Source organism: Mesoplodon bidens (assembly GCF_964165515.1).
Source record: "Mesoplodon bidens genome assembly, chromosome: 17".
NCBI lineage: Eukaryota > Metazoa > Chordata > Mammalia > Artiodactyla > Ziphiidae > Mesoplodon > Mesoplodon bidens.
This window is the reverse complement of record NC_138174.1, coordinates 18,077,252-18,198,146: the sequence shown is the minus strand read 5'-3', so window position 1 is coordinate 18,198,146 and position 120,895 is coordinate 18,077,252. Positions and strand designations below refer to the sequence as shown.

The window sequence follows — 120,895 nt, the reverse complement described above, 5'->3', positions numbered from 1 at the left end:
GTGTGGAGAAAAGGGAACACTCTTGCACTGCTGGTGGGAATGTGAATTGGTACAGCCACTATGGAGAACGGTATGGAGGTTCCTTAAAAAACTACAAATAGAACTACCATATGACCCAGCAATCCCACTACTGGGCATATACCCTGAGAAAACCATAATTCAAAAAGAGACATGTACCAAAATGTTCATTGCAGCTCTATTCACAATAGCCCGGAGCTGGAAACAACCTAAGTGTCCATCATCGGATGAATGGATAAAGAAGATGTGGCACATATATACAATGGAATATTACTCAGCCATAAAAAGAAACGAAACTGAGCTATTTGTAATGAGGTGGATAGACCTAGAGTCTGTCATACAGAGTGAAGTTAGTCAGAAAGAGAAAGACAAATACCGTATGCTAACACATATATACGGAATTTAAAAAAAAAATGTCATGAAGAACCTAGGGGCAAAACGGGAATGAAGACGCAGACCTACTTGAGAATGGACTTGAGGATATGGGGAGGGGGAAGGGTGGGCTGTGACAAGGCGAAAGAGAGGCATGGACGTGTATACACTACCAAACGTAAGGTAGATAGATAGTGGGAAGCAGCCGCAGAGCACAGGGAGATCAGCTCGGTGCTTTGTGACCGCCTGGAGGGGTGGGATGGGGAGGGTGGGAGGGAGGGAGATGCATGAGGGAAGGGATGTGGGAACAGATGTATATGTATGACTGATTCACTTTGTTATAAAGCAGAAACTAATTAAAAAAATAAATAAATAAACTTAAAAAAAAATCTGATAAATGGAAGAGGAGACATCAAAGAAATACAAAGGACCATAAGAGTATATTATTAACAATTACATACCAACAAATTAGATAAATTATAATAAATAAATTCCCAAAGCATGAACCTACCAAGACTGAATCATGAAGAGAAAGTCTGAACAGACCAATAATAAATGAGGACATTGAAACAACAAACATAAACCTCCCGACAAAGAAAAGCCCAAGACCAGATGGTTTCACTGGTGAATTCTACCAAACATTAAAAAACTGGACTTCCCCGGTGGCGTAGTGGTTAAGAGTCCGCCTGCCAATGCAGGGAACACGGGTTCGAGCCCCTCCACATGCCGTGGAGCAACTAAGCCCATGCACCACAACTACTGAGCCTGAACTCCAGAGCCGGAGAGCCACAACTACTGAAGCCCGCGCACCTAGAGCCCGTGCTCCACAATAAGAGAAGCCATCGAAGTGAGAAGCCCACGCACCACAACAAAGAGTAGCCCCCGCTCGCTGCAACTGGAGAAAGCATGCGTGCAGCAACGAAGACCCAATGCAACTAACAATAAATAAAATAAAAATTTAAATCTATATAAAAAAATAATTAACACCAATCATTCTCAAACTCTTCCAAAAAAATTGAGGAGGGAAGACTCCCAAGCTCATTTTATGAGTTCAGCATTACTCTGACACCAAAGCCAGATAAGGAACACTACAAGAAAATAAATCTAGGGGCTTCCCTGGTGGCGCAGTGGTTGAGAGTCCGCCTGCCGATACAGGGGACACAGGTTCGTGCCCCGATCCGGGAAGATCCCACATGCTGCGGAGCGGCTAGGCCCGTGAGCCATGGCCGCTGAGCCTGCGCGTCCGGAGCCTGTGCTCCGCAATGGGAGAGGCCACAACAGTGAGAGGCCCGCGTACCGCTAAATAAACAAACAAACAAACAAATAAATAAATCTATAGGCTGATATGCCTGATGAACATAAATGCAAAAATTCTCAGCAAAAGTCTAAATAAATCAATAAGGGTGATACACATTGCTAAAAGAATGGAGAATATATGATCCTTTCAATAGATGCAGAAAAAGCAATTGACAAAATTCAAAACATTTTAATGACAAAAGCTCTCAAAAAATTGGGAACAGAAGAAGCATGCCTCAAAATAAGACCATATAATACACAACCACAACTAACCTTGTACTGTACCTTGTAAGCCTGAGTGGTGAAAAATTCAAAGCTTTTCCTTTTTAATCAGGAACAAGATAAGGGTATCCACACTCACTACTCTTATAAAAGACAGTACTGAAGTCCTAAGCAGAGCAATATGACACAAAAATAAGAAATAAAAAGGCATTCAAAATGGAGAGGGAAAAGTAAAGCTTCCTCTGTTTTCAGAAAACATGATCTTATATACGACCTCTCCTCCCCCCCAGTATGGTAGAAAATAAATTCAATAAAGTTGCAGGACATAGAACCAACATACAAAAGCCAGTTGCATTATATGCAATAGTAACAAAATATTTGAAATAAATAAAATAATTCCATTTACAAGTAATTGTTGTCCTCGACCACCCTAAGGGTCCCCGGGCGTCTGTGACAGCGCGGGTCCGACCTCTTTAGTCGGCTGAGGCACCCATCCCCCGTCCCCTCCCCCCTGGTACTTTATCTAATAGCGGAAGGAGCGCAGAGACACTTGGCTAAATCAGGAGACCTGCGAGCCTGTGGATGAGTTTTAAGCCTGAGAGCGCGAGAGGCAATTAAACATTATTGGAACCCACTGTAAGCGGGGGGAGGGGAGGTTAGGAGGCGGAGTCCCGCCCCAGGACCCCGCACAGACACGCCCCCGCCCCTTCCCCGCCGTCAGGAGGAGGGGCTCTGCACCTCCCCCTCCCCGATTCCCCTCAGGACGCGCAGGTTTCCACCCCGACCCCGGGGCCCAAGCAAGCCGGGCGGAGGTCAGGGGCGAGATGAGAGACCCAAATTCCTCTGGACTAAGGTGCTACGGAGCAGCTCTTCCTAAAGAGCAGTCGCAGCTCCGAGCGAACCCCTGCGGCTCGAAAGTTGGCCTCGCGACCCCCCGCTCCGCCCCCGCAGGCGGTGCAGGGTCCGGGCCAGCTTACCTGGTCCGAGGCCCCAGGGGCGGCCGGGCCCTCAGCGGGCGTGGTCCGTCGTAGCGCAGCGGCCGAGCGGCCGTGGGCTGGGTCCGCGTCGCGCCGCCCTCCCCTCCGGCTCCCGGGCAACTCAGCTAGGGCGGATGGATGCAAGAGAGGCCGTGCAGGGAGTTCGGGCTCCGCAGGGACCCAGGCTCCATTCCGGGCGGCGGGGCACTGGGCCCTCAGTCACTTGCAGGGCCTTTTATCCGTTCCGTTCCTCGCCCCACCCCGGGCGCTAAACGTCAGGTGCCCCGGATTTAGGGCAGGTGGCGGGCTTCTAGTCACGTGACCCGGCTCCACTCACTCTGCCTCTCAAGCCTGAAACTTCAGAAGTCGGAAACTTCTCCTTGATCCCAGAACCTAACATAACTTTTGACATAAAGGGATCAATGTACAACAGATGGATAAGCGAGAACCTTCTGCTGAGGGGAGGGGTGTGGGGACAGGAGGGGGAGGCTGAGATGGAAAGGGAAGAAGGAAGTTGGGGGAAAACTCTCGGAGAGGAAGGGCACAGGTATGAGCACAGCCCACCCACCAAAATGCCACCGCTTTTACAGGCTCCACGTTTTACAGGACCACCAGCCCCGCTTCCCAGATGCCAACACCCACGCAGGCCTACAGCTTGCAAACTGCAAGCCCAAGAGTCAAGCCGGGTATTTCTGGGTCCAGAGTCCTGCCTCTGGAGAAGCAAAGGGCAGTCACACCGCAGACAGCCTGTGAGGCTGTCCAGCCACTGGGCCACCTGACCAGGCTGGAAGTGCCCTGAAGGGGCAGACCTCTGTGTGAGGCAAGGCAATTTGGACCGGAGAGTCAGAAGCGCCCGGTTACCAACCCCTCCTCTCTGGGCACGTCCTTGGGGTTCCTCCATCCCCATCTCCCAGCCTGGATGTCTGTCCGGGAGCCGCAGGTGGGATCCACCGGTGCTCCGGCGCCCTCTAGCGGCCGTTCGCTCTAAGGCCAACTCTTAGCCCTTCCTCCTGCCTCCCTCCCCAGCCCTGGGGGCTGCACTGGCCTTGGGCACCTGCCAGCCTGATTTTGTTCCTCCTCTCCCTTTAAGCACAATGAAGTGTCCTACAGAGGTTTAGAATCTCTTGGAGAAAGAAGCTCTTTTAGTCAATACACCTTGACCCTGAGAAGGTGGTTTCTAGAATGAACCTGAAATACTGTATTTTTCTCCATGTGTTTCCAAGAAGAGAGAGCTTTAGTTTTCTAAGGCAAAAGAAATACAAAGTTATAAATACGATGTTGTGAGCCAGAGATGGAAAATCAACATTTTAGAAAGTTTATTCTTTTTGAATGGACATTTCATTGAAGACAGAATAAAGGATTCCCCTGCAGATTCCTTGAACTGTAAACACATAAAATCTCTCTGGACTTGATTGATTCAGTTATGACATTTAAAAGAGAAAGCTAAAACTGTGCATGAGCAATTCTTCTTGACAAAACCGTTCGATCAATCAGCCCCCTTAAATCCCGTGACCCCTGTAGATCAAACAGGCCCCTTAAATCCTGAGACCCCCCTTTGATTTATCAGCCCCCTTAAATCGAGTGACCCTTGTTGATTCATTAAGTTCCCTTATATCCCTTATATCATGACCCTTTTTGATTAAAATAGCCCCCTTAAATCCTGTGACCCCTGTATGATCAAGCAGCCTCCTAAAATCCCATGACCACCGTTAGATCTATCAGCGGCCTTAAATTCCATGACCTTCTTTGATTCAATAAGCACCCTTAAATCCTGTGACCCCTGTTAGCTCAGTCAGCAAGATAACGGTTCTGGTTTCACAGGGAAATACCAGGAAGTGTTATCAACAGCACAGTCCTATTTAGGCAAGTTCATGCAAAAACAACAACAACAACAACAACAACAAACAAAAAAAATGACTTTTGTGTTCTGTATACATATCCTACTATTTAAGACTTGCAGACCATTTATCTCTTCTTCCTCAACTTTAGAATTTCCATTCAGCTCAAAACACATTTGAATCTTTTATTCTGGTTGCTTTGCACCTAATGAGGCTTAAATTATGGCTTTAGTATCTTTAGCAAAGTCCTTCTGACTGATAAACGATTTATGATTTTCTTTTGTCCTCAGTTGCTTTACCTGCCTTTCAGGAACCACCCTCATTTTCAAGAACTTGAGAGTGAGACTTTGTGATTTGAGGAATTCCAGAAGAGGATGCATCCTTATAAGGTTAAAAAGAAAAAATAGTGTCATTTAGTAGTGTACAGAAGTGTGAGGGATAAAGGATGAAGTTCCAGCTTCTTAAAAGGGTGGAGGAAGGGGTCTGCTGGTGGCAATAAAGACATGGGTTAGAATGTTTCATGAGGGTCACTCATCACCACCTGGTCCCCCTGTCTCTTCTGGGACCACAAGCCAGTAAAGAAGCTGGTCCCTTTCAAATCGTACACCCGTGTCCCTGAAAGGAACCAGGTGAAAGTGTGTGGCTGGATCAGAGTAAAATGTACATCTAAAAGGATCTGCGTTAATGAGGCTGATGGGCTGGGACTACTGCCTTCGTATACAAAGGACAGTCCTTTTTATTTTATGTTATCTCTTGTCTATTTGATGACAGCCATCCTGACAGGTGTGAGGTATCTCATTGTGGTTTTGATTTGCATTTCCCTGATGATGAGTGATGTTGAGCATCTTTTCATGTACCTGTTGGCCATCTGTATGTCTTCTTGGGGAAAATGTCTATTCCGTTCCTTTGCCTGTTTTTCAATTGGATTGCTTGAGTTTTTGCTGTTGAGTTGTAGGAGTTCCTTATACGTTTTGGGTGTTAACCCCTTATCAGATATGTGATCTACAAGTACTTTCTCCTCTTCTGTTTGTTGCCCTGACTTCTGCTTTCTGGGTGACGGGGGTCCAGGCACTCGGGATCCTCTGCTTCTCACACATGTGGTTACAGTAGTGGCCGGGGCTGTGTTCGGATAAAACTGCACGTGGCCGGGGATCACTAACCCCTCTTCTAGGAGGCAGCATGCGGAGTGCAGCAGTGGGCGGGCACGATTCCCCTGAAGTCATCAGTCAGACTGTCATGCGCTGTGAAGTTCACATCTCCCAGCCCCAAAGTGATGGGGCAATCTCTAAAGCGAGGACCTTGCAGGTGAAACACTGAGCAGGTGCTCTTGTTCCTTGTTGGAACGATCTGGAAACCAAGTGTGTGGAACAGGGAACTCCCCCAAGTCACAGAAGCTCAGTTCAGACTTCCTGGGACGCCGAGACCTGCTCCGAGTCACCCTCACTGAGGAGTGAAAGCCCTCAGGCAGGGACCGGAGGAGCTGCTGGATTGCCCTTGCCCTGCTGGCCAAGGAGCAGCTCTGCGATGTGTGGCACATGCCTTTTGCTTTGGGTATGTAAGAGGAGTCGTTCTTTGGGGAGACTGGCTTTTTCCTCTGGTCGAGGGCCTCCTGTGTGCCAAGCACAGCAATCCTCTGTCACGGTTGGAAAGCTAGGCACAGAGAGGTCAGGGAATGTTTCCAGGTCACACAGTTGGTAGGGGCAGCGCTGGGGTCTGATGCAGACCAGATGCCCCGCCCTCACTCTCTCCACTTTCCCAGGAGCCGTCGTGATCCCACATGTCAGCGTCCCTCAGAGAGGCCCAGGCATCGGCGCTGGGAGCCTTCCCTGCCTAACAAGCCAGGACGCCGTAAGAGAGAGGACAGGATGCCCAGAGACTTGTCTCAGCGAGGGACCCAGCACACACTGGGCTGTTTCTCCTTGGAAACACATGGAGAAAAATACAGTATTTCAGGTTTATTGTAGAAACAACCTTCTCAGGGTTAAAGTGTATTGACTAAAAGACCTTCTCCAAGAGATCCTAAACCTCTGTAGGGCATTTCATTGCACTTAGAGGGAGAGGAGGAAGGCTGGCAGGTGCCCAAGGCCAGGGCGGCCCCGGGGCGCTGGGGAGAGAGGCAGGAGGAAGGGCTGAGAGTTGGCTTTACAGCCGATGGCCGCTAGAGGGCGCCAGAGCACCGGAGGAGCCCACCTGCGGCTCCCTGGCCCGACCTCCAAGGCTGGGAGATGGGGTTGGAGATGGGGTTGGCGGAACCCCAAAAAGGTGCCCAGAGAGGCGAAGCTGGTTACCGGGCACTTCTGACTCTCTGGCCCAGATTGCCTCGTCTTCCTGTTTAGGAAGAGCTGCGAAGCATCCTAGTCTGGGGAATTTTGGTCCTTCATCTCGTCCCTGCCCTCCCACCCTCTCGCTAGGCCCAGCGGGTGGGGTGGGGAGGGGCCCCGCCCTGCGCGTCCCGGGGGAATCGTGGAGGGGGAGACCCAGAGTCCCGCTGGAGTCGCAGCGCCCCTCCTCCCGACGGCGGGGAAGCGAGGGGGGTTGGGAGGGCTGTGCGGGGGACGGGGGGTCCCCGGGCTGGACCTGCTGCGCTGCGACTCAGCCTTCCAACCTCCTAACCCCCCTCCCCCACCCCGCCTCCCTTTCAGTACGTTCCAGTAATATTTAACACAGATCCGTGCGCGCCACCTCCAGAGTTTATGATTCGGTGGGTCTAGTATTAGAGCCAAACAATTTGTCTCTCTGACAGTTCCTCAGGTGATACTAATGCTGCTGGTTTGGGAACCACACGCTGAGAACCGGCGCTTTAGCTATTCACTTTACTTAGACAAACTGTAAATTTTCTCTCCTGGGGGGTACAGTGGAGGACAGCACTGGTGGTGAGGAAGCGATCTGACATCTACTGAGCACCTGTGACATCTGCCGTGTGCCAGGTGGAAGACCAGAGAGTTGAAATAACTTGGCTTGGGTTACACAGCTAGTGGGTGACAGAGAAGACAAAACAAAAACCACTTCATTCCAAGATGTACAGTCCTTCCGCTAAACCAGAGGTTCTCTGATTTTTGGTCTCAGGGCCTCTTTACACTCTTAAAAATTATTAAAGACCCAAAAGATCTGTTTGAGTTAAATCTATCAACATTTACTGTACTGGATTAGAAATTAAAACAAAATGGTTCACACTTTGAGAACCACTGCACTAAACCAGGCTGCAAAGAGTAACATCTTTCTTAGGTTCTGAACTCTGACTTGTTTTTTTGTTTTTGGCTGCGTTGGGTCTTCGTTGCTGCGCGCGGGCTTTCTCTAGTTGTGGTGAGTGGGGGCTACTCTTTGTTGCAGTGCGTGGGCTTCTCATTGCTCTAAGATGTGCACAGATCCTCTCAGCTGACACAACTGGGCATGCTCTCCCCTGGTCCCCAGGACTGCACTCAACCCTGACCAGCTACTGTGCAGAGGGGGAGTTCCTGCCACTGTTCAGGGCAGCTCATTGCTGACAGAGGTTGGAGGCGGTGTGGGAAGGGAACACCACCCCTTTTCTTGGTCCCTGTTTGGTCTCTGCCAACATGCCATGGCTCCTGTCCTGGGCAGAAACCCCTAGGCTCTCATGGCCTCAGTAAGGGTACTGAAGTGGGTTTGGTACTGAGTAGGATAAAGCTGTTCTTATCCTTTGAACAACCAGGCCAATAAGGACTCTTTTTATTTCCTTTTTTTTTTAATTTTGGGGAGGTTTAAGAAATGGCTGGGTGTCTATGGTCCAAAAAAAAAATAGGTGTTCCGCTGCACCAGCAAAGTTCACAGTGATAGGAAAATTCCTTGTGGGTGGGAAGGGCACTGAAGGAAGAAGAAGGGAGGAACAGGATGGAAGGAAGAAGTGAGGGGAGGAGGGGCAAGTCCCCAGTTACAAGGTTTTAAATAGTTGCTCTGCTTGTCCTATGTGTTTCCCAGCATCACTAATGGGGGAGAGTGTTCAAGGAAGGGACAGGAAAGAGCAGGCAAAGAGGGGGAGACTCCTCTAACAGCCCAAGACTTTATATTCTGTGGCCAGAGGCCCATTTGCCTCTGTAAACGAAAGGTGCAGGGAAGGTGGCAGGGAGGGGTGAGGGTTGCTGGGTCTAGTGATGAGGATCAGAGACGACAAGGAGAATGGCAGCAGAGTCCCGTTTGGATCCTCACATACCATTTCCTATATACGAGTCCCAATAACATGCACAGCACGCAGGAGGCGGCTGCGTACCAAGGGGACGCTTTTAAAAGTAAAACTTAATTAGTCCCTGGGACTCACTGAAACTAATTTTTATTTATTTGTTTGTTTGTTTGTTTGTTTATTTATTTATTTTTGCCGTACACGGCCTCTCACTGTTGTGGCGTCTCCCGTTGCGGAGCACAGGCTCCGGACGCGCAGGCTCAGCGGCCATGGCTCACGGGCCCAGCCGCTCCGCGGCATGTGGGATCCTCCCGGACCGGGGCACGAACCCGTGTCCCCTGCATTGGCAGGTGTACTCTCAACCACTGCGCCTCCAGGGAAACCCTGAAACTAATTTTTAGAAGCAAATCACCTACTCTGATTCTAATCTTGCCAGACACCTTTATATCTGGTTTTGTCTTTTTTTTTTTTTAAAGGTATTCCAAACTAGCCTGCCTAAATTAAAACTTGCTTATTCACTCCACATTGCTTCCCATCAAGGGCCAGGGAGCTACATTTTAAGGCTTTCACCTCAAAGAAAGAGTACTGGCCTGGGCAGAAGCGGAAGCCTGGGGCTTGGACCTGCTCAGTTTCTGATGATAAACCAAAGTGATTTCTAGACAGAAGCGGGGGGAGGACTGGGAAAGGGGAGGCTGAGGCAGTTCCATGGTAGTTTGTCCTGAAACCCTAGCAGAGAAGCCAGTATGAGACACCTGCTGAGAGAAGCGCCCAGAAACTGCTGGCTGCATCTGTAGGAGTTAACAGTAAAGAGGTAGGAGTGTGTTTCTGAATCAGAGTGGAAGTGTCTCAAGAGGGCCCCCACTGGTGGTCCCTGAGCTGCCTCCCTTCCACGAGTGGGAAGAGCGAAGCCCATGAAGAACTGAGATGAAGCAGGCGTGGGGGTCAGCTGGGCAAGAGCCGTGCTGTCTGTGGCAGGGAGCCCCACAAGTCAGAAGAGAAGAACTAATCATTTGTTGCAAGAAAACTTGCTGAGTACTGGGGACAAAAGTGAGAGGGGCCACTAAAGGAGGGTGGAAGTTCTTTGATGGAGAGCAGAGAAGCCTAGGCACAGTGGCCCTGAGTCCACACTCGCCCTGATCTTTTAAAAGTGATGTGTCCCGGCTATTGTAACTAGTGCTGCAATGAACATTGGGGTGCATGTATTGTGGAACTAAGCCCAGTCAGTGTTAAGTCCTAAGTATCTCACAGGTTCTAAAGCTCCTGCCTCTGAGCCCTGGGTTTGAATCCTGCCCCGCCATGGGCTCAGTGGACAATCAGGCCGGTGACCCTCTCTGCGCCTCGGTTTCCACACTTGTAAAGTCAGGATACTAAGAGCACGTGCCTCACAGGTGGTTCTAAGGTTTGAGTTTAGTATTTGTGAAGCACCTAGAACAGGGCCTTCTCAGAGCAGGCACCAGCTCGGCCACAGATGTTCTTAGAGGGTCCTCACTGTCTTGCATCCCCCGACTCAGCACTCCCCATGCCAGGCCACTCTCCTCCTGACCGACCGTGCTCTGACAGGCAGGATGCATGTCACTTCCTGCTGAAAGGCCAGCTGCCTCCATGATGGCCCGAGACCCTTTGGGTGGCATTGAAGGCTCTCCTCCCGGCTTCCTCCACGTGTCCACACGCCCAACACTCAGGGCACACACCTGTCAGTCTCTGGCCACACGTGCTTCATGCCCATGGCCCCTTCCGCCCAGATTCCACACTGGAGTGGAATTCCCTCTCCCGCTGGCTGTGAGCCCCGCAGGGTAGCTGAGGGAGTTCAACATGGGAGCGTCCCCCGGGCCGGCACATCACAGACTTTACCTCATTGATTCCCTGTGAGGCAGCTCCTCTTTTTGCCTCATTTTACAGGTAGGAGACTGAAGGTCAGTGATTCTCAAGATCAAACACTTGTAGTGGAGCTGGGATTAAGTCCAGGTGTGGCTGTCCCCAATGTCTGCATGGGTCCATCGACACTGCACAAACCTCTCGTGTCACTTAAGAGGAAAGAACAGGCTTCCCTGGTGGCGCAGTGGTTGAGAGTCCGCCTGCTGATGCAGGGGACACGGGTTCGTGCCCCGGTCTGGGAAGATCCCACATGCCGCGGAGCGGCTGGGCCCGTGAGCCATGGCCACTGAGCCTGCGCGTCCGCTCCGCGGCGGGAGAGGCCACAACGGTGAGAGGCCCGCGTACCGCAAAAAAAAAAAAAAAAAAAAAAAGAGCAAAAAACAGCCAGGGGTCTTCAAGTGGGGGGAGAACATTAAGAGGATGTGGAAACACCTCCTCCAGCGCAACACATAAGTGGTGGGTTTGGGATGTGTCCGTTTAGCTGGAACACGTTCCCAGTCTCCTCTCCTGCATGGCGATGAATTAGGGCTGGGGTCAAGAGACAGTTGGCAGCGTTGCAAGTGGAAATGAGGTGGCAGCCATGCTTTCCCCGGGAAGGTCGGGGCCATCACAGCTCAGGACGTTGCCACAGGCTTGCTGGCTCACCCTGCCGCTGGGGCCACAGCCTCCCTGCCCCTCCTCCGTCAGCTGCTCCAAATCTGGGCTCAGCTGGGGGAGCTGTACAGTGAGTTGTGCGGTCTTACAGTCAGCCACGGCGTCGGAGGTGGAGGCTGGGAGGCCGGGAAGGCAGTGTGGGTTCCAGATCATATCCATGGATTCCAGCTGTCCTCATGGGTGCCCACTTCAATCTATCTTCCTTTCCCTGCTGACTCAGGCCCAGTGCCAGACATAGGGGACAGGCTGAGGAAGGCCACTTACCCAGCCCCACAGCACATAGGTCTGACCCCTACAGTAACCCCCTACAGTAACTCTGTGGATCAACCCCTGATGGGCACAGAGAGTGAGTTCAATGAATGTTGGTTGAATAAATAACGATTTTGGTTGCTTTATCTAGGCTTTAAATTTCAGAACTAAAATGAGGGGAACTCATTTTTTCAACCTTCGCTAATGGATAAATTATTAATGTATATTACAACAACGTGTTCTTCCAAAAGGCCCCTGCGATCACAGCTTTCACATAACATAGATGGCTCACAGGGCAGTGATTAAATTACAATCGATATTGAATTAATTGCTGGTAAAGGGACTGGGACATTTTGTATGGTTCTGTGACTTTCAGGGTATTGGTAATTGTACACCTTCCTCCTGGGAGGGAGTGATGAGGGACCTGGTGATCTCAATAGGGTCGTCTGTACATGCATCAGAACGTCTGCCTTGTGGTAGTCCTGTGGTGCTGGGCCGCTGAGGAATCTGAAATGGAGGCACGGCTGGCTGGGCAACAACCAATCTCTCAGGAATCTAAGCTGATATTATGTCCAACTGCAGAAGTAAGTCAGGAAAACAGAAGCAGATGCAGAAGAGTGGTTTGGAATTAACACCTGTGTAGAGTCAAGAGATTGCTCCAAATAATACAGAAATTCAAGATCGAATCCCTTACCCCATGCATAGGTCTAGTTTGATCTTCCAACACCAGACAACCACATGGAGCAAAGTTACCCCCTGAAATGAAACTAGCTTTTGAAATCTTTCCATTGAGTTATCCTTTAGGTGGAATCCAATCTTTCCTCCTTTCCTTGGGGGCCATGATGAATGAAGTGTCTGCCCCTGGGGTGGAGTCAAAGAGCAGGCCTGGCGGGAGGCGGCCCAGACCTGCAGCCTAGTTTCCGAAGACATGGACTCTGGGGTCAGACTGGCCCTCATTCCTGGCTCTGCTGCCAGCTGTATGGCCTGGATAAGTTACTCACCCTTTCTGTGATCCAGTGCTCTCCTCCGTAAAGTGAAGAGTGCTACAACAGGGTCTCTGAAGAGGCTTAGTGCTGGCCAGGCTGATCATTTTGTCATACTTTGCTTTAATTACGGTAGTCACATAACAGCACTTTCTGTATGTCAAAGACAAAATCACATCCTTGTTCACAGCCATCTTCTGTCTTTTCAATCTTCTTAGAAAGACGAAGTCTAGATTTTCCAGGTCTCTTTTTGTTGCCAGCCTTTATCTAACTATGGGCCCTCATTAAAATAGCCAAAACCTTCCTGAAAAAACACGCAGGAAAAGATGTACATGCCATACATACAACATTCTTTTGGATAAAACAGGAAAAAAAAGTAAAAGATATAAATCTTAATTTCCTCTAGTATAGTAGACTAGAAAGATCTGTAAACCTATTTTGAAACAACTTTTTCATATTTAAAAAAAATCCTAGTGATGTTTGAATTTCATTTTCCTTTACTTTATTACAATCACTTTCAAGTCCTGCGTAGTTTCCAGACGGCACTATGGCTCAGAGCAGCTGCGTCTCACACAGACCAACCAGTGTGGCTGGCGACAGAGGCTTTGGAAAGCTTGCTGCCCCTCCTCAGCATATACTGCTCCCCAGAACCCTCTAGGACGAGAACCCACAGAGGCTGGCAGTCAGAACACTTGCTCAAGGGCTGAGTGCCCCTCGGCCTTTTCTCCCAGGGTAATAATCCTAACATTTGGGCAGATGCCTGGCTTTAGCCAGAGCCTCGTCCAAGAACATTATGATTTCAATCCATCCTGGCTTCATTCTAGGACCTTCACCCCCGGGAGCCTCCCAGGCAGCAGTGGGGGAGGGCACGACATAATTCCCCACTCCCAGGACCTCCCCTCGTTCACAGCCTTGAGGATGAAAAAATGAATAAAAGCAGGAGTTTGGCCTCCGGCCACTGTGGCTTTGTACCCCAAGTCTAGTCCACATTGTCTGGGATAAACTGCTCAGAGCCTCAGTTTCTTCAAATATAAAATGGGAATGACTCTGGCTGTGGTGAAGCATCAATACGTGAAGTGTTTCTATACTGCCTGACAGGCGGCCCTTGGTCAATGGCAGTGAGCCTCACTGGGAGGATGGGACAGCCAAGGACAGGGGAAGTGGGCGTGGGGCATCTGGGCAGCCTGGGGTGCCCTCCGCCTGGGGCTTTCCCTGTTTGGAGCAGTGACAAGAACACAGAGGGGGGACATGCAGAGGAATGAAACCGACCAAGGAATATGTGGCACCTTTTCATATAGTCAGTCTTTATTTAAATGTGTGCTTTTGAAATAGCTTATTAAATATGACCTTTTCAAAACTCAATTCTCACAATATTTACAGTGACTTTTATGCAAACATATTTTAACTGTGAGCTTCTTGATCCCTCTTTCACGTTAATAATCTACAAATTTGTATCACAGCAAAATCCCAGCTACTTCATTTATTGCCTTTTAGACTAGTTTTGTTTGTGAGGTTACTAAACTAGGATAAGGGATTGCTAGGAACGAGCTAATTCAAGCTCGGAGGAAATAAAGTATGTTTTATTTATCAAAAAAGAATTGTAACGAGGCCTTGCTTTCCAACTGAAAAAATGTGTCCCATGATGTGTGGAACAGTATTTAAGCAATGAAATACATTTCCAATGGTCATTATTGCGTCTTCTTTTTTTAAAGAAATATTTACATTCATCTCTCTTAAACAAATAAACAAAATCAGAAAAGTCAAATTTGAAGAGACTATGGACTGTCAGGGAATGTTATAAAAATAATCTGACCTCAGTGACTGAAGAATGAAGGTCATCAGACGGCCCGGCACTGGCCAGAGCTGCTGCAAGAAGGTCCTGCAGGCCCTGCAGCATCTGCCTCAGGATATGACGCTGAGCACGGAAAGACACAGCCAAGAAGGATGAAACCGCACCAGGTGATTCTTCAGATGCTACATCTACAAGGGCACTGATCCTGGAGAGGGATCTTTCCCTCTCTGGGTGGAGAAATATCTGGTTGAAGAACACAGTACCCAATGTTGTAAAAAGTGAAGATTCCTATGGAAGGCAATAACTCATGATTTGGAAACAGAATTATGAAAAAAATACAGATTAACAATTGTACCTTTAATGTCTTGTAAATATAGCTTAAAATTCCGTTTTATACACTTGATGTCTGAAAACAAACCATGGCCTTTTTAAAAAAACACAAATTAATTCTTTAACCATCCTAGTATGCAAGAGAGTATTTGAGACCAACATTTTTATAAGTTTTCTACCTTTTCACTGAGGAACTTGATGTGAAATTAGAACGACAACTTATTAGAAAACAAAGTGAAAAAAATTTTTAGTCCTTTGAGGATTTTTTTCATGCATTTAATCATTTGCGCTTCCAACGGCAACATTCCCTTATTTATAAAGGCCTGTACAACCCTCTGGACCCATGGTTTTGCACACGCTAGGCATCTCAATGCAATGATTCCTACTCTAAAACACACTTTCACCACAAAACTTTTTTCCCATAATGAGAAGTATGAATGAAATATTCCAAACATTCACTAACCCAACAGAAGTCTGTGGGAAACAGCAGTGACTGTCACTAGATCTGTGGTTCTTACCCATCTGTTCCAAGTTCTCAAGTGAGCAGGTCCTACCCCGTGGGTCCTCTACGCCTGTGACCCTTGTTAGTCCATCCTGTTTGGACTTAGTTGGTCCCATGCTAACCTGGTCAGAGTGGAGGAGTGTGTGTGTGTGCGTGTACCATGAGTTGGTCATGCTGAGGAGATCCATTGGGGTGGAACGTGGGGCAGTAAGCAGAAAGGTGGGCATCAATTCCCTAGGAAGTTAGTGATGGATGATTACAGTTAAAAGATATGGGCAGGGAACAGAATACGTAATGACTGAAAACATGGATCTTATTTTCTTGGTGCCTTGAGAAATTTGTTTGTCCAAGTACAGATGGGCAAAACAGTTCCGTGCGTCTTGCCCCCATGCCCAGTTCTCTGAGAACTTAATCCTCTTCGAGGACTCAGTGACGCCCATTCTTTGGGCTCCTACTACTTGGTGGCTTGTGGTGACTGAGGGCTCAGGTCTGCAAGCCCACAACAGCCTTGTTGCCCTTCATCAAGAAAGGGTTAAAATTGCTTTTATCAATGTCTAAAGCAATGGCTCTGATTTCACATAAATAATCACAGACTCGAATAAGATGAATATATTATTCTAAATTAATTATTTTCTTTCAGACATTTATATTCCATCTATCCTGAACAATGAATTGAGAAAAAAATAACCACCTCCAAAGCCTTCCCAAGAAAGACTACTTTTTGAAATGACACTTTTTGTACAAACTGAGCAAATGAGACAGTGACGGTGGCAGGAAACTGGGTGAGACTTCAAGGCGCCGTTTTCTTCAAGTCTCGAATCTGTTTAATCAAGTAGTTCTTCTCATCAGTGAACTGCTCATCGTCCGTCCTTTCTTTTTGGAAGCTGCTCAGAAACTCGATGAGTTTGGGTTGGTTTTTTAGTAGAATCTCCACAATAGGCTGTGTTTTGTGAGGACTGGCCACAAACACCTGAAACATGAGAAACAAATACCTAGGACAAGGAATGCACATCAGGGAAAACACGGATCCCACCTGTGTCTCATTTGTTACATGTGTTAGTAAAATACAGAAAGCCCCAGATTATACTTCCTTATTGAGGAAAGTGAGTAATTCCCCATTCATATCCATTTTCTACAGAGAATATACAAATATATTCAATATATTTAAATTATATATTTAATCATATATTTAAAATTACCATTATAACTAAATATGTGATTATAAAATTAAATAAATATATATAATTCTATATAATGAAATAGATAATATATAAATATATAACCATATATATAAAATATAAAATATTCAATATATATAACATTGAATATACTTAATATATTCATCTGGCTCAAAATTCAAAAAGGACAAATGTGAAAAGTCCCCCTCTCACCTCCTCTCCCTGGAGGTCACCAATGTTATTATTTTCTTATGTACGTGGAGCTTTAAAATTTATAACTGCCTAGGTCCCACCTCCCAGAGACTCCAGTTCAGGAGATCTAGAGGGGAGGTCTGTCTCTCTGCATTTTTATAAAGTTCCACAAAGATTCTTATGTGCACTCCTAGTTGAAACCATGATCCTGGGCTAATAACTCAGCTGTACTATAAAAGAAAGTGACAACTATAATAACAGGACACAATAAGTCAAAACTATAATGCTGGGACTTCCCTGGTGGTCCAGTGGTTAAGACTCTGTGCTTTCACTGCAGGGGGCGGGGTTCCATCCCTGGTTGGGGAACTAAGATCCCACAGGCCGCGAGGTGCAGCCAAAAAAAAAAAAACCCAAAAAAACCAAGCATATTTAAAAAAAGAAAAACTATAATGCTGACTGATACAGTATTTTGCAAAGTACACACTTCCTAGTTAGATGCTATATATATAATGACGTGACCAGAATACCCATAAAACTATTGACTGCTATATAGCTCTCTGGTTTCATGTTCTGGGCTCTCCACTCCTCAGAAGGGCTGAGTGCTTCACCACCAGCCCCTCTGCTCACCGCCTCCTCTTCCTGAACCTCCAACAGTGCACAACTCTACTCCGAACACACTGTGGCCAGTGATTGGTTATGGAGACAGTGGGAGCTACAAGGTTGAACCCTCAAGGTTCCTCCAATCCAGCAAGCATGAGGAAGGAAAAACTACACCAGGATGTAAAGGACCTATGAGAGGGAAATGAAAAGCTGTGGAGGTTCAAAGGAGGTGGAGATAACATTAGATTTCTGAGTTTGGAACAGGAAGGGCTCATGGTGTAGGTGAAATGAGAGTCCATGAATCAGATTTTCTCTTTTTTTTTTATATCAGTTTGGTAGTTTGTGCATTTCTAGGGATTTGTCCATTTCATCTAGGTTATCTAATTTATTGATGTACAATTATTTGTAGTATTCTCTTATAACCTTTTTTATTTCTATAAGGAGGTTGAATCAGTAACCAAAAACCTCTCAACAAAAGCCCAGGATGATTTCACTGGTAAATTCTACAAACTTTTAAAGAAAAATTAACACCAATCCATTTCAAATTCATCCAAAAAATAAAAGACAAGGGAATACTTCCTAACTCATTTTATGAGGTCAGCATTACCCTGATACCAAAGCCAGACAAAGCTATCACAAGAAAACTACAGACCACTGTCCTTTATGAATAAAGATGCAAAAATCCTCAACAAAATACAAGCAAATGAAGTCCAGAATAATATTAAAAGGATTACATGCCATGACTAAATGGGATTTATTCCAGAAATACAAGCATGGCTCAACATAATAAAATCAATCGATGTAATACACCACATGTACTAGACTGAACTGCATCCTCTAAAAAGATGAATGTTCAAGTCCTAACCCTTGGTACCTGTGAACATGACTTTATTTGGAAATAGGATGTAATCAAACTAAGATCAGTTCATACTGAGTTAGCTTGGGCCTGAATCCAATTACCAGTATCTTTAGAGGAAGAGGGAATTTTGGACACAGAAACACACAGAGATACGCAGAGGAAAATGCCATGTGAAGATGGACACAGAGATTGGAGTTATGCATCTATAAGGCAAGGAATGCCAAGGATTGCTGGCAACCACCAGAAGCTAGGAGAGAGGCATAGATTTTCCCTGAAAGCTCCAAGAGGAACCAACCCTGTTGACACCTTGATCTTGGACTTCTAGTTGCTAGAACTCTGAGACAGTGATTTTCTGTAGTTTTAGGAAAACTTAGTCTTTGGTACTTTGTTATAGCAGCTCTAGGAAACTAAGATGACACATTAGTACATTGAAAGAAAACCATATGATCATTTCAACTGATGCAGAAAAAGTATTTGACAAAATCCAACACCTTTTCATAATAATAAACACTCAACATGGGACAACTAGATATCCACATGCAAAAAAATAAAGTTGGACCCTTACCTTGCACCACAAACAAAAATTAACTCAAACTTGATCAAAAAACTAAATATAAGAGCTAATAAAACTTTTAGAGGAAAATATAGGGGTACATCCTCATGACCTTGTATTTGGCAATGGTTTCTTAGCTACAACATCAAAAGCATGAGCAACAACAAAAAAAAATGGATAAACTGAACTTCATCAAAATTTAAAAATTGTGTGTATCACAGAACACTATCAAGAGTGTGAAAAGACAATATACAGAATGTAAGAAAATATTTGCAAATCATATATATGATCAGCATCTAGTATCCAGAACATATAAAGAACTCATACAACACAACAACAAAAAGACAAACAACCTTTTTTAAAAAGGGGCAAAGGGGGACTTCCTTGGTGGTCCAGTGGGTAAGTCTCCGCGCTCCCAATGCAGGGGGCCTGGGTTCGATCCCTGGTCGGGGAACTAGATCCCACATGCATACTGCAACTAAGAGTTTGCATGCCACAACTAAGATCACAGGCCACAACTAAAGATCCTGCATGCTGCAACGAAGATTCCGTGTGCTGCAACAAAGACCTGGCATAGTCAAAACAAATAAACAAATAAATATTAAAAAATAAAATAAAAAGGGGCAAAGGACTTGACATTTCTCCAAAGAAGATATACAAATGGCTAATAAGCATGTGAAAAAATCCTCAACATCATTAGATCATTAGGGAAACACAAATCAAAACCACAATGAGACTAGGCCAGCTACAATTAAAAAAAAAAAACTAACTATAACAAGTGAGGAATGGAGAAATTGGAACCCTGTACACTGCTGGTGGGAGTGTAAAATGGAGCAGCCTCTATGGAAAAGTTTGGTAGCACCTCAGTAAGTTACACACTGAATTACCATAAGACTGAGCAATTCTGTTCCTAGGTATATACCAAAAGAATTGAAAACATTTGTTCAAACAAAAACTTGCACATGAATATTCATAGCAGCACTATTCACAATAGCCAAAAGTCCATCAGCTGATGAATGGATAAGCAAATTGTGATATATCCTTAAAATGGAATATTATTCAGCCATAAAAATGAATGAAGTACTACTGATCATGCTACAACATGGATGAACTTTAAAAACATTATGCTAATAGAAGAAACCGGACACAAAAGGCCACACATTACATCATTTCATTTATATCAAATATCAAGAACTGGTGAATCCATAAAGACTGAAAGCAGATTAGTGATTGCCAGGGGCTGTGAGTAGGAGAAAATGAGGAGTAGTTGCTGAATGGGTATAGGGTTTCCTTTTGGGGTGATGAAAATGTCCTGGAACTAGAGAGTAGTAATAGTTGTATAACACTGTAAATACTAAATGCCACAGAACTGTATACTTTAAAATGGTCAAAATGGTGAATTTTATGTTATATGAACTTTACTACCATAAATTAAAATTGTTACTTATTAAAAAAAAGTACCCCAGGCTCGTTTACATTGTTACACAAAATGCCTGATGTTTATAGAACACCTAGTATGTTAGGAAATCACATATGGGAGCCAAACGTGTGGCTCCTCTGGCTACCATTAGTTTACAAGTGAGTGGCTGGGAAGTTTTAGCTAGGAACTGTCTGGCATTTGTGGTAACTACAGCAATAACTCATAACAGTCTTTATTCCCAAAAGAATTTTTTAGAAGATTAAATATATAGAACAAACTAAGCTTCTCTGTTTGAATCCAAAATAAATGTAAAACGTAGTGGAATTTGCAGACAAGGCATCACTGGATCAACTCTACTGAATCTGTACACTGTACAACAGACCTAAAAAAATGTTCAATTTGTTTTCAAGCTTAAAATTTTTCCTTATTTTTATTTTTTATGGCTTCTGAACTCTGCTGCCTCTAAAGGTAGTTGCTGATTAGAGGTGACTAATGCTCTAATGCACAATTCTTTTGGGGCATCCGGGACACTGAAATCAAGGCTTGAGATGAACCATTCATGAGGACAACCATTCTTGTTCTGTATACTTTTTCAGGTGTATTGTCAAGCTGGCCTTTGGATTTTGGAATAAGCTAGGGTGGAGCGTCTTGTTTTCATGGAAATGGCTATTGTGGCCAACTGCTAGGATCTGAGCGACAGAGCAGTACACTCAGGCCCATTTTCGGCAATGGCCATTGAGTTCCAGCAGCTCTGAGAGGTGAACCAAAAGGCACTGGCCATCCCCACCCTCTAGGTTCGAAAGACAGTGGCAACATGGTCCTTTGCTATTAAGGATGTTAACAGGGAAAGGAAAGAAAGATCAGCTCATAGCTGATCCCTAAATTCACATTGGCCATATTTCTGGAAGAGGCAGGATCACAGAGACAAAGGTCTCCTGAACTTAGTATCTGAGAATTAGACTTTTTATTTTAATTTAACTTTTTAAATTTAACATTTTGCAAGTGAGGAAACAGATCCACATGGATTTGCCCAAAGTCACTGCTGGCAACCGAGCCACAACAAAGACCCAGGTCTCTTGACTTCCATGACTTCCATCTAGTCCTTTCCCATCATACCATCCTGTTCGTCAATAGCAGAGAAAACATGAAATGGCAACTCATTCAAGTCCTTGAACTTTTCAAGTAAGCTAATGAAAATTGGCCACTAATAATCTGGCAAAGACATTTTTAGTCATGTGTTCCACATTTTCTGTACTTTATGAAAGGTACCTGGGGAAAAAGACTATTAATAAAGACCTGTGAAAAAACTCTAGGACTCAGCTGTTACTTTTTCTAAATAACAAAATATTTTTGGCAAGTAAACAATTCAGTTTGCCCTTCAGTGCAACGAACATAATCAGGGTCCAGAGTAAGTCCAGTTTATACACATACAAGTAAACAAGTGGTCAACTATTTTTAAATGCACCTATTCTGTCCAATAATGAGATGATCCAAATTCTGATCTCAGAGGATGGAAGTAGGTTATTTCTATTTTGCCACCCACTGAATACTTCCATAATACTGCATTTTGGAACCAAGTTATATGAAGCATGTTCTCATCTAGGATGATATATTAAAATTCTGTGGGAGCTGGAAAGACAGGACACACAGACTTCTATAATTTCCTCAGTCAAAAGAAAAGGGTCTTAAGAGGGCCTATCATTTTATACTCTGCAGGCATTTTCCTGTCCTACAAGAGCCTATTTTTGTCTCATCCAATTTGTGTTTATTCTTTATGAAATAATTCTAACACAGAGAAGAGCACAGCAATAACATATCAGATTTCAAGTTCCCACCATCAGCTCTATCATTTTTGCCAAACTTGCCTTCAGAATTTTAATAAAATAAAACATTACAGATATAATTAAAGGCTATTAGACATTTCTTCATGATATCATTCTCTTTCCTACCCCTCCCCTGAGGTGACTGCTATCCTGAATTTGGTATTTATCATTCCCATGCAGGTTTTTAGACTATAACTGCATATGTCTGAATCCATACATAGCGTTGTTTTGCATGTTTTTAAACTTTAAATAACATCCTTTTAACATTTGCTTATCCCACTCAGTGTTTCTGATACTTAACCCATTACTATATGATATTGTATGAATACATCACAATTTATTTTCCCAGTCTCCTGTAGATACCCATTTTTGTTTTCCATTTTACAACATGCGAAACAATGTTGCAATAAACATTTTGGTACAGGATTCCTTATGCATGTGAGCAAGATTGTCCCTAGGAAGTTGCCAGAAAATGAGATTTCAGGACTGAAGAGTATGGACACTTTCAGTACTTTATTTTGCTAAATTGCTCTCCCAAGTGCTTGTAACAGTTTACAGTGTATGACCTACTGCCCTCCAACCTTACCAAAATTTGATGTTGTCAGACTTAAACATTTTTGTCAATATGAGAAATGTAAAGTGATATCTTGCTGATATTTTAATGGCCATTTCCACAATTACTACTAAGATGAGCACCTTCACCTATTTGTTGGCCAATCAGGTTTCCTCATCTGTAAATTACCAACTTGTATGCTCTGCCTATTTTTCTATTGAATTGTTTGTCTTTTTCTAAATGATTTGTCAGTTACATGTGTCACATCTGTCCTGTTTTTCACTTTGCTTATGATGTCTTTTCAAAAAGAAGTGTTAAATTTTAATGTAGTCAAACTTATTTTCTATTATGTTTTGTGATTTTAAATTCTTTTTAAAAATTCTTCCTTCCCCAACATCATAAAAAGTCTCCTATTTTCTCTTTTTAAAGTTAAAAAATTTTGCTTGTCAAGTGTAGATCTTTACCAGAATTTATTTCTGAATATAGTGGAGAGTAGGGTTTTCTATATGAATAATCTATTACCCTAGAACCATTTATTAACAGTAACCCTTTCTTCACTGATTTACCATCCCTCCACTATGAAATATCAAATTTCATATTTGCACAGGCTTATTTCTAGGCTTTTTACTCTGTTTTGTTGTTCTATTTATCTATCTCTATGCCAATACCATATTGTCTCCATTTGCTATAAATCCATAATAAGTCTATATATATGGTAGGGTGGATTTCCCTACCTTGTTTTCCTTGAAAATTGCCATAGATAATCCCAGGCCATCGTTCTACCTTACAAATTTTAGAGTCAGCTTGTCAAGTTCCAGGAAAAGTTCTGCTGGGATTTTGATTGTAATTAAATGGAATTTATAAATTAATTTGGGATTTGAACTGCTCTAGTGGCCTTTTGGACAATAAAGATGTGGTGGCTGAAAGATGGACTAAAATTGTTTTTTACCTCTCAAAGCAACAATCACATACCTTATAAACTGCCATGTCTCCCATTTATAGACTTATGAATTCAATCACTGAATATACATTATAAAGGCCAAAAAAAAAAAAGGCCTGGAACTCTCTGAATCCTTAATTGTACTCTAGATACCTATCCTAAGAAAATAATCCTAAATATGGAAAAAATTAGCTGAATACATAAAATGCTCATTGTAGTTACAAATTGAAAATAACCTAAATATAAATGACACAGAAATATTTAAGTAAGCTAGAGTAAGTATACTCAATGAAAAACTATGATGCCAATAAAACTACTGGCTCTTTTTAAACACTGTATATAACAACAGTGAATTAATGTTCACTTACGGTATAGCATGAGTGATAAATTAGTGTGTCAATTGTGTGTACAATGTAAATACAGCTGCAGAAAAACCTTCAAATATGTGCACAGGAAAATAAAATTTACTAAAATCTTTACAATAGTTAAGTCAGGGGTATGGGATTATAGATTAGATTTCTTCCACCTACCCTACTTTTAAACAAATCTATTGTTTAAAGTTTCTAGGAGATGATTTTATTACTCTTACATCAAAGAAAAGATATTAGAAAGAAAAAGCAGGTGTTACATGGACTACTTTTCTTTCAAAACGAATTAAAACATTTCTAAGCAAGTAACAAAGTGAGTAGTACTCAGTGTTTCTTTAGGTTTCACTTAAAGTTCAAAGAAACACTTCAGGCAGAAGCAAAGCATTCAAATTCTGACACAGGTTTTCGGCTTCAACTCAATCACTGATTATTTTAGTAACTTTTGGGAAACAGTATCCCCCTATTTTCTCAGTGAAAAAAATGAAAATATGTTGAGATACGGATTAGTTAGCAAATCTTTTAGAAACAAATGGGCATTCATTAAAATAACTCTAAAATTTCATCTAAGTCATGCAAAACAGAAAGACTGCCTATTTAATTTTCTCTCATGTATAAAGGAGGGTACAAAGTAGGGAGTTTGCCATTTGCAACTGGAAAACAAATGCCCACATTATTTCTGCAGCTCGCACTTTACCTTAAAGACATGAAAGGCTTCAAACTGGATGTTAGGACTTTTATCCCGGAGGAGGTTCATCATCAGTTTGAGGTTCTCTGGCTTGCTGATGTACTTTGTCATGATGGTGAAGTTGTGCCGGTCCAAGATCAGTTCACCCAGCAGCTACAAAAAACACAGAATCAAAGTAGAATCTGTCCGAGAGTCATCTTATTCAAAATATATCCCACTTCTTCACACCGGAAAACAAAAGATAAATGTGAGTTATGAATGTTGATATGAAAAAAATTCAGAGTCCTTAAGTACATCTTAAAGCATAGGCATGGAAGCTGTAGTTATTATTAAGTTATTTTTGAACTTTTCATACAGTTTTGCTAAAGTCAGTGCTTACTGCATTTCTGAATCTTTTTTTTTTAAGCCAGTCATTGCTACTGCTTAAAAAAGCTTTCTCTGCTGCCCTCATCAAGAGCTAGCCAGAAATGAATTTATTATTTTCATCCCTTACTTTAATGTGCTTCCCAGTAATGTATTGCTCCTTAGGCACTGAGGTAGGATAAGAATAAAAAAATTGACTTTACAATTATACATTCCTTATCTGAATAAATATACTCTAGTAGCTTACTGGGAAAACAGGTTATATTAAGTGACTCTTACCTTCTCCCTAAATTTTATTACGAAACCTGATATAGAGCCAGAAAAAAACTCTGACCCTGAATTCATATGAAATTTAATATGTGCAGCAAGTTTTTATAAAAAAGTAAAGCAAAACGTTTTCTGGTGACAAATTATTAATTCCTAAAATGCAGCATTACTCCATGTTATGAACTGGATGTTTACGTCCCTCTAAATCTATATGTTGAAATCCTAATCCCCAATGCAATGGTATTAGGAGGTGGGGCCTTTGGAAGGTGAATAGGACATGAGGGTGGAGCCATTATGAATGGGTTTGGTGCTCTTATAAAAGAGATCCCAGAAAGCTCCCTTGCTGCTGGCACCTTGATCTCCGACTTGCCAGCATCCAGAACTGTGAGAAATAAATGTTTGTTGTTTAATCCACCCAGTCTATGGTATTTTTGTTATAGCAGCCCAGACAGACTAATACATTTCAAAACAAAATAAAAATACCAAGAGTGAGAATAGTTGAAGACCCCCTAGCAGCATATGGCTGAACTTTGATTCTCACTGTAGTGGTAGCAATTCCTAAAGCTTCAGCAACCACGTGGCTGAAATGTACCCTTAACATAATTTTATATATGATATACTTAATGATGACCAGCGTTGGATATTAGATGGTCACCAGTTAGTCTCAAACATATGCAATAGCAACTGTGTAAATTTTTAGTCTCATCTTTCTTAATCTCTCCTCAGCATCTAAAGCTAACTGGATACTCTCCTGGAAACTTTCTTTGTTCCTGGTTTCAAGGCCACTGCTTTCTTCTCTTTTCTTACCGCTTGAAGCGAGTTCCTATGCTGCCTGTTACTGATTCCCCTTCCCTTTAGGCACTATACATGCAGGGATTTTCCAAGCTGTATTTTATCTCTTTATCTCCCAACAATCTCATCTACGCCTGTGGCTTCAACTATGACATCCAGGAAGATGTCTCCCAAATCTATTATACATCTCTGTTTTAATTTCCTTCCTAAACTCTATACCCACATTTTTAACTCCCCGCCCCCCACCCCAGCCCTGGTTGAACACTTAGCTGGCCTATCACACTCAACATTTCTACAACCAATTCCCCTTCCTCTCCTTGTTAATGACATCATGATCTGCTAGTCCCCTGGGGAAGAGAGTTGAAATCTTTCTCAGCTCTTTTCCTTCCTTTACTCCTCATACCAAATCTACATCTAAGATCTGCCAGTTTTCTGTTTTTAAATGTCTTGAACATCCTTCGTTCCATTTTTACTCACTCAGACCCTCCTACCTTCCATCTGGACTACTGCAACAGCACACACAATGGTCTCTTTTGCAGTCTTCACCCAATCCGACCCATTCTGCACATTATGTCAAATGAATCTTCCTGATGATCAGCCTTATTCATGTTACTAATGCCACTTATAACATGAATGAATAAGCAAACAATTATCTAGATTCTTTTGAACTGGGGATAAAAATTGAAGTCCTTAGTCTGGCATTCAAAACCCACTGTGATGGAATATCACTCAGCCATAAAAAGAAACAAAACTGAGCTATTTTTTTTTTTTTTTTTTTTTCTTTTTGCGGTATGCGGGCCTCTCACTGTTGTGGCCTCTCCCGTTGCGGAGCACAGGCTCCGGACGCGCAGGCCCAGCGGCCATGGCTCACGGGCCCAGCCGCTCCGCGGCATATGGGATCCTCCCAGACCGGGGCACGAACCCGTATCCCCTGCATCAGCAGGCGGACTCTCAACCACTGCGCCACCAGGGAGGCCCAAAACTGAGCTATTTGTAATGAGGTGGATAGACCTAGAGTCTGTCATACAGAGTGAAGTAAGTCAGAAAGAGAAACACAAATACCGTATGTTAACACATATATATGGAATTTAAGAAAAAAAAAAAGTCATGAAGAACCTAGGGGTAAAACAGGAGTAAAGACACAGACCTACTAGAGAATGGACTTGAGGATATGGGGAGGGGGGAGGGTAAGCTGTGACAAAGCGAAAGAGAGGCATGGACATATATACACTACCAAACGTAAGGTAGATAGCTAGTGGGAAGCAGCTGCATAGCACAGGGAGATCAGCTCGGTTCTTTGTGACCGCCTGGAGGGGTGGGATAGGGAGGGTGGGAGGGAGGGAGACGCAAGAGGGAAGGGATATGGGAACGGATGTATATGTATAACTGATTCACTTTGCTATAAAGAAGAAACTAACACACCATTGTGAAGCAATTATACTCCAATAAAGTTGTAAAAAAAAATCTAAATAACAAAAATGCAACACTTTTAGAATAAAATGTTCATATACGTCATTGCACGTAGGTTCTATTTCAGTTTTCTTTTTTTCTTGTTGAGATTCCAAATAATAAAACTTTTTGCAAAAAAAAAAAAAAAAACAAAACCCACTGTGACTGGAGTCATTTCTATTGCATCCTTTCCTCTGCCCCTCACTTATTCTTTCTCTTTCTTCTGCTTCTGTGGCTTCACTACCCTTGCTCCAAATTTTTCCCAGCTTTACTGAGGTATAATTGACAAAACTGTGTACATTTAAATTGTACATCATGATGATTTGATATGTGTATACATTGTGAAATATTTACCACATGCAATTTAATTAACACATCTATAGCCTCACATAGTTACCCTTTTCCTTTTTGTGGTGAGAATGCTTAAGATCTACTCTCAGCAACTTTCAAGTATACAATACAGTATTATTAACTATAGTCACCATGCTGTATGTTAGATCTTCAGAATTTATTCATCTTATAACTGAAAGCTTGTACCCTTTGACCAGCATCTCCCACCCCACTGCCCCCCACCCATAACCACCATTCTACCTTCTGTTTCTATAGTTCAACTCTTCTCAGCTGAATTTCCTCTCTTCCCTCTGTGCTCTTTGTTTTTTCCTAGTTGTACTCACTTTGCCTTGCAGTGCAGAGTTACTCATGAGCTTACTTAGAATATAAGCTCCATAAGGGCATGTGTCAATTCCTACTAGTGTTTGTATCCCTTATAACCTAACTGTGTGAGGTGTGTGGATATTGTTGGGGAAATAAAGTCCAAGCAACACAGAATCCTCTCTACAGAGTGTAGAAAAGAAAGAAAGCAGTTTTATTATCGAATACGCGTATTCAGAGCACAACACTGTAGGTAATCTACAAAAAAGGCATTACAAAGACGTAAAATTCTACCTTATTTATACAACCAAGCAGCTACAATCCAGTACATATATATACTCTCAAGATGAAAGATAACTGGTCCCCTATAAGAGGACCAGACGGCGCCATTTGCTGTGCACCCTTTCATAGTTCACCCTGAACTCACCTGGCCATTGAAGTAGCCATTTGCTTTACCTCATTGCTTTTATCCAACTAATGTAGAGAATAATAAAACTTCTCTTATCTCTCTGACAAGCAAATGGTTACAGCTTGGAGAGAAGCATCAAGGTTAAATTTTCCTGTGATAGAGAGGAAGGAGAGCTATCTTCCTAGATGTTTACACTCCAGGGGTATGGCTCCCGGATTCTCAAAAAAAAAAATCATAAAACATTCTGGGTTGTAAAGCTGACAAGAAGCTTCTAAAGATATATATGTGTGTATATATACACACATATATATCTTTATATATATACACACATATGTGTATATATATAGCATCTATGTAAATATAGATTCTATGTAGATGTATATTTATTTAAAATATAACATATTTTATATGTTATAATAAAATATAATTATAATATAACTCTGGTGGTCCAGTGGTTAAGACTCCATGCTGTCACTGCAGAGGGCATGGGTTTGATCCCTGGTTGGGGAACTAAGATCCCGCATGCTGTGTGGTATGGCCCAAAATACATATATAGCATACACACACACACACACATATCAAAAGGTCTTCTAGCAACAGAGCAATTTCATTTAAAAAATTTAAAATTTGTATACATACACACATTCAATAAATATTTGTTGAAGTGACATTTATGAGTTAAGTTCAGATTAAGTCACTTCAATTCTTATTACATGGGGATGCCTATATATAAATTCTATCCAATCTATCCTCTGCTTATATAATTTCACTACTTTTTGGAAACAATCAATTATGTTAAATCATTTGGCCAAAAACACTGAATCTTTTAGCCATTAAATATTAATCTATTAATTAATACTGACAGTGAAAAATGCTGCATTTCATAGTAATACAAAGGATTATACAGCAATATTATACTAAGTAAAAGGAAAAAATTCATATTTTTTACTTCTTTAACTTTCATATTATAGGCTTCATAGTATACAGTGAAACCACGCACAATAATGAGTTTTTAAAAAACTTTGTGTTTTAATGATATTGACCAGAGCTCTCCCCACATCCAGAATTCCACCAAGCGTCTTTTGAATTATAATCTTTCTAGTGATTAAATACCAGGCCTCTGAAGAAGATAAGAAATAAATTCCTAAGCTATGTCACATAGTGAAAGGAATTTCTCTGTTAATTATTTTTTATTGATACCAGGAACCTAAGCACCCCAAGATAGTTCAGAAAAATTTAGAATTTGATTAACAAAAGGCAGTAGGTAGCAACTACTTTGGAATCAGAAAATAGCCTAGTAAATACACTGTTACAATAATCTAACCTCTCTTGTTTTCTAAAATTATGAAACATCTATGTGCAAAATATTACAGAATCCAGAGATATAAACATAGTAAAGTCTAAATAGAACATACTGCTACCACAGATCTAATTGCCCAAAGGAAAACCCAACAGCACACAGTGGAGCTCTGCAGAGCAATGTTCTGATGAAGAAAAGAGCAAACAATACTTAAGGAGCTCTTTCCTTGAATAGACTGATACAAGACCATCTTAGCAATATCTCTGCCTATAATCCAACGTTCAAAAAAGGCCTACTCTTCAGTAACAATTTTAGCAATTTTTACATTCTTGATATACTTTATCTACCTTTTACTAGTGCTTTTCACTGTCTAACCAGTGCTTGGTTTTACCACATTGTAAATCAAGTATGTGTGAGACAGTCAACTGTAAAGGATTTTAAGTGGGAATAGCAGCTCATGTAGTATGTGTGGGTGCATTAATAAAGAACAAGAAAGAGGCCTTATGAGTGGGCTGGGGCATCTGTAAATAAGTAGAAAACAAACAATCAGCTTGAAAAGGGAGAGTTTAAAGGAGACTTTCTACACCACATGCTGTACAAAGTCAGATGCTCTTTGCCATGTCACTGGAATAGCGCTGAGGTCTTCAGCAGGAGAACTATGTGAAAAGAGGAAGAGAGGCTAGATGGTGGAGAGCCAGGTGGCAGCGGACAGAGGTGAGAAATGAGTCTTTCTTGCTCCCCTTTGCTACCCGCTAAACTTGTATTACATGTTGTACTAATCGTACATCTACTGGGTTAATAGGCTTCGATTTTTAAATGCAAATGCATCCTGGTAGGAAAAAGTCTAACTCATACCCTAGTCCCAATTATTTATTTAGAATAGATCGGTGCCTTCAGTCCAGAGACTGAACTCTGGGGACAGTGATGAGGAATATTTATTAATGAAATTTATTTCAATTTTCTTTAGCAAATATATCCAGGTCTTACCATGTGGTAGGTTCTGCTCTAACCATTTTACAAATATTAACAAGAGAACAGGACAAGGTGGGGTTGAAGGCATCCTGAGAAGAGAATGAGGGCAATGGGCACATGGGTAGGAGGGGATGACAGGACAGCAGGCAAGAAAAGCAGGAAGAAGGCCAAGAAGGGAAATGTCTGGGTAAAAAACTGTAAGCTTTATAACTTTGCCTAAGGCCCTAGAGTCACTCAATCACAGAAACGTTTCTGTCACAAGTTCTTATCACTGTGGAAAATGGTACAAGGATATATTCTAAAGTCCATGACCCTCAACTTTCTTGATCCCAGTTTGGTTCAGTCACCTTAGTTCATATCAACCACCCTACTTTGGCCCAGTATCTGACAGATTCCACTGAAAATAGGAAGGACTTGGAAAATTTATGAGCAATTAGCCATATATTGGCCCTTCAGAGCATCATCACCTCTGTTTACTGTTCCAATTTCCACTCCCCGCCAGGATGACTACCTCTGTAACACAGACAAGCTTTCCTGGTTTGACTGTCCTTGTGTCTATTCTTTAAGTACACGGCTGTCCCAACAGGATGTATCCTTATCTTCAACTGCTTTTAAGAAGCTTTCTGGACATGGGAGAGCACAGCATTGATGTCCCTGCCTTTGCCTGGAGCTCCATCTCATTAATTCAGGCTCCAGCACAGACAGCAGCACACCCATGATATTTTTCTTCTATGTGGATTACTCTGTATGGGTTTCTGCACAAGGAGAAACTCAAACAAGAGTGCTGAATGACTGGCTGAAAATAGTACACTGATCTCTCCATCAACAGGTAAAGCTGGAGCAGCAAGGGCACAAGTACAGGAGAGAGGGGTCAAGGCTGACACATAATCATGGGGAAAGTGAATTCACAAATATGTGGTCCAAAACAGATTTAATTTATTGCTTTAGCTTAAAACTGTATCCAATATTTAGAAACAAATGCATTGTTCTATAATGTCATCATTCCAACATTTAAAAAATAATACTATATTTTTATAATTAATACATAAAATAATATGAATATATAATAATATAAAATAATATTTAGTAAGCTCAAGCATCATACAAATTGCTTGACCAAAAACAGCCAATTATTATCTGCCAAAAGCGTTCTTTTGAATATCTGAGTAGGATCTGAAGGGCAGAGATGCAGCTCTAGCCAATGTCCTACTCCCTCAGGAGCTGTCCCACCTCCTCTTGACCAAATGGCTATTTCCAGGCACCTTTTCACTGAGGGAGGGAAGGCCACTCACAGATGGATGTGGCCCGATTCTGCCGGGTCCCTGTCTGATGAGGGAGAGAGGCATTTCAATAGGCATTTCATAGGAGATAGAATCTCAAATCAGAAATGCCGTTTGGTTACATACAAATAAAAACATACCCCTCATCCTGTATTTATTCTGTACTTATTACTTATATTGTTACCTCCAAAAAGTATTTGAAGCAGGGCACTTACCTCGTTTTGCTACAAAGTGCAGTCATAACGTTGAATGCACTTCTCAAGTTACAAAAAAAGAGAATAATTTTTCTGTATTTACTTGTCCACTGTTAAACCTGTCATTTACTAACAAGAATATCAACTTCTGGAGACTCTAACTTAAAGAAATTTGATATTACCTTTAAAGATTGTCTCTTAGTCACATAATTCTCAGACTGGAGCAATTTCTCATAGTCTTCAAAAATCTAATGAAAAGAAAAGAAATATTAGTGTGTAAACCCAGCAGTGACTTCTCTGCATTAAGTTTGCTTGCTCTCTCACTTCAGAAGTAAATCCCCAACCCTTTAGCCTAGCCCAGCCCAGCTGCTGTGCTTTGTATCCCTGGGCCGATCACCACTGTCCATAGGGCGGTTTCCCCATTTCACCATCCTCATTTACACGTAGGGATACTGGGGGACAAGGAGTCAAGTGATGCCAGAGAGATACTTCTCTTTGTTTTATTTTGGTTCTGTAAATTAGAAATTGAGTAGAAAATGAAGTGAGTCCTCCCAATAAATCACTTTGAATAAAACATCTGTTAACTCATCTAATGAGCTACAGGATAACTCATTTTATGCCATTTTAAAGAAATCTGTTTATGTAGTCTTGCTGGTAGCTATTAGTCTATGAATAATTTGAGAAAAGATTAAATACACTTAGCAACTCATAAAGAATCAAACTGTCAAATTCATAGCATGAACGGGTAGAGGAATAGGGCTACTTGTGCCACATAATGGCCATGTTAATCCCAAGTGGCCTCTCTGGGGCATTTCCACTCTCCCCAGAAGCTAGGGGACGCTGGTGACTGGGGTCCGTTTCCTAATGTGATTGGTCGTCAATCACTGCCCAGGCCCTTCAGTTGAACACAGAGTGCCAGCGGCTGGCGAAGCTCAGTGTCAACCTCCCATCACACATAGACACACTCAGAGACCACTCAGGTGGGAGGAGCAAGCCTGGCAGAGAACTGAAGGCAAGAGAGCTCAGGGGCTGAGGAGGGTAGAAAAGGGTCCTGGTCCTCAGAGGAGCAAGTGCCAGGTGTGTGTGCGTGTGCATGATGATGGCAAGCTGTGCACACTGAGGATAATTCCTGATAGAGAATTAAGAAAGTGAAAAGTAAAAACAAAATCATGTAGCTCACATTAAAGTCACAGTAATTATACTCTTTTACATAAAGGACTTGTTTATTCTAATTGTCATGGAACACAGGAGGATTTTTCACTAAATCTGTCACACGAATGTTGTGGTAAATTTTAATGGTAACTATAAAATGCAAATACACACAGGTAAGGCATTGTTGACTCCCCAAGCTACCAGTTTCATTATTTTAGGTCGTATATCATGTTCTCCAGCTTCAGGTTTACTGCTAAAGAAATATGAAACTCAAGGAGCATGAAATGTTTAGGGAGTATGAGTTCTCAAAGCTAATGTTCAGGTCAGTGTAGCAGGCTCAGCATCTGTGAAACTACTAAATTACCCATGAAGTGACTATAGATACAGAGACAAATTTAGGTAAATAAGGGTCAAAGAGAATGAGTTTATGGTCTCTCAGATTATTGCTTATTATCCTTGAATGCAAACTGCACAACACATTTATCTCACTCATCCTATAGAAAAGATTAGTAGTTAATACTACAGGTTTTGTCATAAACTATCTTTGCCCTCTTTATTTTCATTTGTTATAAATGTAACATCTGATGAGTCTTTAACATTCCATCCAGCATCTATAGTTACTGAACAACTAAACTATAATAACAATTCATTTCCTAACTTCAAAAATATGTGATTTTCTTTTAGTCTTGAAGCTTTTGGATATCTCTGGCAATAATCTTTTTTTCCCTTCATGTTTTACACTTTGATCAAAGTTCTCCAGTTGATCCCATGGGTATTCTCTTGATAATTTTAGGATGTGAAAATCACTTTTGATTTCATGATTATATTGATAATTCTTAATCTCAAACCAAAGGAAGATCAGCAAACAATTTATGAATAAAAAATCCATAATTTCTGTGACTTGGATGTATGAAGACATAGGATACTGATAGGGTATTTCATGTCTTCCTAGAGTCATCTGTTTCCTTTTACATTTTTGTGGGGCTAACTAGAAAATTTTAATTTACACAGTAGGTTGCATTGTATTTCAATTGGACAGTACTGGTCTAAAGCAGCTAAACTAATACTGGAACAAACCTTATAAAGTTTTGCTTCTAGGTTTGTGCTATGTTTCACTTTAATTATGCTATTCCTATTGCTGATACACTTAGCAAAAGCATAGAAGCTCTTGGATGGGTCTGTTCATTCAATATTCATTTAATACCACCAAATGTATGAAACTGAGTTAGGTATTAGGGATGTAAGTAATAATGATAAAAATTAATACATGGTACTATCCTAAAAACTTTAAATCTTGTCAAATTCCTACAGCAATCCTATGAAGCAGGTATTATTAATATCTTCATTTTTTGGTAAGTGCAGTAACTTGTCCAGGATCATACAATTAGTAAGACGTAGAGCAGGATCCTGAAGCAAAGCAAGTGGACACTAAAGTCTATACTGTATTCTGAACCACTGTGTTTGACAGATAACGTTCCTGCTTCACAGGGAGCTTAAGAACCAGTCAGGAAGATATAAAGACACACCATAATAATACAATGTGGAAAACGTGTGAGAGAGAAGGAGAGAGGGAGAAAGGGAGGGAGGGAGGGGAAGGGGAGAGAAAGAGAGAGAGAGAAAGAGAGAGAGAGAGAGAGAGAGAGAGTGTGTGTGTGTGTGTGTGTGTGTTTGTGTGTGTTTGGGGGTGGGGGGGATTACAGAAAGCTTCCTGGAAGAGTCACATTATGAAACTAAGAAGGACCCTGAGGGGCCTTCCCAGGAACATACCCTCCTGAGTCCCCCACTTCTTGTTTGTAGAAAAGCTTTAGCCTCCTAGGTCTTCCCCGAGTTTCAAAGAGCAAATTTAATCAAAGAAGTGAGAAAATGCAGAAACAAAGGAAAACAGCCAAGCAAGACAAAATAATAATAGTTTAGCCATAAAACAAAGTCAAGGATCTTTAGTTCCTCCTCAAGGTCTATAGATAATATCCTGAGCCATATCCTTGAGTTGTTTTGCAGATACTGAAACCCTCACCAGGTTGAAGAAGTTAACTGCATACTGACCACAGACATGTAGACCTCATACTGGTTAGAACCAAAAGGCTGATGATGTTAACCCCTGAAATACCACCCTGTCACCTTACCACCAACCAGTCAGAAGACTGTCCATGAGCCGATGAGGCACCCCGCAACCCTCACCCCTTCCCTGAAAACCATTTGGGATTGGGGTCTTTTGAGCATTAGCCACCGCACATTCCTTGCTCAGCCTTGCAATAAATGTTGAATTTTCCTTCATCACAACCCGGTGTCAGTAGACTGGCTTTGCTGCATGTCGGGTGAGTTTGGTTCAGTAACAATTACAGCTAATTATCAAAAGGTTGAGATGGATTCACCCTTAGAGAAGGGAGTTGGAAGACAGATATGTATTTTGGTATTTCTACTAGTAAGTAAAACTAGTTATTAAACCAAGTAAAATGATTTATATTAGTAAGGTGGGGTGCTCTTCCATTTGGAGTTCCCTACTGCCTCTTAAGGGCAACATGGATGCTCTTAAGTCAAGATCAAAGTGAGCAGGTACTAGTTGTTTCCTGGAGCTCCAGAGCACAACAGGAAGAGATGTGAAAAACGAGAAAGCCCTGATCTCCTGCCATCCTCTATTTTCCATAGTTTCTTGATGACCTGGCTTCTAGGTAATAAACCAATCGGGTGTATGGTTGGTTTCAACTGCGTATCATAAATAGGAGTAAGTGCTAACAGATCTAAGAAGGAGAGAGAGAGAGGAAGAGAGAATGAGGTAAAGACTTAAAAATGACTTCTACTTACAGTGTCATAATTTTGTTCTAAGAAGTCTGCTACCAGCACTTTATGTCTGGTCAGTAAATCCTAGAAAAAGAACAGTCAAGTGAAACAAAATTATTATAGGTAACAAATTTTATAAATCTATCTTTTTCTTCTAAGATTTTCCAAGTCCATTAATTTGAAACATAAAAGTTTCAGAATATTTTCATTTACATCACAAAATTACTTCCATTCTTAGTTTAAGATGTAAAATACAATTTGTTTCATGCTAAAAACAGCAGAGTGCTTTAAATTCATACCATAGAAATAATTCAACTAGTGAAACAAATGTCACCTAACAGACAAGTGTACAGTATATTTCTTCAAGCCATAACTCTACATTGTGAAAATGATATAATAAATATTCAAATAAAGTTTATGATGATCTTTTTAAAATGTCATTAATAACCATTTATTAAAAAAAGAGCTCTGCATGGACTAAAACCATATCTCACAAGTTAACAGATTTTCAACGATTAACCTTTAAAATTTCTTAACCACTTTTGAAATGTAAATGCCTAGGATGCTGGGAAGCACAAGAATGACATTTAATAGGGCCATCTCAGCATCATCACGCTCTTGGGTTAATGGGCTGGGAAGTGTTGTTCAGTTACTAAGTAGCACAATGCACCCTTTCAAACTTGAAGACAAGTAGCCTGATCTAACTACAGACATAACTCTCGGAAAACTGAACAAAAGCATAAAGGAATGTTTGACTGAAAATTCACACCTACGTTATATCCTTAATTCACCTCAATGTTGAAAGAAAACAGGCCTCAGGTAATCCGTTTAACATGCTTAAGGGCTAAATACCCTGTCTAGGTACTATGCAGAATTTAATTAAAAACCTAACAAGAATTTTCAAGTTTTCAAAAATAAATTCTTATACTTTAATACATATTTAATTAAAGCTTCTTAAAAGCATATACAAGATACACAACATAACCTCACAGAGAAAAAGAAGGCAGCAGCAATGGTAAAACTCACTTATTTCTATTTCAATAAAAAGTTAAATATTTAAAGCACTTTGCACTACAATTTTCTTTTTTTTTTCAGTTTTATTTTTATTTTTTAAATTTTTTATTGGAGTATAATTGATTTACAATGTTGTGTTAGTCTCTGCTGTACAGCAAAATGAATCAGTTATACATATACATATATCCACTCTTTTTTAGTTTCTTTTCCCATATAGGTCAGTACAGATTATTTGAATAGAGTTCCCTGTGCTATACAGTAGGTCCTCATTAGTTTGCACTACAATTTTCAAGTTCAAAAATAATGAGACTGGCTATTAATTTCATTTCATATTACCTTTCATCACAACTTGATTGACCATTCAGCCTATCCGTGGAGAAATGTACTTTTTTCCTCAGGAGAACACGTAATACTGTTCTGGAATCGCAATTTTAAAATGGGAAAATCCTCTAAGGAATTCATTCCTGGTCCATCCCAAGTCAAAATTCAAACCAGTTCCTATGTCAGGGGACACCTCAGAGAGTAAGGTAGTTCCACAGCATCCTTTGGGGTCCCTAATCTTTTTCTAAGTGGATATTCAGGATGCCTAGTTTTCAGATACTCTCTTCCCCAATCTCCTGAGCAGCATCAGTGATTTTCTAAGCTGACCCAGGTTAGAAAGTTCTCTCCATGGGCTGCAGCAGACACTGTGGATGGCTGCACCCATGGGGTTCTGCATCTATTAGGACAGTCATCAGCCTCGGGTGTGAGGACCATGATCTCCCATGGCCTCAGGCCCTGCACATACCGTGATGGTGGCAACAGAAAGAGTACTTTGCCGATGAGTGCTGCCTGGAAAGATTTTCCATTCACTACACATTAGTGTTACACCAAAGAAAGAGGAATAAGGAGGGGGTTCTGTTAGTAGCAGCTCCTTCAAATTCTAAGGGAAAAAAATAACTTTAAAATCCAATAATAGAAAATATAATATGGTAGGGCAGAATTCCTCCAGCACACGTGTATGATGGATACAGCCAATAAGTGATTCGTGCACATACACTCTTACACTTGAGTGTGTATACATTATATATACATAGATATACCCTCCAATTTATATACATAATAAATGTATGCACAAAACTGGAGGGATTATACCATATATATATACACACATACACATATATATAACAATACATGTATATAAACATAATACATAGACAAATACAGAAGTTGCATTATTATAGATCAAATAACTGAGTGGGAGAAAAATTGCTAGGATCCCACCCAAAAAGGAAAAAGCAGAAAATTGCCAAGAAAAATAAAGTTCAAATTTTAAAGAATTTAAAGTTTAAAAAAAGTATCAGAAATAGTGTACTCTTTCATCCCACCTCCTAACAATTATTTTGACAGGGCTAGGTTCTGTATAGTCTAAGTATCATGCTAAAAAAATGTTGATATGGATATTTTAGTGAATTCTTCACAGCTTGGGAGAACTCAGGGTGCAGTGACAGAGACAGACATGCAATGGCAGGGACATGATACTACATCAGCCAGCAGCAGCTGCATTTATTGAGTTTTTACTACGTGCTGGAGAGTGTGCTGAGCGCCTTACATACGTTATTTCTAATCTTCACAACTCTGCAAAAACAGAGATTATTTTCCTCATCTCACAGGTGAAGGACATATAGCAAGTCAGGTGCAGAGAGAGATGGAATTCATACCACTTCTTATCATGTCGACTCTTAGAGGAAGAGGTGAAAGAGATTGTGGTTGTAAGGAATCTTTTTTGGGAAAGGACAATTTGTAGACAATACCATGACAAAAATGTAAGCCAACAATGTGAAAACACCAATGACTAACTGCGCAGTAGTCATCCTGCAGTTCAAAACAAAAAAGGTTAAGCCTAAGAAGATAAAAACAAAAGCCCAAACCAACCAGCCAACCAAGTAAACAAATCCCCTTGAAACCAGCTACTTAAAAAAAAAAGTGACTTATGGTCATTACATTATATTAACCACAGCATTTTGGTAAAATATAGAAAATAGGCATTTTCAATATCGGTAGCATACTAGGAAACTTTTTAAGGTCATTTAGATTTTCAAGGACTTAAGTTCAACGGAAAATATGCTCATGCACAAATCACCATAGTTTATTTTTGTGATTCAATATTGTGCTGAAAATTAAACTGAGCTGAACATATGATGCAAGACACTATTATCAAGTACAGTTTATTCTATTAAATGTTGAAAAATCTTTGGGGAAATTTTCAAAAATAAATGCTCAATTGAATTTGATCTTCCCCCTCCATTAGAGTTGTTCTATGTTTACAGTTATTTGTGAAGTCTTATTTATGGATTTTTAAAAAAGGAACTAACTTGTTTCCATGACAGCAAAGAGTCATCAGATAGAAAAGGAAAAAAAATGGCACTACAGTAGCTACTAATAGAGAACACCTCCTCGGTTGTTTAGGCACAGATATTTGCTAGAAAGAAATGGAACCATCCTTTGTGTTAAATGTCCTTCTTCCTATTTGATGCACCAAGGCGCCTCCTACCATGTGTTCTAGATATACTCTTGGGGGCTTCATCTGTAGCCACTGTACAACTGTTGTTTTGCCGGGTGAGACTTGTCGCCTATGAAACATCGAAGGCTGCTGGGGTTTCTCAACACCCTGAGCACAAGTCCATGTTTCTTGCCCTCGCTGCTCCTCTTCCCTCCACCCACCGCCAACTCTCCTTAGAGTCTGTCCCCTGCCCTTTCCTCCTCTTTTCCTTCCTTCCCTCACTCTTTGCTCTTCTCACTGGTTTTCTTCTTCCTTACTCTGTGTCTTTGTCTTCTTCATAAGCCCATATGAGCTTGTGACAAGCATTTTGAGTTGCTTTTTCCACAATGTGACAGACGGGTCTAATTGCATTCTATTTACTGAATCCTCTTATGATCCACATCATATACAGTTGGCTATGCTCTGACCTAAGGAATATAATTTTCTGCTTTTAAAAGTTAAACTGCCTCTTAGAGGCCAAATGACTAAATGCTGAAATTAAATAACCCAACTGATTCAGAAAAAATTACCTTAAAAGTAGCAAAGGCGTCTGAAGCAATATCAAATGTTGACAACTCCACATATTTAAAGAAATCTCTGAATTGATTAGAAAAGAGGATGATTTTCGCAAGCGGTTCATGTCGAATACATTCTCTCAGCATAATCCCACAACGTAAGGCGATCTGTGGGGTTTCATATCTAAAGCATAAACAAGAGAGAAACAGAGAACTATGTTGTTTTATTAACAAAATAATATTAATGGTATCAAAAGAACCATTTCAATACTGCTGTTAATGGAAGCATAGATACCATTTGTCACAGTTCATTCAAACACCATTCTTTCAATACCCACTAAATATCCAAAATGTGCCTGGCACTATTCCAGATGCTGGGGATAGAACAGTAAGCAGACAAGGTCACTGCCTTCCTAGTATTCACAGTTCAGTGCAAATGTTTCTGGTGGGGGAGGAGACAGACTATAAACAATGAAAAGATAATTTCATATACTTCAGTGCTGTGAAACTGAAGACAATAAAATAGGTACACTATAGAGTGTACTTAATTTGCTTTACTTTAGACTGAGTGGCCAGGGAAGAGGCAAAACATTCAGGCAAAGGAAACTAACTGTGCAAAGGCTCCAAGGAAAGAACCAGCAGCTTTGTAGGCCAAGGTAAGGAGTTTCTTTCTTTTTTTTTAATATTTATTTATTTATTTATGGCTGTGTTGGGTCTTCGTTTCTGTGTGAGGGCTTTCTCCAGTTGCGGCAAGCGGGGGCCACTCTTCAACGCGGTGCGCGGGCCTCTCACTGTCGTGGCCTCTCTTGTTGCAGAGCACAGGCTCCAGATGCGCAGGCTCAGTAGCTGTGGCTCACGGGCCCAGTTGCTCCGCAGCATGTGGGATCCTCCCAGAGCAGGGCTCAAACCCGTGTCCCCTGCACTGGCAGGCAGATTCTCAACCACTGCGCCACCAGGGAAGCCCCAGGGAGTTTCATTTTTAAGTGTGATAGGAAGCCTTTGGATAGTTTAAAGAAAGCAATTAACACAGTCTATCATATGCTTTAAAAAAGATCACTCTGGCTACCTGTGGAGAATCTTGTAAAACAGGGAAGAATGAGCTGGGGAGCTAGAGTGGAAGCAGGGAGACTAGCTAGTAGGAGGAACAGAAGCCCAGCTAGAGATGATGGGGGCTTGGATTGGGGTGGCAGTAGTAGAATAGAGGACTATGGGCAGGTCATGCGTATTATTCAGGGGAAGAGTCAACAAAACTTGTAGATGTTGTAGTTGGGGTAGGGTGAAGAATAAATTTGGGGTGAGGGAAATTGAGGATTCAAGAATAATAAAATAGGGCTTCCCTGGTGGTGCAGTGGTTGAGAGTCCACCTGCCGATGCAGGGGACACGGGTTCGTGCCCCGGTCCGGGAAGATCCCACATGCCGCGGAGCGGCTGGGCCCGTGGGCCACGGCCGCTGGGCCTGCGCGTCTGGAGCCTGTGCTCCGCAATGGGAGAGGCCACAACAGTGAGAGGTCCGCATACCGCAAAAAAAAAAAAAAAGAGTAACAAAATAATATTTACGTGAAATTCAGAATCAATAATAAAATCTCTTTCCCACAATTTAGGAAATAGGCTACTTTGCAACATCAGCTTTATAAATACAGTAGGGAAAACAGCAAAGAAAGGTATTTGAGAGAATTCATTAAACGTGTGTGGTATTTATTCATTTTTTCCCCATTTTTATGTGGAATAATATTCACAAATATCATCTGAATATTCCCTGAAAAACTCATATTAACATTAAATGCTAATATATTCAGATAGGCACTATTCTTTGCAGAATATTAAAAAATGCCAATTTATAGTGTTAGCAATTTCTCTTATCAGAAGAATTTGAAAAATCAGCCTATTGGCATGCATGGAAGAGTTATAAGGTGGGTTTTTATTAAAGATGTTATAAAGATGGGTACGTTTTCTGAAATGTGAAGGAGAAAAACACTATCATTTATTAACAGAGTACTTAGGAGAATATGAAATGAAGACTGTTGACCTAGAGAAGGAACCTACAGACAATTAAAATCCAGACTTATTAGTAAGATATTTATGGACTTTCATAATTTTGCTTTAAACTTAACTTTTCAATTTCATCTCTCATCACATCCCTTAACTCCTTGGGGTATGCCATTCTCTCAACCTAGAATGCCCTTCTCCTTAAGTTTCCACCTCTAAGATTCTCTCTCATCTTTCAAGACTTAGTTCAAATGCCACCTCCTTCTTGGTGTTTCCAATCACCTACCATTCAGAATCACTCTCCCCTTCCTTCATACTCCTACAACAGCTTGTCTGTAATTCTACTTTAGCACTTTTCTCATTCTTCAAACTCTGATTAAAATTCTTAATACTAGAGGACTCCAACGAGACACAAACTTTGGCTTATGATCTGTAGCCAATGTTTTCTCATTTCTTAATTCAATTGTCAAACTGAAACTATCTATAAAAAAAGTTTCTACTCCAACTTTTGTGTATCATTAGTTCTCTTTTTTCTTTCATTTGGTGAAGTTTATTGGAACCATCTGGGATGCACTGACTATTTATTCTTGAGAACCAAGAGAATATTTTAAAAGATGCTACTCTAGGTCAGAACACTTGTCATTCCAACCTAGTAGTTTGTGCCCAAGAGTGGAACTGTCATTTCTCTGAAATGACAACTTCTTAAAGTTAGGAATATATTGGGATATATAAGGAAAGTCCTAATTTTCCTCAGTACCTTTAAGGAATTTATCATTCACATACATCATTTCAACCTGACTACCCTCTAGGATATTGACTTTTGATAGTTTACTGCCTACAATATAAAGAAGTGCTCCATAAGTTAACCCTACCTTAAGTTTCAAATCCCAAGAACATTAATATATTAGGTTTGGTAAAGAATCAATATTTACCTCATATATTTTATTCTACTTGTGGATAAGGGTCTCAAGGACAAAAGACCACAACAAATCACTATGTTCTCCACAACAACTAACTTAATGGCAGGCTGCTGATAAAGGTTAATCCAATGAATGTTGAATCACTATTTTATAGAATTGAATCATATCTTCCTGCTGATTTGCAGTTTGGATCATGTAGTCTGGACTATATAATTAACTATGTCATTGTGGAGAATGCACACTACTTTATATGCATGCTTATTCAAATAATAACAGTGTGTAAGATCTGTTTCAAATTTAATAAAAGCCAAAGTGTAAGAGAAGTGATCTCATCTAGCAGTGAGCTACAGTAAACATTACACAAAAAAGGGTTAGAAGAAAGATCTTGTGCAAGAATATCTCAATTTAAGAACACAGATTATATTATGTAAGGAGAAAAATGACTTTTGTTGTTACTGATGGAAGAAACAAGGTCAGCCAGCACTAGGACAAGTTTTGTAAGATGCCATTCAGCAAACACTTGGCCTCCTCAATATAATCAAGCAAAATCAAGTTTTGCTTCTAATCTAGAAACATTTGCTTACTTTAAAAATAGTGAGCTAACTCTGTCCACTGAAAAGGGCTAGAAGCAATAATCCAATGTCAATGAGCATCCCTAGCATCCAGATTATAGTCCCTAAGAAACATTTCTAACTAAAAGGAGCAAGAGTCCTTGGTAGAAATGGCTAATTCCAGGTCTGTGTTAGAAAATGTACAAGATGGGCCAGAAAGCAAGGACACTCTCACAAACTAATGGGAGTGATATCAAAAGGACATGGGTCAACCTGAAGAGGCCACAGACAGATAATCAAGCATCAAAAATTTTTTTAAAAAGTACAACTATATAAGATGTATGAAAAAACACTAAGTCCACTAGTTCATAATGATACTACAGGGATACAGGGGTGAGGAGGAGGAGGAGAGAAGAAGAGAGGAAAAAGGGGGAGAGGGAGAAAGACAGGGGGAAAGAGAGAGATAAATGGACACCAATGGAAGTTCCCAAGTTAACAAGTTATTACTTTCTAAACTGATAACTGAAGGAAAAGAATTAGGCATTTATTCTTCCTCTCCAGTATGGATTGTACTTCAGACTAATTAAATTGTGGTGGAAGATGGAAAGTTATTCTCTATAAAACTAGTCCAGTCAATAAATACATAAGGAATAATAAAGTTAGAAAATCACCTTTTTGTAACCCCTAACGAAATGACTGAATCAGGCAATGTTCATCAGTGGATGATAAAACAATTAAGTGTAGTTGATGGGGAACTTTATAACGGATTAGGCTGCCACCATCTGAACTCATTGCTCAGTCTTAGCATCACTAAATATATGTCTCCTGATGTGATGAAACACAAACTACACAGCACCACTTACAAAATATGACTGCCATAATAAAACTGAATCTGAATCTAATCAAGCCTTTAAATATAACCTCCAGTGAAGCAATCTGACAAACCTAGAATAAAGGAAATTATGTAGGATAACTGATTCAGTTTTGCAACAAGTCGATGGCATAAACATGGGAGAAGGTGCTGTTTTAAATGAAAAGGGACTTAAAAAAGACTTAAGTGACATTATAAGCAAATACAATAAGTGGACCTTATTAGAATTCTTGTTTGAACAAAGCAACTAAAATTTGGGGGGGGGGCGCAATCAAGGAAGTTTGAGTATGGACTGGGTATTAGTTATTAATGAATTATTATTAATTTTTAAGTGCAAAATTACATTGTAGTTATGTAAAAATTATCTTATTTTTGAGATGCCTATTGATGTGTTTAGGGTTGATATGATGATATTACATGAGATTTGATATTTGCTTTAAAATACTCCAGTCAAAGAAAAAAAAAAAAAGAAAAAACAAGGGAAGGGGTGTTGGGAAGACAGATGAAATAAACACAGCAAAATACTGACGGTTGTTAAGGCTAGGAGATGAGTACATGGAATTTCTTTGTACTGTCTTGTTTTGTATATGGTTGAAAATTTTTGTAATAAAATTTTTAAAAATAAGATTATTAGGAGAAATTTATTATTTTAATATTGGACTTCTGGAAAATCTTCCACTGGCAGTGGTTCTTTATGGATCACTGAGAGCAGTTTAGTGACCTCACGCTCAAGTTCTCTCAGTACCCTGAAATGTCATTTGCATGGGCCAGGAGAAAAGTTCGTTTGAAGTGAGACAGTCCTTTTTAATAATCTTTTCATAAAATTTGGGTTCCAAATCCTTTTACCATGCTTTGTATCCCATATCCAAGTGATTCTCCTTGATGGAAAAGAATCAATTTCTTTCTGTCTTACATTCTTTATGGTTAGACTTAGGTCCAGTAGAGCATGTTACTATCATATCCCTAAATTACATCATTTTTTTAATGATTTCTTTCTTTTTTTCTTTTTCTTTTTTTATTATTATTTTTATTGGAGTATAGTTGATTTACAATGTTGTTAGTGTCTGTGGTACAGCAAAGTGAATCAGTTATACATACACATATAACCACTCCTTTTTAGATTCTTTTCCCACATAGGTCATTACAGAGTATTGAGTAAAGTTCCCTGTGCTGCACAGTAGTTTCTTTTTAGTTATCATTTTATATATAGTAGTGGCAAAGCACTTAGTTCTGTTGAGACATGTTCTCACTAACATGTTTAAAGAATTGAGATAATTTCAAAGAGCAATTCAACTAACAGAATAATGCTGACCTCCATCTTGAGCCATATTCATCACCTGACTCCACTGTCTAATCTTCTTTTACTTTGCATTTCTTCTCTTTTTTTTTATTTTTTAGATTTTTATTGGAGTATACTTGCTTTACAATGTTGTGTTAGTTTCTACTGTACAGCAAAGTGAATCAGCTATACATATACATATATCCTCTCTTTTTTGGATTTCTTTCCCATTTAGGTCACCAGAGAGCATTGAGTAGACTTCCCTGTGCAACACAGTAGGTTCTCATTAGTTATCTATTTTATACATAGTATCAATAGTGTACATATGTCAATCCCAATCTCCCAATTCATCCACACACCACCTTGCCCCCTTGGTATCCATATGTTTGTTCTCTATGCCTGTGTCTCTATTTCTGCTTTGTAAATAAGATCGTCTATACCAATCTTTTCAGATTCTACATATATGCGTTAATATACAATATTTGTTTTTCTCTTTCTGACTTATTTCACTCTGTATGACAGACTCTAGGTCCATCCATGTCCCTACAAATGACCCAATTTCATTCCTTTTTATGGCTGAGTAATATTCCATTGTATATATGTACCACATCTTCTTTATCCATTCCTCTGTGGATGGACATTTAAGTTGTTTCCATGACCTGGCTATTGTAAATAGTGCTGCAATGAACACTGGGGTGCATGTGTCTTTTTGAATTACGGTTTTCTATGGGTATATACCCAGTAGTGGAATTGCTGAGTCACATGGTAGCTCTATTTTTAATTTTTAAAGGAAGCTCCGTACTATTCTCCACAGTGGCTGTTATTGATTTACATTCCCACCAACAGTGCAAGAGGGTTCCCTTTTCTCCACACCCTCTCCAGCATTTATTGCTTGTAGATTTTTTGATGATGCCATTCTGACTGGTGTGAGGTGATACCTCATTGTAGTTTTGATTTGCATTTCTCTAATAATTAGTGATGTTGAGCATCTTTTCATGTGTTTGTTGGCCATCTGTATGTCTTCTTTGGAGAAATGTCTATTTAGCTCTCCTTCCCATTTTTTGACTGGGTTGTTTGTTTTTTTGGTATTGAACTGCATGAGCTGTTTGTATATTTTGGAGATTAATCCTTTGTCAGTTGCTTGGTTTGCAAATATTTTCTCCCATTCTGAAGGTTGTCTTTTTGTCTTGTTTATGGTTTCCTTTGCTGTGCAAAAGCTTTTAAGTTTAATTAGGTCCCATTTGTTTACCTAAATGACATCACTGCTTGATGTCTGAATGCACCAATCAAATTATGTCTCCAGTTTTCAAGCAACTTTACAAGAGATAATTCAGTAAAAATCCTGATCTTTAACAAAGAGCTAAACCTCTAGCATTTCAAGCTAACCTAGAAAATAGTAATGGGTAAAGCTGATTCAGGTGCAATGGTTCCGTTCAGGGCTTCTTGTCTACTCTGTCCTCAGGGTCTTCTATAATTACCTCTCCCTTCTTATCTGAAGGGCTTCAAATCTTATTAAGGACATATTAATGGTTAAGAAGATGGGATTTAGAATCAGATCTGGATTGAAAAATTGGCTCTGTTACTTATTAGCTGTATTTATAACCTTGAGCAATAGTCTTACTCTAAGTTTCAATTTCCTCATCTGTAAAATGGTAAGGATAATACCTAGTCCTCATAGTATTGTTAGAAGGATTAAATGAAATAACATAAGACGTTGAATGTAATACCTGGAACACAGCAAACACTCAATAAACGGTATCTATAAAACAGGATGTGAGGCAATGAGTTTAAAGTTTGGGTTAAAAAATAAAAGAAGAATCATTATAATATAGAATAAAAACCAGAGGAGTCATCACCAAATTGTTGATAATGGTTTCCTTGGGAAGGATTATGGTATGCACTCCCTTTCTATATTATAGATTTCTAAAATGTTTGAATTTTTAAAATTTATTTTTATTGAAGTATAGTTGAATTACAATATTGTGTTAAAATGTCTGAATTTTTAAATAATAAACATGTATTACTTTGAATCAGAAAAAATAAAATGTTTTAAAAATATCTACTCTTACACAACATTGTAAAGCAATTATACTCCAATAAAGATATAAAAAAGAAAATAAAAATAAATAAATAAAAATATCTACTCCTCTTCATCCTCAATATCAGCACTAAAGTTCTGGCCCTAATTATCCCTTGCTTGGACTCTTCCAAGCTGGAATCTCAGACCCCCAATTCTCCAAGCCATTTTCTATACTGCCACCAGAACTCATCACATCTAGTCCCTGGATGGCTCCATGTTGCCTTTAGAATAACATTCAGACTCCTTGGTAGGACTGAAAGACTTATGAAAGACTCTTCATAACTTGGTCTTAGCCCTTCCAGCTTTATCCTCAGCCCTACTTTCCATTCACACTAGGTTCCAGCTGCATCAGAATTCTTGTCATCCTCCAAACACATTGTGCAATTTGATGCCTCTGTGGCTTTGCATGGGAGGTACCTAATCCTTCTACTTTCTGTGTCTATTTGGAAATTTTCTACTTTAAGACCTGCTTCATTTTTGACATCTCAAGCAGAGGTGATGGCTTCTTCATCTGTGCTCCCACAGAATATACTGGTAAAGAAACAACAATGAGTTGTAATGAGTTATGCCTGCTCACTGTAGACTATAACTGCTTGAAGACTGGAAAGCTGGATATTGTTCTGAGAGCACAGATTCTGGAGTCAGACTACTAGAGTTTAAAGCATACCGGCTATGTGACTTTGGACAAGTTACTTAACCTCTCTGGGCTGCAGCATCCTCTTCTATAAAATGGGTATAATAAAAATAACAACAACAAAAACAACAATAACTATCCACAGGACTATTATATAAATACAAAGCAGGGCCTGACATATACTAAGTACTATGTTAACTACTACAATTACTATACTTACTATTATTAGTGCTATTATTACTATTATTATTGTAGACCCCTAATAAATGAACTAATATGCAGTTTTAGCCTTACAAACTAAATTAATTATTAACTTTTCAGAAGATATGGAAAGACGCTTTATAAAACTTTCCTGATGAATCAGATTTGAGGGAGTTATGCTTAAAATAAACAATTCCTATTTCTCTATTGTGTGCTATAATTACATGAAAATGGAGTCTTAGAAATCTGTATATTGAGAAAGTGTTTTTTAACTTAAATGACTCAAAATTACTTTTTCCACATATTATAAAATAAATGAAAGCTAAGTTTTTTCTTAAATACAGAAAAAATGACATATAATTATTATAAATTACCCATTACAATAGGATTCCTGGTAAATACAGGTAAGTAATGAATAGAAGAGTTCATATTTGAAATATAAGGAAAATTTCTACTTACATCAATTTAATAGTTTGTTCAGAAACTGAGTGATCTTTTGCATCAGCTAATTTGTAAAAGAATAGTAGTCATTTGAATTCTTCATAAAGTTCACCACCAAATAGGACAGAGACACATTTTCAAATAATTAAAGATATAATATAGATATACTGATTATTCATACTCAGTAAATTTTATATGTAATCATAATTGCAAAAGTGCCAATGACCCACACATTTTATAGAATCACATATACATAAATATAATCTAGTAGGAAAAAGTTATTAAAAGAGATTCCAACCTTTATCATTTGTCTCTCAAAATTATTGATTTATAACTTACAGCACCACTTCTCAAACTCCCTTCCCTCCTCTAATTTACTCTGCAGCTGCTTTGGAGCCTCCCATTAGTAAACCTCCAAAACCCTCTCCTGATATTAGTGGGTTTTCTCCCTCTGATTCCTTCCTCCTCATCTCTAAGTCTCGTTTGTGCCAGTGGAAACAACCTTCTAGCTTAGTCTAATTCCCCTGCCTGGCTTCCCATCACTAGGTTTTCTTCTCAACTCTCTCTACTGAAAAAGGGGAAGGGGTGGGAGAAATATAGGGGACAATTACACATTAATGAATCCTGTGCACATCACAAATAATAAAGGCTCACTACAGATCTGTAATATGTTCCAGCAGATAAATTATTAATGAATAACAATTAGAATTAGTTGTTTATCTTGTCTCGTTATTTCTAGAAAGGGAAAATAAAGTTACGTTCCCTAATATATGTTGTAATTCTTCACCAACTTAATTTAAAAAATAAATATCCCATTACACTAAATTTTCACATCTTCCACAAAGCATATATAATGTGTCAATGTATAAAATGTATATACATTCTATCATATATAAAAGGAATGAAAAAATTACCCTATAACCATACTTTATAATTTATTGCATTGCTTTTATCTGAATTCTTAAAGCTTAACAGTAATAATTTTCATGTGTTTATAATTTCCTTGGTAAGAAGACACTAAATTCATATCTTTAGCAGAGCCACTTGAATCTGGTGCAGCTCTTTGACAAACTAAATACAAGGCAGTTGCCATCACCTGACTGCTATCCAGTGACAGCAGCTACATGAAGGAGATCCTCCAAACAAATAATTCCCACTCCAGGAATGAAGTCCGTGGAGTTGCGTGTATCCTTCACATAACGACCCCACGGTGGAAGATACTGTTTTAGAACATCCGCACAACTTCTCCTCCACATCAGCTGATGGGCTCTCCAATACATTTTTAGGACAACACATTTTAGCATTCTCAAGGGATCATTTATTTACAAACTAACTTTAAATGATTATTAATTTATCTTCACTTCCTGAAACACAAATCTGATATTCTTCTTCCAAAACTCTCCAATGACTCCCCATTTCCTACAGGAATAATGTCAAATGTTTTAGCTTAACATTTTAGAATCTCCAGAAGGGGGTACAAATTGATCATTCCAGCCTTATCCACCAATGACCAGCTGGGCAGATCATAACCCATTACATTTTGTAGATCTTATCTGAGCTAGAAACAAACACTTCCCTTTATAATATTATTCTGACACTTGGGTATGGTCTTAATTGTATTTGTTTAAAATTGCACATATATCTCAATGTGAACTGCAGCTCTTAAGAGGGAAAGGGATAATAATTTTTTAGACTAGTAGTTACTGAGTACTGAGTACCATGTGCTTGGTACTATGCTCTGCAAGAACTACCTCACTAAAGACTCAAAATGACATACTGAAGTAGGTATTATTATTGTCTTCATATTACAATGAGGAAATCAAGACTTAAGGAAGTTAGGTAACTTGCCCAAGGTCTTAGCAAGTAAATAGCAGAAACCTGACTGAACACACAGGTCGGTCTGATAATGCACAGTCAAAGGCATATAATGCAACATTATTTTAGTGCAAAGGTAATATTACAAATTTTACTCTTATTTTATAGATAAGAAAACTGAGGCTTGGAAAAGTGCAGTGACCTGCCCAAAGTCGCAGAGCTAAGAAGTGGAAGAGACAAGAAACAGGAATAATCAGAGAGCAAAAAAAGAGCTCTTATAAATTAAAAATAGGGTCGCTGAAAGGAAAATTCAGTAGAGTTTATCTTCAGTGGAAGATACAATTAAGAACATCTCCTGGGTAAGCTGGGACGAAGTGAGAGAGTGGCATGGACTTACATATACTACCAAATGTAAAATAGATAGCTAGTGGGAAGCAGCCACATAGTACAGGGAGATCAGCTCGGTGCTTCGTGACCACCTAGAGGGGTGGGATAGGGAGAGTGGGAGGGAGACGCAAGAGGGAGGAAATATGGGGATATATATATGTATAGCTGATTCACTTTGTTATAAAGCAGAAACTGACACACCATTGTAAAACAATTATACTCCAATAAAGATGTTTAAAAAAAAAGAACATCTTCTGACAAGCAAAACAAAAAGACAAAGAAACAGAAAATAGAAGAGATATGAAATCAATCCCAGAGATTTAACTTTGACTAATAGGAGAATGAGAAAGTGAGAACAGAGAATATAGAAGGGAATAAATTTTCAAAGAAGCAGTATGTGGCAGAGAATGTTAACTGTCCACAGAAATCCTTTCTCCCCTTCTTCCTGGGCACTAACTACATTTCTCAGGTTTCCTTAAGAATTAAGAGGTCAAGTGACTAAGTGCTCTCAAATGGAATGTGAGTGCGAGTAATGCAAGCCATTTCCAGGCCTGGCTCATAAATTCTCCCAAGTACTTTTGCCTTCTTGTGGGCTGAAATGGCAATCAACAAAGTGATCTTAGGAACCACATGTTGAAGGAACCCCTGCTGACCTAGAACATCTGTTCTTCTCTATTATGTGAGAAATAAATTTATCTTGTAGCTGGCCACTCTATTTTGGGGTCCATTTGTTATAAAGCTTAAGGTTTGTTATAAGTTTAGCCTACCCTAAATAATACATGATACAGGTATATTTCCCTTTCCAGAACTGAAAGACTTAATTTTCCAGTAAAAACAATATTTTGTACTAAAAAAAAAGTAATTATAGTACACTACTTTGTTCAACAATGAATAATAATTACATAGCTATAATAATATAAATGTCACTAATAAAATAAAAAATTGTGATAAAGTATATTGGAAGGGTTAAGAGAAGGAAAATGGAGTAACAGTGGTGGTGGAAATACTAAACTGTCATCTAGTCTATGAGAAAGTTAAAAGATATTTTTTAAAATTGGTAAATCAGAAGTTAGTAAAAGTCCATTATTGATAATACAGAGGTAAATACCAGATGAACAAACAAAAAAGATGAAAGTGGTTGTCTTTGGACAATGGGACTGAGGAATAGAGAAGGAAGAGGCAAAGAGCTGATGTTTGTTGATATTTCTGATTTTTAAACTATGTGGTATGTATTATTTTGATACAATAAAATGTTTTAAAATGTACAAGAAAGGATTTGGGAACTGAACACAGACGAGATGGACTAGAAGAGCATGCTAGGTTCAAGATAGTAAAGTAGAAAGATAGAGAAGGGGAGACAAAAGATAGTCTGCTATCCCCAAGCCTTTCTACATCCATATTTCTGGTTTTAGGAGTTGGAGTAGCCTCAAAATGCCCAAGAAACATTTGTAAATGAGTATACATAAAAAGTAATAATCAGGAATTCTATTATCTGACCAGACTTTAGTTTTTTGGCTGCCCTGTGGTCCCAAATACATACAGTGATATTTATTCTATCCTCACGTGAAGCATGTCATCATAGTAGATGCTAGCCATTGAAAGGATATCGTGTGTGTGTGTGTGTGTGTGTATTTGTGTAATGAGGGGATTCAGTCTTATGCAAAGAGGCTAAGTGGGCAGCTAGAAAAAGGGCAGATTGCAAAGCACAAGCAGTAATGTAACAGGAAGAGATAACAGGAAAGTGGAGGAAAGAGAGGCAGTAAATGGAAGGGAATTTATTTAGAAAGGATTTTGCTGCAGCCTGAGTAATCCCAGAGACATAGATTTGGAGGGCTAACTTCAAGCATGGCAAATATGAATCCAAAAGGGATCGTTTTCTCAAATGAGGCTAATGCTATATATTACTTTTAACAACTTTTCTAAACTCAAACCTACTTTAAAGGAAATCACGCACCTACCCTTTGAGGAGCATAAATAGGATATGAGGATGAGCACTAATGTACTCCACAGTAGGACTCCGAGTGCCTATCTGTCGTCTCAGGATGTTGTTAAATATCTGGGTCACATCTTTTTTTCCCTGTTAAAGAAACAACCAACCATTAAGTTGTATACTTTAAATGGGTGAATTGCATGGCATGTGAATTATTTCAAAAGCTGTTTATACACACACACACACACTCATTCCATTTAATATGACATAGTATTTTCCCACCTGAGATTGTGAATTCTTTGACTTAATTTGTCTAATGATGGGTACAAAATATATAAACAACCAAAAAAATCAAGATCAAATAAAAATCAATGCCCTACACATATAGTAAGCATTTCAAATTGTTAAATGCATGAAGTACAGTCAAAGCTTGTGTCTCAAGGCTTTCTTTTTTTTTTTTTTTTTTTTTTTTTTTTTGCTGTACGCGGGCCTCTCACTGCTGTGGCCTCTCCCGTTGCGGAGCACAGGCTCCGGACACACAGGCTCCGCGGCCATGGCTCGCGGGCCCAGCCGCTGCGCGGCATGTGGGATCTTCCGGGATAGGGGCACGAACCCGTGTCCCCTGCATCGGCAGGCGGACTCTCAACCACTGCGCCACCAGGGAAGCCCTCAAGGCTTTCTGATTTCTCATTTTTATAGTAATAAAACCAAAGGTTAAGGACCACTTTTTAATGAGGGCCAGGGAACAGAAAAGGATATTTAGGGGATGGAAATTTTCAAAAACTTAGGACCATAAAATGGCTTATTGAGAAGCTGATCCTGGAGTGCTTATTTTGCTTATTTTTTTAAAAACGTAGCAAGAAATAATCATTAGAGATTAAATTATCACAGTAGGAAGTTTTCTGCTTTTTTTTTAACATCTTTATTGGAGTATAATTGCTTTTCAATGTTGTGTTAGTTTCTGCTGTATAACAAGGTGAATCAGCTATACATATACATATACCCCCATATCCCCTCCCTCTTGCGTCTCCCTCCCACCCTCCCTAGGAAGTTTTCTGCTTCTTTGAGCTGCTTTCTAATTCAAACTGAACAGCTGACTTTGCATCCACCCTATTTTCACAAGGCACACCTGCCTTTAAAATGAATGCATCAACTCTTACAGGCAATACATTTTCATCCTTTGATCTCTTATCACATTGTGTTTCAAAACATCAAAGAGTCTAAAGCTGTGTCTTGAATAGTGGCCAAACATCAAAAAACACAGCTCTGAGTTTGATCCTGAGCCCACAAATCAGAAACCTTGCAATCTCAGCCATAACTCTTCTTTTTTTTAACCTCATAAGAATATGCTGAAGTATTTTTTTTCTGTCAGCAATTTTAAGGCTTAAAGGATTAGACAAAAATTTATGGCTATAAAGTAATGAGATTTTCTTTCAAATAATTTTAACCCAAAGGTCTGTCTTCCAACTAGCCGTTATTCACATAACAGCAGGATTCTCCAGTACTTTCCTCACCCCAATGGACCACTTTCCTCCTGATTCCTGAAGAAGAAAATGGGTTTGCCACACAGATTCCTGAGTCAGTCTCTGCTACCCGATCTAAACCAATGCCTTGGGCCACCATCACTGTTGTCAGCTCTGGATTTCAAATCCCTGCTCCTAGCTCCTCTCAGCCCTTGTTCATTGTCTTGCTTTCTACAACTAGTTATTTTCTCAACTAGTTATTTTATATACTGTTTATCCAAGTATAGAAAGCCGCCTCTTCTCCTTCATTTGACATATACTATTAGTACATAGTTCTTTTATCAAGGGTTTAAGGATAACAAAGGGTAATTATAGCACAGTGCAGAAACAACTTCAAATTGAATCCTACACATCATAATTAAAGATTATTAAAGATTCCTCAGCATTCCTGATCATCTTTTTCCTTAAGCCCCTTCCTCTGTCATGGCTCTGGAGCCTTCTCTCTCCCTTACTCCAAACTCTTCTCCTATCTCTCTTCTATTTCCTACTCCTATCACATTTAGCCAAAGAGACGGCATTTCTCAAATTTCTGTTATTTTACTCTGCAAAGGGAATCTAAGCTCTTTTCTTTCAGTCTTTTTCCTTCTAAACATTGCCTAGAGACCTCACCTTTCACAACTAACAAAAAAGCCCATGTAGGTGTCTTCTAAACAAAAGTTCTTTTTTTTTTCTGTAAGGAATGCTCCATCCTTTTAGGTTATCTGGCAAAAGCTACAGCCCTTCCATAAAGTAATAATTTTCCTTTCCTGTTATAAAAATATACCAAAGATTTTACAGTCAAATGACTGTTATACTCTTCAAAGAAGCCCCAGGAGAGGCTATTCACTTACTGAAGTAGTATCAATATTCTTGAATTATGCTCTACACATTTACTAATTCTTTAAGAAAAGTGGCTTCCTGCTGTGCTTCAGGACACCTTCCTTTGTTCCAATTCCCTTACCTCTGCTTCTATTTCTCATTCTCATACCTACATTGATTCATTCATCCAACCAATGGATATGGAACTAAGCGTGGGAAATGCAATCCTAGTACTCAAGATACTCTCAATCCAGAAGGAGCTGTTCCAGGGCTACCTAAGAACCAAGAGATGAGGAGGGTGGGGTTCCATGTGATTAGACTGAGTTTTGAAGTTAGGGGGAGTTTTATCAAATGGTCACTAGTGTATATGGATACTTTAAGCTTGAGAAGGAAAGTTGCTGCCTGTGGGCTGATCATTCATGCTTCCAGTCCATAGAAATACACAGCACATTTCTGCAAGTGGGCTCATAATGCTAGTAATGGTGCATCCTTCCTGAAAATACTATGAGTATATAGTTGGTGGAATGCTTAAAACTGAACCATTTTCAATTTTAACTGTTTTTCATTCATTCATTCAACCAAGAAGTATTTATAAGTATTTATTTTCTATGGGTTTGATTGAGGAGGACAGCTTCACCTACTGAATATCACATTCATTTATAACTATGTTCTAGGCATCAACTAAATGAACAAAGTCAAGAACCGTCTGGTCAATTATTCCTCAAAAAAGCTGAAAAAAAGAACTGTCTGCAATTATCATGATAATAGACCTTCATAATGATAGTGTTGAGTCATCAGTAAAAAATTATCACATCTAGTATATAATTTTGGAGGAGAGGCAAGTATACAATACATGTTATAAAGAAAATGTAAAGTAATCCACAAAAGTAATCTACTTAACTTTCTTCATTTGAAGAGTTAATCTTTAGCTACATGGAAAATGCACATATTCAGAAAGATAATTTTTCCCCAAGGATTCCAGAGAATAAAAGTTTACTCTACTTGATAATGTATAAGTCATTTAGGCAATTGAATGTCTTAATCCCCAAATAATTTTTTTTAATTAATTAATTTATTAATTTATTTTTGGCTGTGTTGGGTCTTCGTTTCTGTGCGAGGGCTTTCTCTAGTTGCGGTGAGCGGGGGCCACTCTTCATTGTGGTGGGCGGGCCTCTCACTGTCGTGGCCTCTCTTGTTGCAGAGCACAGGCTCCAGATGCGCAGGCTCAGTAGTTGTGGCTCACGGGCCCAGTTGCTCCCGTGGCATGTGGGACCTTCCCAAACCAGGGCTCGAACCCGTGTCCCCTTCATTGGCAGGCAGATTCTCAACCACTGCGCCACCAGGGAAGCCCCCCAAATAATTTTTTTTTTTTTTTTTTTTTTGCGGTACGCGGGCCTTTCACTGCCGTGGCCTCTCCCATTGCGGAGCGCAGGCTCCGGACGCCCAGGCTCAGCGGCCATGGCTCACGGGCCCAGCCGCTCCGCGGCACGTGGGATCCTCCCGGACCGGGGCACGAACCCGTGTCCCCTGCATCAGCAGGCGGACTCTCAACCACTGCGCCACCAGGGAAGCCCCTCCCCCAAATAATTTTAAAGTAAACTTCTCTATATTTATTTCCAGTATACCACGTAAAATAAGGGAAATTTGTATACGTGTTTCTTACTGTTCCTCTTTTGTTTTCTAAGCCAAAGCTGCACAAAGTTGTGAGGCACCCAAAGTTTTTCTCTGGTCTACTCCAATCTCCCCAATTCTTGGAGAGCACTTTGAACCTATGCTATTCTGTGGTCACTCAAGGCTTCTCCAGGTCACTGGACCTGACGACATCTCATCCCTGACTCATTCTTCAAAACAGAACCAACCTTGGTCATATTCCTTCCAGCATCCCATTGCAAATTAAGCTAATCTCATAAACTAACTCAAGCTAACATATTAATTAGTGATGATAATAGCTTAATACATTGCTGCTTTCAGGGAAATGTGCAAAACAAGGGGAGATTTATAGAAATATAATACCGTATTCCAAGAGCAGGGAGTTTCCCAGTTATGGTCACTCACCAACTAAATTTAAAACTAAAATAATAAACAAAGAAACAAACATCAAAGGTTATAACAAAAATAAACCAGCTTACATTTAACAAGTTTGAGAAAGAGAGAAGATGAAAATATACTATCGGACATCTGTATATATTTGCACATGTATTTAGTGTTCTTCCATAACATGTATACGTATATATATTTTACTTTGTTTAATATTTAAAAACAATGATATAAGTTCATATTATTCCTATGTTATAGATGAGAAAGTTTAGTCTCAAAGAGGTTATGATACTAACTATCAAATGGCAGAGCAGGGACTCTATAAACAATCCTAAATCCAAGTCAAGTGTTTTCCCACTATGCACAGCTCCTACAAATGTCCATAATACCTCATTTTAAACTAAACTTAAAAAACATGAAAGTATATAAACACAGTGATAAAACTACACTTTAATTCCACATATGCCAGGTTTAAAAAGGAAATGGGGAGTAAGATGGGGAGGGAGAGTGACAAGCCAGGCAAGAGGAAAAAGTAGGAAAGGATATTTTTGAGCAGAAAATGTCAAGGTTAGAGAAACAAATAAGAGAGGGAAGGAAAGAAAAAAACAGGTGTTTCTGAAAGGAAGGCTGTGAAGTCTGGGCCCTGAGAGGCCCTCAGTCAGTGTAGTTTCTAGTCAACACACCTAACTTCACATCTCCAGAGCAGTCTTGCCCTCTGCTCCAGTCAGCCAAAATCTTCCCCCATCGAAGCCATCCAGAGAGCTGTGGGCTAGTATTTCCACAGATCCCCAGAGCCCTGACCTTATCTTGGTCTAATCACTGTAATGAGTTTCTTTTAACTTCCTTGGTGACAAAACTAAAAGCAATTTACTTCAGAAATCTCCATTCTCTTCTATCTTTGAGAATTAATGGAGATCCAAGAACTCACCTGAGAGTATCAAAAGCCTGATAGTAGTAACAAAACAACAAACAAATCAAAACCAAGACTTCCATCATTGAAATGTGCCTTACGTACATGTATTTCATTGAAAAACCACTGTTCTAAGTTAGATATACCATAGATAATAAAATGCTTACACATATTCACCACTTATGTTTCTAGGTGTTGTTTTATTTATTATTTAGGTAATTAGGTATAATTGCTTTCAAAATGAGATAAATATCCTATATTAGTAGCATTTAACAAACTTCTTAAATCATTGGTATAAATATTTCAATTAAAGAAACAGGTCTGGAGACAATAAGTTTGAATCTCAGCTTAGGCTCTTAAAAACTGAGTGACTTAGGGGAAATTACTTAATATCTTTGAACTTTAGGGTCTTCACCTGTAAAACAAGACTAATAATATAGTACCAATCATATATAGGTTGCTTTAAGAATTAAATGAGATGAGTGCTTGGAAACTGTACAACATGCAGTAAGTACTCAACAAATGTTATCTATTATTATTATTATTATTGACCAGTAACTTTCTTACTTAGCTGCATAAAACTTAATTCCAGTATACCTTTTGCCTTTCTAAAAAAACGATTAAAGTGATTTTAGAACTTTCAGGGGAAAATGGGATTTTAAATAATATATAACAGTAATAATAAAAATTACAGTCAAATATTGGTATGTATATAAAAATTGAAAAACAGAATTGTCATCCTTTTGCAGATAGTTTACCTCAAAGTCTATCAGCTGTAGGTCGGCTATCAGTGTCACCAGCAGCCCACTATTGTAGAGTTCTTGTGCTAGCTGAGCCACAGCTTCTGTTGGGGGTTCCTTGTCACTTGTCCCACACAGAATTTCTTTCATTGCTTGCAGTGATTTCGACACTTCTTCTGAAGCCTAGTGACCAAAAAGTATGCTAATAGTTGAGTAATAAAAAATTTCAGGCTATAAACAAACAAACAAAAGCCACTTATTGAGCCCTGCTTATTTATGATTAAAGAACTCTGTACAGTTACAAACAAAAACCATTCAGTAGGCACTGCGCTTTTTATTTCAGAAAATGTTACTAAAGTTAATTTATAAAAGAGAGATCTTTAGTATTTCTACTTAGTTAGAATAATTGAAATCATCTTCCTTTATTTTTAAAAAACTTTTTTAAATTAAAAAAAATGTTTTTACTTTTTGGCTGCACTGTGCAGCACGTGGGATTTTAGCTCCCTGACCAGGGATCGAACCCACACCCCCTGCAGTAGAAGTGTGGAGTCTTAACCACTGGACCGCCAGGGAAGTCCCCATGCACTTCCTTAAATCATACTCATATTGAACTTTACTAGTAATTAATTATAAATTTAACTTATAAATTAAATTCAGTCCATTTTGAAGACTTATTAGTAGCTAGTAGTCTTTATTTAAATCATTTGTTAATGTTTTTCAACAAATTCCTATTATTCTGGTTTTTTTAATGGAGTAGGTACAAAATCATATATTGTCAAAACCCATAACCTTTGTCAATCCACTGATCCCTCACACATAACCATTATCTTTTTGTTATCTATGAAACTTAAAAAAAAAAAGCAAAAGATCTCACTATATTTTTTTAAATGTCCTCATATTTTATATGTTACTTTGCTTTTATTAATTTTTAAAAAAAATTTTTAAATTAATTTATTTTATTTTAGGCTGTGTTGGCTCTTTGTTGCTGTGCGTGGGCTTTTCTCTAGTTGTGGCGAGCAGGGGCTACTCTTCATTTGCGGTGCGCAGGCTTCTCATTGTGGTGGCTTCTCTTGTTGTGGTTGCGGAGCACAGGCTCTAGGTGCTTGGGCTTCAGTAGTTGTGGCTCTCGGGCTCAAGAGTGCAGGCTCAGTAGTTGTGGCGCACGGGCTCAGTTGCTCCGCGGCATGTGGGATCTTCCCAGACCAGGGCTCAAACCCATGTCCCCTGCATTGGCAGGCAGATTCTTAGCCACTGCGCCACCAGGGAAGCCCTCACTGCATTTTAAAGAATAATAGGAGAATACATAGAGGTAGAAAGTACATTAGTGAGTATTAGGGCCTAGGTAAGGGAGAAGGAGGTGCTGAAAATTAGAAATTAGATAGTGGTGATGGTCACACAACCTTGTGAATAAACTAATAACCACTGAATTGTACACTTTAAAATGGTGGATTATATGGTATCATAATTATACTCAATAGAAAATTTTGTAAAAAACAGCTGAAGATAAATAAATAAATAGATAAATAAATAAAGCAAGCAAGCAAGCAAGCAAGCAAGCATGGGATACCAAAAAAAAAAAAAAAAACAGGTGAAGAAAAAAAACAGGCCAATTAGTTAACAATTTGCTGAATGTTTTTAAAGAAATGTAGTTTTATTACTTTCAAGTATTGTATTCTAATCATTATAATTGAAGAAGGAAATGAGGAGAATAAGGCAAAATAATAAAAGTAACTCATAGTAGCATGACACTACTTAAAAAATTAATTTCCAGATACATTTTATGATATTGCTAAAGCAATCCTTAATTTATTAAAGGTTGGAAGTTCCTTAAATTGTGACATAAATCCACAGAAGATTATTTTAAACATATATAGAGTTAAGAATAATTATAAAGCAGACACCAGTGTGACCATAAGAGAGGTCAAGAAATAGAACATTTTTAGCATCCCAGAAGTCACTTGAATGCCCCTTTTTCAGCCGGAAGTAAATCCTTTTATGTTTTTGATGACAATCATTTATTTACTTTTCTTTATAGCTTTCTCACCTATGTTTGTATCCCAAAACAACATAGTTTAGTTCTGCTGATTTGGAATAGTACCTGTACCCTCTTATGATTTGCTTCTTTCACTCAACAATGTATTTGGGAGGTTCATCCTTGCCGCTGCATGTAGCAGCAGTTCTTTAATATTCATTGCTCTGTAGTATTCCATCAATGGCTGGACCACAACTTCTCACTTCTACTGTTGATGGACATCAGGGTTGTTTCCACTGAGGGGTTACTATGAACAACAATGCTATGAACATTCTTGACACGCATCCTGGTGCATGTTTGCAAGAACATCTCTAGAGTTTATACTAGGAGGGGAACTGCAGGGTCTTAGAACATGTATATCTTCATATTTAACAGATAATATACTAAACTCATTTCCAAACACCAATTTATACTTTATCACTCATAGTGAATGAAAGTTCTTATTGCTCTCCACACTTGTCAACATTTAATACCATCAGACATTTTTCATTTTTGACAAGATAGGAGGAATGTAATACGAATTTACTGTTGTTCTAATTGGGCTTTTCCTGATCACTGATGAAAATTAGTGTCGTTTTATGTCTTTTCCTTTTTCCCCTCTTTTGTTATTTAGATCCACTCTTATATGAAGGTCATTTCTTCATTCTATTGAGCCAATATTTTGCTCAATATTACAAAGTACACTAGAAATAAAAATATATTTCTACATTCCTTATAAGATGTAGGATAAAAAACATATTTCTACATCATTACAAGAATACAATATTGTATCATTCACTGGGACAGAAAGATACTATTAGCTCAAGGGTATTTATTTTACAGATATCTTGAATCTTGCCATAAACTAGTCACTTTAGAGACAAATTATATATGTAGGATTCAATGTCCCTTTGAAGGAATAACTAAATTACTAAAAACCCCTTCCTCTAAGGAAGCCCTTCTTGGTAGGACTTTAAAACAATGTTAAAATGAGGCTGCACTGGGAATTCCCTGGCAGTCCAGTAGTTAGCACTCTGCATTTTCACTGCAGGGGGCGCGGGTTCGATCCCTGGTCAGAGAACTAAGATCCCACATGCTGCGTGGTGTGCCAAAAAAAAAAAAAAAAAAAAAAGAGGCTGCACTGTAGTAGAAACTATCAGTTGATCTTTAAATATAAACTTTTTACCCTCCATGTTAGTATAATATTATATACCAGTATAACCACTTAGATTTTTTTTTCATTCTGAGTTTTTTTCCTTCCAGTTTTATTAAAATATAATTGACATACAGCACTGTATAAATTTCAGGTGTACAGCATAATGATTCGACTTACATACATCATGAAATAATTATCACAATAAGTTTAGTGTACATCCATCATTGCATATAGATACAAACTTAAAGAAACAGAGAAGAAAATAATATATTTTTCCTTGTGATGAGAACTCAGGATTTATTCTCTTAATAACTTCCATATATAACATACAGCAGTGTTACTTACATTTATCATGTTGTACCTTACACCTCTAGTACCTACTTATCTTACAATTGGAGGTTTGTATCTTTTGACTGTCTACATCCAATTCCCTCTCCCCAGTACCCCTGCCTCTGGTAACCACAAATCTGATCTCTTTTTCTGAGTTTCTTTGTTTTTGAAGTATAATTGACCTACAACACTGTTAGTTTCTGTTTCACAACATAGTGATTCAACATTTCTATACATTTCAAAATGATCACCACAGGACTTCCCTGGTGTCCAGCGGTTAAGACTCTGAGCTCCGAATGCAGATGGCCCGGGTTCGATCCCTGGTCAGGGAACTGGATCCCGCATGCTGCAACTAAGAGCCTGCATGCTGTAACTAAAAGATCCTGCACACTGCAACAAAGATCCCGTGCGCCGCAACTAAGACCTGGCACAGCCAAATAAATAAATAAATTTTAAAAAAATATATAAAAAAACCCAAAATGATCACCACAATAAGTCTAGTTACGATATGTCACCATACAAAGGTATTACATAGTTATTAACTATATTCTCTACACTGTATCTTTCACACCCATGCAACTGTAAGTTTGTACCTCAATCTCCCTCAGCAATTTCTTCCCCCTCCAACGCCAACCCACCTCCCCTCTGGCAACCACCTGTTTGTTCTCTGTATCTATAACTCTGTTTCTGCTTTATATTTGTTCATTTGTTTTGTTTTGTTTTTTAGATTCCACATATAAGTGAAATCACACAGTATTTGCCTTTCTCTGACTTATTTCTCTTAGCATAATGGACCTCTAGGTCCATCCATGTTGCTGCAAATGGCAAGATATCATTCTTTTTTATGACTGAAATGGATTGGTGGTTGCCAGAGGTGGAGGGTGGGGTGTTACCCCTTAGTTTAAGTCTAGAGGGATCCAAGGTTGGTCAGAGGCTCTAGAAAGTGAACAAAGAGTTCAAGACAACAGACTCAACAATTATCAGTTGCATAAAACCTGGAATCAATTTAAACGTACTTACAAAGACCCTACGAGTGCATCACAGACCATGTTTAGGATTCTTCATTAGCTTTTACATTAGCTTTTTGGTCTATTCATGTATTTTAATAAAAATGTTATTATTTTAGCTCATACCTTATCTGTCTTTCTGTCTTGCTTTTCCAAAACGGCCATGTTGTCTTTCAGAATTTTCACGATTTCTGCTGGATTTTTGTGCGATTTACTAAACAAAGGCATTTTTTTAATCTATAGAAATCTCTTCTTCCAATGTGGAATGCTAAAAACAAACAAACAAATAAACAAAAATTATAATTATAATTCTTAACATGATTAAATTGTTATACCAAAATGTCTTATAAGTTTTCAATAACCAATTCAGTAATATGAAACATTAAAATCAGTCAAACTAAAACAAGTTTCATTGGGACTTCCCTGGTGGTCCAGCAGTTAAGACTCTGTGCTCCCAATGCAGGGGGCCCAGGTTCAATCCCTGGTCAGGGAACTAGATCCCATATGCCGCAACTAAAGGTCCCGCATGCCACAACTAAAGATCCCACATATCAACTAAAGAATCTGCACGCTGCAACTAAAGATCCTGCGTACTGCAACTAAGACCCAGCGAAGCCAAATAAATAAATACATAAATATTTAAAAAAATAAATAAAACAAGTTTCACCAAGTTTTGTGCCAAATTTAAATTAATATAAAATATTTTAAGAAAGATCTTTTTTAAAGTTTATACCTAAAAGTTTTTACTCAAAGTTTAAAATCTTTCCTAAAATAGAAATTCAAGATTTATGCAAGAATGGGGAAAGGAGTATTTTTAGAGAATAACCTGATATTTAAAACTAGATATTTTGACTAAAGAGAGTGATGATGATGATGGTGATAATAATAATCATAGATAAAACATGTAAAACAAAAGTGGGATTAGGATCCACATACTTTGGTAAAGCAATGTTTAAAAACATGCCACTCCATAGCAATCACAAAATTAAAATGTAAAATTGTTTAGAATCTGTCTTTTATTTACTCTTCAAATATTCAGCTGGCATACTCACTGATGAAATGAGGACTACCATGATGGGGGGTGAAGTGGGAGCGGAACAGGAAAATCAGTTCTTCTTTTTGAGAACATCTATTTACATAGAGCAGAGAAAGCCAAATATAGCTGTCATTGCCCTATTTACACTAAAAATGTGTTATTTTTTTTAAGAAAAATATCTAAAATTAAAGGCTCCAGTTAGTAGAGGCATATTCATTTACTTTACATTTATTAGCAAAAATATTTCAAATGTTACAGAAATATGATGTAATAAATCAAAGGCTCCCATTAACCAGTCATCCAGAGGCAACAACTATTATCAGTTTTGATACATATTCCTCCTGAATTTTTTCTATGTATATAAAAATATATTTTTTAAAACCAAAATAGAATAAATACTAAATATAGTATTTTTCAACTTTTCCCCACTTTTTATATCTTGAATATCATTCTATGAGTATATGTTTAGATGCATTACAATCTTTTTATAGCAATATCCATTATACAGACATATTATGTAATTACTTCTAGTATTTGGTAATTTCTTATTAAATTATTATATAATTTATTTTACCAATACCTTTATTGATAGACTTTTGGGTTAATTCCATTTTTCCTCATGTTTTTCTTATTAACAATGATGCAATTAATCAATAAAGAATATTGTACACAGCAGTCGATAGCAACACTCTAAGCAGTTATTCCTCTGGCATAACCTTGGCTATGGTTCTAAATATTTACTTCATTTCCCTAGACTCCTACTTCCCAAATCTGGTTCCCTAGGACTTCTGTCAAATCTCTGAGTTACCTTATATGCTTCCAGAAACTTTCTTCAGTATTTGTTGTTTGTGATCAAGAATAATGCTAAGTGGCACTTAACATACCTGCTAAACAAACAGGAGGTACTTAAACCCCCAAATTGTTCTGAGTTGGTAATTCATCTGCTATGATTCCAAAGTTATCACCCTTGTCTGCACGTCATTTGCTCTATCTGTAAAATGAGTGTTTTGTTTTTTAACTGTGAATTCACCTAGTCATATCACTTAACTCATATTTTTTTCATCTCATTCATGAAGATATCAAGAAAAAATTTTCCAAATGCTCTGGGAAAGCCCAGATACATTATATTTATTTGTTAGTACCAGTTTAGTTACCTTATTTTATTTTTTAATACATCCCCATGACTCACTTATTTTGTAACCAGAAGTTTGTACCTTTTGACCCCCTTCACCCATTTCATCCACACCCCACCCTCCACCTCTGGCAACAACCAATTTGCTCTGTGTACTTATGAGCTTGGTTTTTGGTTTTTTTAGATTCCACATATAAGTAAGATCATACGGTATATGTCTTTTTCTGATTTATTTCACTTAGCGTAATGCCCTCAAAGGCCAATCCATGTTGCCACAAATGGCAAGATTTCATTCTTTTTATCGCTGAATAATATTCCATTATACATACACACACACACACACACACACACACACACACACACACATAGAACATATGCTTTATCTGTTCATCCATTGATGGGCACTTAGGTTGTTTCCATATCTTGGCTATTGTAAATAATGCTGCAGTAAACATGAGGGTGCATATTTCTTTATGAATTAGCTTTTTCATGTTCCTTGGATAAGTACCCAGAAGTGGAATTGCTATATCATATGGTAGTTCTATTTTTAATTTTTTGAGGAACCTTTATACTGCAGGGGGGATTCTTAAAGATAGAGCATCATATTTTGAATTAGATAGGCCAAATACAGCGAGCTCTAGCATATTCATCACTGGTCCACACCCATTCTAACTCCATCAAGGCCAAAGATAAAGTATGTAAGGTGCAGTCCTGAAAATGGTGCCTCCTTGGGATAAAGTGGTAATAGTAATAAATTCTATGTCAGAGTTTTTAGAACACACGTTATATTTCAACAACACAAGAAGCAGGAACAGGAGAAGATGCCGTGCTAAGTCCAACAGACTGACATTAAGTGAATGCCTCCTGGGCACTGAAAACTGTGGTGAGGTTGCACACATCAACCTGCCCTCCGGCGTTAGTACTGACAGCAGGCCATGCAGCACACAAATATCAGAGGACTGACATGGGCCCTATTGTACTTTTCCACTTTCCAAAGTAAGTGAACAGAATAAACAACAAATAAATAGGTTCTACTAAAAAAAAAAAAGCACAAGCAAAGGGGAGAAATGCCCTGTGGACTTTGACAGGAAAGGTTACTTCCAAAATTAATTCTCTGTAGGAGATAGAATAGATATAATTGGTAAAATAAAAATTAAAAAAAGGAAGAGAAGAACTTAGACAAAAAGAGAGCTGGTCAAGATAAAAGATCAAAAACACATAATATACACACATATACAGAAACACCCCAAAATGCAGCATGGCAATCCAAATCTGCATACAGCAGAAATGACTCCACAGAAAATTGATTGAGGACAACCAAAAGGTACACAATTAGTTAGTCTATATTTATTCATTCAGAAAATATTTACTGAGCACCTGTAAGGTGTGAGGCGTTGCACTAGTAAATGCAAAATAAGCCTCAGAGGGTGCACAATGTAGTGGAGACACAGCCACACAAAGGGTTTTGCCAGAATGCCAGAAAAGGTTAAACAAACTTAAATGATGGAGAAAAGGTACTTGGTGTGTGTTCGTGTGTATGTGTGCATAGTATATATTATGGAAATATGGAGAAGATACAGTGTTATATCTATAAAAACGGGTATTACAACAATGAAAAGAGGTGGAGGAAGACAACAAATGCAAAAGGAACTAAAAAATGGAGAAAAGCAACAAAGATAAAACAGCTTAAGCAGAAAAAAAGATCTAAATGTGGTCATTTACAGGATTTTTCTAGTTGAGATTAATGATGAGACCCCAAATTCAGTGCCTTGTGGCTTTTAGAAGAAACCAACATTCTTCTCTTAAAGCTCATTCCTACAAAATGACTGTTAACAACAAAAAGGATAAAAATTAAGTTGTCTTTGGACTTCCATAAAACTGCATGTCATAAAACCATGGAGAGAATCTACAGAGTGAAAGGGAAAGGGAAAGTCTATAACCTCACAATTAAGTCTCTAGCCAACATATTTATGTGTGAATAGACTGTGTACACTTACTAAAATTTTTACAAAAAAGATGAGGTGGAGTCAAACCCACAAGAGTTCAAGAAAATAAATGCTAAAAACCATAAATAGTTCTTGAAAGGGAGCCTTGACATTGCTGGCAGAACATTTGGGAGGGTGCAAATCTACAATTCATTCATGTGGGAATAAAAATAAATAAGGATTCAACTAAATAAGTTAAAAAGGAAACTGCCTCAAAAATCTCAAGAAAAGAATGATGGAAATAACAATAGAATTAGAAATAACTGAATCGGAAAAGTAAAAGAAAAAGAAAATCTCTGGTACTTTTTGGTGCCTGTTTTTTTCTGGTGCTGGACCTGTCTGCTCTCCTTCCCACCCCACCCTACCAAAAGGGTGGGAATATGACCCAGGCAGGGCCAGAGTATTCCTTCCACTGCCCTGGCTACAGCAATTGGCTCACAAATGGATTGTGACACCATCAAGCTAATCAAAATGCTTCAACAGGACTTTTTCCCCTAGGTATTTTAATTTAATTTAGTTTAAATAAAATATTTAGGGCATCTAGAAGAAGAAATAGAGAACAATGTAACAAGTTCCTGTATATTTACCACCCAGCTTAAAAAATAAAACAACTAAAGCAATGCACTTGGTACAATTTTCTGATCCCATTTCCCTCTGTCTCATACTGTACCTATTTATCATGTACCCTTACCTATACATGCTTTCACACTTCTACTAATATTACAGACAATATGTGATATTGTTGTGTATGCTTTAAAGCGTTATAGAAATTGTATTACATGGCCAGTTTCTTTTTTTCTCCCTCAACATTGTGTTTATGAGATTCATTTGTGTTAATACACAAATCTCACGTTTATCTTACGTGCTGTATAGCATCCCACTGTATGACTATACCACAATTTATTTATCAGTTCTCCGAGTTCTAATTATTTTCAATTGTTTATTATTACATGCATACTCATAACACAGATTCTTTTGCCGGTCTACTTATACATTTGTATGAGAATTTCTCTAGGGCAGTGGTTTCAACTTTTTAAATAGTGACTTGTAGTAAGAAATGCATTTTATATTGTGATCCAGAGCAAAGGAATGTATAAATGATTGTATAATTGTTTCATGAAACAATACTTGACCTCTGGATAGATTCCATTCTGTTCTAGCCTACATTATTTTTTTAAAAAGTGTTGATCATTATCCATTAATTCACTACCTGCTAATTAGTATGCAAAATGTCATTACAGGGGGAAACTAGATGAAGGGTATACAGGATCTCTCTGTATTATTTCTTTTAACTGCATGTGAATCTTTAGTTATCTCAAAATAAAAAGTTAAAAATAAAGAATCCATCACTATGAAAAATCAACAGTGATAATCCAACATAAGGATAATTACTGTTCCTGAAGTAGAAAACTAACAAATGAAAGATGTACTTAAAGATGTACACGATGTGTCTATTTGTCTACTCAATCCTTCAGCAAGCCACCCTTTTAATTAGCCACAGAACTATTTCTGGAATGTGGCTCAGCTAATGTTAATGGTATTATCTGAATGAGATTTGTGATACATCTAAAATTTTTCATCTTGATGTTTTTCTGTATTATCTATAATAGTGGGGAATAAACCCATGTAACTAAGAAAAGAACCGAATAGAAAAACCTATTTTGTTTTTGAATAGAAAAACTGAGTATTATTAAAATGTCAATAATCCTAAAGTCCATAATTTGATACAATTCCAGTCACAAGTCCAAAAAAGTTTTTAGTAACTAAATTAAGCCAAGAATACCAAAAAAAACTCACAAGGATAACGAGTTATAAAAAGGAAGATTTCTTACGAGGGAATGAAATTAAAAGTGCTATCAAGTGCTATAAGTGAAACAGTGACACAAGAAAAACAGACCAATGGAACAAAAGAGGCCAGATACAGATGTTATTATAAGTGACTTTCAAACTTCTGGATGTAAAATAATTTCTCTAATTTTAGAAGTGATGAAATAAATCTCAAAAAAAGACTGACAAATCAGTTAATATAAATATGTTACAAATCTAATAAATTGTTTTGAATTTTTATGGATAAAATAATAAAAACATTGTAGGCAAACAACAAATAAGAGAATTCTGTGACATGATATGAAAGACAGAGGGCTAATATCATTATAAAAGGAGATCTAAGACAAATAAGAAAATCATTAAGAAATAATACATAGATATTAGAAAACCACAAAGGAGGAAATACAGTTAAACACATAGTAAATGTTTATTCTCTATAATGGAAAAATGCAAACTTAAAGTGAAGGACTATTTTGCCCATCATATAACAAAGTTTTTTGTTGTTGTTCTGAGAAAATTCAATTCTATTGATGGTGAGATGCAACAGGCCCTCTCTTTTCTTACTGGTGGGAGTAAAAATTGGACAATAATTTGGCAATATGGATCTAGAGCCTTTAAATATTCACAACCTCTGACTTTAGTAATCCTGCTTCTATCTATCTGTCCTAAGAAAATAAACTAACAAAGGTTATCTTTATAACTTTTTTCCCCACATTTTAACATCTCTAAAATGTGCATGTGTCTTACAGTTGATGGGACCTTACACTAACTGGCAGGGGTTTTTTTTGTTTTTGTTTTTTTTCTTTCTTAGTGGTACAAGAGTATATGCCTTACAACCAATGGCTTCTTAGATTTGATGAAATATAGTATATGGCTATGAAAATGTTTACAAAGAACTTGAAATGAAACGTACATGTTAAAAAAACACTATCCCATAATATAGAGCATAACTACAACTATGTAAAAGCAAACAAAATCACAAATACACAAAACCTATGCATAGAAAAAATAATTTAAAAAAGTTAACAGTGATTGCCTCTGGGTAGTTGGCTTATAAATATTTAGTTTTCTTCTTCCTTCAAATTTTCTCTTTTGTCCCCAAACTTTGTTCAATAGATCATGCAAATGTTTTTACAATGGAAACACCTTCTCATAAATGATACTTTTAATGACTAAATAACCGTTTTTTAAAGTTCAAACTGTGGAATATCTGATCATCATGTCTTGTCAAAGCACTAGTCAAACAAATATGATTTCTGTTACTTTGGCTATGAAATTTCATTAAGAGTAGCACTTGGCTCAGATTCTGGAGAGAAAGCCAAAAAAAATTCTTCAGCTCTGCTCCCAGGGAACTCAGGCCCTGTCGATTTTTAGTAGATTTTGGCAGCTTGGCAGCATTCCCTTTCCTAAGACACAGTAGAATATTTCATATTCCTAACTTATGTGTGAGCGCTTCTAAAGATGACCCAAAGTCAATCACTCAAATGCCTCATCTGAACATGTTCAGTGACGTAAGTGGAGAGGAGTGTGTTTGAAGGGGGACGGGGAAAGGGAAGCTAGGAGAAGAGGTCATTTGGGGCATTAAATACCCTCACTGTTATCCCTTAAAGTATTTTAAAGGGGAATAAATGTCTATCTGTAGGTGGCTAATGAGTATCTCTAGGCCTTTATGTCTAACCTGCAAATTTGCTGTTCAATAATAGTTTTCATTTCAAAGATTTTCCACGAAAGCTTAAGGGAGTGGGAAATTTATCATTGAAGACAAGAGAAGTCTCAAGATTTCCATAGGTAAAACCATAAAAAACATAACCAAACTGCTAACTCATTGTAAGAAAGTCAACTCAAAAATGAGCCTTGTTTTCCTTCATATAGGTTATTTTGCAATGAACAATAAGTAAGAAAGGAAGATTTCCAAAAGCCTTTCATAGAGCTTGCTAATTTAAACTTAGTCACAGGTACCTCCGCTCAAAGTAAAAAAATTAAACCATCACATTAAAATAAATTTCAAGAAAGTTCAGAAATTACCATTCTTTTATCTTTTATTCCAAATAGGACTCACAGATAGAAATAATGCAATCAAAAAGTACACCTATGGCAAATAATTGGGCCAATAAGATTCATTTTTAAAAATCAATGGGATGGAGATTACATGAGTATATGTATTTGTCAATATTCAGTGAACTGTTCTCTTAAAATGGGTACATTTCATTGAATGTAAATTTTAAAATAAAAAAAAGTACACCTAAAAGTTCTACTGTATTTGTTGCATCCCAAATAGGCCTCTTCCCACCACAAAATCATTGATTACCTTCACAGATATAATAAATTACAAAGCATATCATTATTGTTATATATGTTATGATATCAAATCCATTATAAAACATATTACATATGTCAAAGTACCTTCCAATAAATGCCTGCTATCCCTCAACCATTCCATTTTAAAATATACTTCCTACATGTAATTAGAAGACACCACAATTGCATTTTGTACTTGAAGACCTATAGAAACGAGTGAAAATCAGTGGACAAAGTATAAATAAGAACTTTCACTGATCATCCTTTTTCTCAGTTCAAAATGACTAAGAATGAACCTGTTTTTATAAGTTTTGTTAACAGAGTTTGAGGGAGCACCATTTTCAAAAATGAACAATTTATATAGAAATGAAAAACTTGTAAGAAGTGTTTTATGCACCCTTACTCATTTGGAAGCCTTGATCAGACTTATATCAGAATAAAAACTCTTTCACAAGAAAAAAACCCATGTCCTTGGGAATTGCTCCTTAATTCTAATGTATTGTAACCACTGAAACAATTTAAAAATAGAACTAGTTTATGAAATTAGGAAGACATACAACTACCAATTTATTATTATAAATATTAACCTACTAGACTACTGTTCCAGGAAAAACAACCAGAAACTTCATTCACAGTAATGTTTCTGTTGACAGCTCCAGTCACTTGTTGGAGTTAAAATTTTCTACATCTATTAGTTAATAAAGATTGTCAATGGATAATAATTTTACATTTGAATTTCATAATCTCAATTTATAGCAGAGATCTGAAGCTAGGTCAGTATTCTCAAAGACTAGGAAGTGTAATCAAAGCATCAGTTCTCACTGAAATTCACAAATGGCTATTTTTCACAACAGAATTATCAAGAGAAACTTGTAATTCTTTTTTTTGGGGGGGTGTCTTTCTTGTAAGCATATACATATACAAAATAATCATCAAATTTTGGTTAGATACTGTTACTGGTATTAAGGCAAAGTTTATAGTTACAGTGTGAAATACAACCATTTCATAGCTTCAGTAAGCCCTGTGCCTATCTATGAACTCTCAATCTATAAAACATTAACATGGGAGAATAAAGATGAATGTGATTTAGCTGAAGTTATCTCTCATCCTATAGACTTCCAGGATTGTAAAGTTCTTCTGGATGGGTAAGTTAATATGACCTCTCATCCTTCCACAGCTGGAAGAGACTAGATGAGTTTCTGCTGGAAATTTAAGACATATAAGTCATAAAATTAAATATTTATTATTTCATTTAGAAGCAGTAAAGATTTCATCTTAAACCAACCATTTTAATTACCAGTGGAACACTAAGTATGTCCATAATTAAGAAGCATGCTAACATAGATTTTTTTCCTTGTTAAGGGAATCTCAGCTAAATATTATCTTTAAGCTGCATTATAAATCTATACATGCATGTACACAGACATCCATACCTCAGAAATGGAAAATTGTCCAAACTATTCCACATTATTTCATTCAATCATTCAACAAATATTTATTAAGCACCTATTATATGCCACTTGGGACTACTCAAAATCATTACTTTTAAAATATGATTTGAAATAGAATATAGGAAGTATTTTTTGATCAGATGGAAAGGTTTTTCTGCCACTAAAAATCATCTAAGTATAATCTGCATTCATTGTATTGTTTATTTCATTACATATGTTTACTGCAGTACTAACTTTAACATTTTATATCTTGGCCTTTTAGAAAAACTTTAAAAAAAATTGAAGTATAGTTGATTTACAATATTGTGTTGGTTTCAGGTATACAGCAAAGTGATTCAGTTATATCTATATATATATTTTTCCAGATTATTATCCATTATTGTAGAGAAACTTTTAGGGCCAGTGTAACTAAACTTAATTTGGATAGACCTAATTTGAGTTTTCCGTATAGGACACATTTCTTCATATGGGTCTTAGTACACATATGCAAATATATAATTCTTCTGAGTTAAAGTTGACACCTTACTTCAGAATGTCCCATGTACTCAAGATACCAAGCTTGTAAATTGCCTCCCCTCATCACCATCCCTACTCATTCAGGATTACCCCCAAGTTACACCACAGTCTTCTTTTTTCTCTTAACAGTTAGGCCTATTCTGTACTACCATTGTTTTGGTTACTTCTTAAAATTCAATTGTTGACAGGCCCTCTCTTTCTCGTAATGAAAACTGTGTGCCCCTAAACCCCTTTCCTTTTTGGGGTACCTTAGAAAAACTACTCAGTTCCATTTTTGTAAACCAAAGAAAGAGTTCAGTCCCTATCTGGTAACTATATTAGGTACCTACTTATATGCCAGACACTGGGCTAGATCTCAGAAATGGCTGATAAGCATAAAAGCAATGGCTAGAAATATTCCTGTAGCAAGGAAAAGAAAAATCACTGATTTTAATATAAGATTAGATCTCATAAACAGTGCAATTAATCTTGGAAGCTCATAAAAGTACCTAGAAATGCTGTTTATAAACATACTGCTTTTCTTCAAGTATTAATATTTAGGAAAAATAATGTCTTATTCAACCTGTAATTGTTTTTATATTTAGTTTCATCACTGTAATTGATTTTCTAATATTTTTCAGGGTGGCAATGGATTTTCTATTGTGTAAGTGAAATATAAACTTAGGCTATAATAAACACCAAGCAATCATTATTTGTTAAATTGTTTCCCAGAGAAGATGGTTCCCAAATTCCCAACAACCCACTCACAAATAAACCTCTAAGGTACAAAACACTTGGAAATGGGGGATGGCTTATTTTTTATTTCTATATTTACAATCCTATAGGCTTAAGAAATGGTGCCACTACAAAGATAATATCAATGAATTACTAGTTTAAAATAAAAAATTATTCGGAAGATTGTGAAGCTACGTGCAAATCTTCCATCAGTCTAAGGACTGAGTGTGGGAAATTCTGTAAAGAAGTAAAATTTGGTTTGTGATATAATCTCTATTGTATTTATTTTTGACTTCAAGTATAAGATACTAGTCCTGAAAAGGTTTTCACAGACAAGCTGAGTTTCTTTTTATACACTGGTCAATAGGTTAAAAAAACGCCACAAAACAAAACTTGTTCTACAGGCTTCTGCACACATACAGGAAATATTAGAGAAAGTACAGTAGTTTTACATTATATCTAGAGTACAAACCCTTTTAATAGGTTCATTGACACCCTGCTTAAGTTTTCATTTCTGCTAAGTTGTTCTGCCTTAAAGGACTCACTTGAATCAATAACTAAGGACATCTTTTTTGAGGCTAGCAAACTAGAAGCATTGCTTAGAATGATGCATCTTTAAGCAATGACTCACTTTTGCAGTTAACAATATATACTTCCTTCTTACACAGAAGAATGATTACATGCCTTCCATCGATGCCTTTAAAAAAACATATAAAATTAGCATACAATCTCCCAAGTTAAGATTGTACAAATGAAGTTTTTATTGGAATGTGAATATATATCTTAAGAGTTTTTTCTTTTTTCTCTTTATTATTTACATACATATATGCATCTGGTTAAAATAGTTCTTCAGCAGAACAACAATATTATATAAGAGTTTGGTGCCAGCTATAAGAACAAAATAACTGCCTTATTCCTTAATTTGAAATGTGCATTCATTTTGTATCAAATGGTAAGTTTGATATGTAAACTGTCTAATTTTTATCTTCACTCCAGAACTTTGAAAAAAATCATGTGTCACTTATTAGATCTAACAGAAGCATTCAACATTCAAATTACATATCCCTTTGTTTAATGGCATCATTAATATATCTAATTGAATTATGAGGGAATGCTGTAATTTATAATATTGATAATATCAAACATCACAATGATTATTTTAAATTTACTGAAAATAGACGGAACAAGGTAACTTTTGAATTTTTATTCAGTTGAAAGAGAAACATGGAAAATGGTATCCTGCCACTATTTTATTTTTGGAAACTCTTTGTAAATAAAAACCCATTTCCAAAATAAGATATTCCATGGACACGGAATAGTTGGTAATGATTCAAGTGCCTTAGGCAACAGAGAAGTATTGTTTTGTAGTTGTTTTTTAAAACCTCACCTAGTAACTGCAGTTTATCATGCACAAAGAAACAAGGTAACAGCACAGCTTAAAATGAAAATATAAGCAATAACTGTAAAACCTCAACTAAACTAAAGGTTATCATATTAATTCCATCTCTGTGAACCATTATAGGTAACCTGGTTGATACTCACCAAATGTTACAGAAAAGCCCAGGCTCACCTAAGCAAAGAAAAGTAGACACGTGGTGAGGTGCTGAAGACAGCTCTCTCTGGGGCTCAAAGCACTTTAGATGAAGTAGCCTTTATCTTCCATTTAATAGAGGGTGCCTCCTATTACCAAAGCGTGGCAGAGAAGAGTTTCCACAATCCTGTCTTGACTTTCTGTCTCCCTCTTTGAAGAGTAAGTTACCACCGGAAAAAGTTAGCAGAAAATGATCACTGAACACTCACACAGGGCAGCTGTAAATTTCCACTCTCTTTGCTTGCTCTCAGATTCCAAGCCTTGCTTGTCTCTTAATCTGTCACAGGCAGTTCTGTTTCTGGTCAAACCAGCTTGCTTATGAGTTCTCCTCTCCTCCTCTAATGCACTCTTTTAGATACATACCACACAGTCACAGCTCCCTCTTTTCTTCCTCCTTCCCAATCATGCAATGTCACAAGAATGTGTGTAAAGCAATTAAGTTGAGGCAAGTTTAATTCTTGGCCAAAGGAAAAAAAAGAGTCTAGGTATAAACAAAATTTTTTTCTCATCACATTTTTTCCTTTTAAGTCCTATACTTGTTCATGCATGGTTTTGTCAAGAAATTAAATTGGCCTGACCATCTTGTTTAAAAATTTATATAACAAAGGCATATTGATAGTGATAATAACAGATTCATTTGCTAATATGTTAGTTCCCCACGGAAGATGCTATTCCCAATCATAATAAGAAAGTGTAGCAAGTAAATACACAAGTATTATTAATTTAATCTTGAGATTTTAAAAAAGCAAGGGAGGCGGCGGGGGTGGGGGTGGGGGGTGGGGTGGGGCACTGGCACAATGGATAATGCCTCTGACTACGGATCAGAAGATTCTAAAAAGCAAGGGAGGTGTTAGAATGAGTATTCATAATTTAATTTCAGTGTAATTTTGTGAAAACTTAATTTTTTTAAAATACGGTATATTTTGGAACTTAGAATCAATTTAGTTATAAAAAGGAAATTACAAAGAACATAGAGAAATATTAACACCAAAACTATTAAATGGAGCAGCTTACACCATTTATGTGCAAACCAAATGTAACTATTTGGTGTAGAATGTCTCCCCCTCCCTCCCCACCCCATCACACAAAAGCACTATTTGTCAGGATACGTAATACCTCTTCAATGAGAATTTTTAAAGCTAAAGGTTTCAAAAAACATTTTTTCATTAATATACATGTATAATTATAGAGTAAAATTTCTTAAAATTATGGACCTTTCTGCAAGGTTTGAGGATGAGGAATTAGGTAGAGTGGGATGGCTAGTGACAGGATTAGATGGCCTTTATTAGATTCTTTGGAGTTAAAAGGTATGCTTGGAATACATGCTAGCTCTGTGAGGATGCTAGTCAGAACCTGCTTTGGGGTTTTCTTTTTTTAATTAATTAATTAATTAATTAACTTATTTTTGGCGTTGGGTCTTTGTTGCTGTGCGCGGGCTTTCTCTAGTTGCGGCAAGCAGGGGCTACTCTTCACTGCGGTGCGTGGGCTTCTCATTGCCGTAGCTTCTCCTGCTGCGGAGCACCAGCTCTAGGCGTGTGGCTTCAGTAGTTGTGGCACGCAGGCTCAGTAGTTGTGGCTCAGTGGGCTCTAGAGCGCAGGGTCAGTAGTTGTGGTGCACGGGCTTAGTTGTTCCGCAGCACGTGGGATCTTCCCGGACCAAAGATCGAACCCGTGTCCCCTGCATCGGCAGGTGGATTCTTAACCACTGAGCCACCAGGGAAGTCCTCTGTTGCAGTTCTTTAGTGCCAAAGACTTTTAGGTTCTCTGTCTCCCACTAGGTTTCCAATCAAAAGTCTTGTCTCTTCTAACAGATCTCCCAATTATAGAGCTGACAGAAATGGCTGTTAGACCTATTATTACTTCAATCTTACTCTCTGCAGAACTAAAATATCTCTAAGAATATGAGCTTAAATAAATTGAAAGGTAATTATTTGTACTTAGTTGTTTATCCTTACGAAAAATAAATGAATAAATCTTGTCTTTATTTCTTAATCTAAATATCATATATAGTAAATATATATTTCTTAACTTATATATACTTATTTTAAAATATATATTTCTTTATCTGGCTTATTTAAAGTACAGTTTAAAAATTTAAATATGTTACAAGAAAGTTTTAACACCTAAAAATTAGGCATCAAGAAGACTAGGGCTTACCTGGTGGTGCAGTGGTTGAGAATCCACCTGCCAATGCAGGGGACACGGGTTCGGTTCTTGGTCCAGGAAGATCCCACATGCCGCGGAGCAACTAAGCCCATGCGCCACAACTACTGAGCCTGTGCTCTAGAGCCCGTGAGTCACAACTACTGAGCCTGCGTGCTGCAACTACTGAAGCCCATGCACCTAGAGCCCATGCTCCGCCAACAAGAGAAGCCACCACAGTAAGAAGCCTGTGCACCACAATGAAGAGCAGCCCCTGCTCACCGCAAGCAGAGAAAGCCCGTGTGCAGCAACGAAGACCCAATGCGGCCAAAAATAAATAAGTAAGTAAGTAAATAAATAAATAAATAAATAAAAGAAGGCTAGAGATTAGTCTGCTGTTTGTTATTTCAAATTAGTAGTTCTGTAAATCTGGAATCTTATTTCCTATTTTTAAAGAAAAAATAAATGGAAATTATCCCAAAACCCTAAAGGGTATTAAGAGCCTACTATCTTTTAAAGATTATACTCAAAGAGCTCTGGTATAACTGAAGAAGTTCAGAATTTGTAAGGGTAGCACTTAGAATAACTATAAGGCTGATTTCTTAAGTCACTTTAAAATTAGACTTTATATCAATCTGTGATGGAGTCTAAGGCACAAAATAAAGATAAGGCACTTAATACATAATTAAGCAGATTGTCTGCATATGAATGTATGTTTATATTTGATTCCTACTAAATACGATTTTTTTAAGATGCATACAAAGAAATCACAAAAAGTGACCTTATATTAGGCCACAAAGACATCAGTAAATTTTCAAAGGAGAAATAGTGCAAACTTCATTCTGTAAATATAACACAATAAAACTAGAAGTTATTTTTAGATTTTTCAGAAGATAAGCAAACTGTTCTTTAAAAATACCCTATTAATACCTGAAAATTAAAAAAGAACATTCTTTCAAAAATTATTTGGACAGAGAATTAAAAGTACAATTATAGGGACTTCTGTTTCAGACTATGATGGAGTAACAGGGACTAGATTTACTCTTCTATCTTACATAATTAAAAAAACTGGACAGAATTAATAAAACAATGGTTTTCAGACACTGGACACCAGGCAGCTCAGCCCAGTAATCCCTAAGAGAAAGGAAACAAACAAAGGTAAGCTTCACAACTGCCCCAGTCTGCAGAGCAGGAAGGGGAACCCAAACAGAGCATGGCAGTCTCCCTGAGTTCAAAAGACAGAGTTGATCATTCAAGAAGGCCAATGTGGCTAAAATTCACAGGGCAAAATACCAGAGAGGGAGAGCTGCAAAGAGAGCCCCAGAGATCTGCAAAAAGTTCCCCTCAAATCTTCACTGAGAACTGATCAGTGCACGTCCATGAGAAAACTCTCCAAAGCCGAGGAAAGAACCACTGGAAAGAAGCACGCTGAAGAATTCCCACTACACACACAGGCTGAGAATAAATAGGTCATGTTCCCAACAGTCAGAGTAAAGAAATCTCATAATAAATGGGAGATTGGGTTGAGTACTCAGAAAAATATTGCCTCAGTAGCAGGACCAAATTAGTCCTAAAGGTTGTTCTGGTCCCCCCTCCAATAGAGCTTACAAGTGAGCTTGAAAGGATCAAATTGTTTCCAAATAACTTAAGTGTATCCTAGAGTAGAATTAAAATTTTTTAGAAATCTAGCACACAACAACATAGAATCCACACGTTTAGCATCCAATCAAAAATTACCAGGTATGCAAAAAGCAGGAAAACACATGCATAATAAGGAGAAAAACTTAATCAATAGAAAATAACTCAGAAATGACACAAGTAACAGCATTAGTACAAAAAGACATTAAAACAGCTATCACGGGCCTCCCTGGTGGCGCAGTGGTTGAGAGTCCGCCTGCCGATGCAGGGGATACGGGTTCGTGCCCCGGTCTGGGAGGATCCCATATGCCGCGGAGCGGCTGGGCCCGTGAGCCATGGCCTCTGGGCCTGCGCGTCCGGAGCCTGTGCTCCGCAACGGGAGAGGCCACAACAGTGAGAGGCCCGCATACCGCAAAAAGAAAAAAAAAAAAAAAAAAACAGCTATCACAAATATACTCCATAAGTTTAAGAAAGTATAAAAAAGCATAAGTATGTTAAGGAGAGCCCTGGAATATATTAAAAAGACCCAAATCAAATTTCTAAATATTAAAACTACAATTTCTGAGATAAAAATTATACCAAATAGGATGAACAGATTAGACACTGCAGAAGAAATAATTAGTAAACTTGAAGACAAAACAGAAGCTATCAAAATGAAACACTGAGGGAAAAAAAAGACCAAAAAAAAAAATTAACAGAGCATTCCTAACTATGGGAAACTTCAAGCAGCCTAATATATGCATTGTTTGAGTCCTAAAAGGAGAGGAGAGAAAAGGGGAAACAGAAAACAATGTTTGAAGAAATAATGACTAAAAATTTTCTAAATTTAATGAAAATTAAACTGAGAGAAATGAAAGAAGAAAAATACAAATCTACTACTAATACTATAGTCCAAGATATAAATACTCTTCTTTCAATAATTCACAGAAAAAGTAGAAAATCAGTAAGTATATAAAAGACTTGAAAAGCACTAAATACAATTTGATCTGATACATATCAAACATACAAACATAGAAAATATGTTCTCTGATCACATTAACTTAGAAATCAATAATAAAAGATATGAGAAATTCCCAAACATTTGGAAACTAAATAGCACACTACTAAATAATCTATTGGTCAAAGAAGAAATAAAAGCAGAAATTAGAAATTATTTTGGGGAATTCCCTGGTAGTCCAGTGGTTAGGACTGGGCACTTTCATTGCCATAGACCCAGGTTCGATCCCTGGTCAGGGAACTAAGATCCTGCTAAGCCATGCAGCATGGCCAAAAATTAAAAAGGAAAAGAAAAGAAAAGAAACTATTTTTAACTGAATGAAAAGGAAAACCTAACATCAAAATCTGTGGGATGCAGGTAAAGAAGTATTTAGAGAGATGTGTTTAACATTAAGCACTTATATTAGAAAAGAAAGCATGCCTCAAGCTAATGACCTCAGCTTCCACCTGAAGAAACTAGAGGCATTAAGCCCAAAGCAAGCAGAACCAAGAAAATAATAAAGAGCAGAAATCAATAAAGTTAGAAACAGAAAAACAATGAAAAAAATCAATGAAACAGAACCTGATTATTTGAAAAGATCAATAAAATTGCCCAACGTCTTACAAGACTGACAAAGAAAAAAAGACAAAAATATCACTATCAGGAATGAAACATTAAACCATAAAAAAGCTATGAGAAAATGCTGATATTTATTTGATCTCTGGGTAAGATAGTTTTTTCAGACCAGATCTATTTAAGAATAATGTTTTAATTTGTTAAGCCCTCCCTCCTCTTCCTTTATAAAAACTGACTCTGGACTTTTCAAAAAACCAAGACAATTCTGTTACAGAAACTTTTGAGAATGTGTTTTGTGGTGCCATTTAACTTGTTCTTCTATCCCTTGTATTTCCTATAAAAAGGAAATTAGCTCTGAAAGCATAATAAAACATAAACATTTTTTACAAGATAAGTTCATAATGAATCACACCAAGAGGCAACAGTCTCATTGTCCCACTATTAGTGATCTATGTTTGATGACTGAGTTAGGGTAATAATAGCACATTTCTTTATTGAAAAGACATTTCCCTTTTTGACTAGCTAGTAGGATATAGACTGATATTTTTTTCAACCTGCAAATATGCAATTCTCTCTCAGTGCTTCCTCCAATGATTTTAGTATTCATTGGTGATCCTTCCCTAAATCAATTACTTCATCAGGGTTGCAAACTGGAAATTTTAAAAATTCTATTCTTTCTATGTATATTGGCTGGCATTGTTTTGTAGCGAAGAGCTTCTCCTCAACTATACTTCTAATTGTTTAATTCTCTTTATTTAATTACCAATTTTGAGAGTAGGAAGCTAGTAATATTCACTTCCAATGGTGGCAAATGAGAGATACATTTTTTTAGTGGGGGAAGTCTTTCTCTTCTCTGGAATATCACTATAGGTTCACAAATTTTTATAAATTCAATGTTTCAATCAATTACAGGCATTATTCTTTTTGGTGCTGTCCTTGTAGCCTGGGTTGCCCCCCAAAAGCAGGGTCTGAAGCAAAAGACTCATGTAACATTATTTTAATAAGAAATCCAATCACAATGAGCAGGAATGAGGGAATAGGGGAATAAAACAAAGAAGGAATATGTCAGCCAATATGACAATGCATCATCAAGCTGGCCACCTGTTAAATCTATCAGACTGAAACTCTTAGAAGCTATATGAACTGCATTTCAGGATCACCCCTAGGGTTCGGGGGTGGTAGGGTGGGAAAGGAAGAGGAAGAATTTATCTACTGGTTCTCATCTTGGATTGATCAAAGCCTTTCCCCAAAGGGCACTAACTCCCCTACACTTGCGTTTAATTCCTCTATTCTTCCCGGTTGCACATGTGTGTGTCTGGGCACTGAGTGGACCCCAGAGCAGTGACCACATGGAAGCCCTGAAGCAGGTAGCAAAGGGCTTGCAGAATGACAGGAGATGAAGCTATTAGATTATGCCTGCATGGGGGTTTGCATAGAGGTGAAATGAGACCAGTGAGTCCTAGAGGATCTGCAATGGTATATAAGAGGTATCTAAAACAATTGCTCAAACTTCCACAAATTAGGCCAGCGGGAGTCCTTTCAAGATAGCTCCTACATCCTTCTGATACAGTTTCAATAATCTTTGAACTTTCATTGCTTTCTTGTTCAACACAATGGTGCAGGCTCACCTTGTATTTACTTTCTCCCAGATCTGGGCCATTTCTCCAGGGAGAAGTTTTCCAAATGTGAGGAACAGTGCACTTACCCTTGCTCAAATGTGTTTACTTACTGCATGCAGCTCCAAGATCTCTGTTGGTTTTATGCTTTTTAATCAAATTTGAAGTAGCTCCTTATGGTCTAGCATTCTATAGCTCAATTATAAATTTACTCCCCCACCCACCCAGGACATCTAATAAACAAGGCAAAAGGAACACAGGATACCAGGAATAAATACCCCCACATGAAAAAGGGTAAGTGAAGAAACATTAATCTATAATATGTATGATATTTTGCTGGACAGGAAGAGCAAGCTTCCCTGCCTGGGAATGAGTTCCTTAGCTACCAAACTGGTTGCCCCTGGTTCTAATCTCTCTAATCCCTGGGAGAATCCTCCCTATCAATTGTCCTCCAACGTCACACTTGAGAGGGTCATTGTGGATGGTTCATGACTGACAGCTTTCCTGCTGAAGCCAGTCTACCTGTTTGGGGGCCAGATTTAGGGGTCTGGGAGTTGCCAAGGGATGACAGAATTTTATTTCTCAGGCTTGAATTTCTTTGACAATACAACTTATCATTTGGCTTTTAACCACTTTGCTTTTTGTCTTCTACTCATCAAAGCCAGAAATTGTTGAATCTGTTGTGATTTTTGTCTCTAACCAGCTTCCTTGGTCTGCCCATTACTCAAGCCCCCAGGTTAAAATGCTTCCTTCTTGGTCTCTTCTTCCAAAAAAATGGGGGAACCTCCCCTTACACCCAGGCTGCATCCTATTAGATTGCTCTGTATTCCGGGGTTGACTGCCCCACAAGGCAGAAGTAGAAAAAGATGCTTGGGTTTTCGGGCTTCTCCTAGATTCTAATCATATCTTTCTCATACTTTGTGCCTCCCTACTTTTGCTCAAACTAATTTAGCTCATGGCTGTGATCACACTGGAGAGACAAATACGCAGGCATAATGCTTAGGAAGTTCTTAAGCTCTCAGGTTCTGTATATGCCTTTTTAGTTATCCTTTTCCATATGAGCTCATTATCTCTTACTCAAAATCCTTTGACTCAAATTCTACCCAGGTGGAGCTCTGCAAAATCACATGTTGCTCCACTTGAATGATTGATTCATTTCATTAACCTGTGACTTTGCTTATTTACAATATCATTATCATGAGGAGGGTGGCTTAAAATCTGGCAATTGGAAGTGATGTCTGGAAGGTCTTAAATAAGACTTTCTCCCCCTCACCCCGCCTTTTTTTTCTACTTTACTCATATCATTGGGTCATTCAGCATTTTTTTTTTTTTTTCTTTTTGCGGTATGCGGGCCTCTCACTGTTGTGGCCTCTCCCGCTGCGGAGCACAGGCTCCGGATGCGCAGGCCCAGCGGCCATGGCTCACGGGCCCAGCCGCTCCGCGGCATATGGGATCCTCCCAGACCGGGGCACGAACCCGTATCCCCTGCATCGGCAGGCGGACTCTCAACCACTGCGCCACCAGGGAGGCCCCATTCAGCATTTTTTATTGCAAGAAGGCAGAAATTTTATAGCCTCCTTTCACCCTTACCTTGCGTGCATTTTCTTAAAGACCTCTTAGCCTAGTACACTCATTTATTACTTAAATAAATTCCTATTTATCAGTTCTATCCATCACTCCACTTCCCATGGTCCACTTTGATATTTAACTCCCTATAGAAAGGGGTCAGCCTCTATTTCCCCCACATTCTTCTCTCCTGATCAATAACACTGTAGTTACCTAAATAGATAATAAAGTTTGTTTTTGTGTTTGCTTTAATTATACTTCTAAGGTTGGTGAGGGAGGGTAAAATAAAACAAGAACTCTAGTTCTTTAACACAGAGTGTAAATTAACATAACTTTTTCCTGTAGGGATATTAACAATAAGTTGCAAAAGGCTTAAAATATTCATATTCCTTTTTATTTAGTAATTCAATGTCTACAAATTTATTCTGAGAATAATAAGTATGCAAGGAAGAATATACAGGGATATTTATTACACTACTTATAGCGAAAAACCCCAAAACTAAAGTCCAAAGTATGTGATTGATTATAATCGCTGGGTTCCATGTGGCATGGGCATTGGCCAACCAAAGCAGATGTCCAAACAACCAGCATAGTTTCAGGCCATTCAGCATGCCTACTGAATATTGAGCAGGGTTCATTCATTAATATAGAATATCATGGTCAAGTTGTTTAAGAACATTTAAAGAAATGGGGATATATTTATTGCATAATACCAAGTTTAAAAAATCCAAGATGCTAAACTTAGTAAAGAGTACGAGCCCCCAATTTTTGCTCTATTTTTTACGTAAATATTTCCTTCTATTTGGACATGGAAACAATACCAAATGTTAACATTAGTTGGAACACCAGTGATTACATTCATATATTCTTGTGTTTTCCAAATGTTCTAAAATTAACATGTACAGTCAGTTTTGCTACAAAATGAGGTAAGTGTTCCTAAAAATTTCCATGCTATGCAATATCATGCAATAAGAACCACAGGAATTGTGGGGGAAACAGGGCTGGAGCTCAATACTCAAAAATTTCATCAGAGACATATTTTTTCTCTTAAAGTAGGAACTTAATAAAAATAGTAGCACACTTTTACACATGTTAAGTGGTTTAAAAAAATACATAAATACCACAATAAATATGGTACTTTTCCTTGAAAAAGACCTGACATTTTGCTTGTGGCAGTGGATGTTAGGAGACTTATAGCTTGTGAATTATTTCAAAATAGTGGAAATAGGATTATCTGAAATCAGTTGGAGAGTTGTAACACCAAACATGGATGAATGTGACTCATATAACATGTGGTACACAGAGATAGCTGGTACATGCTTGAGGTGTGTGCATGTCTATGTTTTGTGCATTTCTCCATGGTTTATGTTTTGTGCATTTCTCCATGGCTTGGTTCAGCTGGGTGGTTTTCTGCATTCATAAAACTGTACAAAAGCAAATGAGAAATCTGCATTATGCTCAAATGTTTCCTAATATATCAATCATATTGGAACAAATTTGTGTTTTCAAAACAAGTGTTAAAAGCAGAAATGACTATTACTTTTACCACTGTAAAATATATGTATATGTATATGCTGAGTATGCTGACAAGTACTGTGAACTTATTGTTGTAATTTTGCTAATTTGGGTAACTACAGTTTTTTTTTTAAGTGGTATTTACCTCTTACTCTCACTGTTTTGTTTTTTTTTAACATCTTTATTGGAGTATAATTGCTTTACAGTGTTGTTTTAGTTTCTGCTGTATAACAAAGTGAATCAGCTATATGCACACGTATATCCCCATATCCTCTCCCTCTTTCGTCTCCCTCCCACCCTCCTTATCCCACTCCTCTAGGTAGTCCCAAAGCACCAAGCTGATCTCCCTGTGCCATGCAGCTGCTTTCCACTAGCTATCTATTTTACATCTGGTAGTGTATATATGTCAATGTTACACTCTTATTTCGTCCCAGCTTACCCTTCCCCTCCCCATGTCCTCAAGTCCATTCTCTATGTCTGGTCTTTATTCCTGTCCTGCCCCTAGGTTCATGAGAACCATTTTTTTTTTTAGATTCCATATATATGTGTTAGCATACGGTATTTGTTTTTCTCTTTCTAACTTACTTCACTCTGTATGACAGACTCTAGGTCCATCCACCTCACTGCAAATAACTCAATTTTGTTTCTTTTTATGGCTGAGTAATATTCCATTGTATATATGTGCCACATCTTCTTTAGCCATTCATCTGTTGATGGACACTTAGGTTGATTCCATTCACTGTTTTTTTCTCCTCACTTCTCATCTATGCTTTTGTTTCTCTATTTTTCTCTCTTCCTAAAGATTACAGTATAGGTACAAAATACCCACCGCTGCAACTTCAGGTAGCCGAGGAATAACATTTGACTTTTCTTCAATAGTCTTATGCCAAAAAGGGAGCCCCAAAGCAAAGAATCTATTTATTATCTTAGGAGTTTGTCATGCTATCCATGTACCATAGATATCTCTAGTTCTTCTCATAATTCCCATTTCAGACAGAATTAACATCATGGCCCTGGAACTTGCTTAAAGATACTCAAATTGCTTTCATAAAAGCAGAATATATAAGAAGTGCCAGAGGACAAATGCTTTAGAGGTGTCCAAGTTGCACTGAAATAGGGGTTAATTGATAGAATGAAAACACATTTCCAATTGTCCATTAATTGCTAATCCTTGGCCAAATTTGGAAATCTTTAAAAGTTCTTAACTTCAGCAAGATAACAAAGCTTCTTCATTAGTCTGTTTTCTCTCTTATACTAACTCTGCTTCCATCTCCGCCTTCTGCTTTTTTTAGGAAGGAGGAAGCTTGAATTACAAAATTTAGGTGACATCCCTGCCCGTTGGCTGTATTTCCAAAATGTCTGAGCAATCTCTCAAAGCTGAGACCATCCATCTTTTTCTCACTTTCTAGCACTACTCTGGCCCCCTACTGGTACCGCACTGCAGAGGCAGCGGCAATATTTGGCCCTCAGCAGTAACATCTACTATGCCAGTCCAAGGAATGACTGCCTTGTTTCCCTAATGCCAAGATAAAATATATCTCTACGTATATCTATTTAGTAATAAATAAATATAGATACATAGTCTCTGAAGGCCTTTATGTGATAAACTATTCTGAACACTCTTCTCATATCAAGTGCCTAGTTTCACAGTCCATAAAATCTTTGAAATTAGGCAGACCCAGATTTGAATGAAAACAGATTGTACGTAAGTAACATATCTTTAAATTGGAGATAACAGTATACACTCCAGGACTAGTTGTGAGCATCAGGTGAAATAATATACACACATGCCTGACTTAGTTAACTGTTAAATGTTAGACACTGCTCCACTCATAAAAAACAAACAAACAAACAAACAAAACTCTAGCATATATTAAAAGTACATCATCCAACTTGCAGTTGCTCTGTCATTACTCCTGAATGGGGCAGATCCACTGGAGGAGTCACAAGCAGTTTGTAGTCAACCTCATTCATGAAACACTTAGTAGATGCAAAGTGCTATAGTAGGTGCTCCAGAGATACTCATAACCCACACACCAACAAGTCATTAACTATGTGTTTAAGGACTTTTAAATTTGTCTTATATACCAACTAGACCAAAAGAATTCCGTTAAAAGAATCTTGGGTGCAGCTTTTTTTTTTGGCCTCACCACAAGGCCCGTGGGATCTTAGTTCCCGGAGCAGGGACTGAACCCGGGCCCTCGGCAGTGAAATCACAGAGTTCTGACCACTGGACCGTCAGGGAATTCCCTGAATGCAGCATTTTTAAAAAGCATAGGATGGGAGTACAGAAACCCTGGAGTTTAGTCTAATTTACTCTAAGCAAAAGACAGAGTTGGGGTGGGGGCAAGGGAAACGGGACCCTTAATCATTTGATCTAAGTAAGAAAATTACAAGAAGTCTCAGAGGTTCCAGAAGCGGTGCAGGGATTCCAGAATATTTGTGAATTTGAGATTAATGGCAAATTATCAAGGAGATGCTCTATAACAGTGCTTTATTTTACACTCGATTAATCCACATCTTTCATTCTAACAAACACTTTGGGAGTATTTTCTATGTGACACAAAGTAGTTTTCATAATGAGCTTCAATTAATACTGTGCATACTTTCAGGGTTGCTACTAGCTTATATGGTACTTTGGTAAAAGTCAGAAAAAGGGACAGGTGCAGTCAAGCAGGCACATAGATTAACCAGCAGATAGCACCTTCATACAAAGAACAAGTACCCTTTTCACAGGCAGATGCAGCCCTGCACCAGCCTGGCACATAGCTTGATGTGACAGAAGTGGGGATGTGAGCTGGATTTCAGGCCCCACTCACTTCCCTGGCCAGGAGCCTTTGGGCAGTGGACAAGCCATACAACTAAACACAATGGCCCTGAACACTTGACAATGGCAAGGCTCTGTTACAACTTTCTTATCACTTCAATGTATAGGATTCATTCATCCAACCATCTGAGGGAAATCTGCTCTTTGGGGGTACAGAGTAAAATAAGAAATTCATATTTTATTAGGGGCTATAAGACATGTACTAAAAATAACTATAGCGTAAGGCAAAAAGTTATGAATTACAAATGAGAAGGCTAATGAAATACCAAAAAATTCAGAAGAGCCAAAAAAACATACCTTGAGGAATCACAGAAGGTTTCATAGGAAAGGTGCACTGAACTCAGTTTTGAATGATGGGTATGATTTGGTCACATGGAGATAAGAACAGAGCATTAGGAAGTACAAGATATAAATAACAAACAATCAATTAGCTGATCAGAAGCAAATGCTATGTGAATGACACTAAAAAAAATTGAAAAAAACAGGTTGGGATCAGATTATGAAGAGCTTTAATACTAGGTTAATGAGTTTAACTGTTAATTTGTGGGCAAAAGGGAGCCATGATGTAATCAAACTGTCTTTCATGAATATGAACGTGGCAGTGTATAAGAAGAATCAAGGAGGCAAAGAAACAGGAGGAGATGAAATTAAAGGCAATTGCACTAGTCTAGGATGGCAATGAAAGTAACTAGGCAGTGGGAATGAAAAGACTACGTGAGTATCAGAGACAATAGGTTTGGCAACTGAATAAATGTAGATGGTAATTGAGAGAAGAGACAATATGATGAGTTTCCATGCCTGTGTGAAAGAGTAGATGGGTAATATTTTCAAAATAAATAAGGACCAACGAAGGAAAAACAATTTTTTGCAAAATAACCAGTTGCTTGATATGTAACAAGTTTGAGGTGCCAGCAAGACTTCTGGATATAGATGCCTACAGAGGCAGTTGAACACATAGAATAGAACTTGGAGAGAAAACAGAGCCAGAGATATATTGGGGGTCACTCATTCTGCCAGTGCAATATGAGAGACCAAAAAGAAAGCCAAGAACAAACCTTTAAGGAACGTCTATAAGTTGTGATAGAAAAAACTGACTAAAGAAACAGTAGTTAGAGAAGGACAAGAGAACCAGAAAAGTTTACTATCACTATGAACAAAAAAGAGAGCATCAAGAATATGACGTGTGCAACAATATGGAATACTGTAGAGCAGTGATGAGCATCCTGCCTAAACCTGTAATCTAATTTCTAAGGCCCTCTTTCAATTCTTACAAACCAAAGGTATCAGGGGAAATAGGGATATTCAGAGAACCACTTAGGACAAGGAAAGGGACCTTTAAGAATTCATATTCCCCTAAAATCCTAAAGACATAGGCTGATAGAGAGGCCAAAGCCAGGCTGGGATCACCAGAGCATACCGTACTACAGCAAAGCATAAAGCAGGCAGAGGGCTCCAAGCCAGTCCTTCTGGGAAATTGGTAATATTCGTTCTGATCCAGGTAGCATGGCTCAACTGACTTGCCTTGAACACTGGATGAGAGGTTGGAGTAGTAGTCCCTGACACACAACAAATATTCCGGGGCAAAATTAGGATTGTAAGAGGTCAGGGATGAGGTAATGGAGGCATGAGCATGTATTACTGTTTCCAAGTGTTTTGATACGGAACAGAAGGAGAGCTTGAAGGATTAATGAAAGGGATTTTTGTTGCTTGCTTGCTTTTTTTTTTTTTTAAAAACTCTGAGTAGATTGGGTGGAACAGATTTCAGAAAGATGCAAGATAAGAGGATAATTAGTGAGGCAAGAAGAGTCTTAAGCCCACAGCGGGAGATGGGATCAAGAACATAAGTGGAAAGTTTAACCCCTAAGAAGAATAATATATATCTTTCTAAAATGAAAAAGGAAGAGAAAGTGTGAGTAAAATAAACTGTCCAGGTAAAGAGAAATGAAGTTAGAAAGCACATGATTGTTTCCATTTTCTCAGAAAAGAAGGACTCAAGATCATCTGAAGAGAATGAGAGTGGAGTAATAGAATGTGCATTTGAGCAGAGTGAAAATTGATGTTATCAGAAATCATATAGGGACTTCCCTGGTGGCACAGCGGTTAAGAATCTGCCTGTTGGGACTTCCCTAGTGGCGCAGTGGTTAAGAATCCGCCTGCCAGTGCAGGGGACACGGGTTCAATCCCTGGTTGGGAAGATCCCACATGTCGCTGAACAACTAAGCACGTGCGCCACAGCTACTGAGCCTGTGCTCTAGAGCCTGTGAGCCACAACTACTGAAGCCCGCGCACCTAGAGCCCGTGTTCTGCAACAAGAGAAGCCACTGCAGTGAGAAGCCTGCACACCACAGTGAAGAGTAGCCCCACTTGCCGCAACTAGAGAAAGCCTGAGCGCAGCAACGAAGACTCAACACAGCCAAAAACAAAATAAATAAAATAAATAAATAAATAAAAAGGAAAAAAAAGGATCCGCCTGCCAATGCAGGGGACACGGGCTCAGTCCCTGGTCGGGAAGATCCCACATGCTGCTGAGCAACTAAGCCCATGCACCACAAATACTGAGCCTACGCTCTAGAGCCTGTGAGCCACAACTACTGAAGCCCGCACACCTAGAGCCCGTGCTCCGCAACCACAACAAGAGAAGCCACCGCAATGAGAAGCCCGCTCACCGCAAATGAAGAGTAGCGCCCGCTCGCTGCAACTAGAGAAAACCCTCACAGCAATGAAGACCCAACACAGACAAAAATGAATAAGTAAATAATAAGTTAATTTAAAAAAAAAGAAATGAAGGGGTGCCAAAATAAATAAATAAATAATAATTTTAAAAAATCATATAAATGTAGTAAGAAGACAAGCTAAAGGTTATAACTTGCATACATCAAATTCTAAGCTCAATAGTTACAATTCCACTTACAATTGCACCACAAACAATAACCAGGTGAAATACATGCTATGGTATTCCTCCAACTTCCCAATTCAAGGAATAACAAAGAATGAGGTAAGAAAGAAGTCATGGAATCCTCAGATACAATATATCAATACAATGGCATCATAACCAACAAAAATGGGCTTAGTGCTATAACCATAGTCAGATGGTAATGACTCTCTTACTTCCCTGCCCTTCTTTGCTGGATATATTTTCTGTTTTTTTCCACAGTTGATACTTGTATGAAAAGTTCTTCCTTGAATCAATTAAGAACACAGCATAGCTTTTAATGAAAGAACAACTCTCATCCTATCAGGAACTGACACACGTTCGTTCACTTTTTATAAAGTACGTCATCTTCCAATTTTCTGAGTTTTTACAAACTTTCACTTTGCTACAAATTATTGAAATTAGAGCTATACAAAAAATTTTATGTTGGAAAATCATATTATTTCTGTTATAACTCTTCAAAAGTACAATTTGTAAGCTGGTGCTCTAGAACCAAGAGGGAAAACAGGATCTAAAAAGAACACAGAAAGGACAAAGAGAGAATTAGGCTGAATAAAAGGACAGAAGACTTTGAGTTACAAATTATTCAGTTTAAAATGTCCTGGGAGGGAGAAGCGAGAGGAGGCGTTGGCGGCGGCACTGGGGGGGGCGTGGGGTGGGGGTGGTGCGAGAGTGAGTGAGCCGCTGAGTGAGTTTATCCCTATGGGCAGTGAGAGGCCCAGGGCCTACCTCCGAGGAGCGGGGTCGCGGCGCCAGCTAGCAGCGGGCCCCCTCCCGGTCCCCGGCCCGGCGGCGGCGGCTCAGTTGCGAGGAGGCGGGGAAGCGAGTGTCCGGCCCCAGCCACGGACGGCATGGACATGAACCTGGACCCCGAGCTGATGCAGAAGTTCAGCTGCCTGGGCACCACCGACAAGGACGTGCTCATCTCCGAGTTCCAGCGGTTGCTTGGCTTCCAGCTCAACCCAGCCGTCTGCGCCCTCTTCCTGGACATGACCAACTGGAACCTACAAGCAGCAATTGGCGCCTATTATGACTTTGAGAACCCAAACCAGTGTGCCCTCTATGTCCTTTGTTGAAGATGTCACCATAGGAGAAGGGGAGTCGATACCTGGTGATACTCAATTTATAAAAACATGGCGGATCCAAAATTCTGGGGCAGAGGCCTGGCCTCCAGGGGTTTGTCTTAAATAAGTCAGGGAGGACCAATTTGGACATGTGAACACGGTAATGGTGAGATCGCTAGAGCCCCAAGTGATTGCAGATGTCAGCGTCCAGATGTGCAGCCCCAGCAGAGCAGGAATGTATCAGGGACAGTGGCAGATGTGCACTGCTACAGGACTCTACTATGGAGATGTCATCTGGGTCATTCTCAGTGTGGAGGTGGGTGGACTTTTAGGAGTAACGCAGCAGCTGTCATCTTTTGAAACGGAGTTCAACACACAGCCACATCGCAAGGTAGGAGAAACTTCAACCCGTTTGCCTCTCCCCAAAGGAACCAACAATCAGATGAAAACAACTTAAAAGACCCTGGAACCCCCCGACTCGATCAGCAAAAACACATGGTCTCCCGCTCTTGACCAAACCGAGCAAGATGAGAATAGACTCTCACAGAACTCTGTAAATCTCTCCCCCAGCAGTCATGCAAACAACTTATCAGTCGTGACTTACAGTAAGGAATCTCCTCTACCCTAGGAGATGGCCATAAGAGAGCTCTGTCTGCCAACATCTCACCTGGATTCTAGCACACCTGCTATTACATGAGATCTTGGGGACTGGAATTTCAAATAGCGAATAGCCTTTTCTGAAGTCTTTAATGAAAGGGAAGTCAAACTCAACCAACATCCTTCATCTCCTTGTAGGACTTTAAATAATATGTTTTCATTCACAAAAATAATAATAAAATAAAATGTCGTGGGAAACTAGTCTCAAAGTATCTCTTTCTACATTTTGAAGATTGTTGATAATGGAAAGTACTTTTTGACAAGATATTTAATTTTCAGATTCAAACAGAGACATTGACAGCAAACAACACATAGAATTATAATAAAACATATTCACTGAATGGAAAAATCTCTATGGAATTAGTTCAGTAACTATAGTTGGATTTCATTATCTTTATAAAACACATTTTACCATAACTCTGAAGACTTATAAAACATGATCTAGAATAGGAGAAATGATTATAATCTATTAATAACTACTGACCACAGAAAAATACCTTTAATAAATACAAACACAGAATGGTATCTCGTTTTACAAATAAAATACAAACTAGTATACTTTTCTTGCTATATTAATTCTTTAAAAATATCTTTTAGCCTTTTGATTTCAAAATAAATGCTCACTGTAAAAAAAAAACTAACTTTTTATTTTATATGCTTCTCTATTGTTTGAAAATCCCCTCCCTTCCTCTTCTCTAATTACACTCCTCAAGGTTAACTACTAATAATAGTTTAGTTTTATTCTTCCTGACATTTGTTTCCAGGCAAACACAGACAGACATACATGTTGTTCGAGTATACACACAACTTTTAAAACATGGGATCATACCACACATACTGTTTTATAAGTTATTTGTGTTTCTTAATAGTAGATCCTGGATTTCTTACATGCCAGATTTGATAGATAAACTTCATTCTTTGGGCCTCTCACTGCTGTGGCCTCTCTCGTTGGGGAGCACAGGCTCCGGACGTGCAGGCCCAGCGGCCATGGCTCACGGGCCCAGCCGCTCCGTGGCATGTGGGATCTTCCCGGACCGGGGCACGAACCCGTGTCCCCTGCATCAGCAGGCGGACTCTCAACCACTGCGCCACCAGGAAAGCCCCAAAACTTCATTCTTTTTAAAGAGCTGCATGGTGTTCCTTAATATTGGTGTACCAATTTTGTTAACCACTTCTCTACATGTAGATATTACAGTAGCTGCTGCTCCCCCGCCCCTTCTATCTTATAATCTATTTTTAACTTATTCACTGATAATACAAGTATAAATTAGGATTAAAAATTACGATGCCAGTTCTCCTTTGAAAGAAGCTGTAATGTGGTCATCTAATAGTAATAAACTTTTTTTTACTTTAAATAAAGATTTTGGCCTTTCATCACTGATAATCATATGCAAAAGTTGTCATTGTTTTCCACGCAGTGTTATCAGCAATTCTGAAAATTTTCACATATAACTGATTTTCAAATTAACTACACATTATAGCCTAATTCTCCACTATCACTCAATTACATGTAACAATTCTTTATTGGTGTTTCTACAAGCCTACTGTAGTACGGCGTTGTCTAAGGAATTAAAAATAAGTCTTTCACAAAGGACTTGCCTTCAGGGAGCTTACAACTTTTGGGGAAAAAAACTTAGTTACGTACATGAAACAATTACACCAGAATATAAAGACTGGAGAAAATGTAAAGGGAAGAAAAAATAATCAAGGGACCAAGTATTATAAGGTACAATATAGAGATTACCTAGTGAGGAGAGAAAAGGTAAAGAACTAATGGAAGAAATGGGAATTTAGATACACTTTGGAAAAGTACTAGGATCTGGATAGTGAGATAGAAAAGGGGGGAAGAGACTTCCAGCAAGGTAAAATGTTTTAGGAAAATCTTGAAGACTGGCATGAAAAAAAAAAAGGGGAAACAGTGGGAATGGGGAAAGAAAGAGAACTAGGAAAAAGGGAGAAAAAATCATGGTTAAGAGAGAAGCATACAGGAAAAAGTTTCTGAGATGGAGTGGTGGGCAGGGAGGGTTGTTTGTTGCTTAGGCACATATATTTACTGTCAGAGGAAGAAGCCTGGGGAGAGGTAAAACTAAAAGATCCTAGTGGGAAAAGAAGTCAGTGGTAAAGGAAAGTGTGAAGAGAACAGTGAGATACAGAGATATCCCCTAGAGGGAAGAAGTAACCCAAATGGTAGCTGCTCCCTACACACTTGGCCAAATGTTTCAGTCCCATATCAACCAACATTTAGCATTCAGCCCCTTCATTGGCTTCTGCAAGAAATCCAGGTACACCAAGGATTTCCTAATTTCCATATGTTTTTATTTGTGGGGTCACATTGAGAGTCACATTACACAATATACAGCATTTCACTTGGAAAGTCTCATCTAACATCTCTAGAGGGTTCCCATTCCCCTCCTGCCAGATTCTCCCTGTACCTTTCACTTTTTTCTTCCCATTATTTCTGTCCCAGCTTCTACTTCCAAATTTGTGTACATAACTCATCCTGAACCTTAACAAAACAGGCCCTTCCAATGGACACAACACACCTCTTTAAAAGGCAATTTAACAATCATCTTTTCATACTTGAACAAGCCCCTTGTAGACTCAATATTCATCACAAATGAATTATCAAGGCATTTCTTCCAAACAAATTCAGCATTTTCTGCAATAACAAAAAGTCTTGTGCCAACTACTAAAAGACCGACAATTTCTCCATCTTAATACAAAATCAAAAATACAGATGAAAAGTTTTCACCTTAGTAAAAGAAGCATAACTGTTATAAGAAACAGAACCAATCCTCCTAAGAAATAGAAGATTTTTTAAAACATAAACTACCATTGGCAAGAATGTGGTGAGACAAAATCTCATATGCTGCTGTGTAGAAAATCACTAAGAATATATCTAGAAAACAATTTATCAGAATATTCATGCTCTTTAACATACTATTTCTACTAACAGAAAGCTATCCTGAGAAAATAATCAGAGATATGGCCAGATAGTCAACGATGTTATCGTAATGTTATTTATAATAGGAAAGCCTGGAATGCTTACAAAAAGAAATGGCTGAATAAATTATGCTATGCTACCATCTTATAATAGAATTTAATAGAGGTGTCAAAATAATATTTTAAAGTGTCATATATTCATATAAGAAAAATATTATGTTAAATAAAAATAAAAAATAGAATAAATATGAGTATTTCAAATTCACTTTTATTTATTTTTTAAATGTGAGCAGTTTATTAGTGTTGCTTTGAAACACTATCCATCCCTTTGATTCACTCATTTGACACAGCTGATTACCCCCTCGGTTTTTTTTGTTTTTTGTTTTTTTAATTTATTTTGGCTGTGCCGGTTCTTTTTTTTTTTAATTAATTTATTTTTTTGGCTGTGTTGGGTCTTCGTTGCTGCACACGGGCTTTCTCTAGTTGTGGCGAGTGGGGGCTACTCTTCTGGTGGTGTGCAGGCTTCTCATTGTGGTGGCTTCTCCTGTTGCGGAGCACGGGCTTTAGGCGTGCAGGCTTCAGTAGCTGTGGCACGTGTGTTCAGTAGTTGTGGCACGTGGGCTCTAGAGAGCAGCCTCAGTAGTTGTGGCACACGGGCTTAGTTGCTCCATGGCATGTGGGATCTTCCTGGACCAGGGCTCAAACCCGTGTCCCCTGCATTGGGAGGGTGGAGTCCTACCCACTGGACCACCAGGGAGGTCCCTCAAATTCACTTTTAAATTATATATATACACACAACCATTTGTGTGTCCATACACACATATAATTTTACATAGATAAAATTAGAAGGAAGTACAATGAAATTTTAAAAGTAATTTTCTTTGGGTATTAGGATTGATTACTTTTTTTTCTTTTATTCTTTTCTGTAATGATCAGAAGCGAGATGAGGAAGGGAATGTCGTCATTTGCAAAGCATAGCAATAAGACACACATGCTGTACTGCTGTTGTGGCTCTAAGGCCTACCACCGACATAAGTCGATCTGTGGCAAATGTGGCTACCCTCCCAAGTGCAAGAGAAAGTATAACTGGAGTGCCAAGGTTAAAAGATGAAATGCCACTGGCACTGGTTGAATAAAGTACCTAAAAATTGTATACAGTAGATTCAGGCATGAATTCCCTGAAGAACATCACCTAATCCCAAAAGAGCAGCTGTTGCAGCATCCAGTTCATCCTTAAGGGTTTCAATAATTAGTCACTCAACAAATGTTTAAAAAGAAAAAAATCAAGTTTTCAACCATAGCATTCATAAGTGGAAAAGATGTTTCTTTTTTTAAAAGCAGCAGCTACGTTTCTCTATAAACAGGCATTTTAAATTTTTTTTGACACAAGAAATAGGCATTTTTTAAAATGTAGGCTCTGATATATATAATGTATACACTCTACACTGAATACTCCTTAGTTTCCATTATAACCCCATATTGAGGAAAGTTATGAGTGAAAAGGAAAGGAATAAGTTTGCTGTTGTCCTGATTTTTACTTAGTAACTGACAACTTTAAGGACACTAGAACATAAGCTAATGTGAAGGAAGGGAACTTTTGTGTTTTGTTCACTGCTTTATCCTCAGCAAATATTTGTGAATAAATCTCCAATTGATTTTTTAAAATTATGAATCACATTCCTGTTCTACTATATTCTTTGTCTTGAATAAAAAAGTAAGACAAAGAGGAAGTGCTGACTTTTAAGTGATGAGTTGGGGAACCCATTAAAAACAAATTAGTTTTGGTTTTGTTTTGTTTTTCCTGCCCCTACAAAGGGGATGATGCTTTCTCTCTAGAGAAGCTCATCTTAGGTTACTCTGAAGTGTCCTACTTTAGTACTAACTTTCTTCATAAATTGTATCCTGCTACTCTGATTAAGTCATCTCGCCATCTCTTTTATTTTTCCTATATCTTTTTTCTCTGTGTATGGCCTTCCATGAACAGTTGACCCTTGAACAACTTGAGGTTTAGGGGTACCAACCACAAACAGTCAAAAATCTATGTTTAACTTTACAATCAGCTTTCCATAACTGCAGTAACCACATCTGTGGATTCAACCAATTGCAGATCATGTAGTACTGAAGTACGTATTTACTGAAAAAAATTCACACATAAGTGGACCCATGCAGTTCAAACCTGTGTTGTTCAAGGGTCAACTATAGTTTCTTACTCTTTTTAACTGTGCCTTATATGCTGGTTTAACATATTATTTAATTTTTAAGTTCTATTATGGGATTTTTCATTTCTGATATTCTAATTCATTCTTATTTTAATGTGCCTTGTCATTTTTATAGCCTATTACTCTTTATTTATGTTTTAGAATCCCTCTTTTTTTAAATATCTTTATTGGAGTATAATTGCTTTACAATGGTGTGTTAGTTTCGGCTGTATAACAAAGTGAATCAGCTATACATATACATATATCCCCATATCTCCTCCCTCTTGTGTCTCCCTCCCACCCTCCCTATCCCACCCCTCTAGGTGGTCACAAAGCACCGAGCTGATCTCCCTGTGCTATGCGGCTGCTTCCCACTAGCTATCTATTTTACATTTGGTTAGAATCCCTCTTTTATTTATTAAATATATTTATCTCATGTATTGGATATTTCTAATAGCTGAAATACCTGTAGATCTGTTTCAGTTGTGATTTCTGCTGACTCTTGCTCATAGTGTTTTGATTTTTTCCCCTTGTATGTTTTGTGATTTTTTTTTAAAAAGTGAGTTTATTTGTTAGAATTTTAACTATGATTATTTGATAACTAGGTTGATAATTCCTTCCATGGAGGATTTGTGATTGTTTCTGGTAGGTACTGAAGAATGTTACAGACCCAAGTCTATTTTACATTAAAACTCTCCATTTGTAGAGTTTAAGGACCATGAAAATAGTATAAAATAAGGCCTCAAATCCAAGTGACTGTAAGCAGGTAACCAGGAATTATTCAGGGGGATTTCAACTCCACCCAAAGCTGTATGCCTCTCCAGGATGGTCTCTGATAGGCCCCCTTCACTTTGCAGAACGCAGGGAATTTTCCTCAGTCTCCATTCTTCTCCATGCACAAGTTTCTATGCCAACAGAAACTGAAGGATGCCCCCAAAGTATTCAGTGATTTCAGCACTCGTTTACCTCACAGAATATACTTGCTTGGTTTCTAGCCCCAGAAAGTTTCCCTTATTTTCTTATAGGTTCATCCATTCATTTTAAAGGATTTTTAAAATACTGAATCTAGTATTTTACATATTTGGTGGATGTCTTGTCTATCATACTGCCAGAAATGGAAGTCTATTTAATACTTCTACAATTGCTTTGTAAAATTTAAATCAGGATATTATAATTACTCCTGTAAATTTTACTTTAGTGTGTTAACTGTAGTCTATAAGTCTGTCAAGGGTACTTATAATCTTGACTGAGTTATTATATTAGCTTACCTTAGAAGTTGTGTATCATCTGCAAATTTTCTTCAACTTTCTCAGCCTTCACCAAAGTCACTGATCAACACAGCTTCTGACAAAAAGAAAAGTTTAAAAATTAATTTAAAAGATATTTATAGAAATTTCAACGTTTTTCTTATTATCATGTACATAGAATTATAAATTGAATTTCCATCATAATCATATACAAATGAATCAAATTAAAATAGGAATATCTCCCTACCCCAATTACTTCAAGTGGTAGACTTTTTAAAAAGTAGTACTGAACCAAATAAAAATATTTCATCATTAGGGAAAACCAGTAGAAATGTGAAGGGGTGGTTTAGATGAGGGGAACTCTAGCACCACTGAAATCTCTATCAGCCCTAACCTTCCACAGGAGGAAACCACCTTATCTAAACTAGTATCTTAAAGGCCAATACAAAAAGGTTGTGCAAAGCTTAGAAGAGCTTTGAAGTGTCATGAAGGGAAGCTTTGAAAGGTTTTTTGCTTTTAACAGCATCATGAAAACCCATGCCTGCTAGATTTTTTCTTTTCTGCTTTGCCGTAGTTTTAGTTCACATCTGTCACTAATTTCAGTCATCAATGGCAACTTTTAGAAAATTTCTATCTCCAATATCAGTATGAGGGCGTGTATGTGTGCATGTGTGTATGCTTACAGTTTCCCATTAGAAATAAGAGAAAACTTACACTCTCTCCTTTAATACAATGTTCTTGCATGAAGAACGTATAAACCACTGACTTTGGGTCTGCATCTTTATTTATTTTCTGAGCAGCAACTACTGGTTTAAACAGAACATTTAGCTCTGGATGTTCTTTCTTCTCAATATTTGATGTACATCCTGCAATAATGTGGTAGAAAAAACACAGGCTTTGGAATCACATAGATCTGGGTTTAAATCTCAACATCCCTCTTAGGAAAATAATATCACAAGTCTCAATGGGTAGCTGCACGAGCCAAATTATATAGCATATATATAGTGCCCAGCACAAAGCCTGCTACGTAACCTGTACTCTGTTATGTTAGCTGTCCTTCTGTGTAATTTTGCACTTCATTTCCACTTTGCTCAATCTATCAAAGGACTTTCCAGACTAAATTTTCTAAGTCATAGTCCTGATAAACTACTGTGGTTTTGTTCAACAATTAACATTTTGCGACACTTATTTTACCCAACAATAGACATAAAATACTTTAAAAATAGCAATACAACAATTATACTACTGAATATACCCCGCTAAGAAGATACAGTTATCCCTTGGTATCCATGGGGGATTGATTCCAGCTCCATCCCCCCATGGATACCAAAATCCACGGATGCTTAAGTTCCTTATATAAAATGGCATAGGGTTTGCAAATATCCTACGCACATTGCACATATACTTTAAATCATCTCTAGATTACTTATAATACCTAATACAATGTACATGATATATAAATAGTTGCCAGTATGGGGTAAATGCAAATTCTGCTTTTTGGAACTTTCTGGAATTTTTTTCCCTGAATATTCTCGATCCGTGGTTGGTTGACTCTGCAGATGGAGAATCTGAAGATACAGAGGGCCAATGTACAGTCCAAAATCTATGTTCTAAAGTCACTAAAATTGTCCCGTTTCTTGTGTGGCTATGTCACCAAACTTCTATAGAGTTATGTAAATTTATTTCCTTTGTAGATTTTTCTTCTCTTTCTACCTTTTTACTTAATTTAATTTTTGAATATGTAAACATACATGATTCTAAGATTGAAACCATGTAAACAAGTTATAATTAGAGAACTCTCTCTATCATTGGCACCTTTCCCCTTCCTTCCTTCTACATATTTAATAGATTCCTCTATATACTCTACTGTACCTTTGTTTTTTCCATTTTGTAATATATTCTGCAGATCACCCGATATTGGTACATGGAGACTTTCTACATTCTCTTTATGCCTTCTAGTGAAAAGGGTGACTTGGAAGGAACACCATCAACCTGAAGATTATCCCGTTGTTGCATGTACTTTAATCAGTTCCCTATTAATGGGCATTTTGGTTATTTCCAATCTTTCGCTAATACAAGTAATTCTGTTGTGACTAAATTGATACAAATGTCAGTTTATATTTTATGCCAGTGTGTCCTTAGAACAGATCCTTAAGTTAGATGTCGGGGTCAGAAGACACACGCATATGTGATTCTGCCAGATACTACTAAATTCCCTCCTGGGCTTTGTGCTTTTGTATCCCCACCAGAAATGCATCAAAGCGCCTGTTTCCCCACAGTCCATAGAATATTTTATATAACTACAGATTTTGGTGAGAAAGGCGTTAGTGTAGTTGTGGTTTTTTAGAATAGGTTTCATTTGTATTTCTCTTTGTATGACTGAAGTTGAACATCTTTTATATGTTTTGTCATCTGCATTTTTTTCCATGAAATCTATTTTTATATCTTTGGCCTATTTTTCTAACAGGTTGATGGTAATTTGCCTTGATTTTTGGAGGTTATTTTCATTAAGGAAATGAGCTCTTTGTGCTGTATATTCAAATATTTCTTCCCAGTTTGTCACTTGTCGTTTGACTTTGTTCATGGCATTTTTCACCATGTAAATATTTTTTTAATATAGTGGAATTTATCATAGTTTTAATTTTCTTCTGAGATTGAGTCATAGTTATAAAATCTTTGGCTTACAATTTCATAGACTTTAAATTTGTTCCATGCCTATTTTGCTTTGTATGTTGCCATTGAGAAGTTTGTTGCTAACCTCTTCTTTCTGCCTGGAAGCCCAGAGGTACTTTTCATTATCTTCAAAGTTCAATAGTTTTATTAGCACATGACTTAGTGTTGACTACTTGGGATCAATTTTCCCAGTACACAAGGAGCATTTTCAATACATAGATTTAAATCTTCTGTTACTTCTAGAATGTTTTCATGGATTTAAGTTTAAATATTGCCTCAGCTACTGTTTTTTTCTTCTTAGGAACTCTAATTTTACATATTATCTATATAAATCATTTTCTCTATGACTTTTTACCTTTCTTCATTTAATTTTCATTCTTTTGGCTGTCTTCATATTTTTTCTCAATGCCCCTTATATTCTTTCCATTAGGTATCTTGGACTTTAGCTTCATTTTAAAAGATGATTATGTTTTGTCTTCATTTCGTTTCCTGAGTTCAGTAAATTCACCTTCCATTTCTTCCCTTTTTTTGTCTTGGGGTTCTGAATTTGAGACTTTATCTCTGCAAATGCTTGTTTAAGGGTATTTCATTCAGGTAGGAGTATTTAATTCAGGTAGTTTTCTTTAGCTCTTTAGTTGAGTAAGCTTTGGGGGAGACTTTCTATCAGCTGAAATATTTTGATTCTCATTTTATTTTTTCTACTTATAGTAACCTTATATGGGTGCTGCCTATCATTTTCTGTTCATTCTGAAGGGTTTCAATTTTCCTAAACTAATTAACAACGGTACATAGACAGGAGTGAGGGATTTGCAAGAAATACTGGATTTTTTTTAGTTCAATAGCACCTCCTGTTGGTTTAATAAAGTACAGACTTTTAAAAATCAGTGATTCCTTTTTGGGTGAAAAAGGGTTCATCTATCTTCTACTCTGTTTCACCAAGATCCTTAGTTTCTACTACCTCTTCGTCCTCTTTACCACCAAGCCTCCAGGTAAATGGTGACCCTTCCAAGTCATTCTGTTCCCAGAAGCAATACCTTTCTGAGATGGCCCCTTTGATCCCGTGTACTTTCAAGTCCCTTTTGTCTAAGGAATCTCAAACCTTAGTATTTCCCTCCTTAGGTTTTCTCTTTTTGGAGTTACTTTACTTGCATTCTACTGATGCCAGTTCCTGCTTCCTTTTTCTCTGTTCTGAAGTCTCAACCTCATTTGTCACCTCAGCATGGGGTCCAGAGCTGAGTCTGCTGCATTTCAGTTTATCTGCCTACATAACCATAATTTGAAATTACATTAGTTAGGCAAGGGTGGTGGTGATTCACTTTGCTCTCCTTACAGATCTGCATGTTTGTTTGTTTGTTTTTAATAAATTTATTTATTTATTTTTGGCTGCATTGGGTCTTCGTTGCTGCGCGTGCTTTCTCTAGTTGCAGCAAGTGGGGGTTACTCTTCGTTGTGGTGCGCGGGCTTCTCACTGCGGTGGCTTCTCTTGTTGTTGAGCATGGGATCTAGGTGTGTGGGCTTCAGTAGTTGTGTCTCGTGGGCTCTAGAGAGCAGGCTCAGTAGTTGTGGCACATGGACTTAATTGCTCCTCGGCATGTGGGATCTTCCCGGACCAGGGCTCGAACCCATGTCCCCAGCATTGGCAGGTGGATTCTTAACCACTGTGCCACCGGGGAAGCCCTATATGGTCTTTTAAAAGGATGTATGGAGAGATTTGGATTTAGACAGTTGCCACCATCCTACAGAAAACTTGACCCAGGTTTAATTTTTTAATTTTTAAATTATTTTCTAGTCTTATTACATGTGGTCAAAATTTTGACTTTTTATATTTTGGAACTGATATATTCTTTGTGGTCTAATATATAATAGATTTTTTTTTTTTTTTTTTGCGGTACGCGGGCCTCTCACTGTTGTGGCCTCTCCCGTTGCGGAGCACAGGATCCGGATGCACAGGCTCAGCGGCTGTGGCTCACGGGCCCAGCCGCTCCACGGCATGTGGGATCCTCCCAGACCGGGGCATGAACCCACGTCCCTTGCATCGGCAGGCGGACTCTCAACCACTGCGCCACCAGGGAAGCCCTCCATAATAGATTTTTATAACTGTCCTATGTGCATCTGAGAAGACATATTCTCTATTAATGGATTCAGACTTTGATACAAATCTGTAAGATCTACCTTACTGATTATGTATAATAATGACTAATTTTCTTGGTCCACTTAACCTGACATTTTGAGAGAGCTGTGTTAAAGTCTTCTATTATTAACAGGTTTCTATTCCTTTTTACATCTAGTAGTTTTTACTTTATGAAAACTATTGATGTGTCATTTGGTAAATAGATATTTTAAAAAATCTTCATTGTAAATATAACCATTAGCTTTATATGGGCTATTTTATAATATCCTTCATCTTAATGCTTTTTGAACTAAACTCTGCTTGTCTGATACCAAGATGATGAACCTTGCTTTTTTAAAAATTTGCATTTTTCTGATATGTTTTCACCCTTCCCTCTATTATTGTTATTTTAAAATTATTCTTCATTTCTTATGAACTCCTTTTATTATTCATACTTTTTACAACTGTATCTTTTGCATACAGTGATCATTAAGTAAGTTGAGCCCATATACAGTTATTAATACACCTGATATATTTAGTGTTGTGATAATGATTCATGTTCTATTCATTTTGTGTGTGTGTACAGATAAGTACATATAGAAAATAAATATATATAGAAATAAAATACATATAGAAAATGTGTGCATATCATTACATAGTTCTCTTTGCTCTTTTTAGGGTAGGTATTTCTTTTAGTATTTAGGAAAGTTTTTGCTATTGGGGTTAACTCTATAGTAATATCTTTATACAATACTCGTCATTCCCCTCCCCTCTTTTTAAGATACTGTTAGTTCCCTGCGATTAGCAGTAACAAAATTAGTAACCTCCTCTTCTCCCCCACCATCTAGTTTTGATCACTGGTATTACTTTTATTAGCATTTTATCTTACTCATCTAAGTATACATACTTATTTATACTATGTTTATGTCCATCAGTCAGCTTCAAGTGCTCTCCTTTACCTTACAGCTAATTCCTATGAGGCAAACAACCACTTTATTCTACTTTTCACTTATACTCCCCTACCCCCCTCCCTTTTTCTGTGGGCTATGTTATTTCTACATCATCAGATTATACAACATTTACATACCATTCTACCACAATTATTCCCATCTTACAATCTTAGTGCTACACAATATATACTCAGTGCTTACCACCTGACCTCATGTCAAAGATTCTCCAGTCATTTCCTGGTTGTCTGAAATTTGTTCTCTAGTATATTCTTCAAGAAAGATTCATAGGAACAATATTCTTTTGAGTTGTTTTATGTTCATGTATGCTTGTTAATGGCCTGAATTCTTGAAGTATAATTTGGTGAGATATGGAATATTTATTTCCTTGAATATTTAAAAAATGTTGCTTTGTTATTATCTGGCATGAAATGTTGCTGCTAAAAAAATCTAATCCAGGACTTCCCTGGTGGCGCAGTAGTTAAGAATCTGCCTGCCAATGCAGGGGACACAGGTTCGAGCCCTGGTCCAGGAAGATCCCACGTGCCGTGGAGCAACTAAGCCCATGAGCCACAACTACTGAGTCCATGTGCCGCATCTACTGAAGCCTGTGTGACTAGAGCCTGTGCTCTGCAACAAGAGAAGCCACCACAATGAGAAGCCTGCGCACCGCAACGAAGAGTAGCCCCCACTCACTGCAACTAGAGAAAGCCCACGCACAGCAACGAAGACCCAACACAGCCAAAACTAATAAATAAATTAAATAAATAAATTTTTATATAAAAAAATCTAATCCAGTCTAATTTTCTTTCCAGGTTTACTTGGTCTTTTTTCCATGGGTGCAGAAAGATTTTTTTTTCTTTATTTTTAAAATCCAACAATTCTACAAGAATCCTTCTGTGTTAACTGACTGTTCTGGGTTGAATTCCCCAGATGCACAGTGTGCCTTTCAACGTATACAGATTTAAACCTTCTTTAAAGTTTTTCTGAATTATAGGTCTAATAGTTGTTCTGTTCCACTGTGTTGGTTTACAATTTTTTTATCATGGTAAAATAAGCAACATAAACAACAATAATAAACAACAAAATAAACAACATAAAATGTACCATTTTAAACATTTTTAAGTATACAATCCAGTGGCATTAAGTATATTCACAATATATTTGTTAATGTTACATAACCATCACCTCTATGCTTTGGTTTAACAAAACCAAATACACTTCTAATACACTTATTTTGGCTCTCTGTCTGTCTTGTCACTTTCTTTTCTTTAAAAAAATATTTATTTATTTATTTATTTGGCTGCTCCGGCTCTTAGTCACAGCACATGGGATCTTCATGGGATCTTTGTTGTGCCATGCGGGATCTTTAGTTGAGGCATGTAAGATCTAGCTCCCTGACCAGGGATCGAACCCAGGCCCTCTGCATTGGGAGTGTGGAGTCTTAACCACTGGACCACCAGGGAAGTCCCTATCTTGTCACTTTCTTTTGGCTCCTTTTCAAAAATCTTTATGTTTGATTTTCTTCAATTTTCTCTTATCTACCCTTTATTTCTCTTATTGTGCTTTCTATGATGTATATTCACTCTTGTTTTCTTTCTAATTTAATCATCATTAAAAATATCCTTTTTTCTGCGCATCCCTGGTGGCGCAGTGGTTGGGAGTCCACCTGCCGATGCACGGGACACAGGTTTGTGCCCCGGTCCGGGAAGATCCCACATGCCACGGAGCGGCTAGGCCTGTGAGCCATGGCCGCTGAGCCTGCGCGTCCGGAGCCTGTGCTCCGCAACGGGAGAGGCCACAGCAGTGAGAGGCCCGCGTACCGCAAAAAAAAAAAAAAAAAAAAAAATCCTTTTTTCTAATTCTTTCTGGAGTTCTGCCAGCTCTCATTTCACATCCTTCTATATAGCTTATTCACCTCATTTCTGAGCTCCTTTTATTTCTGATTTGTGTGGTTCTTTCAGTTTTCATCTTTCCCTTAATTTCTCTTTGCTTTATTTTGAAATATTTAATTACCATTTTCATCTGCTCTTTGGCCACTTTTTTTCTGGTGTGTTTTCATTATATGATGCAATGCTCCATGGCTCATTTGGTTTTTTTTCTTATGATAACTTAGTATGTAATTATCTCATAGTCCCTTTTCCAATATATTTATATTTTATCCTAGACTAAGAGGTTCGTTCCTGTGTCACATTGTACGGACATACTTCAGTTTTTAAGATTCATTCCCCAGTTGAATATCTGGGTTGTTTCCAGTTTTGGGTGATTACAAATACAACTGCTATAAATACTTGCAGAGAGGAGACTACAGGTTTTCATTTCACTTTTCATGAGAAATCATACAGCAGTTGTTGGGGAAATGCAAATTAAAGTCATAATAAGATGTCACTTCATATCTCATTATAATGGCTAAAATTTAAAAAAAAAACACAAAAAACTGATAATTCCAAATGCTGGCAAGAGAGAGAAGCTAATGGAGCTCTCATATCTTGCTGGAAAATTTCAATCTAGGAGTGGGATTGCTAGGTCATATAATAAAGGTATGTTGGATTTTATAAGAAACTGTCAAAGTCTTCCAAATGGCTATAGTACTTGCATTCCCACCGGCAAGATTTGAGTCCTGTTGCTTTGTATCCTTGCCAGCACTTGTGTTCTTTTCTTTTTCTTTTTGTTTTGTTTTGTTTTTTGCCATTCTAAGAGGTTGTATAGTGGAATCTCACTGCATTTCCTCAATTACTATTATATACTTTTCTCATGTAACACAAAATAATGATCATTTTTCTATGTCATTAAACAGCCTGTATCACTAAATACCCTTTGAAAATAATCCTTTTAAAAGGTTGAAATATAGCCTATTGTGATGGGTGTGCCATAATTTATAAAACCATTCTTCCACCATTGGGTAGTTTTTATTTCCAATTTTTCACAAGTATAAGATTACATTGTGATCAAAAAGTTTTGACTCCATCTCCATTTTCACAGAAACTTCCTAGAAAGGGTCAAAGAGTATACATATTTATGTCTCTGATACATTCCGACAAATTGCTTTAAGTATTTATTTCTTTAATTACAAGTTAAATACTTTTCATGGAAGCCGTTTGTGCTTGTACTTTTTTTTTTTTTTTTTTCGGTACGCGGGCCTCTCACTGTTGTGGCCTCTCCCGTTGCGGAGCGCAGGCTCCGGATGCGCAGGCTCAGCAGCCATGGCTCACGGGTCCAGCCGCTCCGTGGCATGTGGGATCTTCCCAGACCGGGGCACGAACCCGTATCCCCTGCATCGGCAGGCGGACTCTCAACCACTGCGCCACCAGGGAAGCCCCTGTGCTTGTACTTTTGTCACCATGAGTCCATGTCCTTTGCTCATTTTCTGTCAGGTACTGATGTTTTTATATGTTGATTTGTAAGAAATGAATACACTCGCCAAAAGTATAGACCACACTTTACATGTAAAGCAATATAGGCCTACCTCTGACCTCCCCACTCAATTCTTTATTCTATTTGAAAAATGAAATATACATCAAATGAACATTTATCAAATATCAATTACATACAAACATGTGTTCATCAGACTCAGGAAGTAGTCTTGCCTTCCAGGGAGTTATTTTGTTTCTCACAAGCTTGTAAGAAGCAAGTAGCATTGTATAAAATGCACAGTTTGAGTATAGCGTGATTAGAAGAGATTGTGATTGAATGAAACCTATTTATACTTTAAGAGGAAGTTGAGCTAGGCATTGATTACTTTCAAAAGAAAGTAATTTTGGAATATGGAAATCATTTTTACACACAGAGAAAAGGGAAGTACCAGTCCCTAGGTCTGCAAGTGATAGGCCATGAGCACAATATTTGAGGGTCACAAGCAACCCACCTTACTTCTCCCAAATGTAACTGAAGGAACCTAACAGAATCATCAAAAGTTCAGGAAATCATAACAGAAATGATGAAATTGTTACTTTATTTTGTAAAGATATTAAAAATAACTTTCTAAAACCCAAGGTTGAAAATAAAATTCTACTCCTACTATCACTTGCAAATATTCTGCCCACTCCCCACCCCCATACATTTGAGCCTTTAAGTTAAAAGCCTGTGGCATATAATGGCAGGAAGTGAAGCAGCCATCTTGGTCCACAAGATGGAGCTGTATGAGGATGGCAGAGCAACAGGTTAGAAAGAGCTTGGGCCCCTGACAACTTTTTCTAGCAAAGCTACCTGGTCAGCTCATACTTTTACATAGGAAAGAAATAAATTTTTTATTTTATTAAAAAAATATTATTTTAGACCACAATTATTTTTCAGTTTCTCCATCACAGAAGCCAAACCTGTATCTTAACTAATACAAATTTCAAGTTAAGGAGTATGGGCTTTGTCAATCATACAATGGCATATAAAATGTCATTAAGAAAAAGAAAAGGAAGGCCTAAATTAGAGCAGTGGCAGTGAGAGCAGAAAATGAAGAAAGCCATTTTGGAGGCTAAAGCTACAGATTATACAGTTGGGCAAAAGGAGAGGTAAGAATTTGAAGTTTTACATCTGAGCCACTCAGAAGATGCTTATCCCATTAATCAAGATAGGAAACATGAAAGAGGAATAGTATATAAATTGAGTAGATCTAATTGTCCAAAAGGCTGTGAGAAATGTGTGTTAAGTGCTTAAGAGAGCAGAACTTGACTTTAGAATTAGGGCTCATTTGCACAAAAATGATGGTTTAAACAGCAGGAACAAATGAGATTTCAAAGGGAGAAGTCACAGTAAAGGCAAAACTTTAGTGTTTCAGCTCCCCTATCCTTTAAAAAAAACAAAATATATAATAATTTAAAGTTTACTCCTTTAAGTGAAATATGAATGTCCCATGTGTTTACCTCACAATCATTTTCAGTAGTTAATGGATATTCTCATGATTCAGGCATCCAATCAATTTCATTGATTAGCTGAACACCACAAACTGCAGTAGTTATTTTGATCGTATTACATAGGTTTTTTTTTTTTTTTCCTGCGGTACGCGGGCCTCTCACTGTTGTGGCCTCTCCCGTTGCGGAGCACAGGCTCCGGACGCACAGGCTCAGCGGCCATGGCTCATGGGCCCAGCCACTCCACAGCATGTGGGATCTTCCCGGACCGGGGCACGAACCCGTGTCCCCTGCATCAGCAGGCGGACTCTCAACCACTGCGCCACCAGGGAAGCCCTGTTTTTCTTTTTTTTTTTAATTGAAGTATAGGGACTTCCCTGGTGGTCCAGTGGTAAAGACTCCATCTTACAATGCAGGGGATGCAGGTTCAATCCCTGGTCAGGGAACTAAAATCCCACAGGCTGTGGGGCAACTAAGCCCACGTGCCACAAACTACAGAGCCCACGTGCCCTGGAGCCTGCGTGCTACAACTAGAAAGAAGCCTGCGCACCGCAAGGAAAGATCCTGCATACCTCAAAGAAGATACCTTGTGCCACAACTAAGACCCAATGCAGCCAAAAATAAATAAAATAAATAAATAATAAATCTTTTAAAAAAATAAAAATGAAGTATAGTTGATTTACAATGTTGTATTAATTTCTACTGTACCACAAAGTGATTCGGTTATACATATATACATTTATTATATTCTTTTCCATTACGGTTTATCTCAGGATATTGACTATAGTTCCCTGTGCTATGCAGTAGGATGATCTTTATATAGTTTTAAGTCATTTTTTATTTTTAGTCACATCATTTAATTTATTCCCATAATGGACCTTATTGGTTGAATACCAGAAAAATAATGGTGAAACATACCAAATTAAGGAGGAATATAGAAATATTTCTGAAAATCTCAAAATGTTCCCCCAAAGTGACATTTATATGGTCAAAATTATTTACAAAGCCCAGCAAGGTATTTCTGGTACTTCAAAAATAAATTTAGGGCTTCCCTGGTGGCGCAGTGGTTGAGAGTCCGCCTGCCGATGCAGGGGACACGGGTTCATGCCCCGGTCCAGGAAAATCCCACATGCCGCAGAGCGGCCGGGCACGTGAGCCATGGCCACTGAGCCTACGCATGTGGAGCCTGTGCTCCGCAACGGGAAAGGCCACAGCAGTGAGAGGCCCACGTACTGCAAAAAATAAAAAAATAAATAAAAAATAAATTTTAAAAGAGGAATGATTATTATATGCAATTTAGTACGAGGGGAAAACCTATCACATTTTAATTTTTTTTTAATAAAGAGGTGCTTGTATTGTTACTTATATGTGGAATCTAAAAAATAAAACAAATGAACAAATATAACAAGCAGAAACAGACTCACAGATACAAAGAACAAACTAGCGGCTACCAAGGGGAGGGGCGTGGGGGGAGGGGCAAAGTAGGTGAAGGGGATTAAGAGGTACAAGCTACTAGGTATAAAATTAAAAAGTTACAAGAATGTAATATATAGCACAGGGAATATGCAACTGAGTCCCCCTAAAACTGAGTTCCTCTGCTGAGTTTATTAACCTCTCTATCCAAAACTTTATTCCCTTTCTTGTCCCACACTGTTCCCCTCAAGATAGAATATCAAACAAAACGGGGTACTGAAATCAAGCAGGTCCTTGTGGGGAGGGTCCTCCTGTGTATAAACCCCCTCCATTTCCCCCATTTTTTTTTTTTTTTTTTTTTTTTTGCGGTACGCGGGTATCCCACTGTCATGGCCTCTCCCGTTGCGGAGCACAGGCTCCGGACGCGCAGGCCCAGCGGCCATGGCTCATGGGCCCAGCTGCTCCGCAGCATGTGGGACCTTCCCGGATCGGGGCACGAACCCGCGTCCCCTGCATCGGCAGGCGGACTCTCAACCACTGTGCCACCAGGGAAGCCCTATTTCCCCCATTTTTTGTTTGTAAAAAATGTCTTTAGTCTCCCAGGCTTTCCCTGAGTTCCAAAGAGCAGGCACAGGCAGTTACTAATTAGGGAAATGAGAGAATGCAGAAACAAAGGAAAAGCAGTTAAACAAGAAAAATAATGGCAGTAAAGTTCAGCGATAAAGCAGAGTCCTAGTTCCTCCTCAAGGGATATACATAACAATCTGACAGATATCTTTGTCAGGAACTAAGGCCCCCCACTCACCCAGGTGGAGGACAGTGACTACATTCTCAAGCACTAGACCCCAGACTGGTTGGAACCAGAAGATTGATGATTGAGATTCCTGAAATGTCATCCTGCTACCTCACCACCAACCAATCAGAAGAAAGTCATGAATCTTGCAGCCCTCACCCCTAAATGTTGCTTTTAAAACTGATCCCCTGAAAACCAACCAGGAGTTCGGGTCTTTTGAGCATGAGCTGCCCATACTCCTTCCTGGGCCCTGCAATAAATGGTGTACTTTCCTTCACCATACCCAGTGTCAATAAATAGGCTTTGCTGCATGGCAGGTGAGCAGACTCAAGTTTGGTTCAATAACAAATATAGTCAATATTTTATAATAACTTTGTATGATATGTAATCTATAAAAATATTGAATTACTGTGGTTTATACCTGAAAATAATATAATAAGTCAACTATACTTTAATAATAATAAAAAAGAAGTGCTTATAATCACTCTAAAACCTTCACTCATAAAATCATTTGGGTTTTTTAAGTACCAAACACAAGAATTCCAAACAGGTTCTGAGAGCAGTTTTTATTGACTTTTTTATGCTCTTTTAGATAAAGAGATTCTAATATACATTCTGTCACAAAACATATTCATTTAAAAGGTATCATCAAATTTTTTCTTTTACAATTAAACGGTGCATCACTTGATAATGGGAAAAAAAATCAAAATTTGTATATATGAGACTGCAATAAAAAATAATCTCTAACATACCAATCTAAGTTAAATGACTTTTACTTAAAGTCACTTAACATTGTTCATGCAAAAGTGATATTTTAAAAAATTTCTACAGATCTTCAGATTATATATTATGAAATCTAGAGAACTGTATTCTTCAAAGAAAAATCTGAAGACACTTACCTAATTTGTTATTTTAAAATTACTTACATACAGAACATATTTATGCAATATAGTAAATGTAAACGTAGTATTTTGACTTTAAGTTGTGTTAAAAAGGAAATAGATTGGGATTGACATATATACACTAAATGTATAAAATGGATAACTAATAAGAACCTGCTGTATAAAAAAATAAAACTAAAAAAATAGAAAATAGAAAAGCAATAAATTTTCTTCAGCAGAAGAGAGCGAAGGCACTAATAAGTTTGGTATCATTTACTGAGATTGTACACTTTCAAGAAAAAATGGCAACTACAGCATTATTAGTTGAGGGTTCATTTTCATTATCTAAATTTCCTTATAGTAGGATCTCATAAACAGACCTCACAAAAGGTTTATGCACCTATCCTCATTATTACTCACATGTATAAAGTGGAAGCAACAAATAAATTTAGTTCAAATTGAAGGTCAAGTTTTCCAGAAAGCAGATTAAAAAATTATGTTTCAGTTAGGCTAAAAAAATGTATATATCCATACCTCCCAATTACTGTATGTTTTAAATTTATTCAATCAACAATTACATTTTTGAATATATGCCAGTAACTATGATATGTGAACGCTATCCAAAAGTTTTTGCAAACATTTACTGAGCAGCTACTTTGTGTTATCGGTGTTTGTTAGCCACCAATCGCTTACTTTTTTTTTTTTTGGCTGCACTGCACAGCTTGCGGGATCTTAGTTCCCCAAACAGGGACTGAACCCGTGCCCCCTGCGGTGGAAGCACAGAATCCTAACCACTGGACCGCCAGGGAATTCCCACCAACTTTACTTTGATAGCCTAAGCCTAAACAGTCCTCCCTGGAAATCCGCCCAGGATTGGTTCCAAAACTCTCCGCAGACACCAACATTCCTTACGTACGTAGTAGCTCAGCCATCAACTCAACACTAAGTTACTGATACTTGAACTCTTGCAACTTAAATTTTTAAGACTCATGAATAAGAAGTAAAATTGTAAAAGAAAATTAATTTTCAATTATTATTTTACTGCTGTTCTCTTTGGTATTCCTGCCATGGTACTTTTGAGTTGGGTTAACAGTTAACCTTGAATAAATGAAAACTAAACTCAAGGCAATAAGTGTCTTTGCTTTCTTCTCATGAGTGTCAAAACTGCTGAAGTTAATCACAGAATATTAACCTTTTAGCTAGGTTTTCAGATCCGATAAAATTTCCCCTCAAATGAATGACCATGCGTGCTTTCTACTTCGATTTTTTAAAATAATGAGGAAAAGGAGGTAATTCCTGTCTCCCTCCTCCCATCCCCAAAGAGCTGAGAAGTTAAGATGCTTTTTCATACAAAAACCTCTCCCTACCCATGACGAAGCAACCAAGGATGCCAAGGCAAACCCGGAGATTCCTAAATCTTCAGCAGATTGTAACAAGGAAAACCAAAATTTGACAAATTCTTCCTTCATTTCCACTGTTTCTGCAAAGATCAACCACTTTCTTGCTTTTAAAAACAGACCACTGCAGGAATGCTGGCTGTACACTTAATGAATAAAACTGCCCTAACGCAGAACCTGACGCTCACTACTACCGAAGGAGGGCCTTAGTCAGAGGTTAACTACCGAGTAGGGCAAACATTTTAGCAGTCACTCCCTCGCAAACGACAGAAAATGAAGACGTCTCTTTCGAATCTGAGGACAGTCGTGAGGTATCTCCCCCTGTCCCCTTCCATTACCAGTCTTGTTCCTTTCTGAATCAGGCAGTCCATCAGCCAACCTCTTTTGTCAGTAAAGAGGGTTAATGGTCAGAATCTTTTCGAGACAAAGATTATTGGAATAGTTCCCTGGAAACCAAGGGATCACTGTTAAGGCATCAGAGTCCTCTCCAAGCCCCGACAATAACAAACCAACCAAAGCCTGCAATCCCCATCACCGCCACCATTTATCGCTCTTCCTAGCCAGGGCTGAGACTCAGACCAGGAAAACCTTTCCCTTTCAGGGAAGTAAGAAGGCGCCAGGTCTGTTTCCTCAGGCCCTTCCTCTCCTCCACTGCTCCCTCAGAACACCTCTACATCTTGAGCTGCTAAGTACGCTTTCAACCGCCAAGCAGCCCCGTCCCAGACACACCCAAGATGGCTCCAACCACCTACCAGAGGAAACAGCTGAGCCACCACTCCAGCGATGCCGTCCTCTCGACTGCGGATATCCCCATTGGTCCATTCAGAGAGCGCGAGACAACCCGAGAGTTCTGACAGCCAATCGGGAGACGGCGCGCTCCGGCGCTGCCGCGTTGCCGACGGTACGCGCGCGGAAGTTCTGAGGCGTGGGCCCAGTGGGTGTGCAGCCAATGGGCTCCGGGCCAGGTGGTGGGAAGCTTCAGTGTCCGACTCCTCCCATTTCGGGTTCGCGTTAGGCCTGGCCGTTAGGGTTTGGGCGGCCCTCCGTCCCGGCTGAAGCGAGGCGGGACTGTTTTTGCCGAGGTGAGGTCTAGTAAATGGTGAAGTACTTCCCGGCCAGAGGACACCTGGGGCCGTGGGGTCTCGGTGGCGTGCAGTGGGAGAGGAGTCAGACCCGCGGGGGAACCCAGCCTCGCCAACGGAGCGGAAGGAGCGCAGCCCTCCGGTCTGGCGGGCGGCGTGGAAACCGCAGTCGAGCCGGTGTAACCGAGGCACGGTCGTGGTTGGCCCACCCGACGGCTCTTTCGGCCCAGCACCCGGGAACGCGGCGGAGCTCTCGGCCGCGTGGATCCCAGCCCTTATCACCTCCCTTCTTTCACCCACGTGCAGTCCCGGGCTGGAGAAGGGACTGCGGGCGCACTGAGTTCTCAACCCGCATTCCAGTCTCTTGTCACCCGGTGCACATCTTCATGTGAGGTGATTCCTAAGCAGCTGGGGAACCTGAGGCTGTAAAAGGGGCTGCGGGGAGTGGACTGCAGTCCAAAATCCAGAAGCAGAATTTGATGGTTTAACCACTGACCCATTTCACAGGTAAGACCACACAAACCCTAAATAAGTAAAATCATTTACCCAAGATCACGGAGTTGAGGTCAGATCCTAAGAGCTCCTGACTCTTTAAGTTAATCACAATCCAATAAGGAATTATCCCCAACAGGTAGTTAAATAAAATAAGGAACAGTATGTAATTGTGCTCTTTGGCAGGTGGAAACCTGCAGTGAGCTCTGCATGTATTAATGAGGCGGTAGATTGGAATAATCAAAAAACGGGCCCCAAAACCAGGCTGCTTGATTCCTTAGTTGTTCTCTGCCACTTACAGTGTGGCGGCTTTAGCTTCCTTGTGAGAAAAACGGGCATGCTAATTTGTCCCACATGATTGTTAGGCACATTAATAAGAACACGTGAAGTATTTAGAAGCCTGCCTGTCACATGGTTTATACGCAATAAATGTTCATTACTGTCATCACAAAACATAACAGGAAATGGTCACAGTTTCCTAAGAGCCTATTTGTAAAAACGAAAAGGAACCATAAATTGAAGCGAAACAGACTATTTTTCTGCCAAAATGAAAAAGAAGGGGAAAAAATATGAGCAAATTTTAAAATCCTGTTACACTCTCAGATAATGCTGGTTGTCTCTGGATGATGAGATTATGAGTGATTTAAATTTTCTTCACTATGCTTTACTATATTTTGCAAATTTTCTTCAGTAAACATGTTTTAATTTTGTAAGTTTAGTTACTTTTAAATTTTCAGAAGGTATGAACAACACTGGTGAGAGCTTTCTTTAAAACGAAGCTATTACTGAGTGTGCTTGTATGCTACAGGTGGAAGTATAAATTGGTAGAACATTTCTGGAAGGCAGTTTGGCAGTATGCTCCAGAAGGCTTTAAAATGGACAGTCCCTTTTTGAAAGTTATATACTTAATTTTTAAATTAGTGCATTTTTACATTCTCCTTTTATGAAATTAGAACCTTACAGATAAAGAGCACAATCCACAATCCCTGAATTACCTACCCCCTTCTCCCTCCATTCCACACTCAAGACTTTGATGCAGAGCATTCAAGTCCTTTTTTACACTTACATATTCTCTGTAGGTGCATATATGCATTTGTAATTCTTAAAAATCGAAATGGTATCATACTATATAATTTTGTAATTTTATTCACTTGACAGTGTTTTTGCAGTGTAAACGTGTTGTTATTTTATAGCTTGTTATGTTATTTACAGCTCGTTTCTTTCACCTGCTCGATAGTGTTCCAATGTATGACTGAATTGTTCTGTTAATGTAAAATATTTATCTTTGTCTCATTAATCGATTTTCATGTTAAATTATATTTTGCTTGATATGTACTATGTCACGCATTTTATTTACCATTCTCCTCTTGATGGACATTAGGTTGTTCAGTTTTTCACCTTTCAGACAGTGCTGCAGAGATATCCTTGTATTTGTATTGCTGTGCACATGTGCTGTTTCTCAAGAATATATACCTAAAAGTGGAATTGCTTGGTTTTAAGTTATGAACATTTTTAATTTTAATAGGTATTGCCAAATTTGCCTCCAAAATACTTCTACTAATTTACACATCCTACAAAGTAGTCTATGACAGTTCAATTTCCCTACAATCTAGATCAACATGAGATACTATCTTTGTACTTTTTGTCCATCTGATGGATGAAAATTATACTCATTAAAAAATTTTTTCCATTCTCTAATTACCAGTAAAACTGCAGTATCTATTCATATGTTTATTGACCTATAATACATATGTTTCTATAATTTCTTTTTTCAAATTGCCCATTTTTCTATTGAATTATCTTTTTCTTAATGATTTGAGGAGTTCTTTACGCGTCCTGGTTACTGTGTATCCTGTATAATTTTTTAAAATTTCTTTAGAGTCTGTGGCTATGCCCACTTTTTGTTACCATTGTTAAAAAATGTTACAAGCATTTTCTCCCAACTCTTTGGTTGGCTTTTAACTTTAAGTTAAAATTTTAAGTTTGTTAGTTTTCAATTATTTATTCTACAGATAGATTTTTCTCTTCTTTACAATCTTTAGGTCTCTTTTTATTTTACTGTATTTCTCTAAGACTTCCAGTACCAAACTTCCATTGGTGGCAAGTGTCCCCATCTGGTGCCTGACTGTAACGAAAATGCTTCTGATGTTTCCTCATTGAGTATGATATTTACTTCTTTGTTTTGGTAGGTAGTCTTTATCGGGTTAAAGAAATTCTCTTTTATTCCTAGTTTGCAAGAGTCCCTCCTCTTCCCCCGCCCGCCCCAGAATAGTTGTTGACTTTTATTGAAATTCTTTTGTGTGTCTTTCTGTATTTAAAATGATAGTTTTCCTCTATTTATCTGTTAATGTAGAAATTTACATTGAGTAACTTTACAATGCTAAACTTTTTGGGTATTCCTGGTATAAACCATACTTTGGTAACATACTTTTACTCTACTGCTGCATATTTTTACTTACTATATTTGCTTCTATACCAAGAAGTGCATTTGGCCTTGAGTTTCTTTTTTTATGCGTCAAGGTTACAGTAACCTCAAAAAAATGTTGAGTAGCCTCCCATATTTTTTCTGCTCTTGAACAGTTTGTATACTATGGAAATCATCCATTCCTTGAAAGTTTTGTAGAATTCATCTATAAAACTTTTTGGACCTGGTATACTGGGAGTGAGAGATGGGGATGTGTGGCATGCAACTCTGGTAAGATCTTTAATTGTTTTAATTTCCTTTTCGTACTTAGCCCTCTAATTGGGTTTTTTTTTTTTTTCTTGAGCCTAGTTGGTATTTAGTCAATAAGTTCAATTAGATATTCATGGTGAATTGTTCTGTCAGTGTAAAAGATTTGTCTCTTGGGGCCTCCCTGGTGGCGCAGTGGTTGAGAGTCCGCCTGCCGATGCAGGGGATACGGGTTCGTGCCCCGGTCCGGGAGGGTCCCATATGCCGCGGAGCGGCTGGGCCCGTGAGCCATGGCCGCTGAGCCTGCGCATCCTGAGCCTGTGCTCCGCAACGGGAGAGGCCACAACAGTGAGAGGCCCGCGTACCGCAAAAAAAAAAAAAAAAAAAAAAAAAAAGATTTGTCTCTTTTATTGGTTTTCATATTAACTTCTATTTTGTTTGATATGAATGTTTCTTCTTGTATTTGCTGGCATGTCTTTTTTTCACATCCCTTCATTTCAACCTTTTGATGACATTTTGTGAGATTTAAGTGGGTCTTTTATTTTAAAATATAGCTAGGTTTTGCTTGCAATTTAATCTGAGAGTCTCCTTTAATAAGTAAGACTTAACACATTCACCTTTTTTGTGATTATTAACATAATTGGCCTTTTTCTTGTCCTCTTATTTCCCTTGCTTCCCATTGTATCTTTTATATCTTATATTTTTCCATTTCTCATTTTAATTGAGGTTTGCCCCTAGTTTTCTTTGTTCTGTTTTCTTTTTTTGTTTGTTCGGGTTTTTTTGTTTGTTTGTTTGTTTTCTTTTTCATAGATTACTTTTACATTTTTTTCTAAAGATTTATTTATTATTTTAAAATTTTATTTAGTTTTGGCTGTGTTGGTCCTAGTTGGGGCGCGCGGGCTCTTCGTTGTCTTGCGTGGGCTTCTTTAGCTGTGGCTTGCACGCTCCAGGGTGCGTGGGCTGTAGTTGAGCGCGAGCTGAGTAGCTGCGGCGAGCGGGCTTAGTTGCCCCGCGGCATGTGGGATCTTAGTTTTATGACCAGGGATCGAACCCATGTCCCCTGTATTGTAAGGCGGATTCTTTACCACTGGACCACCAGGGAAGTCCCTACTTTTACATTTTTAACACAATTATTAAATTTATATTTTCCTAACAAAGTCTACATTTCGTTTGTATTGATATCCTCCCTATGAAGAACTTAGTATGCTTCTACTTTATTTTCTCAGATCTTGCAAGAATCCTCTTCCATCCCTCCTTCAAAAAAGAATATAAATTTCCTATGGTTATATCTTCTAGCAATTTGGTTTCATTTGTCATTAAAACCCATTTTTAATCTGTATTTATCTAGCATTAATGTGTTTTACTCATTTATTTGCTCACTTTTGCTTCTTTTACCTCAGTACTTCCTTCTACGTTAGTTTTTATTCATGAAGTACTTTATTTCTTTCAGAGTCTTTGAGTGTCTGT

At 38.4% G+C, this 120,895-nt stretch overlaps 1 protein-coding gene and 1 pseudogene across 7 annotated transcripts; one reads left to right on the top strand and one right to left on the bottom strand.

Annotated features, from left to right (window-relative positions):
* Positions 1 to 13,906: 13,906 nt before the first annotated feature.
* CAB39L (calcium binding protein 39 like) lies at positions 13,907 to 115,987 on the bottom strand. 6 transcript variants are annotated; one of them, XM_081214620.1, is made up of 11 exons: positions 115,936 to 115,987; positions 100,840 to 100,991; positions 100,147 to 100,222; positions 63,805 to 63,946; positions 59,193 to 59,357; positions 53,195 to 53,313; positions 40,087 to 40,255; positions 36,046 to 36,105; positions 32,274 to 32,339; positions 24,424 to 24,567; positions 13,907 to 16,213 (listed from the first exon to the last, which is right to left on the bottom strand). In XM_081214620.1, the coding sequence occupies exons 4-11, from the start codon at positions 63,904 to 63,906 to the stop codon at positions 16,034 to 16,036; spliced, it is 1,005 nt and encodes a 334-aa protein (XP_081070746.1). In that variant the 5' UTR covers positions 63,907 to 63,946; positions 100,147 to 100,222; positions 100,840 to 100,991; positions 115,936 to 115,987; the 3' UTR covers positions 13,907 to 16,033. The 6 variants fall into 6 exon arrangements, with proteins under 6 accessions (XP_081070746.1, XP_081070748.1, XP_081070747.1 ...); XM_081214622.1 differs by having other exon boundaries at positions 100,147 to 100,219; XM_081214621.1 differs by lacking the exon at positions 100,840 to 100,991.
* LOC308605025 (protein ILRUN-like) lies at positions 92,857 to 93,708 on the top strand (annotated as a pseudogene). Its single transcript has one exon. The product of its transcript is annotated as a protein ILRUN-like (transcript).
* Positions 115,988 to 120,895: the final 4,908 nt, after the last annotated feature.

Excerpts from the sequence above, each read along its gene's own strand:
- CAB39L (XM_081214620.1), bottom strand. The coding sequence starts at position 63,906 with ATGCCTTTGTTTAGTAAATCGCACAAAAATCCAGCAGAAATCGTGAAA. Across the intron at positions 36,106-40,086 it reads ACGCCTTTGCTACTTTTAAG|GATTTACTGACCAGACATAA; the intron begins GTAATTTTTTCT and ends TTCTTTTTCTAG. Across the intron at positions 16,214-24,423 it reads AAGCCTTTCATGTCTTTAAG|GTGTTTGTGGCCAGTCCTCA; the intron begins GTAAAGTGCGAG and ends CTCATGTTTCAG.